The sequence below is a fragment of the Argiope bruennichi genome, chromosome 3 (assembly GCF_947563725.1).
Source record: "Argiope bruennichi chromosome 3, qqArgBrue1.1, whole genome shotgun sequence".
NCBI lineage: Eukaryota > Metazoa > Arthropoda > Arachnida > Araneae > Araneidae > Argiope > Argiope bruennichi.
Window position 1 is genome coordinate 87,693,060 of NC_079153.1, and position 137,671 is coordinate 87,830,730.

The 137,671-nt window shown below is 29.0% G+C and overlaps 5 protein-coding genes and 1 non-coding gene across 13 annotated transcripts; 4 read left to right on the top strand and 2 right to left on the bottom strand.

The window, feature by feature from the left end:
- Positions 1-913: 913 nt before the first annotated feature.
- On the bottom strand, positions 914-60,371 carry LOC129963246 (solute carrier family 52, riboflavin transporter, member 3-B-like). Of its 7 annotated transcripts, XM_056077474.1 has the most exons (7): positions 60,253-60,284; positions 38,681-38,804; positions 20,711-20,950; positions 18,841-19,320; positions 13,016-13,237; positions 4,098-4,328; positions 914-2,511 (listed from the first exon to the last, which is right to left on the bottom strand). In XM_056077474.1, exons 1-7 carry the CDS (start codon positions 60,267-60,269, stop codon positions 2,311-2,313), a joined length of 1,515 nt encoding a protein of 504 aa, XP_055933449.1. In that variant the 5' UTR covers positions 60,270-60,284; the 3' UTR covers positions 914-2,310. The 7 variants fall into 7 exon arrangements, with proteins under 7 accessions (XP_055933449.1, XP_055933450.1, XP_055933451.1 ...); XM_056077475.1 differs by lacking the exon at positions 38,681-38,804 and having other exon boundaries at positions 921-2,511; positions 60,253-60,371; XM_056077476.1 differs by lacking the exons at positions 38,681-38,804; positions 60,253-60,284 and adding an exon at positions 34,750-34,782 and having other exon boundaries at positions 921-2,511.
- On the top strand, positions 46,820-55,573 carry LOC129963247 (OCIA domain-containing protein 1-like). Of its 2 annotated transcripts, XM_056077482.1 has the most exons (8): positions 46,830-47,024; positions 48,076-48,151; positions 48,233-48,286; positions 48,360-48,407; positions 49,525-49,654; positions 50,234-50,400; positions 54,591-54,797; positions 55,384-55,573. In XM_056077482.1, the coding sequence occupies exons 1-8, from the start codon at positions 46,956-46,958 to the stop codon at positions 55,422-55,424; spliced, it is 792 nt and encodes a 263-aa protein (XP_055933457.1). In that variant the 5' UTR covers positions 46,830-46,955; the 3' UTR covers positions 55,425-55,573. The 2 variants fall into 2 exon arrangements, with proteins under 2 accessions (XP_055933458.1, XP_055933457.1); XM_056077483.1 differs by lacking the exon at positions 54,591-54,797 and having other exon boundaries at positions 46,820-47,024.
- Positions 60,372-60,413: 42 nt separating the features above from the next.
- On the top strand, positions 60,414-60,487 carry Trnan-guu (transfer RNA asparagine (anticodon GUU)). The gene has a single exon. It is a non-coding gene; the product is annotated as a tRNA-Asn (tRNA).
- A 1,090-nt stretch (positions 60,488-61,577) lies between these two features.
- Positions 61,578-63,151, top strand: LOC129963360 (replication termination factor 2-like). The gene has a single exon (XM_056077691.1). The coding sequence runs from the start codon at positions 61,678-61,680 to the stop codon at positions 62,629-62,631; it is 954 nt and encodes a 317-aa protein (XP_055933666.1). The 5' UTR covers positions 61,578-61,677; the 3' UTR covers positions 62,632-63,151.
- Positions 63,152-66,574: 3,423 nt separating this feature from the next.
- LOC129963301 (GDP-L-fucose synthase-like) lies at positions 66,575-78,630 on the bottom strand. The gene is made up of 9 exons (XM_056077586.1): positions 78,439-78,630; positions 78,207-78,346; positions 75,418-75,532; positions 73,908-74,036; positions 73,626-73,833; positions 73,311-73,442; positions 70,952-71,031; positions 68,463-68,562; positions 66,575-66,763 (listed from the first exon to the last, which is right to left on the bottom strand). The coding sequence occupies exons 2-9, from the start codon at positions 78,335-78,337 to the stop codon at positions 66,708-66,710; spliced, it is 951 nt and encodes a 316-aa protein (XP_055933561.1). The 5' UTR covers positions 78,338-78,346; positions 78,439-78,630; the 3' UTR covers positions 66,575-66,707.
- Positions 78,631-78,918: 288 nt separating this feature from the next.
- On the top strand, positions 78,919-117,952 carry LOC129963300 (very-long-chain 3-oxoacyl-CoA reductase-like). Its single transcript, XM_056077585.1, has 10 exons — positions 78,919-79,224; positions 96,243-96,289; positions 99,358-99,433; positions 104,266-104,376; positions 107,859-107,923; positions 108,254-108,298; positions 111,363-111,479; positions 114,146-114,211; positions 115,276-115,422; positions 117,626-117,952. Exons 1-10 carry the CDS (start codon positions 79,035-79,037, stop codon positions 117,773-117,775), a joined length of 1,014 nt encoding a protein of 337 aa, XP_055933560.1. The 5' UTR covers positions 78,919-79,034; the 3' UTR covers positions 117,776-117,952.
- The last annotated feature ends 19,719 nt before the right edge of the window (positions 117,953-137,671 follow it).

Sequence of the window (137,671 nt, forward strand, 5' to 3'; positions counted from 1 at the left end):
GCTATTGATTTATATATCATAATTTGAAGATAATTTATATTATTTTACAGGTATTGCCTCATTGTTGATTTATATATTTTAAGTTTATATATAGTTATTACTGTTTATAATGTTCCAGAATCTCTTCATTTCCAACTTTATTAAAATGTGTGATTATTGAGATTGTGTCTTTTTAATAATGTTTATATTCTAAATTATATTATAAGTACTGATTTCAAGATTTTCTGAAGCATTTTATAAACTACTGTATTAAATTTCTCTTCAAGAAGTTATTGAATATACTTTTAAAGGAAATATCAAATATAATGTTGCTATCTTCATATTGTCTAAAGCTATTCATATTGTCAATATCTTATTGACAATAGAATTTCCTTTTTCAATCTATGAAAGATATATTTTGAGGGCAATTTTATTTAAAACACATGTAAACGATTATGAAGTAATTAATCCAGAATAATATATTCAATTGTTACTTATGTATGAATAATAATTTTGCAATTTTTAAAAACCTCTAATTATAAATATTTGAATGATCAATTTAAGTATAGAATCAAATTTATTTTGGTTTTTGTGGTTTTATGTTTTGTAATTATAAATGTTTATTTTACACATTTTTGTGCATAAATTAATTTTTCTGTAATAAGCAAAATTTATTATATTTATAAGTTGATTTTATTGTTTTGCATTTACAAATAATTTACAGTATTATTTCCACTGTTTTCAAATATTTTTCATTTCTGATTTTTCTATATAGTTTCTTTTTAATGAACTGATGGTGTATGTATATTAAGAGAAATAATAAGTATTTTTATACAAAATTCATAATTTGTTTTAGAAAGAATGAACATTTTTTTATAAATAAAAAGCATTTATTAATAACCTTTTTGCATATTTGTCAATGTTTAATCATATTATGACAATTTAAATAAATAGTTAAGATAAGATTTAGGTAGATAATAGGAATATATGATTCCAATAATCTTTTTCAAAAATTATAAAGAAAACATTCCTTATGAACAAACAAAAAATATTTTATGATATTCAATAATTTATTGCTGAATGTTTAAAAATAATTTAGTATTTGAATTATATCAGCAAAATTTTCTTCAAAAGAATCTTTATTTACTAACTACTAATTACTAATTTGTATTACATTAAAACAAAATCTCAAGATTTTACTTAAAATAAAAGGTGGGGATGTTATTTTTATATGGAAAATGGATAATGCTTTGCCGCATTTGCAAAATTAAAGAAGAAATCTTTGCATCTCTCCACTTTTCACTATGTTCAAGTTTATCTCATTTATGTGAATATGGTCATATGTAGGAATATAATACTAATGGCTCCAATTAAGAGCCATTTACAAATAAATTCTACAAGGAGAGTGAAAATCCAATATTGTCATAACAACTCCTATTATAGCACAAAGAAAAAAAAAGCTATTGCAGTACAATACTGAATGCAGAGTAATATTTAATTCTTTAGATTAAAAAAATTAAGATATCAAGAACACACTTGTTATAATAATTGAAACATACCATTTATTTGATCTGTAACTAAAACATTATTTTTATTTTAATTCAGTCTATTGATCCCCCCCCCCCTTCATTTTTAAGACAATCTCTAATTTATTTCCTAGGATGGAAAACTGCCAATTCTTTTTTGGAAAGAATTATTTTTAACAGCCATACTGTTTTTTATTTGTCGCTGGTCATGACTACTCCTTTGAATGTAAACAGCAGATATATTTTTAAAAATGTCATTTTAAACAAGAATATTCTATGTCCAATGCAAAGAACTTAAATAAAAATTTCATAATTAGGCATTTTTAAAAAAAAAAAATTATAAAAATTACACTAAAATTATGCACATTTTTATGTGTAATATTTTTATATATATTTTATGACATGATATACACGTTGGTATTCAACATACACGTTGAGTATGTTTGCAGTAATTAACTTTTGTTCCGATGTATCCCTTATTAAATATTATATGTAATTCAAAGATACTATTATGTTTTTGTATCTTTCAAAACTTTCATGAAGAAGATTAAATAAAATAATAAAAACACATATACAAATTATATATTATAAATATAAGTTTTGAGCGACTAGTTAAAAGAAATACTGTTTTGTCCTTTTTCCTTCAAAAGCTTTGCAATACCTCACATTTTCTGACAGTTACCAATAGAAACTTTAACATTCTTTCTGTAAACATAACATCCAAAACATTATTTCCTAAGAGGCATCGCATAACTATTAAGTTTTAGAATAGTTTTGTTTACACATCTAGCACATTACTTGTGTTTCAAGAGCATGGTGTGTAGGATTTAAAAAGCGTCGTGTACTGAATCAATAAAAATGTCACTAGAGCACCAATTGCAGACCCTAGTTGTGTAACCACACCACAACGGAACAGAGCCACTTGGCCGCCTTCTCTTCTTAAAATGGAAGCGATGCATGCTTTGGTGAATGCTACAGAGCCAGATACCATGATCCAGGCTATGACCTGAAATTAAAGAAAAATCCTTGAAGTTGTTGTTATATAAGTTCTGGCGGCGGAACGGATGAATTTAAAACGACTTCAAAGCTGTAAATTTATTCATAGTATAATGATATTTGAACGTTTAATCAGAAACATTATAATTTGATAATGCTTTAGAATTCATTCAGCTACCAACTAAACCTAAAAATAATGTCCAGTCGCCAAAGTTGAATTATTTTGACGCGATTTCCCGCCAAATAAATCCTGTCAAATCTTTATTGCAACCCCAATAGTCACTGATTACCATTTCTACTAGCCATCCAAATTGGCGAGAGTTTGGACGGTTAGTAAGATTTTGATGTGCTTGGCGAGAAACGGTGGCTAATCTTAGCTAATTATCTTTATTTTATTTTTTAAATTTTTTCGGAATTTACTACAGCAACGATAACATGCACACAATAAATGAATCCAATATCATCTTTATATATTACCATCCTTGCTAAAATAAAGATAAGTATCACTGTAAAATATATATAATATTTATATAAAATATATGTAAACATATATTTTTAATTAGGGAATTTTAAGAAATAAACTTTACTGAAAATGACTGAAAATCCAATAAAAAAAATTTTTTAAGCAGTTTGAAAATAGATTTTGAATAAAAAAAAATATGTTCCTCATTTATTGAGAAAAAAAAAAATTGTATTCGTTCAAACACCGGGATCGAAAGAAAATCATATTACATTGTTCCTAAGCAATTATTGTTTGGTTTTTCATTTCTGACCTCTTACTCTATAGAAGAAGATTAAAAATTTGTTTGCATGCATAATAATAATTGCTTTGTATATTATCCTTAGTCACATACTCAATGTCCATTTCTCTCCAAATACTGTGAAACTTGTTCGCATCTACTGATGTTTGTCTGATGCCTACATTATGTCCTGCTTGTGACTATCTAAATTTTCTAAAATCCCTTTATGCTTTCATTTCATTGGGATTTGGTGGCCTGGTGGTAAGGTAAGGAACAACCGTGTAAGAAGGTCTGGTGTACGCTAAATCCGTCGGAATGTGGAAATTTGGAGAGAGTGATGCTAGCTCAAGTGTCGTCCTCGTCGTCTAACCACGGTTCAAAAATTGAGAAGTCCGTCCCAAAATAGCCCTAGTGTTGCTTTAAAATGGAACGTTAAGTAAAAAAAAAAAAAAAAAAGAAAGCCTTCAATTCATTGGGATGTGTTCCACACTTTGTTTTAATGCTTGGCGACAATAAACAAACTATAAGTACACATAAAGAATGCTTCAAAGAAAAATGCCTTAGAATGCTTTATATGGTGATGAAATAAATTACCGTACAGTTGCTGTCTGTGCTACCAAGTTCGGTCACAATGATCAATTATCACACAAACAAAATTTGAAACTTTCTTCTGTTTTGTGTTCAAATTCTTTTCCTTTCTTTCGTTATTAATTGAAAGTTATATCCATTTGTAATCGATGCGTCTGGTTTGAAAGCGTTCATTCCATATTTATCTTATCGAAGATCCATCAAAACAAGTTTTATATCATTCATCGCGAAGAATTAGATGATTTTTCTTCCAGACGAAAGTACTTACAATTAGAGCAGCTCCTATTGCCAAGCCCACAAAAGGCGGCGTTGGACTGAGAAGGGCGATGACCAGAACATAGATGGACCATGCGGTGGTGAAGGTCGATAGTCCCGCTACTGCATAGATGTTGGTCACTGGAAAGAATATAGCAACGAAGCAGCACAGAGGGTTGGCGAAGCTCGAAAGAGTTACCGTCAGATGGTAGGCGATGCTTCCATAGGGTAGGCAGGAATAAGTCTACAAACGAATAAAGGTAGTTGAAATTTAGAAAATTTCATTCAAAAATGTGGAAGAGAAAATAATATAGATGATCTTTTATATATATAATAATTTATAACAATATTAGATGTACCGTCAAGTATTATAACTTTAATTGAGGGAATTGTTTAATTTTAATAAACAATCAATCGCTCTTGCATAGTTTGATTGTCATCACTCAATAAACTACAGTAACTGCCGCGTAATGTGATCACTTAGGGTCATAGCATTAATCGATGATAGCAATAACCAAATCGGATAAAATCAAATACATTTTTATTACAGCAAGAAAAAAAAGGGGGAGGGAACAAGGCTTCTGTAATATATTTCAAAAATAATAATTGAAAAAAATCCTTAATTGTTCTTATCCTTACCCCTTAGCAGTTCACTTACATATTGTCTGTAATTGAAATGTTTTGGAAAATTGATGCTGTATGTCTAGTCTAAAAATCTCAAGTGCTGGGTCCATTTCGACATTTTCCTTGGTGAGTTTTCTACACACTTTCGTCCCCATCCAAATCAATTCACTTTATTGCTTGGTGCTGCTTACAAAAAAGTTCACGATTTTTCAAAATTTCACAAAGAAAAACGCAAAATGGAATTTCCTTCAGCGCTGCAGCATTGTGTTTGACTCATTTTAGGTAAATTTTAAGGCTTGTCAAGAATTTTAATTTTGTATTTAACACTCAAATAAATTCAGTTCTTTTTTTTTATTCATTTTGTTTTCATAATTCAATCGCAGGCAATAATGTTTTATGTCTGTACAATAGATTTCATGTCATTTCTGACACCCTAGCTTTCAGCTTAAACGAATCCAGATCACTCCAGTCCAGACAAAAAAAAAAAAAAAAAAAAAAAAAATTGTAAAATCTATTCCGAAAAGAAAATGGCTTTCTGAAAGTTCTTCACAAATGCAGCAAGAAATTCCACGAATGTCAATCATTAAGATTTGTTGAAAATGAAGGATCGATCCATTCTGTATTTCAAATCTGATAACTTTAAACGATGCATTTATCACATGAACACTATTATAGCCGCATAGCATATCTATGCGTCATAGCTACTATAAAATTGTGCTTACTATCTATCTAATTAGCTGACACCCTTCTCGACTATAGTTAAGAGATAGCAAAGAAAGGTTTATCTAATAAGATAGATGATCCAAATATCTAGGGAAAGTCGTGGCAGCAAACGTGTTAAACAAATATTTTTGTGTACATTTGAATACGTTGGTTCAGGGCAACAGATTCTGATAGCATAAAGTTAAGGATAACATTAGCAGCGATTACATTAAGTGGCGTTCTCTGTATTCCAGAGTTTAAGTTGTGATAGACATTAAGCCATGTTATTTTAGAACCTTTACGCGTTCTGCCCATTGTGTACATATAACGCCACAATGACATAAAAAAATATCAGTCCATTTCATTGATATCTAACAGCAAGTTCTCTTATGTGATGTGGCGAATACATTTTGTTAATCCTCATGTAAAATCCGTAATTGATTCTGAGACTGAAACTGATAGCATTTTATGTGCGTGAGGTTTCCATGCCTATCAGCATGTTAGCTGGATTTAAACAAGTTAATAAAAATCAAATAATAATAGAAAATATAATCTCATATACCAGATATATTTTTTGACATATTAGTAAGAAAAAAGAAGAAGCTTTGTTAGAAGAACCTTTTGAAGAAAAAGATTTATTTGCAGATTCTACAAAAATATCAGTGAAATAAATAAGAAAGTAAAAATTTATTATAACATTGCGAAAGAAAATAATAATAATAAAAAAAAATTTTCATTCCTTAATTAAAAAAAAAAAAACATTTTTAAATATATGAAAAAATAATGAAAATTTTTTGGATTCAATTATGAAATGTTTTGAATTCAACTGATGCCCTTCTCCAAGATATGTGTTACATTCTTATTAATCTCAACTACTATGCCGTCATGACCAAACGTCCTCTCGCTGGTGTGGTGTGATGTGGAGAGGGGGGGGTGCCAGCTCAGGTGTCGTCCTCGTCATCGGACCGCGGTTCAAAATTACGAGGTCCGTCCCAAAATAGCCCTAGTGTTGCTTCAAACGGGACGTTAATATAACCAAACCAAACTCAACTACTATGATCTTCCTTTAGAAGATTAAGTTCTTGCAATTTTTTCTATACGAATTTAGCAAGTTTTATTATTATAAATAGGTTTAATAAAAATGATGTATTTTTGAAAAATAATACTTTTAAGAACAATATACAGGAAAAAAATTTGAATCAGAAATTAAATGTATCTCTAATGTAAATTACAAATTGGAAAAAGAAAAAAAAATTTGATTTATCTTTAATTTTTAGCCTCCTTCAGAAAACTTGTTCTTGATATGGTGTAAGAAGAGTAAAAAAATTGAATGAATTTGTAGATGTGCCATTAAAGGAGAAAATGACAGTTAAAATTTTCATTTTCTTATAACTTCTTTATGATTGAAGATAGAAAAACCAACGATAGTGATCTTCACAAAACTTTCTCGCATGTTCTTTAATAAACTGATCCTGCCAAAGAATGTCTTTTATCGCATTCGTGTACAATGACTATGAAATATTAACCTTTGATGTGGATTTGACATTTTTTACTATCATCCTTCATAGTAAAGCGTAATTCAACATCCATCGTGTCATCATTTGTGATTAATCTCTCAACATGCCGTTAATAGTATCCGAAAAATAGAATTTGTGCATTAGACACGTTTTCTCAACCGATTGAAGCAAAGATTTGACACAAAATTGCACATATAGTCAAAAAAATCCCATACCACATTTCATGCATTTAAATCACTAAAGTTTTTGAATTATCTCGTTTACATGTGTAGCGAATTTGCGATGAGCGAGGATAGAACTTGGGACCTTGTGATTCGCAGCCGAGTAACATGCTCACAATACGTTATGCCCGTTTATCGTAGCTGTTAACTGGCTTATAAGCTTTCACCACAGAGTCTCCCTCCAGTGAGTCGGAAGTGAGACGAACGATATGGCTATTGAGTGGTGATATATTAGCTGTTGAGTCTAATGCGCCTGTACCCATTTGAGTAGCACCAAGCGTTATGGCGAGCGTGTGTGGGTGAGTGGTTGCTGTTGCGTCAAGTGAGTCTGACGACTTTGGGTTGCTGCAGGTAGATGGTACGAAGGTTGAAGGTTTATCGTCCGAGGTCACCAAAGTGGCGGATTGGTATGGGCGAGGATAGAACCTGTGAGCTTGTGGTTCGCCGCCGAGTAAGATGACCACAATTTGCCCGTGTATCGTAGCTGTTAACTGGCTTATTAACTTTCACCACATATGTTTCTGAAAGTACAGACCGACAGACAATCAACACGATGTTGGATTTGGCTCAAAATTTGATAGGTGTCTACGCTATAGATGTTAAATCTGTGCACCGAATTTTATCTATCTCTCTCCATTTTGTAGTTATCGTGTTAAGTTATATTCGAACTGACGGACAGACGAACTTCTGAACAGGTTTTGCTCAAAATTTGATAGAAATCTGCAATTTTTTTGTAAAGACCATGCACTAAATTCCTGCCATCTAGCTTAAAGCGTTTTTGAGTTATCTTTGTCATAGACAGATAGGCAATTATTTCCCAAAAGTGTGTTTTTCATACTCAAGGTGATCTAAAATGAGATTCGTCAAAATCTGGAGCTCGAAATTTTTGACGATTTCTATACGTACACGAGAAAGCAAAAAAGGATGTATTTTTGAAAAATACACAAAATATTGATATGTATTACTACAATAAATTACAAGTTGGAAAACTGATTTATCTTTAATTTTAAGTTCCCCACAGAAAGCTTGTTCTTGATTTGTTTTAAGGAGAGTAAAAATATTGAATGAATTTGTAGAAGGGACATTAGCTCAAAGGGAGAGAAAGGACAGTGGTTGAAGTTTTCAATTTCCTATAACTTCTTTTTAATCGAAGATAGAAAAAAAAAAGACATTATAGTATCTCATTAAGACAAAAAAATTTTGGGTTAAAAGTTTTTCGAAAGATACAGCTGTTTAAAAGTTAGGGGCTAAAATGTGACTTTCAATCTTTAACTTTGACTATATTCAATGAGATCTGTATTGCCACATTTAAATAAAGAAGAAAAAAGCTTTTACGCTTACTGACTTTCTTTAGTTTGAAATTGATTAAATGAAGAAAGTTAAAGTTTAATAGCTTGAAGAAAATCAATTAAATTAAAAGTAAAGGATCAGAGATATTAATTAACAAAATTATGTAAAAATGGTTAACTTTAGAAAATTTCAGTAGCTGTGCGGGCTTCAGTTCTTTTGAATGTATTTGATTATAATTATTTATTTGTTTAAATGCAGAAATATAAATCATTTTAAATATTTATTTTCAATAAATGCTGAATCACGCAATATCAATAAAGCAATTCTCTATGCAGTATTTCATTGTTTTTGATTATGATTGAAAAAAATCTGAAAATATTAACATAGATGATAAAAATTCGATCTTTGTTTTTCAACTTGCCGAGAGGATTTTTTTACATGTAATGACGAATGAAAATATGAATACATATTTTTACAGAAATTACACGGTATAATTGGTTAACCAGGTTTCAAAAACAAGCGATGATGCATACATATGTTGAACAAAATACAAATGATTGCATAGCAAATTTTACAAAAAAAATCATAATAGTGAATAAAATTGAATTTTTATTAGATAAAAAAAATTAGACATCGACCGCGCCAAAATGAAGATTTTGAATGACGAATGAAGAATGTATAAATGTCGAAATGTATTTAACTGTTCAAAACAGATGAATCAAAAAGTGTTATATAAATAACCTAAATTTAAAGAACAATATTAATAAAAAGATTAATAACTTAAATTTCAGTTGAGATTGTATAATATAACAGCAAAGAGAATCATATCACTTTTCATTTCAAAGAGAATCATATCACTTTTCATTTCAAAGAGAATCATATCACTTTTCATTTCAAAGAGAATCATATCACATTAGTTTGCGTTCTTATTCATCAGGTACTTAATTTTGTCACATGATTATTCTTTTCACGATAAGACAATGCTCATGTTTAAATAAGAATTTTTAATTGTGTTTTTTAACGGTGGCAATGAAATGTCATTAATTTTCCCCACCTAAAATCCAGAATAAACAGGCGAGGATAAGTACTTAACTAATAAAAAAAAGTGAAGGTCGGCTTAAAAAAGTCGAATGCAACTAATTTAGAATAAGCAACTTTTCATGCTTTTATTCTTTCAAGGCCAAAACCATTAAAGATACCGCAAACTGTTAAAAACTTTTGTTTGAATACCAGTTTTTCAAAGAAATGTGTATTAAAAAATATATAATTTTCAAATCCACTTTCGTTGCAAGTATTACGAAAGCCCGGCGAGAGGAATGTAGAAAGAATCGGGAATGTTCCACCTTCGATTTTCTCGTAAATTTCCACATAAGAAAGTCGCTTACAAGGCGCAGTTGAAAGTTATTGTTACGCAACTAAACTTTCTCATCTGGTATCAATGAAAACTCTCTAAAATTATCTAAAAATATCTTTCCAGCAAACGGTTTGTAAGACTTGTTTTTGGAGTTTGTAATTTTAATGTTTTACAGCAAATACATATTTGAATTTGGAATAAAATGGTTCTTTTTTTTATCTTAAAATTAGAAATACATATTTAATGTTGCTTTGTTCGAAAGATGTGTTATTTTCGGTTTCTATAACTGTTAAAAAATTATTTGAAATTCTAATCAAAGCAAATTAATTATGAATAAATGCGTTGCCATTGCTCTTGTGAATATATTTTCGCAGCAGCTGTGGCAACATGCAGCTAAACTAAGGTAATAATAAAATGAGGATGTAATAATGTCATGAAATTTGAGATCGATTTCGAAACAAATTTAAAAAATATATATGTATAATATGTAAGAATAAGATCCAATTTTGTACATTTTCAAAGTACAATAAAAAAAAATCAAGCACGAATTTAGGAAAAAAGCATATTTCCCTTAATGGTTTTGATTAAAACTTTAGATGTTTTGTGACAGCTATATATCAAATTAAATTCATCAAACTCATAGTTTTCTAAACGTTTTCCGTCCTACCCATAAGTCGTTTTTACTTTTAAGTCCCTTCCGATTGTCTCTTAGCTCAAAGAAGTTTTTATAAATAATTATTATAGTTTTTAAGAATTTTAAGTACTTCGGTAAACTTAAAGGACTCTAAAATCGATCTTCAATGCGAAAAACCGGACAGAATTGACATGGCATGGATTAGAAGGGTGGATATCCATTCTTATCTCATTTCAGTCCAATTTCATTGTGCTGTTTGAAATAGAAACTCAGAAAATAAGAGAGAAAGGAAAATCTAAGATTATTGCACTGTACTTTAAAAAGGCATTCATTAGGAAACTGAAGTGAAGTTAGTGTTAAATGAGGGTGAATAACCGTTCGAAATGGATATCTCAAAAAATGAAATACTGAAAATAATGAATTGGCGGGAAATGCTCATGAATGACCGGCCAAAAGGTGAAACAGTATGCAGAAATTGTGAATGATCATTTAAGAATCAAAGGATTCGAATTGATTCAATACTATTTTTAGGATTCATTTAAAATTTTACATTATATGCCATTTTAAATTTCTGATATAGGAAGGATTATAATCTTCTGAAAATTCGAATTCGAAATTTTGACGAATCCACACCCTTTAGACTTCCTTGGGTCCGAAAGACACACTTTTGGCATTATGCCCGTCTCTATGTGAACACATAACTCAAAGACATTTTCAGCTAGACGGCTGAAATTTGGTATATGGCATTACGACTAATAAAATTTTGAACGAAATCCATTAAAAGGAAGTCTGGCTGGGTGGCTGTACGAGCACAAATGAACTCAATAACTACAAAACGGAAAGAGCTAGGTAAATAAATTTTGATATGCAGGTTTAGCATTTAAAATATAGATATTTATCAAATTTTGAACCAAATCTGCCCAAAGGGTGATTATCTGTAGTCTGTCTTTAACATATATAAACGCAGTAACTTATAAACGAAATAAAAAATAAATAAATTCGGCACGTTATCTTGTGATTGCAATTGTAGCTCCGTGTCAAATGGCCAGCAAAAATTGGCCCTAAAAATACATATTCTGGAGATGAATACATTAAAAATGTGCAAAATTAGTCGTAAAATTAAATTATTACCAAATATCTATATTTCTATACTATTATTCAACAATCCCATACATTTTGTCATACAAATAATTTACCCATATCCATAATTATCATAACCCCATACAATTTCCCCAAGGAATTTGCGGCTTTACCCAAGGTCCAAAATTTTTTGCTCGGACGTGAAAGACAAGACTTTTATTGGAGATAAGGCAAGAAAGTTTCGGGGAGACCATTCCTGATGGTTTATGGCATTAATCTCACTCTAAAATAAGTGAAAATAATATTAAGAATGTTCATTGTTCACTTATGATTTAATGTAATAATTACCAATCGTGATAATTAACTAGAAATGAAAATCAATTTCAAGACGAACTTCGAATTTGTTTTATAAAAATTAAGGAATCTAGATGAAATTTGATTTGGCGTGTATTTTGGAATATGTCAGTCATTTGGCGATATTTGTTATTAATACATAAGAAGAGTATGTATCTGTCTTCATGGAAGATATCACATTCGCCGCATTATTAATAATTAATATTATTTTAAAGTAGTACGTCACTACACAGTAAAGGACGTCGCAGATAAATTTGCCAAAGATTCTTACATCAGAAAACTCAAAGTCTTCCCGAATTTTATTTAGAAAAGTTAATAATTGATTAATGAATGGAGTGGGTAGAAATCGCTTCTTGGAACGTATTGTAGTAACAGATATCGTAATGTGACAAATAATGAGAAATATTACTTGTTCTGTGATATTGTTAGCATGCTTCTTTTATTGTTACTCATTCTGTGATAAAAAGTAAGAAAGAAAATAAATATGTTTAGCTTCTCATGGGAAAGAACAATTAATGCATTATTAAAAAACTATAAATATCATTAAATGTTGCTCAATTGTTCAAAAGTTGAAATTTCTTTATATTTTAGAATTTAATAATATTATCTCATATTTTAATATATGAACTTTTTCAATTAAAATTATTATGAGTTTTCATTAAAAATTAGATACATACAATTGCATTGCAATGCTAAATAAAGCAACTTATAATATTTGGTAGTAGGTCGTTTCCAGTGGTTAATTTTAAAATTCACTAAAGATAATATATAAGTTAGAGCATCAAACCGAAGTTCAGAAATATGTCGTAAAAAATGGTCTCTTAGATGAACTATTAAAGAGATTTCATTATATTCACTTTTAGACTGTTGCGGATTGTACATAGATGGTGCTCCCTCCTGTTGTTTACTTCCTGTTTGTAAACATCCACCCCATGAACGGGGACTTGCGTGGCAGGCACGGACCCCAGCGGTAATGGAATTTACCCTGAGCGTTAAACTCTGTTGTTATTGTTAATAAAAAAGTATCTGAAGGCACCGAGAGTTGGAAGTTCTTATTTAAGCACCACCACTGACCACAGTTGCAACATAGACTAAGATTTGGTAAAAGGAAAAAAAAACTGGCTATCAATGCAGCAAATAATAAATTCACATTACCTGTATGGACAGCAATACGCCGTTATGAATGGTTGATAGGAATCCTTGAATGAATAGAAGCAAATAGTAATGAGCTTTGGGCAAGCCAGGTTTACCAAGCAGGTACTGCTGCGATAAAGTTGGCTTTTCAATACTGGTTGAGAAATCTCCGTCAGTGGAGCTGCTCTGGAAGTTTTCAGCCAATGCTGGATTCGATGCTCTAGCAACTGGAGTCAAAGGTACCTGTTTACAGGAAAAGGTTCGATATGAATAAAATATGAATCAAAGTTGTAAAATTATATTTAATCTCACAGGATGATTCAGAACAATTGCTCAATAAATTGCAAGTATGTCAGAAATATAACGCAAGCAATAACAGAATACATGATGGGGATAGAAACAATAAGTGCATTCGCTAGAAAAATCGTTTCGATAGAGAAGTAATATCCCATGCTGGTTTCCAGCTTATACTTTTCCCACGGACAGCACCACATTTTCATAGGAACTATATGTTCAAGAGCATAACTGGTATCTGAAGATGTTTGAAAATTCATGAACAACAAAGCAATGTAGCAGTATTTCAGCATCAACGTTTGAGTTCATATGTTGTTGTAGCGCATCCCCAAGAACAGCAGAACTGTATCAAGTTTATGAAATTGAGCACCCTGAAGGAGTCCAATACTAACAATGGATTGTCAATAAGATCCTGCCCGGAGAGGTTCAGACACATAAGAATGTGATCAGGTGTAGCTTCTTCCATAAAACGAAGCGTTTAGAACCCTCAAAATATTACATAGTTCTAAAGTACCCACTGAGAAAGTGAGTAAGAGTATTCTGATCCTTCCTACTACAATTAAGAGTCAGCCCCCTAGACGACTACTCCTATATCAGTGATGCCTGGTGGTACGAGCTAAGTGGTTTTATTTTGGCTTTTAGCTCTTGAAAAAATTTCCTGGGTTCATATTAAGGGAGTTTGTTTGCTCGGCCCGAACCCAAAAAACGCAAGCATGGCTCAATGAGAGAACAGCCCTGTTCTCTTGTCGAGGGTGCAAACAGAAAGTACAATCGCAACTTTGAGATAGTACTTTGAGTTTCCAGAATGATATTTCGGCAGGCATTCCCATATATGGTGTTCTGTTCTTCTCTACTTAATTATAACAGAATCAGATGTAGTTGTAGAATGTTATATATTTGACAATATATTTATATGTACAATTAACTCATCTCTAGAAGTCCGACTTTCCATTTGTTCTGAGAATCCCAGATTAATGTCTCGTTTTGCTGTCATTAGAACACTACTCAAAATTAAACCGTCCTCTCCCAAAATGGCTTTGATGTTGCTCCGAAACAAGATATAAATAGAAAACACCCCATTTTGACGCAACACAAGCATTGTTGCTATTTTTTGACTTACATTATAACTTTGATTAAGATAAAGAAAATAAAATTAGAGCCAGAAACTCACATTAAACTTTTACATTACACCTCCCATTTAATATACGATTGTATAATAATCCAATTAACTGTATTTAAGGTCATTTTCTCTAAATTTTGTAGAATTATCTTTATTTTCCCAATTAAGCTGAAGCCCAGACAAACAAACAGATTTTCACTTCCTACTAATCTGATTATTAACTCTAATCTCTTCAATGTAAATAATTGTGCACTCGACTTTGAAATGCTAAATCTATGAGATCCAAGGAAACATGTAACGTTAGGAAAACAATAAACTCCACAGTGGAGCAATCAGAGATAGATGAGTTTAAGACTCGATCCACCAAAAGATTCAAGATCCACCATTTATATAGGTATGGTTTCTACTAAGAAAATTGAATTCGTATGCTAGCTACTCATATCTGAAAGTTATAGACCACAAATGTTGGTGGGAATTCAAATCCCATTTCTGGCACTATGTTTGTTAAAGGGGCTGTAAATATAATTAAACGTTTCACAGGAAAACTATAACCACTTCACTAACGACGGGCTTAATTGGATATGGCAAAATATACTTAATTAGTATATAATGTTGTAGGAATAATCTGTTTTTATAATTGTGATGGTGTAAAACAATTTTTCTCACAAAAAATGAATGAATAGTGGAGTATCGATTACAGTATGAGAAAAAAAAAAAAAAGAACGGTGCGGGGAGGAAACTTAGAAATAAATTTTTAAGAACTTAATCAGAAATGAAGTGTATATAGGCTTAATCTGATCAAGGAAAATTCATATTTGTGTTAAAATAGACAACAAAGAACACATTGTGTTCATTCACAAAATCAAAATTAGTTTTCAATCATAAACCTTTGTATGTGGGCATTTCATTGTTAATATCTTTTGATTATGTAATTGTGTTTCCAACCTCTGCAATAAGTGTGTTTATTGGGAAGAATTTCAGATATTTCTAATTAAAAACATATTTATAAAGTGATAATGGGGGTTATTCTTATAATATATATCTATCTATTTTAAGTTAAATGTTCATTTGTTTGAATCTTGCAGAATTCTACATCCCTTGACAGAAATGGACAAAATTTGGAATATACTTTCCTTGGCACCAAGAACGATTAATGATTCTATTACAAAGAGTTAAAGGAGGATAGAATGATTTTACGCTTTTTCGCCGTAATATCGGAACATATAGGCGCACAAATAATACTTTTGCATCACAAAAGTTAAAAGAAAAGCTTTTCAGCGGCATGCATTTAATTTCTGATTGACAATTACTCTGAAAATAAAACCTAGAAAAAATGCCAAAACAAAAAATACTATAGCTAATATCTATTACGATTTATTGTGAGATGAAAAAGGAAACAATAAAATAATAAACAATGGTCTGGACATAATATTGTAGTAAAATAGTTTGAACTAAATGGCTTGGCAACAGATTTTTTTGGCCAGTCGGCGAGTATAACCTTTTATCTAGAATATTCTCAATATTCCAAAATTAATTTAAATATAGTTTATAAAACTGCCTTTTTTTCCTTTGCAATACGAAGCCTATTTTATAGTTTAATTGCATCTCATACTAGCACGCTTTTGCCAATTATAATGAAACCAAAATTATTTCCTCAATAAATAAATAAAATAAAGATATTTTCAAAGAATATAGTTATCTTCATCCATGTCGGCACTCCATTATGAGTACTTGCATTTAGTTCCAGGAAAATTATTTACATGAAAATTTCTGAATTTTACAGTAGCTGGAATTTAGGTTTAAGTAGCAGTCAAGAGATTTAGGTGAGTTATTATATCAAATATTTAAGAAGTATAAAGTATTTAAAACCAAATAATCTTTTAAATTTTCTATTCTTAAAATTGGTATTCTCTTAAAAATTAAATTTTATTTCTCAAAGTTGAAAGAATTAGTTTAAAAACATATAGAAAACATTTCAGAAACTTAGTTTAGTCCTAGTTGTCCCCAACCAAATATATGTATTTCTAAATTTAAGAGCGGGAATTCCAAGTAAGTTTTACATATACTTGACAAATAACAATATTTGAAACGGTATATAGTAAATGATTAGGGCGGGATCGCTAGTATATTAATTTTAGTTATGATTTAAAATTTCTATCATGTAATATTTAATCCATTTTTTAAAAAAAGATTAAAAGCACGTATAAGTATTTGGTTTCTAAAACATATAAAAATTCAAAAATATCAACAAAAGAGCCGACAAAGTAAATAAAGATAAGAATTTAATTATCAGAAAAAAATGAAGATATGACGGGGGACAGGGGATGATATCGGCATAAATCAAACAATTTCAAAATATAAAACTCCAGTTCCTTCAGCAATTCGCAAATTCTACATTGAATTGGAATTTAAACATTTTTTTTTTAATTATTCGATTTAAAAATAAATTTCGGGTTGATGGTGGCATCGTTTCCTTTCAAAATGGGACAACAAATAATAATAATCTTTAATTTATAAAACAGTTCAATAATTTATCGGTCATTGTATTGTTCTATGTTCTAAAAACCTGAAAAAAAAATGCCAAACAGAAAATATTGTAGATAATATTCTATGACGACATATGGTGAAATGAAAAAGGAAACAATAAAATAATAAACAATGTTCTGGAAATAATATTGTAATAAAAAAGTCTGAACTGAAAGGCTTGGCAAGAGATATTGGCTGATTGTTATTAATGCCAGTGGGAGAGAACAATATTCACTTTTTACTTACTCGTTTACGAAATATAGAGAAAGTATTGTAATTGTCGAAGAATTCGAACTTGAGATTTTGATGAATTTCCACATTTTAGACCTGTCTAAGTTCGCAAAGTGAAAAGTGCAAAGTTTTATATTGTAAAAATAATCTTTGCAAAAATAATTGGATAATCTTTGTCATTCTTGTGTTTTTTACTTTGAAGAGTGTATATTTATGCCCTGATTATTAAGTAAGAATTTAACGTGATATCACTGTAATGGTCTACTAGTACATTAATTATTTGTTGCATAGAATTTAAGCACTGTTAGATATTAATCAGTATTGGCACGGTGATAGCGGGTTAAATTTATTTTCTTCTGGTCTGATGGAAAAAGAAAGTTTCAAGAGTTAGTCCTGCGCCATTGTGCTGGGAGGGGTTGCTTTGCGGCGGCCCATCGTTTTATCCGAATGGCTTCGGCTAGGGCGGACTATAGGTATGCCTTATATTGCAAAAATATCGTAGAGTTGATACCTGAAAAATACCCAAAGATAATCACAAGTTTATAAAATATAATTTTGCTTAAGAAAATTTTGAATTCCTTACTGTGTCGAGCCATTTTTGATGATTCAAAAATACGGAAGATGGGGGGGGGGGGTGAGATGGAGGGAATTAATCAGTACATTTCCAGTCGAATGCAACTTACGAATGAATTCCCTTCACTCATCCACAGATAGGTCTTTAGAAGAAAAGTTATCCAAATCAGCCTATAAAACTCAGTAGCTCCAACAGGGATGAGCAGATCTGCCGGCCAAAATTTACTGACCACATGTGATGCAGAAACAAATAGGGAAGATAATTCATAGGGCAATTCTAGTCACTCTGGAAAGTTTACACGGTCTTTATTATCTTATTGACGACACAATAGTTGCACTGGATGCAAAGAAAGATAAATAATTTCCTAGTGCAGTATTTGTATTGCTTTGAAGGAAAAGGATAACTATCTGAAAACTAACTTCACCAATAAGTTTTAAAAAGTTATGTCGATGTCTATGCATTTCACTGCTCTTCCTTTAACCCTTACTAGGGCAGTGGGAAATATGCTTCCCACCAAATTTATCAATCTTTGTATGAAATTATGTAGGTTGGCATAAGTTCTGACAAATTTTTTTAGTAAGTCAAAAACTCAGATGCTTCAGTTCTTTATCTCAGACAAAATGATGTGTCTTGATTTGTTACTTAATTATTAATTAATCAAATTAAATTGATCTAATAAGCTAAATGAATCCCTTTTCTTATTCTAATTTCAAGCCTAAAAATATTTTAACATAATATGACTAGAAAAAAATGGCCCTTTAAAGGGTAAAATAACAGATATAACAAGCCCCAATGATTCCTTTTTTACTCATTTTAAGAAAAATTTCATTGCTATTACACAATTTGGTGATTGGCATTTGAGGTCGATTTCAACTTAGAGCAAAGGCAAATTTCTTCAAGAATTGCAAATATAGTAACTCTCATCTTGATTCAGGCATTTAAATATAACATAAAAGATTAAATAATATGGCAAGAAAAATGTGATAAATAAATAAGCGAAAAAATGTTTATAGTGTTTGGATAAAACTTATATTCGTAAATACAAATTTCTACCCAAAAATTGTTAAAATTTTTTTGAACCCCTCCAAAAAAAAATCTTACCCTTTCTCTTTTGGCTGTGGTAAGACTGTTCAACAAAATAAAGGCGATCCAGCTGATACACATTTGTGCTGTCAAGATGCCAAAGAATATATTGGGTGAAAATCTTGGTGGTGGATAATAAGCTTGTAACACAAAATCTATACTGGTTCCATTCTCTGTAGTCGTTTTGACAGTCACATTCTTGCAGTCAGCATAGCCACCAACTCCTTGTGCCATGGCGATCAGACCTGGCACCGGACCACTGAGACCGGAGCCAATCATGTAAGAAATTACATACTGTTCTTTGAAGTTGGCGATGAATGGTAGGTAAAGCAGAGATGACGTACAGTCTACAAAGGACAGGAAAAAAGCTAGGACGAGAAGAGCTGTGCTATGTAATCCACCAAAGAGGAAAGTGGTTGTGTCCCAGAAGAAACATAAAAGAGTGCAGGCGGTAACGACGATCCCAAGAGATACATGGATGATGGGTATCTCCAGAAGCTAGTGGAATGAAAGAAGTCACATGAAGCATTTTACAAACATATAATATAGATGCTTATTACACAGAATTGAAACTTTAGAATATTTTTTTAAAAAATTAGTTTGGTATAAATTTATGATGAAATCGATATAGAGGCCGTTAATGCACTGAAGAATTTGAATATAATGACCATTTTTGTCATTGAATTTTGGATGCAGCCTGGTGGTGTAAAGCTCAAAAAAATTTATAGAAATAAAAATAGCTAGTGAAAAGGAATTGTTGTTAGTCGGAATGCTTTTTGCTGTCGTCATGGTTAAAAACCAAATTTAAAGCAGTTCAGCAAACGGATTTAGATTGTCGTGTTTTGACGCTTTAGGATAATATTTTAAAATGGCAAAACTGTTCGTTCTCATGTTACAATAGTTATTATCTATTATTAAAAATAGATTAATGACAATGAAATCACCAGAAGGATGTAAGGCATTGCCGTCAGCATTTTAACGAAGATAGAGAGTGCCATAAACTGCCACTTTGTTAAAGCGCAATCTCTTCCCTTCTAACGTTACATAAGACACAGATTTTAATGTAATGAAAATAATTTTTGTCTGGAATTCAGATTTCAGATATGGAACACTATTACCTCTAACTAATCACTGTTCCACTGCGGATTCAACATCGCCATCGTTTGAACTTGACAAGATATACCAATGTCTTAATGAATAAGACAAGATACCAATGTCAGTGGACATGGATCCTTGAACAGTAGGAAAATGTTCTGTTTAGGTGAAGCCCGCTTTTTCTTCCATAATATTGATGATAGGATTAAAACTGATCGGTTGGGAGTGAACAATGTAAGACAGTTGAGGTAAAACTAATAAACTCGATTAAGGTGAGTCAGCGCATTAAAATGTTAAGTATTAGACTCTATGGTGTAATAGACAAAACTATGAAAGCTATTGATTATCTAAATGCCACTGAGGCCCATTTGCATTCGTCGTAGTTCATTTTCCTAAACGCGCAAGTTCTGCTTGATAATGTCTCTCGCCACTAGGCCAGGATAAATTTCAGGAATCTGAATCAGAATTTCAGTGCTACCTTAAAGGATAAATTATCTTTATCAAATTAACTAAATGAGGGATGCCATGGGATAACTACTACGAATTCATATAGCATAACTACATGAACGAACAAATATATAATGAAAAATTTTGTGCGCCTTAGCTAAATAAATTATTTGTTATTATAATGTCTTAGCATACCAGCATTATTTTACTTCACTTTGCATCCGACCACACTTATTAATTAAAGTTTATGATCCGTCCTTAGCAATTGTCCGCATGTGTCTTACTGTGTATTTTGATATATTTTATATAATCATGCGCGGAAAAAAATAAAGATTCTTTGTCATACCTTTTGAGACCATATCTTGCGAGCAGCACCGAAGAGAATGGGGCCAAGATTGGCGATTTGGGACGTAATCACAATGTAGGAAGCCAGTTCCCATGATTCGGGCAGCTTATTGACAAGCACGGGAAGCTCCACCCACAATCCATTGACAGCGACCCACGAACTGACACCGAATATCACGATCAGAAAATCAACTGTCAGGTTCCGTCGGGGTTTGACCGCCTCGGCCCCCATTGGTGTGACCTGTAAACATAAAAATACTTATTAAATTTAAGAACAGCAATCTGACTGAAATAAATCCATAAAACTAAGGATCTAGAGTCAAGTTCACAGCGCATAGAAGGATATAAATTCATACATCATTAATTCACATGATACATTTTTCTACATAAAGTAAGATTATAAAAGGAATTCATAAAATAATTTTCTTCTTCTGTCTAGATTTTTATTATACCAAGTAACCTTCCACTAATAAAACTAAATTAAACTGAAATATATCATTTACTTCTAAATATAATAAGAACTTAATTAGGATTTTTAACTAGAAGTAATAATGCTTTGAAAGTCTAACCTTATTACTCATTTCTATCAATAATATCTAAAAAATTTTAAAGAATTACAAAACTGATAAATATTTAAAGAATATACGATAGATAAAAAGTATTATTAGTCATTATATATAGAATTAAAGTAAAGAATCGCATTTTAATTAGTTGAGAACGGCAAAAGCTTTTCCTGATAGAAAATTCGTTATGTATTTTGAAGTATTTGCTAGCCCAAAAGAGATACGACGCTCTTATCTTATCTAAGAAGAGTTAAAAGATCGGCTCGTAAAGTAATCAATGGGGGAATTATTGACATAAATTTCACTGAATCAAATTATTTGATTCGATTCAAAGATAACTGCAGTAGAATTACATAAGAGGTAAAGAAAATAATATCAGAACAACTATTTAATCATTTTTACTTTTTCGTATATCAAGTACAGCGGAAGAAGAAACTTCAAAAAATTCGAACTTGAAATTTTGACGAACCTCTACATTTCATATCTCCCTGAGACCGAACAATATTTTCTTTCCATTATGTTCGTATGTGAACATGTTAACTCATAAAAGCTTTGAGCTAGACGGATGAAATTTGGTATTTAGATTTACAACCAAATTTAAAGATTTCTATGGAATTTGGACAAAATTCATTTATAGGAAGTCTATAGGATTAAATGTATAGTATATGTCCCATCGCAGAGAAGCCTTTTCCCATTACAGCTGTAGTCGCTATGGAAACCAGCGCATGCGCAGTTTTTCTAGAACTTTGATTCAGTTTCTTTATACTTAGCTATGCGGATTTCTAATGTGTAATTGGAGATGTAACAGTAAGTACCGTCTTGTCGTGTGTGTTTTCGTGTGCGTCTATAAATGCCATTCTATGTTTAATGATATACTTAATTACTGAGAATTAGAAATTATATTTCAGATGCTAGATCTTAGATAATTAAAACTACTGAACCATATAATAGATTTAGAATGGTGCGATTGCACTTAGAATTAGTCGTTGAAAGCTTTGGTGCCATAGACAGTATATATAGGTAATCTATAGAATAAAATTTGGTGCACTATTAAACATTTAAAATATAGATTTTTATTTTTGTGCCAAATTTGTTAAACATTTGACCGTTTGTAGGTCTGCGCTTCCGCATGTATGTAAACGCAATGACTGAAATAAATAAAATTCGGCATGTTATTCGTGACTATAATTGTAATTAGGTATCAAATTTTGATGTTCACTCTATTGGCAAGATGCGTTGAAAATACATATTCTCGTGATAGACTCTGTAAAAATGCTAGATTTAGGCCAAAGATCTATATTTCATAACTATCGTTTACCAATCCATGCGTAGTATTCGCGATCTTACTCAAGGGCGACAATTTTATGTTTAGTTTGTTTAGTTTAGTTATATTAACGTCCCGTTTGAAGCAATACTAGGGCTATTTTGGGACGGACCTCGTAATTTTGAACCGCGGTCAGATGACGAGGACGACACCTGAGCTGGCACCCACCTTTCAACACCACACCAGCGGGAGGACATTTGGTCAGGACGGATTTAACGTGCAACAGACCTCCTTACACGACGGTTCTTCGATGGAATCGGGTCTCGAACCTGAAACCCTCCGGTTCCGAAGCCGAGACCTTATCACCAGGCCACCGTGGCCCTTGACAATTTTATGCAGGAAAAGGAAGGGGGGGGGGAGGATTTATTGGAGAGTAAAAATTCGTACAGAACATTCTCGGTTAATCTAAAATAAAAAAAATGTTCACTCATTAATTTCTAGAATTTTTCGATACTTATGTAGCGTGGTTATTCGATTCTACATTCAAACTCTATTCAGTAAAATTTACTTCCATAAGTAAAAGGACGTTAAATCAAATGCATAAAAAGAGATCAAAATGTTTCAATTTTCAATAATGAAGGTTTGTAAGCTAAAAAAAGATCAAAGCATAGAAAGATCAAAATACAGTGCACTGATACAGAAATGTCATAGATTAAAAATTGAATTGCGCTTAGTGTTGATTTTAATGATCTTTGATCATAAAACCGACACGCGCGTGAAGTTGACAAAAAAATTGATCCGTGAGATTTTTGTCCAATACAGACTTGGGTTATCGGTTATTTGTTGCGTCATGCGATAATTTTAATCGCAGAAAGGAAATAAAATGGCACAATGCTGTGATTTTCGTATTTAAAATGCAACTTTTCATGTCAGTTTTAAAAATGCCACTTTCTAATGAAACTGCAAAGTTTTTGCCAATTTTATGCAGATTCCTTATAGGAAGATTACCCATTGTAATGGTCCTCAAGATGATACGATTTTGGAGAAATTTCTACAGATCTTTACAATTATGGTTCCTAGAACTCAAAATTAATTACGCGAGTTATCTTGTTAACATAGTAACTAGAGTAATTTTGACTGGATTTTAACAGGCTAGGGATAAACTATAAGGAGAGTAAAACAATTGGATGTTTGCAAATGGTTCATTAAGTTCAAAGGGGGGTGAAATTTATTTTCATTTTCCCCAACTTCTTTATGATTGAAGATAGAAAAATAATTCAACTTACGGAAATTAGATTCTCATTAAGATTAACAAATTTTACACTAAAATTTTCAAACGTTACAAATGTTTAGAAGTTAAAAGTTAAAAAGCGATTTTCAACCTCTACCTTTGACTATTTTTAACATGATCTTTATTACCCCATTTAAATACGTAAAAAATGGATTCTACGCTTACTTTCTCTCTTTAATTTGAAATTGATTACATGCAGTGTGTTAAAGTTTAATTAAAAGTGCCCCAAAATTAACGTAGGATTCGAATTTGCCACTATTCGTGCTTTAAATTGTTGGCAACCTTATTAAAAAAGCCATTTGGCAGCTAATGGTTTAATGTTAGTAAAAAATGGAGTGTTACATGATAGAGCAACGTGTTTTCATTGTTGAACAATATTTCAAAAATAATGAAAGTCGGTTACAGATCGAAAATTTGAGAATTGACCCCCCTAGATCATGTGATTTAACACCATTGGATTTCTTTCTTTCTATTTTTTTTTCTTATTTTTTTTACTGTTGTTTGAAGTCAAAGATCTATGCCAATAAGCACACAAGCACGCGTGCACTGTAGGAAAAAAAATTCAACGCTGCATCAACGAAATTCAGCGACATTTATGCAAAACGGCCATGGAAAATTTTGACAAAAGAGTGCGTATGTGCCGGTAAAGCCTGGAGGCCATTTGCCCTATGTGTTACTCCATATATACTCCTACCTTGTGTACTTTACAATTCTATAATTTTTTTTTTAAAAAACTGTTTTTTTTTTATTTATTTAATTCAAATCGTGCATCAACACATTGCTCTATCGGGTAATGCTCCATTTTTACTAATCCTAAACTATCAATTGTCTATTTTTCTTTTTTATAGGATTGCGAACATTTTACAGAAAGAATGGTGGCAAATTCAAATCTTGCATTAATTTTGTGACAAAAATTCAGCTTGAAAAAAAAAACTAATTAAATAAAAATGAAGGAGAAATCAGAGAAAGTTTTAGAAGTTGCTAGTGCTTTAGTTCTTTTGAACGTATTTGATTAAAATAATTTATTTCATTAATTGTGGCAATACAGATCGATTTAAATAATTATTTTTCAAATAAATGCTGAATAAAATTAGCGATAAAGTCATTATCTATGGTTATTTCAACTTGCAATGTTTTAATGGGTTTTTTTTCCTGAGGATTGAAATAAATTTGAAATATTAACTTGCATGATAAAAAGCTCTATCTTAGCTTTCTAAGTTGTCGAGGGGAATTTTCCAAAGGCGTCGTTACATTTTCATATTTTAATAATGCAACTTTATGGTAATTTCAATAAAGGTGTAATTTTTTTAAAAAAATTTTTTCTTTATATTTCATGGCGATTTTCAAGATCAGAACAACGGAAGTAATAGCGAATTAATCACTTAATTAACAATAAACCTTCGCTAAGCGCAGATCTCAAGAATTCAACGTTGCACACTAGCAATACCTTTATTGCTGCCATTTAATTGGCCCAACTTCAAAGTTGGGTTCAAGTTTGGCAAATTGAATGGCAGCGATAAAAACTGAATAATTACGCATTTGTACTTAAATTACACTGTTAAAGACGAGTCTTTTTTTAAAAAAATTCCTATTTTAATAATTCTGATAACCCTCAACAGAAATAAGCAAATGCTGTTTTTTGCAAAATTCAAATCTTTTGTTAGTAGCTGAATGGAAACTGTTTATTATTGACTGGCAACTCATGATTACAATGAATCATGATTGAGAACACCAGATTCCTTTAGATTTTGAGTAATTAAGCAAAAAAATTACATAAAAATAAAAATATTATTAATTATGCCATTTATTTTGAAATTTAGCATCTTTTAATCAATCCAAAACTCTAAAATATATATCAATACTTATATTAAATGAATATTTTTAGCGTTACCTTGAATACATTAAATTAGAATGATTTATCCAAGTTCTTTTGTTTCCGTAGTAATATCACTTAGTTATATAAATAAACACTATTCACAGAAAAATGCACAGATTAAATTGATAACCACTGAATCAACAATTGAAAAAATTCTTACCTAAAATAAACGAAGCTTACGGGGATTACAAATCTATTAGGATGATAAAGACAATTAGGTCCTTGAATTAATATTAATTAGCTAATTAGATCAATTCTCACTGAAATCGAACGAATTATTGTTTAATAAGCAAAATTCATTTATAGAGAATTTCCCTACACGTAAACTAATAGTTTTTTTTGCCACATATTTTTAAAAAAATTTAATTAGTTTGTTTTGGCAAACCAAATCATGACTAACAATAAACATATACACATTCATACACCTTTATTATAAGCATTATAAGCAGAGATTGAGGTGAAAATGGATGTTGGATATTTTTTTTTTGTCCTCTCGCTATATATACGGGATCTTAAAGATAATTTTTATTTATTAAATGGGTATCCAATTTTTTTTTCTTTTTGTCCTTTCGCTATATATGTGGGATCTTAAAGAAAATTTTTATTTCTGAATTAGAAATTTGATATGATGTACACAAATTATGTATATCAGTATTATAAATTCTAAAGACATAAATTTATTCATTGAATGAAATGCATTCAAATAAATCAAATTAATCATTAATTTAATTAAAATTAGGAAGGGTGAACCAGTTGGTCGATAAATACGGCCAGTAATTTAAAAATTTAAAAAAAAACTAGATTTATTAATGTACCAAATGTAGAAAACCTTTTTTTTTTTTTATCAAAATATATCGTAAAGTTTTTATCCACATATCGTAAAAGAACACCTAAAATATAATTTAATTGTTTTAAGGAAAAGTCTTACCATTAATTGTCATTTGAATTTATTGCCAGCTTCTACAGTTATGTAGAAATGGAAAACGATTGATAAACATAAACTAATAAAATTATTTAGGAACATAATTGTTTTAAGTTTATTTTTTCACCATATCGATACCCTGTTGACTGAACAAGCGTATATGCCAGAGATGGCGAACCAATATGGCACGCGACACAATATTTTGGGTACGCCACTGACCAAAACGGATTGCATTTTAGTTCAAAATAACAAAGTTACCTATGAAGTATTACGAACAAACGCGAATGATCGGTTAGCGGTGCGCATATTTTCTTCCCTACCCTATTTCAAACATGGAAAAAAATCGGGAAATATCATTGGTTCGTCTTTATCTTTGTTATTATATGCGAACTTCGAAGTAATTTCAGTTCGTATTGCTAGGATTATACATCGTAATTTCCGAAGGACGAATTGGGAATGATCGCGGGAAGCACACGTTTATTAACGTCTTGCCTTACTTACGTCGTGAACTACAATTGCTAATGATGCAAAGTTTTTCTACTCATAGCGCAGTCAATTTCTTTGACACAACTGTATTTTAAAGTTTATTTGTGTTATATTTACGATTTTTAACTGTTATTTAACATGGCTAGTTCAGCAAAAAAAGAAAAAAAAAAGTGCAAGATACTAAGTGTACAAACTTGTTGGCCCAGAAATATGGCATGATCAGTAAAGGCTACAAAGCGAGGTATGTTTTATGTTCTGGAACAGTGGTATGTTGAACATCATCTGTAAAACGGCATTATGAAACAAATCCCAAATCCTTTTGCTAAAAAAGCAAGCCAGTGCAAAAAGAATTAATTGCAAGTGCAATGAAAGATAGAAATAAACAGTCGACGTCTATGATTAAATATGTTAGCAAATATTGTCATACAAGCGCTGCAAGTCACTCGACTGCAAATGTTATTGCTCGGCATAGAAAACCTTTTAAAGAGGGAGAGTTTTTGAAGGAAGCCTGGTTAGCATGCGCGTCCTCACTTTTCAATGATTTTGATAAAAAAGATAAGATAATTCAGCGCATCAAAGATATTCCTCTGTCTAGAAACACAATAAAAGAAAGAATCTTAAAACTGGCCAGGAAATGTATCGGATCAACAACAAAAAAAAAAATTATATTAACCCCGCTCCTTTTATATCGCTATGTCTTGACGAAAGTACTAACGTCACTAAATCTGCACGTTCAGATGCTTTTGCTCGATACTGTGTAGGAAACAACATTAAGAAAGAATTAATTGCGATAACATCGCTGCCAACAACTACAAAGGGTACAGATATTTGTTCGGCTGTTAAAAATTCGCTTACTGAGAAAGAAATTGATTTAAAAAAAAATTTTCAGTAACAACTGATGGTGCTCCAAATATGGTGGGCAAAAAAATGCGGTTTCATTAGTTTATTTCAAACAGACGTATGAGATTCAATTCTTGAATTTCATTGCAACAAGCCTTGTGTGCTAAGAGTGATTTAACATCTCTTGTTAATGTAATGGCGTTAGAGGCAAAAATAGTCAACCTCATACAGTCGCAGGCTTTAAATAAGCGAAAGTTTGATACTTTGTTGGATGAAATTAACTCGGTGTATAATGGCTTACTAATGTAAAATAATGTTCGCTGGTTGAGCCGAGGGAACGAATTTCAAAGATTTTCTGACTGTTTGGAAGAAATCAGAGTGTTTCTGAAAAATGAGAGGGAAATAGAACAATACTCACAATTGTTCTATGCTATGTGGCTTTCAAAATTGATGTTTTTTACAGACATATGCCAACATTTCAATGAATTGGACGTAAATCTTCAAGGCACAAATAAAATAATTATCGTCATGATGGATCTCATTCGCGCTTTTGATGCTAAAATGCATGTTTTCAGAAATGATATTATTACAAAAAACTACAAGTACTTCCTAAACTTGAAAAAAAAAATCAAAGATTTAGATGTACATGAGAAACCAGATGAAGAAAAAATTATCGAGGAATTTATTTTTATAATTGATTTTTCAATCATGGAATTTCTATAGAGATTTTCTCAGTTCAAAGAATTATCGGAAACGTTCAAGTTTATTATTTATCCTGATGTGACTTCATTTGATAAACTGAATTTGTCCCAATTCGATTGGTTGGAAATTGAAGAATTTGAAATGCAGCTGATTGAATTTCAATCTAGTTCGATATGGATTCAAAAATTTATTGAAACAAGGAAAAAGCTGGAATTGATTGAAACAGATTAATAAGCAATATAAGTAAAAGTGCCAGTAACGAAATTTGGAAGCATGGAATTCGATTCCAGACACATTTAACTGTTTGAAGAAGCTGGCTCATGCTATTTTAACCATATTTCATCTACCTATACCTGCGAGTCATTATTTTCAGAGATGAATAACATTCAAGACTCGCTTAGAAACCATTTGGCAGATGACTCCAATTCAGGGTGCATTCTGCTAAAAGTAACATCTTACAATATAAATTATTTGTCACCTAATCTGCAACAACAGAAGTGACACCAATGTTACTTTAGTTTGAATTATACGTATAACTAAAACATTTACTACTATATAATGCAAAATGTATTTTTTCGTAGTATATAAAGAGTTTTGAGTTGTTAGTACTTAGTTTTATTATTTTTGCCAATAATAACAATTTAAAATTATTTGACTGCACATCTATAACATCATTAAACATTTCTTTAGAAAAAATGGCACGTTGATCCATAAAGGTTCGCCACCCCTAGTATATGTTATCAATCCAGAAAAAAAAATTCTTTCATATTTGTAATATTTGCAAAAGTGCAAATTTTGTAAGCAATTTTTGACTCATTTTCTGATATTTTATACAATTACGTATTCTCAATAAATATACAATACTTTAATGTTTTCAAAATTTAATTTTGAGTTAATCAATTAATTTTAATTCTGACATCGTCTGCTACAGAACATGAGGAAAAAAAATGACATTTAAAGAGATGATTTTCAAAATATGTTACAGATTATAAAGCAAAAAGACATGCTTTTATTTTTTGGAAAATAAAACGAAAAATTATTTTTTTAAATAAAAAATCTGGAACTCAATGCAAAAATGTAAAAGCGAGCAGTGCTGAAAACATACGTTAAAAAATAAAGATATAATGAATATCTTAAAAATGGATATCATTTATCTTCATTAAAGAGAGAAATATAATAAATAAATATGATTTAAATTATAGTATACTCTAAAGATAGAAATATCATTTAAATTACAATATACTCAGAGTTTTTTTTAGTTTGTTTATTTAAATTTCATGCTTTTATGATTTTTGTTTTGACTACTAGACTTTGCTAAATAGATTATTTTCTACTTTAAGTTCACAAAGAGTGTTTCTGAAAACATTTTTATTAATAATATTTTTATTTAACATTAAACCTTTAAAGCTGTAACAAGCCTTTAAAGTTAATGCTTAACTTTTAGAACTATGCACAACTTTTGAAACTGCTAGATTTTAAATACGGTTAAAATTAAGAAAGTTCGGAATAAAACTTTCCCAAGAGGCAGCAGTATCAAATGCCCAATACATTAAAACGATCTTTTGCAGTATCAAATGCCCAATACATTAAAACGATCTTTTGTTCAATCAAAAAATCATTTATCATTGAAATATTAACAGAGAAATTAATAACAAAAAAACTTAAAACGTTATGTATTTGTACTTACCAAATGAGTAATTAAGATTTAAATAATTATAAGCAAATAGTTCTAAATTAGAAGTTATTCAATGATCTAAACTGGTCAGGTGCATTTCACTGTTTTAGCTGCAAAACAGGAAAAACTGTCATTGCAACCGCTTTGCAGGAATTTCATTTTGAGACTAAGTTAACATTTTTACTACACTAAAAATAAACTAGTAAACAATACCTGATTGCGCACGTAATAGATCACAGGCTACTTATCTACTAAAAAGATTAAAAAAATGATAGAGTGATAAAACTAGACACCAAAAAATTCCACTAATGCGTACGGCGCACACAAAAGAAACCAAAAATAAACCGGTTGTCTTGCATATAATTGTAAATATTGTTGAAATAAAAGTCATTTCATAAGGGGAGATTAAAATCTAACTTACTAACAGATGTTGATACAGAAAAGCAAACCTCGACAGACCAGGAATTATATGTAAAATCAGCAGATCTTTAATTCAGAAAGAGTTTTCTAGAAATAAAAGAATAGTTGGCTCTAAAGCGATTCAGCAATCGAGTTTTCTCTCGATTTTTAAGAGTTGCTCAATTTCCTGATTCATACTTCTTTCGACATCTCGGATAAAAGAAATGAACATTAAATCAATCAATAACGTTAAATAATTAAGGTTTTAAAAAAAGGAAAATAGAATTGACGTGAATACGCTGCCGCGTAGAATTCTGCAAAAAAGAAGATTTTAAAAAAAAAAAAAAAATGTTCGTTTTTTTTCCCATGCCATGTAAACAAAATTCCAGTGAAAATGTTATTTCTGGAAAGACATTTAGTTATAAATTCGTTATAAAAATGAAATATTTTGAAAATTCATTTGTAATATTAATTTTTGTTTATCCAAACGGAGGAAAATTGCTACTATTATAAGTAAATTTTCAACAATTTTTTTTTTTTACATCATCCAATTTATACATTCTTTTCTTTCCTTTTCTTTAATTTGTAGGTTGTTTTTTATTCCAAAAGTAAATAATAAAATAAAAAATAATTATATTTTCAGCATTTTTTTATATTATCTAAAATATTTCACTTTGTTCTTTTCTTTTATTTGCATGTTGCTTTTCATTCCAAAACAAAATAAGGCTCTACAAAGGTCGCTTATATTGCGGTAGATTTAGATATTTTGCGATCCTAAACAATCCGCATTTCTTTGTGGAAAGATATTAATTTTTTTTGTTTATTTATTATGACGCATGACACCACGGTATCCACATTTATACACATTATTATTTAGGTAGATTAATTTTGTTTATAAATACTAAAATAACTAAGGTAACATAATGAAGCATATAGCAATCTAACAATTATATTTAACAAAGAGTTATTATCATCTTAATATCTTACAATTCATAAAACTTATATATTTTTTTTAAAGTTTTTATTTATTTGCTGATTAGGTTAGTTATATTTTTTAATCGACCTGCTTGCTGCCCAACTTCAGACAAGCAACTTTAACAATTGTTTAATCTACCACGTCAAAAAATGTCACTGCCTTTACTAACAGCTATAATTGACATTTAATTTGTGAAATTTTTCTTTATCTAATATTCATACATTGCAAACAAATATAAGGTGCATCCAAAAAAAATTTGCAACTAGACTGCATAACACTTTTAGTAAAATTTAGTTATTTTTAGAGGGAATAATTATAATTTCATAAAAAAATTAATTTAAATTAAAATGAAATATGAAATTAAATAATTCACTCGCTGAGTATTTTCTGAAACACATAAAAATATTCTACTTTTTAGGATATAAATATAAAGCGTGTTTATCATTATTATTATTGTTTTTTGAATTCACCATTTTCTATTTTTTTAATTTTAGATATTTTCATCATGTCCAAGATATGTTGCCAAATTCCACTGAACATTAAGAAAAAGATTGCTAAAACATTCTAGTGAGGTTTGTTTACAATAAAATATTGGTTTCACTTCATATTTACATTTAAATCTATTTTGAACAAGATACTTCTCAAATTTTTGGGGGGAAATCATATATTTTGATTTCTCACTCTTATAAATGTTTTGAAATGAATATAAAAACTAATCGGGCTGTAGTTTTGATTAATTTTTCTATAAATAAACTAAATTCATAATGTAGTTTTTCTTATGCGTGATATTTCGTGTTAGTGAGCCTTATTTTTCCTTTTGGTCAATCATACCCTTGGTAACGATGATGTAACGTGAGCTTAAACCTCATACTTGCAATTGTTCAAATTCTGCGAAATCAAACTGTTACAGCAGTGATTTCCTAATCAGAGACTAAGAACAAGAAATGGACTTACTATTCAACGATTGTCACACAACAAAACACGAATGGACGATGAACTTTCTTCTATTCAGTCATATATCGAATGTGTCCAAATCTATTGCCATTTATCGGAAATAAAATTTTAAATCTAATCCTTCTTTTCGAATAACCTTATATACTCATGCCATTTTGAGGAAATACCATATCTCACCATTTGTTATTTGCATGACTGATAGACAAAGCATTTCTGCTTTTACTTTTTCGTTTACCTAATATAGAGAAAGTATAGTAATCGTCAAAAATCCGAATTCGAGATTTCGACGAATCTCCACGTTTTAGACCTCTCAGTGATAGAAAAACACATTTTTGGAGAATGTCCGTCTGTCTGTTACAAAGATAATTCAAAAACGCTTCGACATAAACGGTTGAAATTTGACATACCGTCTTCACTCCAAATAAGCAGATTTCTATCAAATTTTGAGTAAAATCTATTCAGAGGAAGTCCGTCTGTCTGGCTACTCGAATATAAGTTAAAGCGATAATTATAAATCGAAGAGAGCTAGATTGAAAAAACACACAGATTTAACATCGGTGGTGCAGACATATGTCAAGTTTTGAGCCGAAATCCAGCAAAGAATTGACTGTCTGTACTTTCAGAAACATATAAACGGAATAACTGGAAAATTCAATAACTTGAATATATCAAATTTAGTAGGGGATTTTGTGACTATGAGTGCAGTCTTGTGTCAAATGTTGTTTTCAATCAGCTCAGAAAAACGTGTCTAAAAGACTAATTCGGTTTTTGAATACTATTAACCGCATGTCAATGATTAAGGATGATACGAAAGATTCTGTCAGAATGCTAAATTCATGCCAAAAGTGAATATTTCGTAACTACTATACACCAAAGCCATGTAAGGCGTTGTCAGAGATAATACCTCTATGAAAGAATATGTTTAGCTTAGTTATATTAACGTCCTGTTGTAAAGCAACACTAGGGCTATTTTGGGACGGACCTTGTAATTTTTAACCATGGTCAGATGACGAGGACGACACCTGAGCTGGCACCCCCCCCCCTCTCCACACCAGCGGGAAGACGGATTTAATGGATTTGGCGAGACGGATTTAACGTGCAATAGACCCCCTTACATGACGGTTCTTCGGTGGAATCGGGTCTCGAATCTGAAACCCTACGGCTCACAAGCCGAGACCTTACCACCAGGCCACCACGGCCTTCTATGAAAGAGTATGTGAGAAAAGTTTGGGGAGACAACTCCATTATTATAAACTAGTAACTTTGGCGACTAGTATGTTTGCAGAGGATATCGGTTATATTTCATTTCAGTGACACTGCTCATAGAAAATTTCATAACTATGATTCCTTTAAGTTGTCAGTCATTAAAGCCTTGTTATTTTAATTGTCTTGTATATGTTCTGTCCATTAGGTATACGGACTTTTTTTATTGAAGAGCAATCCCATGACATCATGGAGCTATTAAAAATGTAAATGTTACGCTGAATTATCTTCTAAATTTCGCTGTATAGTAACTACACAGCTTCGTCTAGTAAACTACGCAAATCTCATACAGATTCTTTCTTCTTTAATTTTCAACAAAGGAAGAAAATCATATGATTAAATATTTGATGAAATAATGAAAACGGTTTTAATTTCAGGGCAAAACTGTTATCTACTGTTAGAAATTAGGTTTAAATATTTTTAAAAAATCACCAAAATTCAGAAAAAATTTACATAACAAGTGAATTGATATTATAAAAAAGATAACTTTTAAAATTTTAAAAAAGTGTAAAATTTATTCTGGTGTGGTAATATTTCAGACATTATTGAGAAAAAAACGTCAGACCTCACTAGTCGTGTAAAAATTAAATTTTTTATTAATAAAAATTAAAACAAATCATTTCGAGGGATACATTTTCATCATGCAAGCTATATGCTAAAATTAGCAGTTGTAGATTAAACGGTCTAACTTGTAGAGAGCGGGCACATACACTCTCGTATACACACATTCATTATTAGTAAAGATTAGAAATAAAAATTTCAGGACATAAAAAACAAAAGTAAATATAATTAGAGCAATGGATAAAAACAATAAGGATAACTTACTTACCCAGATATAGGAACGCATTTTAATACAACAAAATCAAAAGACTGCGATCTTTAATACAACCCCACAAATGACTGCGATCAGTCCTAAACAGCCCTCGTGTCGCTGAGACACGAGACGCTAAACAAACTAACACTGTTTTCTTTGTTATCATTTGATATTACTACCAATCTTATCGAGAAACTAAAATACTCTACAATATTTAAGTAACTATAGTAAGTAATGTATGTAGACTTTCAAGCCACTTGTTTCCATTCATTCATTGCTATTGATTCAATCTATTGCTTTAAAACCATCCTTTTAATGTGAAAGTTAAAACTTAAATAAATATTAGATTCTATTATCTTAATTACAACAGTATATGCTCGTAAATAATAAATAAAATACGATAACTGGATGTAGTGTGTTTAGTAAGCGTGTGGTGGTAGGTAATCTTATCACTACAGAAGATTTCAATCACTGCAATGACTATAACGAATTTGGTTTCAACTGTATTGCGGGTTCTCCTTTATGTGCGAATGTTTTCCTTTATGCTATCAGGATGGTCTAGCAATCTAAGGTATCAAATTTAACTTCATAACATTGAAAGAGAGAGTCGATTTGCCAATTTGAGGAGAGCGTCGTAGAAATTATTTAACTCAAGGTTCTTAACCTCCGGACATAACAGGTGAATAGAGAAATGCCATGCAGATGAGAGTATTTAGTTCTTCTAGTTTAGTTAAGTTAAGTTCTAGTTTAGTTAAAAAATTCTTATTAGATAGAAATAAATGGATTTCATTTTTAGAATCAACACTAAAAATAACATAAAAATCAGCCATCAAAAATTGAAACAATATCCAAAGAGGGTTTTATTTATTTATTTATTTTTGAAGGAATGTATAAGTCTGTACAATTCTAAGGCTCATGATATTTAGAGATCAAATTTAAAGGGAAAAACTATGTCTGGCTTATAACGGATTTCCAGTCATTGCATACTTGGTTAATAAATGGGTTGAAAAAACAGCAGGAGTGGTTTTCTCAAAATTTTATCGCGTATTCCCTAATAAACTTGCTATGCCATAAAATGTCTTGCATGACACTGGCGTACAATAATTACGAAATATTAATTTTTGTCATGAATTTAGCAATTTTATTGAATCTATTGTGACATTCTTTGCGATTTTTTAATCGATTAATCTCTGGCATGCAATTAATAGTATCCAAAAATCGAATTTGTGCTTTTAGACACATTTCTTCCAATCGATTGAAACAAATAGACACAAAACTGCACTTGTAGTCATAAAATTCCATAAGTAATTTGATATATTTAAGTCATTGAGTTTTTGAGTTATTGCGTTAACCTGTTTCTGAAAATATGCACCGATAAACAGTCAACCCGTTGTCGGTTTTGTCTCAAACTTGGATAAGAGTCTACACTACAGATACTAAATCTGTGTACCGAATCTTATCTACTTAGCTCTCTTCATTTTGCAATTATCGTGTCAACTCATATTTGAATTAGTCGGACCGATAGACTTCCTTTTATTCCAAATTTGATAGAAATCTACAAATATAAAACCGTATACCAAATTTCATCTGTCTAGATCAAAGCGTTTTTGAGTTATATTTGCCACAGACAGACAAACATTTTCCCAAAATGTGTTTTTCGAACCCAGGGTGGTCTGAAATGTGGAGATTCGTCAAAATCTCGAGTTCGAATTTTTTGACAATTACTATACCTTCTCTATACTACGTACACAAGAAAGTAAAAACAGAGCTTAGATCTGAAAGCTAAGGATCTCAGTGGCGTAGTGGAGGTAAATCGAGCTTGAGGTACAATAGGAATTTTTTCCGATTCGTATCAGTGACTGTATGTATAAATTGTGCACCAGACTTAGTATTGTTTCTTCGCTCTTTCAACATATATTTCTTTAAAAAGTGACATACAAGCAATAATAGTCTTCATAATACCCTTTAAATCCAGCGCCCGGGACATCTATATTCCCCTTGCACCCCCCAGTCATTATACATGTATCTGTAGCTGTACCATCAGCTCTCATTGTTTCACCCTTTCTTACATAATGTTTCATGTCGTAATTCCCTTCCCATGCATAACCAAATCATTTGGCTTTAATCACTTCCCAGGAGAAATAAGAAAGACTCTTCTAAAGAAGTGATATTCTGCAGCCCTAGTTCAATAAACAAAAACACTTTCTAGTCATCTGTTTATCACATCACAACTATTTATTATGTCATTTCGGCGGCATCTAGGTTTTTCCCTTAATGATCGGTTTTGGAGTGCAAACACATCATTGCAAGGCATAGAGTGATCGAGAAAGCCTGGCTTTACTCTCCATGTTGCAAAACTTCTCGTTCTTCTATTATTCATTAGAAATGACAATTCTAAACTTGTACACGAGCAAATCACAATTTGACCAACAATTCATGAGCGATTTGCCTTTAGTAAAAATAACTCTTGGTCGACCTTCCAAAACAGCTAAAATTAGATTAGCTTATCATGAAATAAAATTCTGGCTTGCTGTAAGCATAAAAAAAAAAAAATTTTTTAACACGTTTCATAGTATTTATAAATATATTTCACCATAGTATTTATAAATTGGGGAAAAAATTCTGTTATCAAATTTCTAGAGATAAAACAAAAGTAATGGAAGCGTGGATGTCAAATAGATAATCTCGAAATAAAGTAGAATTTTACTCACATTTATAAAATATTTTATATTTTTAAAATGAGTTAAAAAAATTTTTTTTAGTCATAGTCACTGTGGTTTTAATTTTCTTATAATTCTGTTTTGCTAATGATTCATCCCTTTTAAATTTATTGTACTATGGTACAATAAAGTATCCAAATACGAAAATTTCAAAATAATCAAAATTTTAAAAGATAACTAAGCGCTGATAATACTAAAATATTGCACTGTAATTTGAAATTCATACATGTACAACATTTCAGAACTCTAGCACATCACAAAAGGACGAAAACTTGTTTATGAAATGTCTTCTATACAAAGAATGAAAGTTTTTGAATTGGAAATCACGTAAAATTATGAAAAGAAAAGAAGTTTTAAAATATGCTTCTGTTAATGTAATTATAAAGATGAATTTTTTTAAATCAAAAATATGATTGCTAAAGCAAAATATTATAAGCATAAGATGCTGATGGAAACATTCTAAGTAAATTGTATTTTTAATAATATTTATAACATATTTTTTAATTCTAAAGAATGCTAGAGAATTTTCCCCTTACGATATTTATTATGGCGTTTTGATCTCTCATTACATTGTCTCAAGAGCTTCGCGTTTTCCCGCGTTTCTTTTAATTCTATTTATATTATAAAATTATTTCTCACTTTTCAGTATATTCATTATTTATTCTATTGATTAACGAAATAGTTTTTTTACGACATTTTAATCTTTAAGATATTTTATAAAGAATAATAATAAATGTAATGGAATCTTATGTTTAAATTCTTTGAAATCCACTATCAGATGATGTCTGTGATATGAAACCAAAATTTATTTCAAATTAATCCAATGTCTAATAATTAATGTCTGAAAATACTAAAAACACATACAAGCAATATACAAACAGAAAGCAAAATGACAAAATTGCAAAACTCTAGTACATGAAAAAATTACAAACAACTAGCAAATCAAATAGAAGTTTATAAAAATGCTAAACTGAATTAAGTCCTTATTACATGATACGACCATACATGGTACGAGCATAGAACTATCGCTTTTCAAGCTAAAAAGTGGGAATTGAATCATCAAAATCAAAAACATCAAACAAAAATTGTTCATAATCCGAAAACACCTTATAAATCATGGATTTTTAATAGAGATAGTACATATATGAAACGGAAAATTTCATCCAACTAGATTACGAAAAAACCAGACAGTTAACGGGTTAAACTATTTAACCAAGAACAATTACCTTAAGCATAAGAATCACTGCACTCAATATGTAGTGGTGAAGCGCACAGGCAACAACTTTTTTTGGCTTTTTCACCAAGGGTGGGATCCTGACACCCATCCTGAGAACTAGCAATCCTGAAACACTGAAACAAATATGATTTTTTTTTCTTTCTTACATGTTGGTTTGTCCCTGTAAAATGCCCATCTATAATCGCCTTCTCTATTTGAAGTTCATTTATACTGAAACAAGTGCACCAGAAGCTTTCAAGTGCGTGTTTGCCCTAGATAAGCGGTTCTTTGAAATTGCCCCGACCGACTTTATTAAGGAAACCGCACTGTTATATCAGGAGTGTAAGATACAGATCACTTTTACTCGTTCGATAGCAACGTATTCTCATTAGCAATATTATAAATATTTTTTGAAAAAGAATTTTAGTATTTTTACCGGTTTCTCTCCCCCCCCCCCTCCCATTTTCAAGGCGGTATAGGAAAAAAAATGTATATGTGTTCAAATGCTTATGAATTTTTATAATTTGGATCTCCTTGAGACACAATTCCAAAGTATTTTTGGAATTGTGCCTATTTTTCGTTGAAATGATAACTCCAAAGCGAAACAAATTTGGTTTGAAATCTCAACATTAAAAATTAAAGAAGATTATACCTCTGTATGAAATTTAGTAGGATGACAATCTATTCATCTGTTTTTGAGTTATATTAAAAAACTATGCTACATTATAGCAGTGATAACGCGTATATAAAAAACTTCATTTAATATCGCAACAACCCGCGCAGGTAAAGATGCAATAAATAAAACTATAAAAAGTATTGTCGTAAAATGCAGTGAAATTTTCTTTAACGAACATAATTTATTCCTGAATCCTATCCGTAGAGCGAAACAATTTTTCTATGGGGATTCATGTAAAATAGGAAAATGCATTCAATTCCGAAAAAAGAAATTATTCAAATCAATTTATAATAATATTATAAATTTATTATTTATAATGTATGCTTTTTACAAGAAAATTATCTAAAGACATGCGTCTTTGGCTACGATTTATAATTTGTCAAAAATGAGACACTGCATTATCGTTAAATGAATTTGTAGCGCGCATAGCTATTAATTTTTATCCCCTTCTGATCAAGTATTCTCCACAGCTTTTTGCCGTGACACAGAATTCAGCTCCACAAGCTCTTCGGTAGTTCTGACTATGTTCTTCCACCAGCTCATTGATGCCATTGCTATCCACGTCTAGTCCCATAATCTTGGTTTGAGGCAAATCTTGTCGATTAAGCTTCCACAGACACGTGCTCAAACCTCTAGTAATCGCATTCGACAACGCTATTCGGTCGAAATTTCTTCTATGTTAATTATAAAGATTCTCTTCAAACAAGCTCTCAACACGATTGATGCTGGACAACACCGCTTGTGAAGTCACAGGTATCTTCTCGACCAGTCGTTCTGCGAAACATCGCTCGTTAAACGAGTCATATTTTTACATTTTGTTTTGCGCGTTATGCAAATCATTCATTAAGCAAAGTTTAACTATATAGCTCTAATTATTTTATTTTATTGATTTATTTGAAATTAGAGAAAAAAAGTAAATTTTGAATTGTTGACTTGTAAATATTTTAAATTTCAAAGTATTACAATAGTTATTTTTGTGCAATAATATGCTTCGAAACTATTAAATAAAAATGTTAAAATATCGGATAGATTCTAATTAAAAATTAAGACAGAATTTTGAAAACGCATTTCTTCGTCAGCACTTACCATCCAAGAAGTAACTATGTGACAAATTTGATAATTCAAGGTTTATCGATCAGGTCTACAAAGCGTTTCGAAAAAACTTCAAACATAACATGCCAGCCAGTGTCCTGGCATAGGGGTAGCGTGTCTTTCCCGTGATCGGAGCGTGCCGGGTTCGGACATGGTTGTTCTTCTGTTCTATTTGTGAGGTGTGTGAATGTTCCCACTTGTAAAAAGGGGATTGAGCAAGCGAATATGATGCATGAAACAGCGAAGTCGTACTCTTGGCTCTAGTTGGCGTTACTTCAAAAACAAGAGGCGCTCACTCGCTTAAATCGCTGACAGGTAGCTATCAGCGGTCTTATAAAGTGACATAAATCGCAATATAATATACCAGCCTATAAAAATTTCTATATTGGAAATCGTAGAAATTTATTAAAATCTGGATGACATACATCAACAGAAAGTCTGATTCTTCGCCGTTTACTTGTGCATATTATAATACAAAACTGTAACAAACCAGATATATTAATGTTAAAAATAAGTTCCCTTTTTTGCAACTGTAAAGATCTGTAGCATTAAATTTTAGTCTTTGTCTGTTAAGAGGTTCACTGTCGTGATTCTACTTGTTCGTGCACATACAAATGCAATAACTCAAATATTCAACAAGCTAGATGGGTGAATTTTAGAATATAATTTTAATTTAAGTTAAAATTTTAGATCTATGTAAAATATTGATAAAATTCATTGATGGATACTCTCCATGTATTGGTTTAGTATTTATATGAGCAAGATGAATAATATTTAGAATATGGTCTTGACAACAAAAGAGTAGATTTAAGAAATTTTGACCAAAATCGTCTGGGGAAGGGTGGCTTATTACTTCATAAATATTAAATAAAAATAATTCATTTCTGATTACATAATGATGTACAAAGATACAATCTTCCTAACGGACTACTAAGCACTATGCAAATTAAAAGATCTTAAAAAAACATATTAAAAAGATTTTATATATAAGAAAATTTAAATTGCTTTCACATAAACTCCATTTAAATTTGAAGGTTTGGAGGCCATAATCTGAATCGTGATATACTAGTTATGGGACAAAATTGATATTTCTCGTTCTGTGCTACATATTAAGTGATAATAATATTAAAGTTAATAATATAATAATATAAATGTTAATAATATAATCATTTCAACTAGTTGTGACTCGACAAATCAGGAAATAATTGGATTACTTTTTAATAATTAAAACACATATGGAATGTTTAGATCTAAAGTGTCCTCTACCAAAGTACCATAAAGAAATAACCCAGTAATCACAACCGCCCAAAATATCAATCATATAATTTCTGCACATGAGAAAAGGTAATGCCTTTCTCATATTCTAAAATGCATGCTTATAGGAAAAAAGAACACACACACACACACACACACACACACACACACACACACACACACACACACACACACATGTATATATAACACCTTGCAAAAATATCTTTTCTCATAAATTCTTTAATTTATTTATCTGTAATAAATTAACAATGGGGAACTTATGATAATTACTACATTTTTACACACTTTAAAAATAACATACATCATGAAAATTATTAAATTATTTTAATAAGAACGAGTCGCTGCTTTCTCCTATCAAGCTTTTCAGTCATTTTTTTTGTCCCGCATCTTATATTTTTAAATATTTTCAGCGATCTTAAATAGTATAACCTATTTTTTTCCTCTCTCTCTCTATACTGCTGTTAATAAAGATTCTTTAACTATGACTACACATAATTCAGAAAAGGATGTTTTACTTTCATCAACCATACATCTTACGTTCAAGATAAAAATTTCAGCATCTCATTCTTTCAACGCAAAGTTTATATTTTATTTAGACGCAAATTTCAAATTTCTCTTGTTTAAGGCTCTTTTTTTTTTTTTTTTTTTTTTGATTGGCCGAATTTGAATGATCAAAATCTGATAAATTGTTTTCTTGACGCATTTGCTGACTTACAATGATTTCAAGTTGAAGAATTTCATCACAAGTTGACTACTCCAACCCGCCATCAAATACACGGATAAATCGGAATGACCGGACCACCTTGCCAGCATTGGCGGGATCTGAGATTGAATCCTAAGGGCCATCACCAGCCACGGTACAATCCCTCCTGTGGGAGGCACGTCCCATCATTGGTTGAGGATAGCCAACCCCACACCATTTCTGTATCCATCTGAGTGGAAAGAACCAATCACCGGCAGCTTCTCACCCTCAAATCTGAAGTGCCCCTTGTAGGAATTTAAATCAAACAGGTATTGTTTATAATGAAAGAGAATTTGACGTCACTAGTTTCTACATCTAAACGGAAATTAAACGTTTTTACTAATTACAAGAAAACTATAGTTCTTTTAAGAAAATAAATATTATATTTGCAATTTTTAGATTTTACCTAAGGTAATATATTAAATATTTTTATTTTTAAGAGAACTTCAGAGTTTTATTATCAGTATATTGTCGATAATAGCATGATATTTTTTATTTTATTTTTAAAAGTAAATATTGATTCTTTAAAATGTTTCAAAACTTTTATTATATTCTATCTTATTTTGCTGTTAGGTTTTATTTCAAGTTCGCAGTTTGATATTTTTTAATCATATATGGAAATAATAAAAATAATCAAAATTGGATATCATGTACATCCCTCGCTTAAAAAGTTACTATATATGGACGGTGTCTGCTATAAAGTTATAATATAAAAACAAAATCATCAATTGCTATATATAAACAAAACATGAAGTCATATTTATAAATTCCAAAACTTCAGAAGTTCAGATTATTTAAAAATACTTATTAATTTATTCTGTAATACTTTAATAAATTAAAAATTTATAAAATATTCTTATATTGTCTTTATTATAATTTTTAGTTTTAGATCAATAGCAAATATTGCGAATTTACATTAGTTTGAAAGTGATAAATAATGATTTACTGATGTTTTTTTTTTTTTAGTCATAAAAACATTCCTGTATGATCTATTTCCATGGTTACTTTTAACACGAATAAGTAGATACTTTGAATTAAATATCATGTTATATTATTGTACATTTCAGAAGTTATTGTTTAAAAAAAGTAATGTAGATCATTTCATCAATGCATATTTATATATACATATATAAATATGCATAGTTCTAATATTTTTAACTAAAGTTTTACCAAAATTATTTTTAAAAAAATTGCAATCAGGACTTAGAATAAAATATTTTTGACCATAAATAAAACAACAAAATAATTTATTGAAGAATTTCCATTACTTTTAAAATCAATTCATCACTTAAGATTTTTTAATTGATTCCCACCCTAAGAAGTTAACATGCATCTTAATTTTTATGGCGAAGGTAATACGTTCCTTAGCTTTTCCCCACCCGCTTAAAATAGTCGCTGGTTGGTGAGATGCGGATACCGTAAAGACATTTTAAGTCAATGAAATTAAAGGTTTTTATTAAAAGTATAGACTTTTATTTTCAGGTGTAAACAATTGTTAATCGGATAGAAGATTTATTTAGTTTACTACTTTAAGCTCTTGTAAGAACGACAAAGTGATAGACATTCTTTCTGTTATACAAATTAAATAAATAAGTAAAGAAAGAAATACAAACGAATTGAGCCAAGCGCATTATCACGCAACAATATCTCGAACTAGAGGTTCGAAATCTATGTTTTCTTCATAAAGACAATTGCAAAGAGAAAATTATTTTATAACTCTGAAGGAATCACTTTATGGATATTTAAAAAATATTCTCAACCTAATCAAAAAAAGGAATGTATTAATGAGTGCTGAATATTAAGTCACTGAATACATAAATAATAGGCCCTAATTAATATTCTTACTTTGGCATTAATTAATTTATTGAATGGTAAGAAATGACACACATTTCTTTGGATCTCTATTTTATTTACTTACAAACGATAACTGCGGGCAAAGAGTAAAAATTAATTAAATATTCTAATATTCAATCTTTCCTGCAATAAAATTTTATATCATCTGCGTGAGGAAAAAATTTTTTTAAAAGAAAGCAAAATCCATGTTAAATTAAAATCATTTGATCTGAAAATAAATTTAATATTGAACTAACTACGATACTATAATGGCCGTTAAAGCTCGTGCTTCATGAGAAATAGATCCATAAATACAAAAAAAAAAAAAAAAAAAAAAAAAAATCGATAAACATTCCCTCAAAAGGTCGGCGTTGCAAATCTACTATGAAAATTTTACAATTTTCGCGAAAATTTCGAAAATTATTAGGGAGTATGCTCACAATTTCTTGGATACCGGCATTTTAGCATGTCAGCTTTGTTCCCAAGTAAAATGTTATCACTTTGTTGCGATTCACGTTTTTCTCATATTCAAAATTTCATTAAAATATTAAATTTGTGTTATTTACACAATTTTTTCGTGACTTTATAAAAAAATGACAATATTTTTAGGCAAGTGAAAAAATTTTTGAGAAATATGTAATATTTCCTAAATATTGCCGAAAGATAGTAAAATTCATTTAACATTGGCAGCGACATTTTTCAAACCCTATAAGTTTCAAAAGTATCATCAAAATTCCATAAAATTTCATTGAACATGTAATTTTATTTAGACAAATCGCTTCAATACAAAAAAAAAAAAAAAAAAAAAAAAAAGGATAGCTGTAATGAGAAAAATTTCCAGGCAGGTATTAATTAATGAACTATGTTAATTAATTCGGTTAATCATCTTATTTATCTCAATAAACCTGCCTTCTCGAGTCTCTTCTATTAACACCAAATTAGTGAAGGTGCAATAATAAATAAGAAAGTTACAGTGATGTTCCATTTTTATTGCTGACGACTGCACAATGTATTCAAGGCCTAAGAGAACAATTTGATTTGTAGTTATTATTTTTTTTTCATTAATTCTGAATTTTAAATTAAGAAATAGATTTTTATTTGATAAAATTTACATTTAATGACTGTTTTAGTGGTTGTATTAAAAAAAAAAAAAAAAACAGACTGTTAATTTTTCACTTTGAAGTAGAAAACTTAATTGATTAAAACATTTTATTTAGAAAAAAAATTTCAAATGTTTTTTTATATTTATTGTTTACAAAAAGTTTTAAATATGAGATACTAATATACTCTCTCCCTCTCTTACACAATAAAATTCAACAGACCTTAATATTATTTAAATTTATTACATGATTATTTGCTTTGTCTAAAAAGGTATTAGCCTTCATAAAAATTCTTCCATTTTTAGAAAATGTTTTGATTTATTTTAGATTATACTTCCAACAGTTTGTGACTTCTTATCTGCCTCGTTTAATATAACTAATTATGCATTAATTATATATAAAAGTGTTGATTATTTTGGCAAAAAAAGATGAGAATTGACTGTAAATTAATGGAATACATTTCTTTCAGATAATAGATTGTCACATAAACCTAGTTAAAATTTAATTTAATTAGGAAACTATTCATATCAATATTTTTAAAAAAGCATACTTTTAAAACTTTTGCTTAATACATCAAGTCAGAAAAACAATACCCAGCCCCCCCCCCTAAAAAAAGGAAGAATTAATAGTGTAGCGAATTTTTATGAGCGAGGGTAGAACTTGGGACCTTGTGGTTCGCAGCCGAATAACAACACCACAAGATAAAAACAACTACCTGTATTTCGTAGCTGTTAACTGGCTTATAAGCTTTTCACGACAATACCATACCAAAATTTTTATGGCGTTGTCACTAGATATCAGCGCAATTAATCTTTTATAAAAAGAAATTTAATTTCATGCATACAGAATCGATGGAAAAAAGAAAACGAAAAAAAAAAGGATATAATAACAAAAAAAAAAAAAAAAAAAAACGATAAGGGACCAATTTTATCTGGCATTCATGCGACATATTTAGACCAATGAAGAGACACTGTCGGGACGAAAAAGAAAAAAGTATGACACTTTGACCGTTTGCACACATCGATCGAATTTTGATGATAATTCAGTGTTTATTGGTCGATTAATCTACTGTTTAACAACCGGATAGGTGATTTCAGCTGCAAAGTTGTGATGTCAGAAGGAATAATATTAGGGGCGCCAGCACGCCTTAGTGGCTCCATCCATGATCGAGTAAAAACTTTAGGTGCAGATCGAAATGGTTTCTTTTTCAGTTGTAAACGTCATGCTCTTCCATTTCTCTTTTAAAAGCAAGATGCGCAATGGATTTCGAAACTATATCCATACTGCGCAGTTCCTGTGTCACTGTATTCTTTATTAAAAATTTCATTTGAATTCTTCGGCGAATCATTTTAAGGTTTATAAAGTGACGAACCAAAATAAACTTAATTTACACCTTAATAATATTTTTACAGTTAAATTTGTTAGAATTTTTGGAATTAACGTATGGCAACACTGTTTCTATTGCATAAAGCTTGTATTTGTTTGTGTTTTCAAAATCGTGTGCCCGGAGTTTGAATAAATCATACAAGTGATTAGTTTTGTCGGTTTTTAAAATTTTGTAATTCTGATGGAAACCGATTCACCTGTAGTGTACCACGGGACTACTGAATCTCGGTTTCCGCCAGAACAAATAAAAGTGAGATAATAGCTTTTTTTTTCATTTGAAAATGATAATGAATGTTGCCTAACTATATATAGACACCGTATATCTAGAAAACAAATACATAATTATGCTCCAAATGTACTTAAATCGATATCATATATTTTAATTTAAGATAATATTCAATTTTTAATATTAAAGTTTTAAAACATAACAAAAGGAAATAAATTAAAATTCTAATTTTGTTTTTATATTTTAAATATTATTATATAAATAGTAAAATTCAAAAAAATATACTTATTTTATGTCTGTAAAATTACAATCATAAATGAAATTTGTACAGTGTTATACATAACTTCATTCTGAGCTATATGGACATTTTTTTTTGTATAATATATCATTTTGTTAAAAAAAAAAACAATATATTATGTTTTCTTAGAAATAACAGAAAAAAATTTCATTTTATACACAAATTGGTGTTTTAAGAATAAAGATTGCTTAGTTTAGATTTTACAATCTTAATTTAATTAGCAATAATAAAGTCAAAAATAAGCATACACATTATTATTACCCAATTTCTTTACTATCAAAACTTGTAAATTTTTGAATTAATTATTATATTAAATAATATTATTTAAAAACTGGTATCTTATACACGTTTTGATTATTGAAGACATTAATTATACATTATACCCTTACATCTTCATAAAGAAAATTAATATAATTAATTTATTCTGAGTGCTATACATTTTTATATACAGGACTGATATAAACATATATTAATATATTTTTAAAAATGTTTTAAATTACAATTGTATATAATTAAAGGTGGAAGATGTTCAATTCATTATTGATTCTATAGTTCTACAGAATGAAACCATTTACAAGCAATTGTAAATGCATTATTCATAATGTAGTAATAAATCCAAGAAAAAGCAAAATTAAATTTTTCTCTGTTTTAAAAAACAGCTGTATCTCAAATTTTATTTTAAAGAACATAAATGGATGCATTTACATTGTAAGGAATAAATGCATCCATTTGTGTTGGCATAATGTTAAATCATGCACTTTATCTTGCATTTTATAGAAATCTCAGATACAGTTATCAACTGATGAAATTAGGGTACTGCGAGAATGCAACAGAGAGAGTTTCTATTACAGGTGTAAGTATTTTTATGTAAAAAATATTTAATTTCATTTATTCAAGTATTAGTATTTATTAAACTATGCTCTCTTTTATTTAGGTCTACCATTTGCAATGGCTGGCATGACTGCTACTTTTCTTGCTATTAAACAAGGTAATAATTTAATTTAATAGTAACATAGGAAATTTAGTATAGAATTCTCACTAATCTTTTCTTTATATTCTAGGTTATTTAAAAAGTCATCCAAGATGGGGTCCTGCTGGAAAAATGTCAGGTATTGAAAGATTTCCTGATTTAAAAAGTTGGGTACTTTGAGATTATCCCGTCTACCTGTCAACGCTCGTTAAAATGCGCCAATCCTCGCAAAAATGCGCCAAAGGATTGGTAAAAACACAACAATCCTTTGGCGCATTTTGTCACCTCCCATCATAATGAAAAGCAATTTTGTTTTTATTGGCGCAAAGCTGCCTTTTGGTGATAATATTGGATTTGTCAAAAATGATCAACTGTATAATTCCAAAGTGTGAAAATGGTCAGCGGGATAATTCCAAAGTATGAAAATGGTTGGCGGGATCATTCCACAGTAGGAAAATGGTTGACAAGATAATCCCAAAGTACCAAAAGTTGTTATATATATATATATATATGCACCCTTAGGAATCTGTGCATTAACTATCGAGGTATATGTATATACATTAAAATGAATTTTTAAATATCCCTGTTAGTATCTATCACCTATATAATTGCACCCACTGTTTTAAAATGGAATAAAATGACCAGGATCTTAAATATTGAATATCTAATTATTTCTAAAATGTGTTTATTTTTAAAAAGTTCCCTTTAAAAATATTATACATATAATATTATATTTCAATGAAAATTATACAGAAAAAATTTGTAAAATTTTTAGTGAATTATATGTTATTAGAAATTTGTAATGTAGGAGGTAATGTGTATAAATTGTGATTTGTTAATATATTTGAATATTTTCAACTAAAAATTTTTACAAGGGAAAAAAAAATAATAATAAATCCTATGATTAAACATACAAATTGTGTGCCATTACAATTTACAATATGCCCCCCGTTTTTTTTTCTTTTAATGTAAAATATAGATACATTTAAAGAATGACTCGTCTATGATTCATATTCTTTGCATAATCTATTATAAAAAAAATACTGTATGATAGAATGAAATTTTTGAGTAGATACTATTGCTCTATGTACTTTGGTTGATATTACTTGAATGGTGTACATTATATAAATATTTTTACAAAAAAAAAAAAAAAAAAAGAAAGAAATACAACATCTTTGTAAGTAAATTTTCTCTGATTAAGATTAAAAGAAATAAATATTTAAATACTTTTTTAATATAAAAATTTTACTTTTTAGCTGCTGCAGCTTTAGGTTGGTTCTTGGGCAAGTTTTCTTACAGATCTATTTGTGAAGATAAATTTCTTAAATTAGAAAATAGCGCTGTTGGAAATGCAATAAGGAAGAAAAGAGGCTATGCATCAGAATCGTAAGCAGCTTCCTTTTAATTTTGCCAATTAATGTATTTTTAAATTTTAATATATTTACAGTCCGGAGTACTCGGTATGATGAAAAGGGTTCAAGAATATCTTAGACAAATCGAGAAAATCTTAAGTGTCCTTTGGTTATATGAATTAAATTATCTTAAAATTGTAATTTGATATTCAAAATATTAAATTATTCTGAAGTATTAGGAAAAGGGTAAAAAAATCATATTAAGATGATTGAGTATCATTTAATCATTGAGTATTTAATTAAAGCTTAAATTTTTTTCATTAGTATTTGTAACAAAGATTTATGCAATCATAAATTTTATTGTGCTTAGCTATTAATATTAATAGTTTTTTTTTTCTGGTAGAAGGGTGGAGAAATGCTCATTGTAAAATTTTTTGTTCTGTAAATATTTTTAAAAATTCTATATTGCTAAAACATTTTTACCTTTCTTTTTAGAAATTAAATGTTTAGTAACTTATAAACAGAATTCATTATTTTGTAGAATTTCCACCCTTAATCTTTGACTACCACCAAAAGAAAAAAAGTTTCCTATGTATCCTCTGTTTCCTTCTAGATTTGATGCTGAAAAACTTCCTGAAGAGGAATTTGGTTCTCCTGATAGTAAATATACTTCTTACACTACGGATGATTACCATTCAAGCTCAGGTTCACTGAATTTGGATATGGATAAAAATATTTCTTATTCAGGGTTAGATGATAGAGAAAGGCCATCCACTGATAGTAAGTCTTAAACTTTTTGGTATACAATCAATGTGAATGAATACTTAATGAATTAACAAGGCATATATTTAAAAATTACATTTGTTTAAACATTACATTAAGGCTAACAAACCATTTGACTGGAAATATATCATTAGCTAATACTTTTTATGTACGGTTTTTATATATGGATATCACGAACACACATTCAATTAATAAAAAATTCAACACATTTAAAATCGATCAGTAGGGTTTGTACTTCATAGTACGGTGAAGAATCCTAAGTATACATTTTGGACACTTTTTTCTCAACTAACTGAAATCACAATATGATTTTGATAAAAAGATCACATCAAATTTTATTGAATTAAGTCATCAATTTTTTTTTCTTTTACCATAATTATATGGATGCAAATATATAGACTGATGGATACCAATTCTTTCATGGAATTCTTTCAACTTTAATGCTAAAACTTAAATTTTTATCAGTGAATTAAATTTTATCAGTACTAAATTTTAACAATCTTACTATTTACATTTTATAGTTAACATGTTCACTTGCCCTCAGACAGATTTCCTGTGAATAGATTTTATTTGAATTTCTATAGAAATCTACAAATTTTATGCAAAATATATACCAAATTTTATCTGCCTAACTTGGAGCATTTTTGTATAATCATTTTTACAGACAAACATAATTTCAAAAATATGCTTCTCAGACTGAAGGAGGTTTGAAACGTAAAGATTCTTTAAATTTAAATGACGATTTTAATACCTTGTATACTTTCTCTATGTATATTTCATATAGAAGAAAGTAAAAAGGAATAAATATTAGACATTCTTTAGCCTCTTTAAAGAATAGCATATTTGACTAAAAATAGACCTTAAAAACACTAGTACTATAGTATTTTTATGGCAAAAATATGACACTAAATAAAAATGACCTAAATAGAATGACAATGAATAGAATTCCAGTAGATATAAAGACTACAACAAAAATAAATGACAAATGAAAATACAAGACTGTGTATGTTTTACCCCTCTGTCTCACTCTCTCTATATATAATCTGTATATATTTAACATATTTTAACAGTTATGTGGCTAAATAGAAGAAACTTTTGAAATTTTAAAACTTTGATTTCACTAAGGGAGGCATAATTTATGTACAAAGAATAATTGATAAGAAATATGTCGGCCAACATCGCGACAAAAGAGCAGAAGAGACAAAAAAATTTTCTTTCAATGATTTTACTATGAGATTTTGATAGGGATTTCTTTGACACTTGCTGATTTAATCAAGGGAATTTTAGATACCTTTAAGAGATTGTTGTGAGCATTAAGGATTTTTATCCCTTCACTCGGAGTTTTAGAAAATGTTGAAGTGAGCAGTTTTATAGAGCGTGTGTTGAATTAATTAAATAAAAAGTGGAAATTGGATTTGAAACTAAGAGAATATTTTACAATGAAGTTAATATTGGCTAAATTAAGATAAAAATTAAGAAATTAATTAGAATTTAAATTAGATTAAGATATACATACATGCATATAGCCTATAACTGTGTCATAAATCCATACAATAAATATAAAATTAAAAAAAAGAAAAAAAGAAATGGTGCTACTATCTATTATTGTCATTACTTACATACTAAAACAAAAGTTTTTTTTAAAAATAAATCATCAAGTGACGACTTCTTAATTAATAATAAAGCTCTTGAAGAATGCCTTTCAAAAGAAACATTTGTGCTTGAAAATGTCAATAAATTGACTAATTCCTTTGCACATAATCGGAACTTCTCTTGACAATGTTGTGCTGTGCCATCTTGATTTTCAATAAAACCAAAAGAATAAGAGAAGGGCCTTGCATCCAGAAGCTAAAAATTTCATTTCTTTTTTCCCACTCTTTGCTTGTCTTTGGATATGTATGAATATTTACGTTTGACTGTCTCTCTCAAAATATTTTTTTGTATTTGATTTTATTGAAGTTTTATTTTCAGCCCCTAATTTTGACTTTCTAAAATCATGTTGTCAGTTTTGAGAAAAATGAGATAAAACTTCTATCTTTATTTCATTTCCAAGCTTTGTAATGGTTCAAATGCACATGTACTATAGATTAAAGACTTGAATAAAATTAATTATTTAAATAAAAATACAAGAGGATAAAGTTTTAATGGCAACATTATGTAAAAAAATTAACAGCTTAAAAATTTCCCGAATCTGCATGTTTTTTTAGTTGCTTTGAATATATTACTATGATATTTTTCTTGGAAATGAGAATGTGAGTTTGTTTACTTCACATAAAACAGCATAATCATGTACCAGTTTTCTCATCAAGGCAGAAAAAAATTCTAGCCAAATGTATCAAATTTGCCAAACTAATCAATATAATAAGAAATGAAAAGATCAACACATTTGGTGACTTATTGTTTAAACAAAGGTACAAATTAGCACCCTACAACAGCATGTGCCTGATTTTCTTATTTAGCCACTTCTCCTTTTAAAATAAAATAAATTATTTTCTAAAATAGTATTTTCTTTAAGACAATATTGATAAAAGTGAAACACTGATACACTTACTGATTATGAGATCTCAAACGGGAATTTTAGCTAAATCTATCAAAATTTGCCAAACTAACAAATATTATAAAAAAGTTAATAAAAAAGACCTGCAAATTTTTGTAAAAAAATTACAACTTGGCGCCATATTCTGCCTTGTACCCACTTCTCTTGTATGGCCATTTCTCTTTTTAAAGTAAACCAAATTATTTTCTAAAATTGTATTTTCTTTGTGGCAATATATGCAAAAGCAAAAAACCACTCATTGATTACCATTAACCATAAGGGATTCATTTAAAATTTGTCAGATGTTTATTTCTTGGGTAGTAGATTTTTTTTAATGTGATTCAATACTATTAGAAAGATTTAATTTATACTTTGCTATATAAAGAAAATAATTATCATGAAACTATATGAGTAACCAATTTACTATCTGGGTGTAAATTATCCTGCCAAAGCATAAAATAAGTTGCTGCTCAAATTTTGAAATATTCTATATTATTCTTTATATGAAGAATAAATGTAAGATTCTGCATACTTTACATAAACATGCAATAAACATAAGTTTTGTTATTTAAATGAATTATTCACTTTTCTAAAGCTTTTGTTAATTTGGCAGACCATTTGGTTTGATGTCTACCATATTATGTGAGTATACTGTATTTTTAATTAAAGCTTTTACCCAAGTATATAAGTTCTTGCATTAACTGTATAACAGCAATTAATTGCCAAAGACATCATGTTTGCCAATGTTATATGATTAAGCCTAAATTTTGTCAATGGCGTGCAGTTAGTACACAAGTATCAGTTTCTTAAAACAAATTAATGAAATATTTATTCTTTTTAATTACTAATTATAATTGAAATACTGAAAGTGCAACTGATGACATCCTAATTCCAACATTAATTTTAAAAAAAGCAGAGGATTTATTTCTCCATATATGTATAATACGAACTTAATAATATAATCAAATGATAATTTCATACTTTTTATCATAAAATAGTATTCTCTTCATTTAGAGTAATTGCAAATATGTTTAAAATGCAGCAGTAAAACTTTTTGTTCTTGTCAACTGATACAAATCTTTGGCATTTGCTTAAAAACTTCTGAAGTTTTCAGTAACATAAGCTTTTTAACGAGCTTATATATGTGTATTATTTTTATAAAATTCATTATATTAATATCTATTTAACAATAAATATTGAATTGTGCAATAGCAATAAAAACATCTGTGGCTCCTTCAAAATATAATATTTAATAGTTTTTGTCTGATCAGTAGAAATTTTAAAATAATAATTTAGATTTATTATTGAAAAAATTATTGAGATGGATAAATTGAAATTTTTAGCAGCAAAGGCTGTCATCCCATTTATAATTTAACCTTTGTACTTTTGCCAGCTCGCTGAAAGCAATTTCTTTTATCCATTTTTTGTTGGTTTTCAGAACAAATCCTATAAAAATCATTAGTTAACCATTAGCAGTTTATAAACAATTTAAGTAGCAAAACCTTTTCTTTGATCATCAATTCAAAAGTCATTTATTCTATTAAATTTTAAAAGTATTTCATATAAACCAATTATATTAAATTTAGCTAAAAAAAATTAAAAAAAAAAAGCAAAAGAGGATAAACAAGAGGCTGACTCTTTATATTTGTAGGAGAAACTCTTAGTGCAGATGACAGGGATCAACCTGTTAGAACTGCCACTACTTATGAAGAATTGCGTAGAAGGAATAGAGAACAATATGAAAGGCAACAAAATAGACAATCTCAAGTAAGGCAAGAATCTTCTCAAACTGCTGGTGTTCAAAGACCTTGGAATCGCGATGAGCCTCCTAAACGATATACTTCTGGCCAGTCTGATGGTAGTTAATTTTCTTGCATATTAGATGTAATCCTTGATATTGATTCATATGCTTTATTTTATAGCTATTGAACATCACATGACATTTATTGAACTAATTTTTGAAATCTTCTATTTTTTTTTCACAAATTTAAACATTGCAAAAAATAATGAAATAATGAATTCATTTGACAATTATCAGAATAAGGCCATTTTTTTCAACAAAATTATTTTTCCAAGAAAATTTATATATTTATAATGTTGATTCACATGATGAAAGTTTCCTATTGAAAGAATTATAAGAAAATTTATCAGTCCTCTGAGCATCCGATTATTTTGAACTTGTAACTTTCAATTTAGAAATTTTAGCTTTTAAAGTGAATGAACAAAACCTTTTTATATTTAATTATAATTCTGAAATCTTAATCCATAGATGTTTAGGAAATATATTGGTAAATACAAATTATTTGATTCTGAACTGAATAAAAAAAACAAAAAATGCTGGTTCCACTTCTCAGTGAGCTAATAGATTTAAAAAAAAAATAAAAATATTTTCTATGTTTATCCTTGTATAATTAAATGTGCAATAAATGTTTATTTATTTACAGGAACCAAAAAGAATGCATATGGAGATGTATGGGAGCCCTAAATTTCACCAGTGCTTTATGTAGAGCAGGAATGAATCAATAGTAATAATGATTGTTTATTACTGTATATTGAGTACTTTGGCATGATTTAGTATTAAAGATTACTCTTTGCAGTGCCCTTTATTTAAATAAACTTTTTAAAATAAGAATACTTGAGAGTATTTTTTATTTTTAGTCTATTTTTAATTCTTGCTACTAGATATATTTTGCATAAGCATATCAATCAAAATTAAAATATTTGCATAGATGATTGGCTCAAAAACTATGTGTAGAAAAAAACTATCAATGGATTTGTTTTCATATTCTTCAATAAATAAGTGTAGAAAAATGCTGAGTTCACAAAAACTCTCAATTGATGTTTTCATATTCTTCAATAAATATATATTTACTCTTCAAGCAAAATGTTAACTAAATTATTTTTGATCAAGATGATTCTTTTTAGTGTTTGCTAAATAATTACTTTTCATTGAATTTCTTTTTAATTATTATTAATCAATACTCCCTTTTTCTTAATTATTATAAAACACTGAGATTGCAACAAATTTTTCTGAAAGAATTAGATCTCGGAAATTGCTTTTCATCTTCAAAAAGATTTCTAGTGGAAAACATTTCAGAAGTCTTAAGAGACCACTGTGGCCTTGTGGTATAGTCTCAGTTTTGGCATCAGAATTCCAGATTTGAGATCTGATCCAAAGAACTGCTGTGTTAGCAAGTCTATTGCATGCTAACTCTAATGGGGCCAAATGTCCTCCCACTGATGTAGAACTGAAATTTAGTAAGGAGGATGTCAGTTTAAGTATCGTCCTCATCATCTGATCATGTTTCAAAATTATTATTATTAAAATTATCTTGCTTTAAAACAAGGTATTAATATAGCTAAACTAAATGAAATTTATAAGTCTTAGTCTAGATTATTTATTCTTATATAAACTAAAGAAAAAAAGTATAATTTTTTTCATCCTTTAATAAACTAAACTGTAGAACATAATTAGTATAATATTAATAAGATATGAAGTTGAAATACAGTAAAATTGATATTCTCACTAATCTAAAATGGTTCCAGTTAATTGCATTTTGTTGTACAGAATTAAAGTTTTGTACAACATGCAGTTTGGAAAAGGTTAATAAAATTAAGATATTCATTCAATAGTGAAGTACAATTTATGCCTTTGATATCCCTCATACATAAATACAATTTGATATTGAAGTCAAAAGTCATTAGCATGTGGAAGATGTTTGAAAATTATTTTCAGCTAATTAAAAAATTATATATAGAAATAAAGTGAATTTACAACATATTCCAGATATTATTTGGTATAATATTTAAATTAGCCAAAAATAATTGTTAAGCATCTTCAACATGTTAATAATAGAAAAGACAAATATGCAACTTTAAAGTACTAATGCATTTAAATTATAAATTGCATAAATGAATATGCATATTTTTTTAATATAAAATTTTCAATGATAGAATAATTTATGTAATGATATTAAGTTCTAAAATTTCTTTGCCTGTAAAAATGCTCTTCTAATTTTCTTGTTATTATGAGTTAGTTATATCTGACATTATTATTTTTCATTATAAAGGGAAATAACATTATAAGGGAATTATACGACATGATAGTTGTAATAATTGGTAAAAACTGGTAATATATATATAAACTAAGATTTTACAGTATTGAACCTAGAAACTTTCCTTTCTTTACAAGTGATCATTAGTTGATGAGTAATTGTGAAATGAAGTTCAGTGCATGGTAGTAAAATGGATACAAATAATAAAATTATTATCAATATAATAAAAAGAATAAAAAAGTTATGTTAAAATCTTCAGCTCTGAAAATTATTTCACACAAAATTTAACTTTCTATGATGATTAGCTGAAGTTTACAATTTCCAATTCTTTTAAGTTTTAAGAATTACTTTTGTAATGACAGTTAATATTTCTTACATGTATACAGATTTATATATAAATACTAACAATAATGTATGGCATTCTAATATTCTATAGAATGCCTAGAATCTTTAAATTAAGTATGAAATATAAGAATTATTATGTACTTTCTTTAGGCATTGTATATAATTCCTAGATATTTTAATAACAAATGCTATTTCAGAAAAGCATGGAAAAAAGGCCAGGGTAAAGTTATTAAAGAAAAGACATTGATTTCTCAAAAATAAAAATATTATTTTGAAAAAAATGAAAGAGAGCCATTAATAAAACCTTATTCGAAATATATAAAATAAAAATTAAAGTTTTATAAAACAAGATTTATGACTTTCTTATTAAAGAAAACCAAAATGAAATAAGAATTTACTAATTACACTAATTTTATTTGTAATTGCGCTCAATTTCATTTCTTATTATCAACCTTTAGCAACTAATCAGATCATCAAATTAATGCTCAATAAAATATTTAATTAAATATTTTATATCACTTAATAGCTTCCACAACAAATCATTTTTAAGCTTCATATATTATTAATCATATAACTCATACTCAACTCAGTTGCATTTTTTTTTATGTTAAGTTTGCAGAGAGAGTTAACTCAGTCTTTTGATTTGAACTTTTGTCAGTGTAATAGCAACTTGCTGATAAAAATTAATTTTTTTTCCCTGTGACATCCTACATACAGATTAAATTTTATTTTTAATTTGTTTGAAATATAGCTGGAAACTATGCTGAAAATATTTTTAAAAAAATATAGAAAATTTAAAAAATTATTTTTAATAATTTTTAAAAATTATTAAAAAATTATATTATTTATAAATATTTTTAAAAATAATAGGTATCATTGAAAAGATAATTTAAAAATTTTTTTTTAATGAATTTAAAATATTTTTGTTTTATAAAACTTTTGAAAGTTTTTGCTAATAACTGCTAATCATTTTCTTAATTGTTAATAGCTTAAAATTTTAAAAGAACTCACTCTGATTTGCACATTCTCACTTTCTAAAGCATATATAATTGCCAAATTTTGTAGTTATAAGCAAAATGGCATCAACACTCACACATTCTGTTTTATTATAAGAAAAGATAAAAGTAAAACAAGACAAGGTAATAAACAATTTTTAAAAATTTAATTTAGAATTTTAATTATTTAAGCAAGATTTGGAGATTTTTTTTTTCAACTACTATAAATGTTATTGCACAAATCTTATTTTTACATCTTTAAAAAAAAATTGTTTTCTTAATGATATTAATTTTGTAAGTTTGTACAGTTTCCTTGAATTCTGGTCAATAAAAATATATCTGCATGGCTTTTAATGTTAAAATTCATTGTTTCAACCAGCATTTAATTGCATTATAATTTTTTCATAGTTAAAAAACTAAGGAAAAAAAAGGAATATTATCTGTGTAATTTATATAAGGAATCAGTAAGTGAAATTACATTACTCAAAAGATGTTGTGCATTTTGGAAAACATCATCCACACATTTACATTTGTAATGGCATTTATATATTGTGGAATTCAACTCCAGAGGAAAGATTTGTGCACTCATTAAACAAAACAGGTGTAAAGTTATTAAAATCATACGACTTTAGACTTGTCACAATTTAATGCTTAAAAACACTTTGTTCAAGGAATCATGAATATGAAATTATGCATAAGATTTAATGAAATTAAATACAACTAATTAAATCAATATTTTTAAAATGATTTCCTTGCCCTTCTGATTTTCTATGACAAATGAATTTTCACTGATCAGCAGGATATATATATATAGATATGAATGAATGTTCATATTCATGTGTGAAGGTTAATAGTTCTATATTTTTTAATTTTTTTTAAAATGAATTTTTTTATTCATTCTAAAAAATTTTTTTAGCAATTTGCTTATCTTTTTGATTATTTATACTTCAATTTTTATTTTCTATGATCAATCTCAAATCTGTTCTTATATCCAGAATGAAGATAACAATTGTATATGTGTTTTCTAAAAATATGCATTATTCTCTTTCATTTTCATATTTAAATGCATATAATTAAACATTTTTACACTTATATATGTATAAATACTAATTTATTTCAACTAAACAAGAGTTTTAAATTATATTTTATGATCATAACCTATATATACAATACAGAAATATTTGTTGGAATAAAATATCCCACATCACTGCATTTCAGCATATGCAATATTTTATATTTTAAAATATTACTTCCTTGTATTTATTTATTTATTATATTTAGTTATACATGTAACGTAAAAAAAGTCTTCTGTTTATTGAATATTTTGGAAATTCAATAATTATAATAAGCAATTTGCAAAAGTAATCAAACTTATAGTTAATCAAACTGCCAAAATTCCTTTTTTTTATAGAGACAACGCAAACATTGCTTTTGGCTTCGACGACTTCAAAGCATATATAGATTTTGTATAATTTACTTGTCGGGGAAAATTTATTTTATAATATTTTAAGAGATCGGTACCAGTGTTCATTTTAAAAAGTACTAATTTTATGATTTTTTTTTATTTAATTGATAAATAGTATGAAAACTTTGACGGAAATTGATTTGTCAATCGCAACGCAATCGATATTATGCAAATCGAAAAGTTCGAACTTTTGATGTTCACTTTGATTTGGTATCTCGGAAATCAAAAAAATAAAAGACCAAGTATGTTTACTAATTCATGCCAGCTAAATTTTATTAATATATTTCAAATTCAAAGTTAAAAATACTCTTAAAAAGGAATAATCAAGTTCAGTGACCTGCATGTTTAGAACTAACTTCATGAGTTCTATTTGTGATAGTCATAAAATATGTGTTTTTCCTTCTCCCTCTGCATCAAAATTATAAAATCAATCAAAAGAATATCTTTACTTACTGTAACACGTATGTCATCAATCATTTTTAAGGAATAGATATTCAATTTGTTCTGTTGATTGCAAAAACAACGGAATAATAAAAATTAGAAACACCTGCCTTCAAGAAGCAATTATGAAAAATTAATAATTTTTCATCTTTAATTTTGCTGAACAATTCGAAGCCTCCGTGGCGCAATCGGCTAGCGCGTTCGGCTGTTAACCGAAAGGTTGGTGGTTCGAGCCCACCCGGGGGCGTATTTATTTTGATGCTTTTTTGACATAGCTAATGAAAATATGCGCTTTTATCTTTTCACTCTATATAGCTGGTAAAAGAAGAGTAAAATTTGAAAAAAAAAAAAAAAAAAAAAAAAAAAAAGGGCATAAGGGCATCTGTATTTTAATAAAATTGTTCTTAATTTGAATTGCATGTTATAGATATATTATGTTTATATATCAAGTCTAGACTATTTTTTTCCTCCCGGTCTTTTAAAATAATATTATGCATTTCTTTTTATTTTAATTTTCTTTCTTAAGGTGACATTTTTGTAATGTAGATGGTGAGGAGTAACGAGAGGTGTGGTCCAGAAAAAAAATATGTTCATATTTTTTGGATAATATAATTTGAAATTTGCTTGCGTTTTGTCCATAAATATATTTTTTTTCTCAGAACTGCGGCTTCTGCGTTTTTTTAAATAATGGAACGCTTTCGAAAAATTCAAAACATTCTACATCTTAAAAAAAATGGATTAGTAATTGCATATTCTGTAAGATAGCTTATATTTAAAATAAAGATTCAATGGTCTAGGAAGCTATCATTGATATTTAAATCAATCGCATGTATTACAAAGACTATTTAAATTTATGAAAGAACAACATACTTTATTTGCTATGTATAAAATTTTGGTTTTCAATAATTTTGAACATTGTGTACCAATAATAGACAAAGTTTTTACTGGAGAAGTGTTCGAGTTCGACAAAAAAATTATATTACAAAAGTCTAAATGCAAAAACTAAATTTTTTCTTTCTATAAAAATACTTTCTAAGTATTAATTATGTAGTAATGTACAAATATTTGTAACTTTTCACAATAGATGGCGACATAAACTTTGTTCATTGAAGTGAGCATTTTTCAAAATAAATTAAAATATCTATTATTCAAGTTAAATATTAAAGTTAAATAAACTTATACATCCAAATGGAAGTTAAAATCTTTATTGCATAAGCTCCAACCGAGAAATTGATATCAAATCAGAGTGGATTAATACTTAAAGATTTATTTTATATTATATATGGCAACACCTGTACTAAAAGCTGTTTTGCTACAACTAAACATTTACACTTATTTCAAGTGACGTCACGTTTAACAGTAAATATTTTTGTTTGCCTTCCTTAAATTTGCAAAGTTTTTACTTCTTGAAACTTATTTATTACTTCTTTGATTAAAATGGGATGTGATGGTGGCACAATTCCCAGACGAGATGAACTGGTTCGTACGAAGAAAAAACCAGAACAAAAGGATAAAAATGCCGAGACCGTAGCGAAATGGAAGCATTGTGCGATATCTCAGAATCCTCTTCGCAAACCTATTGTTGCTTGTGAACTCGGTAGATTGTATAATAAGGAAGCTGTTATAGAGCACATCTTAAATAAGAGTGCTATTTCTTCATCCCACGTGGCTAACCACATTACAAAATTATCCGATGTTAAAGAGCTGAATCTAACTGAAAAGCCCGATTTTCAGCAGAAGAATCCTATGGGAGATGAATACGTTGATTTAAACAATTCTCAGTATATCTGCCCAGTTACAGGATTGGATATGAATGGCAAACAAAAGTTCTATTTTGTTTGGAAATGTGGCTGTGTTTTTTCTGAGAGAGCAATTAAAGAAGTGAAGTCTGAAACTTGCCATAAATGTGGAAACCTTCTGAATCCGAATGACATCATAGTTATCAATGGCACAGATGAAGAAATTGAAGTTTTGAAAGAGAAAATGGTGGAAAGAAGACGCCTTGCTAAGTTGGAGAAGAAAAAGAAGAGATCAGCTACTGCAACTGAGACTTCTGCAGAATCAATTGAGAAAAAGATAAAATTGGAAACTGGTGAACCTTCTACTGATTCCCAGCCCATATCTGATACAAAGTTAACAAATGGTGTGAAGAAGGAGAAATTACCTGGAAAAAGTGAACAAGTAAAGCCATCTAAGGTTAATGGTGCATCTGTACAAAATGGTGGGGGTTCATCTAAAACTTTAATTCTTCCTGACAAAGCACAGAAAAGTTATAGTATTGCAAAAGATCCAAATGCTAGTGATGCATATAAATCCTTATTTACAACTCATAAAGATGCACAAATGAAAGAAAAGCAACATTGGATTACTCACAATCCATTGTATTATTAATTATGATTGATTTTTTTGCATTTAGAACTATCTTTGTACAAAAACTGTTTGATACTTCTATTTAAAAACTATTGAATATTCTTTGAAGCTAGAAAAATATGTTTTTTATGAGATCATTATTAGGAAATAAGACAATCTTTATTTGTAATTGTTATTCTAAAATGACTTATTTTCAGTTAATAAATTATGTATATACTTTGATACATTATTCTCTTTAATGTAAATTAAACAAATATATTGTGAAGTTTTTATATTTTGTTTATAGTCGGAATGAAAAAGGAATATTTAAGATATACTATGCAGCAAAATTGAAAGTAATTATTCCGACTCCGATTATTTTATATGCTCCTTGTATTTTTATTAAATTATATTGTAGGAAATGTCATTTGTATATTTACATTACAACAAAATGTTTCTTTTTATCAATAATGTTGATTGAAAATATTTACATTGTGTTACATTATTTTTAATAGCTACAAATTAATTTTATTCATAATTATGGACCTTTTTTTTTGTAAAAAAAATAACACAGAGCTTCTGATATATAGTAACATATTTTAATATGCTGTGTTACATATTTTTAATAAAGATTTGCCATTTAATGATCTGCTAGATGTGGAATACTGTACAATAATGAATCATTTTTTTTCTTCATGCAATAACTCAGCCAAAATAGTTGTCGTATCTTATGACATTTTCCTAGTTTCTTTCCTTAATTGTTTATTTGAAAACATTTATACCTAAGTAATAATATGTTTAGCACTTTTTTACTTTAAAAAAAGAAGTAAAAGTGTTTATATATAGTTCTCCTTAATGAAAGTGATTTTATAATATATTTGCACAACAGGGTCGCTGCAAACTGACGATCGTTTGTATTTCATGGATGATCCTCCAAACTCCCTATTTTCTCAAAATGGCGAACAATTAAATAGGGCATTTATTCGCCTTCGTTTGTTTTACCAATAAGAACTTTCGCAATTCCTTAGTCGTTTATTCACCGTTTTTTATAAAAATATATCAACACTAATGCTCGATCCAGCAACGATATCATGCTGCTGCCATCGGAGGGCGTATCCATTTCCAGCCATCTATTTTACAGCTATCCACATTTGTAAAAACCGCCTCAGTTTGATGTGCGAGCTCCATCTATCGGACATTTTTTAAATAATTTTGAATGGGGAAAATCCACATTTTTTGAAAATATTCCCTCAGACTGTTTCATTGCATTTTTCAAGCCATATTTAAAAAAAAAAAAAAATTAAGTTTGCACCTATGTGAAGGGCCTTCATAAATTATAGTCCCGTCTCAACAACCCTACTGATACATGCCAAGAATCCCTGGAATCTTCAAAAACTACGATATCAACCGATTAAACTGATAACTTTTCTGTTCTCCTATGAAAGATATAAGTATAGCACTTTTGATTATTTAATTAACCATACTGCTCTTTATGACTGTTTTCTTTAGAATAAGGAATTGTAAGTATTTTTAGCATTTCGGTATAAGCAGTATAAATAAAAACCTTAAATGTTTAGGGAAAACACTATTGATTTATTTTAGATTAATCCTGTAATTAACTTATCAATATTTGTTTCCCATTCATTGACAAAATACCATTCTGGATAAATGTCTGCATCATACAGCAGGTAATGTTTATGGCACATATTATTGATATTTATTGGGAAACAGTTTTTGCTTTTTTAGTTTTTACCTTTGGATATGTAGTCAATTTAATCATACAGTAGCACTAAAGGTTTTTCTTGATTTATAGCCAAATTTTGTTTTAATTTACTAATTATAAGTCATACAGTCATTAAGTTTTCAACAATTTTTGTAGAAAGTGTTTGTAAAAAGCATAAATTTTCAATCTGCTTAGTTTTAATTATGGCATATAATGTTAAAAAAACCATAATATGTACTCTATTTATATATGCACAAATATATAGGGTGTTCATTAATTATTGTCGGAGTTTCCGTACCTCATAACTTTCGAATAAAAAATATTACGCAAAATCGATTACGTATTCGTAAATTACAACTCAAAGAATTTTATTAATGATATTAAAGTGTAAAGCCTGCACAATTTGCACTTTGTAGGCATTCAGCTGAAGGCGATTATGTATTCATAAATTCGCTGAACAAATTTTGACTCGAATTGAGGATGATGAAAATTACCTTCGGAAATGGTTCTTCAGTGACGAATCCACTTTTCATGTGTCAGAAAAAGTGAATAAACATAACTGTAGAATATGGGGCTCGGAGAACCTGCACAATTATCAAAAGTCAAAATTTGTTCAGCGAATTTACGAATACATAATCGCCTTCAGCTGAAAGCCTACAAAGTGCAAATTGTGCAGGATTTACACTTTAATATCATTAATAAAATTCTTTGAGTTGTAATTTACGAATACATAATCGGTTTTTGCTTAATATTTTCTATTCGAAAGTTATGAGGTACGGAAACTCCGACAATAATTAATGAACACCCTATATATATATATATACAAGATAAAATACATATTTTTCAGCAGTTTTGTGGCCGAAGAAAGAAAACTCTTCGAATTTTTAAACTCCGCACTTATTCCATCCTGGGGGGCATAATCTATGTTCAAGCAAGAAGTAACGAATTATGTCGGTCCACAGCTGGACATAAGAGCCAAAGAGACAAATATTTATCCCCAATGATTATATGAGATTCTGATAGGGATTTCTCTACACATGTAGTTTTAGGTAAGGGGAATATAGGTATCTTTTAAAAGAATTCGCTTAGCTTGACAGATTTTTGTCCCTTCACTCGGAGTGTGTGAACTAGCTGATTTCCGTAATTCTACAAAGCTTCTGTAGTATTAATTAAACAAAAAAGGGTGAAACTGGATCAGGAAACAAGAGAACATTTCAGAACCAAGTTAATATGGGTTAAACCAAGATAAAAATTAAGAAATTAACTAGGATTTAATTTATATATATATATTTTAAACAAAAATATAGCATAAAATTGTTTTATTTAAAAATTTATTTATTGTGGTTTTAGACAGAAATGATCTTAAGAGAGTTATTTAATTTTGCATAAAATTTTGAAGGATAAATATTTAAAAATCTATATGACCATGAAGAAAACTCTTAGATATTTTTTTCCCTATCAGGGCCCGTATTACTGAGAATAGGGCTCAATAAGAAAAAATAATAATAATGAATTTCTTTAATGTTTTAAGAATCTAAATGAATGGAATTAAAAAGAAAAGGGAAAATAGTGGGATTATAATGCACTATTTTGGATATAGTGCACTATTTGAAGAATTATATACTTTGTAGTTTAGTGAAGACAACCATGTAAATAATTTTTTACTCCCATCAGGGAATTAAATTTTATGTTGAGACTAGTATTTTGATAACAAGAACAAAACATATTTCATTTATCTAAGATGTTACATGTTTCAACTATAATTTTCATACACCCACACACAAGCAGGCTTATACATAGTTAATCCTTTCATGAATTTGGTTCAAAATATGACATAAACAGTTATAAAACCATATTTTATAAACCATAACATTAAATTTGATCTTTCTAGCTCTTTTTGTTTCTGAGTTATTAAGCCCATTTGCAAATGGATAGACAGGCAGGTTTCTTATAAATAGATTCCATTTAAATTTGATCAATACTGGCAGTTTTACTGCTATAACCTCAAACCAAATTTCACCTGTTACATAAGAGTTATCTAATTGCATCGATGAAATTTTTTTTAAAAAAAGATTGTTTTCTTTTGTTTTAGGAAATCCAAAGTATGGAGATTCTTAAATACTCTAGGTTAAAATTTATTGAGAAGAGTAACTTTTCTTTTGTTCATTTTATATGCTACAAAGTAAAAATGAATTATTTAGGTTTCAAAAATTGTAGATGTTGTCTTGTGTTAATTGTTTATGAGCAATGATAAATCATGTATTGATATGACAAATTTATTATGTTGAAAAAAATTTAAAAAGTATTTTATTTTGATTTTCTTTTTAATAATAGTGCTTAGAAAAATATCAGCATAACTTTCTCAGATCTTGGAATCCATCATCTGTTCATGATTTCATTTTCTAGCAATTTCATAATTACTGACAAACCAGTCTACAGTCTCTTTAACAGCTGAAAAGAGAAATAAATATCTTTAATACAATTTAGTTACATATTATTCTACTATTACAAAATGTATTAATAATATCTTATGAAAATAAAGCTTATAGCATCTGTAATTTGCAACAGAATTTTAAAATTAACTATGAAATAAATAGATCTTTTAATAAGGAAATTTAATTGCTTATTAAAATACACTTTGACTGAATATTTTATTGATTACTCAGGTAACTTTAGTGTTATGTAATTTAAAATTATACATTCTTTTTTGAAATTGCTTAAGAAATAGAAATAAATGAATAACAGAAGCACTTTAAATCTAAAATTATTCAAAACATAAGTATTTATTATTCTATATTTAAAGAGATCTTTCAAAAAACATTTCACAAACTTTATGAAGAATCTTTATTGCATATAAAATTATCTTTATTTGTAGACCAATATTAATGCAACAATTCTCAGATATTTATAATAATCACCAAATTTACAAAAATAAGAAAATTGATTTAATTAATTTTAAATAAAACAGTTCAAGTATGAAAAGAATATATATATTTATAAGGTCATCTGATCTCAGATATGTACACCAATATATCTCTATGTTCTAAATATATTATTATATTACTTCATATTATTACCAATAAATATAAAGCTGAAAAAAAATGAAATCTATATTTTTATACAGTTCCTCAGTTCAGTTAGTCATTCTTAGCAAAATATTCATAATAATATTTTTTACTGACATCAAATAAATGAACATAAAAGTCACATTTCAGCAAAAAAAAAAAAAAAAAAGTTTATGAAGCCTTGAATTTGCTTTTATAGACAATTTTAGATTATTATAATGGTCATACAGTATGTTTGTCCATACAGTGAACTTTTTTGACGTGGCCTAGATAATGAAATTGAAAGTTTATAAGTTTGTCAGTTTTAATTGTACAAGAATAGAACTTGTGTTAAACAATATTGAAACCAGAATATTTATTAATCGTACATAGCAGATCTATAGAAACATTGTGTATTTGCTTGTATTTTTCAGAAAATTATTGAACTCAAATATATAATTCTTTACATACATCATTTAGAGTAATATTTTTTTTCTCCCAATTGAAAATATATACTTGTCTGTAACTTTTTAAAAATTAATTACTAGATTATGCTAACCACCTTATATAATGCAAAGAGCATGAATAAATATTAACAAATTAATCTTTACCAAAATAAAATTAACCCATGAAAAATTTAAAAATAAATATTAGCTTATACGTTTTTCCTATATTTCCAAAAAAAAGGGGGAAACAACCTAAAAATTTTCCTTATTAAATATTTTTCTGGCATTCAGAACATAAAATAAAAACAAGGTCTTACAATATAAGCATGCCACTATGTTTTGAATTAAAAACTTCTTTAATTTTAGCTAGATTATATTTGACAGTAAAACTTATTCTAAGCTTTTTTTTTTTTTTATATTCAGTTTCTAAAGCATTTAAAAGTTTACAAGTCTATTCATTTAATTTTTTAGTATGAAAATACCCTGAAGTAATAAATGTCGCAAATTAATTTCATATCCCTGCCATATGTTAAATTCACTGATTGATAAAGGTCAAATTTTTTAATGCAGTCCTGAATTTCTATGTTACTAAGAATAGAGGTGGGGTGGATTTGTAACAAGTAAAGAAAAGAAAAAGTAGTAATAATCCTAGAGATTTACCTTCTTTGAAGGGTGTGAAAACAAAATCTGGTTTATATTTTCTCAGCTTTTCATTGCTGGCAGTCTTCTTATATTGTCCATCTGATTTTGTAGTATCAAACTAAAATTAAATTAAGGACAAAACAAAACCTTTTTGATGCTGATGTAATATTGAAAACTCTTTTCCTCTAAAGAAATATCATGTTTAATATAAAACATTATAGTATAGGAAATACAGAATAAGCTTCGTTGTTAAAGAACTGTTTAGATATTATTATGTGCAATTTTGCAGAAATGTTTCTAAATTATTTTTTACATGAAAAAAAAAATTTAATAAATTTTCCAGAAAACAAAATCACTCATACATACAAGTACTTGTGATTGTTACTTAAAATTCTAAGTTAATAGGATTTAGTTTATTTAGTTATTTTGGACTTAAGAAATAACTATATGCCATTAAAACTTAATTTTAATGGAAAAAGCAAGATTTAAATACTCATAACAGTCAAAATTAAAGTACAAAGATACAACTAATGTAAGGTAAAGCGATTTTTTTCTTTTAAGCCAGCAACATTTTCTCACATTCTGTTTTTCTTTTGAAGTGAAGTGGATATATAATCAATGCATAAATTATTCACATTTATGTAAATTAAACTTATATTTTATTATATTAAAAATGTGAATAAACAAATTTATCAATAAAAGGATTTCAGTATTAATTAATGCTTTTTTTGTTAACATTAATTCGGTTCTCACAATATATATATATATATATATATATATATATATATATATATATATATATATATATATGCAATTCATTGTGCATTAACATTTTATAATTAAATTTATAAAGTATATTACAGTCTGTATAGAAAAATTGAAATATGGACCTGACGAAGAAACCAAGAAGAACCTGACAAAGAGAAAAATTCCTCTTGGTAAGATAGAGTAATTTTCATCTAAGTTATTGTTTTCAAATTCCTTTCAATCTTTAGATGAAAACAGTGAGATATTAAATTTGGAAACAGCTATAGATAATAAATTTATTGCAATCGCACAATTCAGTATTTGTCGCAAAATAAATAAGATAATTAATATTGTGAAAATAATAGACAAATATAGGTTTGTCACAAAGTTTTATATTATTGAAAAGATTTGAAGCAAATCTCAAAAGTTTGTATCAAATAGCAAGAATAAAAAGTTTACTTTTGCCTTTTATACATATTTGAAGAACTTAATTATCATTTGCAATTATTCTTATACTAAATAAATGCGCAAATTAATGTTTTATACTAGAAATGATAAATTTATTGTTTGATTTTTCAGTTATACTGGAGGGAAAAAATTGTGTTTTTTTCTTAATTAATGTTAGAAGTAATATCTTAAATGTAGCCAATTTGAACATTTCAATTATAGCTATAAGTGGAGAAAAGGAAGGTTTTTTTTTAAAATTAAACTTTGTTGCCTGTATATTAACTACATACCATTGGCAAACATAGCCAATAGACTAAAAATTTTGGCTATTAATTGTTATTATGCATTTAATATAAGTAATGGCTATAAAATGACTGTCTTTTTTAATGCAGCATACTCACAGCAATGGTAGCAGCAGAAGACATCAAACCAAATGGTAACAAATTAACAAAAGTGCCAGAAATTGGCATAAAGCCAAATTTACAAAAGTGCCAGAAAATGACATAAAGAACAAAAGCTCTAGAATAGTGAATGGATTTAAATAATAAAACTTGTTGTACAAAATATATAGAATTTTATTGAAAAATTATACTTCATATAATGAATATGGCAAAATATATTTCAAAATTTGATCAGTAACCTCTTTTACACTTTTGCAATATAATTAATATCCAATTAGTAAATTGGTGGTTCACTATGATATTCAATTGCATGATAAGTATTTTCATAGGATAGCAAAGTACATATTAATTCTTTCTGACAATATTAATAATTTAAAGAAGAAGTCTACTACTAGGAAACAAACACCTGACAAATTTCATATGAATATCTGATAGTTGATGAGATCTTGTAATCAGTGACTGTGTGACTGATTTTTTTTTTTTTTTTTTTTTTTGCTTCTGTATATACTGTTATGAAGAAAGTGTAATGTTAGAAAAAAATTTGGTTTATTTTAAAATTTATTATTTGGTATATTTTAAAAGGAGGAATATAATGAGAATCAGATACATGGTGGCTTACGATGCCACTTTGTAATTTTTTTTTAATAATAAGTCAGCAAATGCATTATTCTTTTTTTTTAATTACTCCAGAGAAAAATGAAACATATATATATTTGGTGAAGGATTGGAATTATAACTAGGGATGTGGTTTTCACAACTGCATGATACTATTTTCTGCGAACTACTAAATACTCTTTATTAAGTTTAAATACCCAGTAGTAGAAATTAAATTTGATTAATAAATGTAGTTATCAGTTAATAAATATTAGCAAATCATCAACAAATAATATTTCACTATCTTAAAAAGGATACAATAACTTCCCCTTTGAAATCAAAGGCTTCTGCTACAGTTAGTGCAGCATCCTTTATACTAACTTCTTGTTCCTCATCCACTGAATAGAAAAAAACACAGTTAAATATAAAACTTAAATTACTCAGCTGAATAATTTAAGTTTAAAAATACATGCAATAAAATTCAATGCATTTTTAGTATTATTTTTGCACAAAATGCTTTACATGGTATACAGTCACAATTATAGTTTGCAGAACCTAGAATATCTATAGGTTTCAAATTGTTTTTCCTCTGTAAACATATATTGTTTACAAAGCACATATTATCATGTAGGATTTTTCCTATCACAGAAACATGACTTCCTGTAATGGCATATGATAAGTTAACAAGACATTTTAAAACAATTTGAATACATTGACACTTTTAGCAATATACTAACAAAATAGTCATTCATTTCGCAGTGAGTAAAACGTTAATAAATATGTCTGTGGTGAAGAAAAAAAGGACAATGAAACTCACAAAAAAACAAACTCAAGAAAAAGTCTTGATATATATATGATTTGTAGAATTTCAAATTATATATTGAATTTCATCACATTGTTATTTGTTGTGGTGGAAGGGACAGCAACAATCTCACCAGGAAAATAGAATAAGACAGAATTAAAGTTTATAAAGGGAGGACAGGGAACTTTTGCACATTAAACAACAGTTTCTAAAATAAAATCTGACAACTTTGTAGTACATAACTGTAGAGTGTACTCTACATAGGTTTTTCTATTCTTTAAATTATTGTAACTTATATAAAAACTAAATAATGAAGGCCATAAGCTGAGCTCAATTTAGAAACCAAGTAACATAGATGTATTTTTTATAATATATAAATAAACAAAACAGAAAAGCAATACAAGTTTTTATTTATTTTAGAATGATAATGTTTATAAATTGGTATCCATTGGCAAATTATTGCAACATGCATGACAAAAAAAAACCCTTCCAAATGCCTTCTACAGATCAAACTTATTAGATTTACCAGGAATATCACATAGCTATTTCTTGGATAGCAGATGCTCAAGAAATAATATAATTTCAAAACTTTAGATTTTTAGAAAGTTTATTATAACTTTACTATATTACTTTCAATAACTCTGGAGTATGTTATGGTACAAATATTATTATTACACCACATTAAAATCTTTTAATGATATCTTTTCAGTGATGTTAATTTTATTTCCATAGAATTTTTCTCTAATTTTAATAAGTGTTTAAAAATATTTTAAGTACATTTTACAATGATACTTTTCGGCTACTGAATTTATACTCAGTTGCTCTGAGAGCAATTAAACATCTTATTGTGAATACATTATCACTGTAACGTAATTGAGAGTAAATTTTAAAATTAATGATAGATGAATCAAGCATTATCATGCTTTGAAGCATCAAGCTAAAAGTTTGAAATTTCTTTAATTCTTTTACCCTGAACTACATAATCAAGATTTCAAGAAATATAAATGATCAATTAATTAGCAAACACTTTGAGCAGATAATGTTCTTTTTTCCCCCAGATAATGTTTAACATATTAACATTATAATACATAATTATTAATTTTAATATGAACAAAAATACATTCAAACATATTGAAACATTAATTTTCTGCCCTTAAAATATTATGCAAAAGATTAGTCATTTTTTAGCTTGTTAAACTAAGAATACAGAAAACATTTTTTAAATTCCTTTTGCTATTATATATGATAGAGAAAATGAGTTTAATTATATGAATGTGCTTTTAATTACTGTAAGTGCAAATTAAACATATGCTTATACTATTCCAAGATATTTCTACTTTGGTGTTAATCACTAAAGAAAAGAAGTTTTTAAATCTTAATTTTAACATTGACAAAAGTATTCAGTTAAATGCTACAATGGATAAATTTGAATTTTAGAGCTATAGATACTCTTGACTGCCATATTTGGTGTTTTGTTCGATTAATGTAATTATGGGAATAAACCAAACACTGGATTTCCTACTTTATTAAAAGGATCACAAGGTAAGTTGTAGTGAATAGTAGTTGATCTTAGTTAAGAGGTAAGTTGTAGTTGATCATGGTTAAGCCTACTTTTGAGCTGGATTACACTTTCTATATTATATATATCTTTGTTTGATGCCCATTTCTTTTTAATGTTTTCTCTGACTGGATGTATTACTTTGTAGAAATGGATAACCCGAATATTTCTAACAATATTTTGTTGAATAAGGACAATTGTAAAAGCATATTTATTTACATTTGATTTCAAGTAATAAGAATAATTTCTGTGCCCGTGCCATGTATGTTAGTAATATATATATATACAGAGAGAGAGAAGAGATTTAAATAACTCACCTGATAAAATTATGGGATCAATTTCATTGTATTCTCTCAATACCCAAACAATAAGTCTAGCTAAGTCATTGGAATATATGAATTGTCGAAGCGGTTTTCCAGATCCCCATATGGTAAGAGGAGTTCCATTTTCTACAATATTGATTATAAAATAAAAATCTAATATACAAGATTGAAACAATCGTTTTATATTATTTCATAAGATTCCTTAAACAGAAAATGCTTCCAAAAATTGAAATTGAATGCAAAACTTAAGGCATATGTTCATGTTTTATTGTTTGTAATTAAATATCACTTTTGTAATGAAATACTTACTTTTAGCCTCATAAGTTTTATGAATCAATCCAGGAAGTACATGGCCATCTTCCAAATTAAAGTTATCAAATGGTCCAAAGACATTGGTAGGAATAACTGACGTGAAATTACAGCCATGCTGTGCATGATATGCACGATTCTGAATATCAATTAGTCTTTTAGCATATGAATATCCAAAATTTGATTCATGAGGAGGTCCATTATGAATCTAGAAAATACATAATTCATTAAAAATAATAAAATATAAAAAAATATAATTTAAGATAATAAAAAAATGCATACCATAGTCTCATTAATTGGATAAGTAGTTTTATCTGGAAAGATGCAAGTTGATAGACATGATACAACCTTCTGAACACCATGCTTGTAACTGCATTGCAAAACATTGTCATTTATGTGAATATTGTTCCGCTACATAAAAATAACAAGAAAAATATAAACAATGAATCAAAACTATTAAAGATTTACTCTGTAATAAAATCTTTATAATGACAATTTTCAGAATATTACAAAATTCAAGATTTTTTTAAATATTTTTATTATATTTACAACTGTAAGAACACAGATGAAAAAAATTAAAATAATTTCTAAGCAACAAATGAAAGCAGAAGCCCCAATACAATAGCACATTATATCAGTATGAAATAACAGTTCAATTCCGAAAAAAAAAGAAAGAAATAGTAATATTTATAAAGAAAAATATATTAAGAACCCAAGCAACTTGTATGTGCAAAAATGAAAGTTGATATACATGACCAATTATATATAACTAAAGTTATAAACAGTAATATATAACCCACTTAGTGCCAGAGACATGTTTTTCCCACAAATCAAGATGGGCGAAATATTTTTATTTCATTCCCTTCAACTGTTTTCAAAACATTTTCAATCAATTTTTATCACTGAAGGCAGAAATATATCCACTAATGACTTCTTTGATAGTGACAGATTAGAAAGATTTACAGATTTTCCAGAGAGAACTAAATAGCTCTGACAAATGAATCTTATGAACCTTATCAATACTATAGTCTTATCTTTCACAGAACTATTTTACTTAAACCACAAAGAAGCATGATAAGTACATTCCATAGAAGTAGAAGAGAACATAATGGAAGATGAAGCTAGATTACATCATTTCATAATTGCAAAGATTTAGTAATAATTTGGATTAAAAATTCAAGTTAATAGGCAAAGTTAAAATTATTAACAGTTTAGATAATAAATTCATTCAAATGCATAAAGTCAAAATGGATTATAACAATTTTATTATTGAATATAGTTATGAATGTTAAAAGATTTTCTCATACACATAAACATTTTTATACATTAATTAAAACAAATGTTTCAGAAGTGTTTATAAAAAAATTCTAATATTAGTAGTTTTTAGAAATTTTAATCAATTGTTTCTTAAAGAATCATGGTATTTTTTTTAATATTAGTCAGTGTACCGATTCCTTTCCTAAATAGTTTATCTAAACAAACCTATTATTAAAATAATAATAGGTTTTGTTTAACATATACATTAATACATGAAAGATTTGCAGATTTTTTTATACCGCCTTACAGAAATGAAATTCTTTCTTATATCTTAATAAAAATCCCTTTATTTTAAATTTAGAAGCAATTTTATACTAATGATAAAAACCTAAAATGTTAATTTGATTAACTATGTATTTAAATTAACTAAAGAATGCAAATAATAATTAACCATTTACAAGAAATGATACAGTAAGTTATTAGTTTTCAAATCTTGTTTTCAGACATATCATTAATTGTTAAGCATTCAACTTACCAGGAAATCTAAATTGTACTTTAGATTTCTAAACAAACCTCCAACCATAGCAGCTAAGTGAATAACATGTGTTGGCTTATATTTTTCAAATAAGATTTCAGTTTGCTGAGTATCACTGAAAAAGAACACAAAAGAATTTGAAAATTATATTTCAAAAGATTCTAAGATCAATAAATTTCTTATATTACAGAAAAGTTCAAGAGAAATAATATTACAAAAGGGTTTTGTAAACTAAAGCATTGAATCAAAATGGGGACAATTATTAGCATCGGGATTATAAAAACATAGAAAACATTCGAATGGAAATTTTCAAAATCATGGAGCTTTAAAGATTCGACTAAAGAGTATCATACAAATGTTAAACTACAATTATTTGCGAGTTCTTATCTAAAACACACCATTCTATGAAACAAGTTCTTTAAAAACCCAAAACAACTGAAAATAGAAGCAAAAGAGGACAAACATTTCCCTCCCAGTATTTGTAAGCAAATGTTCATGTTTAATAAAAGTTAAATTTGATGCAAAAACATAATTTTACATTTTATAGAGTATGCAGGCACCGTTTTAAAATCCTTGTTGCATTGTAAAAATTTAATCATTTTTGAAATCAATTTTTTATATTTTTTTATTAATATTAGATAATTCATTGTATTAATTTTGGAATTGTATTTATTTGTAATTAATTTATTAATTTTAGATAACTCATTGTAAATATTTAATATATTATTTATTAAAATTGAAAGGAATTTTTAATTTATTTGAGCATAAAGCAATTTATGTCCAAAGTGATTGCTGGAATTTATTTATTAGTATTGGAAAAGGGAAAAAATTCAGTGTTGAAAACTTATTAAATATATGTAAATATACAAAAAGAAAGTTATTTCCAGAAAAAAATACACCCATATTTTTTTTTTAAATATTTCAAAATTAAGAAACAGGACAAAGAATAGTTACTTGGATAAAATATTCTCTTATTATGTCTTATACTTTATCCAAATATATATTCTCTTATTAGTTCAGGTAAACTATTTACAAATACACTAAATATACTGCTAAAATTGACCAAATCAAAACCATCTCCTTTCCCTACTAAATGCCTTTTTTATGTATACCTCTATTGTCTATTATTTAATATAAATGCAATAAAGAAAACAAATGAATTTTAATTAAGTAACATCAAATCCTGTGTTTACTAATCAAATGAAACTTTTAATGGCATTATTTTTAAAAATGCATTTTCTGACTTACGCAGTACATTAAAGATATAATATATATGCCAGTCTTCAAATATTAATTTGTTTTTAAGTGATCTTATCTTCAAAGCAGATTTTTTAAAATAGGAATAATTATATTATTGTACTTATAATTAAGATTTGAACTTTCAAAAATATTTTATACCACTTGAAACACAATAAATCAATATAAAAAATATCACTATAAAAAAACATTGCCTTTTATATTTGATTCATAAATAAAGAATATTTAAACCATTGTATTCATAATCAAGACTGTTTCAAGGACAGGAAAAAATTATACATAATGAAAGATAGCTTATACCATTATAAAGACAGCTTTCTAGATGTGTAAATCAGCACTTTTTTTTACATATTTTCCAGTGTTTGTTTTAATAAAACAAATATTGGAAAAATACATAAAAAGAAATGTTAAAGTAATGTTAATATAAATTTCTAACAAAGTAAATGAATTTGCAATTTAGAAAGAATTTGAAATGTTGAGTTTATCATCTTTATCACTTGAATTTAAATTGAATTCTTCATTATCATCAAGTAATATCCTTATTAATTTCTTTTTGAGTTAAGATTTTCTGATATCCAGGCATTTTAACAAGGAAGTTTAGCAATTAGTGTGCAAAAAGCAGCTCCCCACCACTTACAGTTGACAGTAATAAAAAATGGCAGTGGAAGGAAAATCAACCACTGTTAGAAAAATAAGTTTTCTTTGTACTATTTGCTGACTCTCTTGACAAAAACGATGAAAGTAAACATTTGACATTTCCTTAGTATTTTGTAGTTTGTATAAAAGATCATCTGAGTGCATTGTGATAGTCAAAAAGATTTTAGTAAGTCATTAATTAAATTCACATGTCAATATTCCAAATAAAATGAAATACCTTTTCTTTAAATATAAAAGTTTAGAAAAGAGAAAATTTATAATTAAAAATGTTTTTTAACGAAATATTTTAAATTTGGCTAAAAAATTACATAATTTTACTAACAATAAAATATTTTATCAACTACTATGGTTATTTTCCGATGAATAAATACCAAGATCACTTTCTTAGTTCTAAACACATAATTACGAATAAAATTAGAAATTTAAAATAATGATGGAATTCACTAAGCTGGCTGTTTCATAGAAGCAGTTTTGAAATTTGTTAAATTAGTTATAATAGTAATAAATAATCCAGCTTTAGTAACAATGTAAAAATTATAATATTTGATTATTTATTAAATAATAAATATACTTCTATCTCAAATAAATATCCACTTATTTTTTTTAAATAAAAAGTAATAGTCAATAACAGACTTTAATTTAAGAGAGAAAATTATAAATCAAATCTAAATAGTTTTCTAATATTTAAAAAAAATTTCTTTCCATATATTAAACTATTTAATTATTTTTAAGGGACACATTAAAATTAAAATAAGAAATATTTGAATTTCACAATGCCATATCAAAATACAATATCAAACAAATTTTGTTTGTAAAATAAAAATGACAGAAAATTCTAAATTGAAATAAAATTTTAAAGTTTATTATTCTCTTACGTTAGATCGGCATCTTTAGAAGATAAAAATACCCAGTTTTCATCTGTTAAGGTGTTGGTTTTAACAACATTTTCGATAGCTTTTCCAACAAGACCAGTACCACCTGTTACTAAAATGGTTTTCGAAGTCATTGTATCAAACTGAAATAAAAGAATTCAAAAAGCATATTTAAGCTAAAGTTATCTTAGTCACTAAATGTCAAATGATTTTCTAATTCATTAAAATAAAATACCTTTAACTTTATCTTGGTTTGGATCTTTAAAAGTATGTAATACTTTAATTTGTAAGTTCAGGACTTTCGAGAAAATGTTTCGTAACTAAGTGATGAAACAACGAAGGAATTCGAAAGGCATCTCAAAAATATCAATTTAAATTCAGAACTAGTTCAAAATCACATGGACAATATAGCAGACGCAAAGGCTAGAAAGATGTTGCCAAATATCTTTAAAAAATATATAAACAAAAAGCATCTATAAAATAAATCTTTTTAAAAATCACAGTTTGTTTTTAATCCTTTTCAAAAATATATTCCATAGAAGGAAATCGTTTAATGCTATATTTCTGGAATAACATAATTAAATATTTTTTTATACAATCCAAAGAAAGAGAGAGAGAAAATGTATGACACGGAAGGAGACTATCTTACGATAGTCGCTTGTTGAGAACCGGTAACTTCAACTTCAACTTGTACTTTTCTTTCCAATTATCCGATTTTAGTTTAGAGTTAGAACTAGTCGTGTTGTGGCTGAGCGACGCACGCTGTGTTTGGTAACTGCGTTTAGAGATATAATCTATTACATTTGAGAATTAGCTGGAATTAATTGCATTATGTCTACAGATGAAAAGTGCAGTTTACCTGCTCATGACTCTAAAGGAATTGTGTGGTTCATAGGTGTACTTGTTATTTGTTGGTTATTATTTAAACTATTACGATCGCTCTGGCGTGGACTGTATACATGTTTTATTGCTGATTTAATAGGAGCTACTGTTGATTGGAAAAAACTTGGAAGATGGGCCAGTAAGTATGACTACCTTAACTTTATTAATTAATTGATTTGGCATTTCAAAACATCTAATAAAATTTTATTTGTCATTACCGTAATTAAAATAACATATCAAAGAAAGTGTTTTTATTAACACTGTAATAACTCTATAAACATTTCTATTTTAATAATTCTCCAATTCTCTTTATATTGTTATACTTAATTAAATGAATCAGCAGTTTATTTATGAAAGATAAAGACAGTTTTTATGATAGAGAGGTAATGTATCTTTCTGTGTAATTTAAAAATAAAGTATTGATGTATGACAGTGTAAAATTCTTAATTTTTATTGATGATTTTGTTATATTTTTGATGAAAAGAGACTTCACTTAACATTCATGGATTTGTTTATCTTCTAAATTCTGAGTATCAGAATATTTTTAGAATGTTGTTGTTTTTTTCTATCAGAGATAAAGAAAATCAAACAGTGAATTAAAAAATAAAATGTTTCATAGAAATCATGATAAAATGAGTTAACTTTCCTTTTGAACACAGTTGATTGCAAGACTTGGCACTGAATCAAGCTTTGAGTCTCATATGATTGGAATGAACTCATAGGACTCGTGGAAACCTGATTATGTCGCAAATCTGTTCACATGTTGGTCTTGTATGTAGTTGATCTTGTCTATAAGAAGATAGGATCTTAGAACTTCACTGAATAGATAGCTGATTCAGATTGCATTAGCTCAATAAGGCTGAGACATATTCTTCTAGTTCATATAATCTTATCTATTCATATAATTTGATTAATATATGGTTGGATTTTTTTTCTACCCTGTAAAAAATTGGTTCTTAATCTACATAAGTAGGCATAGGGAATGTAGGATAATTTTTATTTTGAACTTAATTTTTGAATTAAAATTTATATAAGTCATTACTATTTCATTTACATTGAGCTTCTTTTTTTTAGATTCAGTTTTATTAATTATTGACTTATTCAAATAGTAAGAATGGTAGTATAAATTGTTATATAATGCAAGGTTAGTCTTTGAGGACTATTAAATAAACTCCAAATAAATTAAATCCATACACAAAAAAAGTGTGTGTTTTTTGTAAATTTTGCTTTTGATAAATAAATAAAATTGAGTTCAGCTTTTTTTTTTTAATTTATAAAATGTTTTAAGTATTTTATTCATTGCAAAAAAATAAAATCTGCAATTTATTGGCTTCAAACATTATCTTTGCTCTGAACTACTATTTTTGGAACATTTTTACAAAACTACAGAGTATTTACGTAGTGGATTTTCTTTTATGAAAAATAGATTATATATTTTTAACTTTTTATCATGGATATATTAGAAATTCCATGCAGTAATGAAATTCAATGTGTCTCTGAGATTTTATAGTGAAATAAGAATTTTTCATGAAAAAGTAAATTATGTAAAACTAACTTCTATTTCATTTTGAGATCAAGAAAGAACTGGCACTCCAATTTTTATTCTTCACAACCAGTGTCAGATTTATGTAAAAGCAATGCAATCTTAACTGAGGATTGCCACTTTCTTGAGGGAAAGCAGTAAATTGGTTTAAAAGCTAAATATCATATATGAAGTGATCAAATGCCATATATACTAAATGTGCTATTTAAATGGATTTATAAAGGGTCGCATTTCTCAAATAGTTTAAGGGGGGGCTCATTTAGATTAAATCTAATACTGAACATAGCTGAATTCAGATAAATGAAACATCTTCAGTATATTGCAAAGACTTGTCAATTTGAATACATATTGTGAGAAATTGTGATCATCATCCTTCCCATTTACAAAAAGAGTTACGTTTGCTGTAATTGCTTCAGGGCAGTAGCGTTTCTGGATGTTTCTCACAGTAGGGGTCTTCGAGAAAGCAGTAAAGTCGTTTTAAGGGAGTATTTTCCTTTCGCCGGCAGTGCCTCAACCCATGGCAGATAAATGAGTGTTCATGTTTATCATGGGCATTTATTTTGAAGAAGTTCCTGGGGCATCTTCACTAATTGCTTCCCCACTTCCTCCAGCATTTCTACGGCTTCAGGGCTTTCCCCCTTTTACCCCCCCCCCCCCATCAGCAAGAAAACTGGTTCTTGTTTTTCTTTCCTTGTTACTCGCCTCTTCAGAGCAATACCTGTCCTTTCCAGTGCATATCTAAAAGATCAGAGTGCTTTAAAGAAAATGTCGAAATCTAAGTCAAGGAGTTTTATTTGTTCTGCAAGCTCCTGATGAGGAAAAAAACGTGTCGAAAGCCTCATTATGAATAGTTATGTTCCGAGGGAACGAGGAAAAGTTAATTGTTTTCATCCTATATTTCTTCCTTGAGCTAATCTGTCTATCCATTGACTTTTCAAAGTGAGTGAATTTCCCGAATGAAATAATACGGTTGCTCAACTTTTAGTACCTGTGATCCTTGAACTTCAAAAAGCCGTCTTTTCATTTTCTTGTATATGGAATACAGAAAAAGTATAGTAAATCGAAAAAAAAATCTAAATCGATATTTTGTCGAATCTCTACATTTTAGCCCTTCTTGAGTTCGGAAAACACATTTTGGGAGAATGTCCGTCTATTTATGACAGATAATTCAAAAACACTTTGGTATATGGGTTTTACACTCGAATTCGTGAATTTCTATCAAATTGTGAGCAAATTCTGTGTAGAGGAAGTATACTATCTCTCCAACTGTTCGATCATGAATTAACATAACTACAAAACGAAGAAAGCTAGATGGATAAAATTTGGCACACACATTTAGCATCTACAGCATAGACATCAAATTTTGAGGCAGACCCAACGAGGGTTTGACCTCTGTACTTTCAAAAATATATAAATGTGATAGCTCAAAAACCAAATGAATTAAATATATTAAATTTGGTATGAGATTTTTATGACTACAAGTGTAGCTTTTTGCAATTTTTTTTTGTTCCGATTAAATGGTAAAAACGCATCTGAAACACAGATGCGATATTCGGATATTATTAATTGGGTGCCAGGGTTTAATCGCCAAATAACTCGTTAAGAACGAACACGATAGATTCAACAAAAGTGCTAAACTCGCGATGAAGGTGGATATTTCGTACTGTTGTACGTCTGTACCATGCCATGCAAGGCGTTCTCTAGTATAATGCTTTTTTTAGAAAGTTTTAGGGAGATAACGCTTTTTTTTTTTTTTTGGTGTCCATTGTAGCAAGTTAAAATGATTAAAAATAGAAGTTGTGAATCTTTTTACTCACAAGAAGTGCACGTGAGTGCTTGAGAAAAATTCATCTTTCTATTTATAGCAGTCAACGTACGATTGATAAATTTGCGATAAGATTCCACCTCGGCAGTGATTTTTTTTTTATTGTTTTCAAATTCTTCTTGGAATTGTCTCTTTTTTCTACTTTCTCATATACTAAGTATTTGAAAATAAATTATTATTGTCAAAAAAATTATTTGATTTCGGGATTTTGACGAATTTTCATATTTTAGATTTCCTAGAGTCCGAAAAACACATTTTTAGGCTTAAGTCTATCTTTGTTCTATCTATGAATATAACAACTCAAAAATGCTTTAAAATAGACAAATGAAATTTAGATTGTGGTCTCTACACCAAGTTTGCAGATCTCTATAAAATTTTGAATGAAATCTATTGATAAGAAATTTGCCCGATTGTTTTCTGTAATATTATAACTACGAAACATAAAAAAACTAGTTGAATAAAATGTGGAACATTTTAGAATTTAAGGTGTTGAACCATATTAAATCTGTCAGCGGGTTGATGATCTAACGGTCTTTACATTCGCATACATGTAAATGTCATATTCAAACATGCAATATCTCAGAAAAATCAATTGTGGTATTTTGTTACCGAAATTGTAGTTTGTATAAAATTTTGATTTCAATCAGTCAAAAAGAGATCCACAATTCAGTTCTAAAATACAAAATGCTTTGTGCGGGACTCTGAAAATAAAAATCTGATATCTCGTAATGCTTACTACCTTGCATAAAGTCCATAATTTTTTTATATATTTATTTAGAGGGAAAAGGTAAAAATAATGCCATTTTTAAAGAATGTGCGAGAAAGTTTCTGGGTGACCACTTCTACTGTCTGACTATCCCCTTTCTCCTCTTTCTTTCCTTCATTTACGGTGAATAGATCCTCAATTTCGTGATTGAAGGATTCTCATATTCGAGACCTGATTACACAGATAATTCACTGTTCTTGCGAAATGTATATTTAAATACGTCGCCATGAGCCAAACGTCCGCGCATTACTGTTTGTCCGTCAGGAGAACACTTCTTGCCAAATGTCTTCGTTTACGGGATCGTTATTGAAACAGGTTTCGGGGGAGAGCTAGAACAATGTACAATTCCTTTAATCTGTGTGACAGTTAAACCATTTAAGCATTAAACCACTAAGCATCGTTAATATTTCGTCATATTTTTCGATTGTTCATAACTTTGTATTTTGGTGGAAACATTCCAATTAATGTATACCTACTTAGAAACTAAAGCAAATCTGTTAAATATCTTGACGTATGATTTAAATCATGTAATCGAAGTTTTAGGTGACAGACAAGAGATAACTACTTTTCTGAAATTACTCATTTAAGTGGTAATGATAAGAGGCAAATTATCTAAGCGAATAAATGAAGATGTGCTATTTCAGCATTAAGGAAAAATTTGAATTTCCGTTACACCCTGCTATCAGCAATTTGTGACCTATATTAATTACAATTTATTTGATCAGCTGATTTGCTGGAGATATTGGTTATATTTCATTCCAGTTCAATCATTTAGCAAAACTTCATGTCCATGATTCCGTCAAATTGTAAGACATTAAAGCCGTGTTTTTTAACATATTCTTACTTTTGTTCTGTTCATATATGTATGTGAACTTTCCTAATGGAAATCAGTCCCATGACATCATAATATTATGTCCGGTTTATTTTTTTAAATTTAGCTGTATTGTAACTTTATTTTAAAAAAAAAAATACATTTCATAAGTTCTACAGCTATTAAATAGAATCCTACTTTTTTAGCTTTCAAAATTGAAAGAAAATTACATGATCAAATATTTGATAAAGCAAATAAAATTCGATTTTGGTTTTATTCTTAACAAAGAAAATATTGTTATGAAATATATTTAAAAATAAATTAAAAAGTTAATTAAATCTAGACAAAAGAATTTTACAACAGCTAAATTGCCGGCGCCCTGGCATAGGGGTAGCGCATCTTCCCCGTGATCTGGGCGTCCCGGGTTCGAATCCCGGTTCTGGCATGGCTGTTCTTCATCTGTGTTCTATCTGTGAGGTGTGTGAATGGGCCTCCCTGTAAAAAGGGGTTGTGTAAGCGAATGTGTGTCGTCATCATATGAGCTAGAAGTCAGACTTCTGCCCTTGGGTGCTCAGGGGTCTTTACCCTCAGAAGCTACTGCACACCCCTTTCCGTGGTAACGCGGACACGACATCATCATCATCAACAACAACAACAATTAAATTGGCTTCATTGAAAGATAAATTTTTGGTGTTTAATATGGCATGAAATTTTTTTTATGCGGGAATGCTACCAGAAACTATGGCGAAAACACTTCAGAATATAGCTTATTTTTAACTGATTAAAATTATAATTAAAATTTTAAAAAATCCCTCGGAGATGCATATTTTTACTCTCCAAAGTATATCTGTGCCAAATTTTGTGGCTCCATTTCAAATGTCTTAATCTGTAATCTGCTAACACACACACACACACACACACACACACACACACACACACACACACACACACACACACACACACACACACACACACACACACACACACACACACACACACACACACTCTTCTTTATTATAAGTAGAGATAGAGATGACTGAAAATTTTAAGGAAATATTGAAATGAAAAATGACAGTTACCGGCCTAATACCTAATTAATAAAAAAAATTACTTTGTGTTTCTCTATTAGCTGGTTATTACTAATGACCGCAAATTTTAACGTAGGTACTTTCATATGCTTTTGTGTACTTTGAAGAGAAATTTGGAACTTTGAGGGCTTGGTTAAATTTAACTAAAGACATGCAGCAGAATCAATTTCTGAATTTGTCTTAATTAATATTCCAGACTGCGCATGCGTGAAATGATTTTTGATATTCTACGCCTTTAGAAGCCATGAAGATTAAATTAGAAGTTTTACATTTTCTTTATTCATTTTTTTAAAGATGTAAATCTGAAATATCGATTAATTTACAATGTTTAGTTTTCAGTGCATGAAACAATAAAATGAATAAATATTTTCCTTTAAAACAATAATTGGAACACTTTTTAATCCTTACCTCATTGGCATGGGGGGGGGGTATTCTCTAAAATTTTACATAGAAAGTAAGGGCACTCTCTCGATAGCTCATCAACTGAAAAGTCTTACTCAGCATGTAAGGGCGCTAGTAACATTATTGATAAACCCTAGTCATCTTTACGATATTGGAACTCTTCCTTTCAGGGCATTTCCGTCCAATAAATCATTCGATATTCATTGCAAAATCTAGTTAAGGAGTGATTAGTCTAATTTTTCTAAAATCATATTAGCCATTGGCAAGAATATTTGGCGAGAAAATGTATTGGTGTTTTAACTAAATTTTGTTACTTAAACGTAAAGAAAAAGCTTCCGTCTGTTTGTCTGTGTGTGTTTGTGCTGGTGTCAGGAGCTTTCCTTATAAAACATGTGTCAGACTTTTTTGTATTCAATGACCTTTCGACTTTTTAAGGGGGAAAAATAATATAAAAGAAAGTTATTAAAAGCTACTGTTCTTTCTGTTCTTGAATTCTGTGCCAAGGAAATAGCCAATAGTGGCCCTCTGATCAGAGAAAAGGCCGTTCGGCTTCCTTTAAAATCAAGTGAAAGCCTTTTCAGTATCCAATGGCCTTTCGATCTTTTTAGAAAAAAAAAAAATACCACGTGCTCTAAAAGGGAGTCATTAAAAGCTACTGTTCTTTCTGTTCTTAAATCTTGTGCCAAGGAAATAGCCGATAAAAAGCCCTTGATAGAAAAAAAAAAAAAAAAAGCCCTTCAGTTTCCCTTAAAAACACGTGAAAGACCTTTCTGTATCCAATGTCCTTTCGATCTTTTAAGAAAAAAGTACCACGTAATCTAAAAGAAAGTGTGCGGAGGAAAGGCAGATATAAATGAAAATCTAGTTAAAGATTAGGAAGGGAAGTTGGTTAGTTTGATTGAAGGGTATTCAACGTTACAACGCAGATGAAACTGGGTTATTTTATGACATGCAACCTGACCTAACACTTTGTTGCAGAAATGTAAAACAAAATGTAGATTACGCTTTTGCTTGCAATTATTATTGATGGAACTGCCAAGTTGAAGCCATTTGTGATAGGAAGTACAGCAAAGCCGTGACATTTTAAAAAGGTGAAGATCTTGCCGACAAAAATGCGGAGCAAACAGAAAACCCTGAATGATTCTTCCCTATTTACAGAGTTTAGCCAATATACCTTGATATTACTCGTTCTATAAGTTAATTTTAGAAAGTCCCATATGAGAAAAATTATAGCATCATCGGACGGAATTGCAAATCAACGATGCAAAATCTATGTTTGGCATGCTTTAGGTTTTGTAAGACACCCTTGGGACCAAGTTTCTAAGAATACAATTGAAAAATTATTTCAGAAAGCGAATTTTCCAAGCCCAGAAGTGAAAAATGATGAGGATATCATCTTTCCATTTGTCCCTTCTAAAGAAGTCACATGAGAGTATGTCGTTCCTTGGATAGATTTTAACGATTATGTTTCATGAGATGATGGAATGTCTATTTTTGCAGTTGAGGTCAGGGCCGGCCATCTAAGGGATGCGGCGGATGCTATGCACCAAGGCCCCACAATCGCGGGGCCTTCAACATGATGAAGAATTAAAGTAATATTGAATGATGAAGAACTAAGAAGAACTAAAGTAAATTGGCAAACAGCACTTAATATATATCTCAAGATTTCAAATTAAAGGAGTTCATAATTATTCGCTGTATTTTTAGCTGCTGAATAAAAAGTGTACAATATCTAACTATGGATGTTTTTGTATAATTGTTTATTAGGGCTGTTCCATAAAGTTAATCCATTTTTACAAATTTTGTTTAGGATTCGGATTTTACGGATAACTGCATGTTGAAATGTAGTTTAGTATGCCCCCCTCCCCCGAGTTTGTCGCCAATATGGCAACCCAACGAAACGATCTTCTAGCTATCTATTAAAGATTTTAAGTTAGTTCTGTATTATAATTAAAAGATTTTTTACTACTAATAAGACACTGCAATGTTATTTTTAATATGAATACGAACTGAAAATATTTATTCTTTTACAATTTTTAACTGTCGGTATGCGCTTTAAGACATCATCTGAATTCTTACTTTAAAAATTTTCTGCAATGGAACTCCTTGCAGTTCTCGTAATTCTTTTTGTGCTCTGATGGTTTCCTTGATAATTTATGTCGGTAATTGTGCAAGAATGGATGTCTGGTCTGGTGAATGGGACGGCATGAAATAGTTTGAACCGGCAGAATGAAGGAAGGGTGAGTGGAATATATATATATATATATATAATATAATATCACGAGTTGGTGGAGTTGGGAAAAGGATGTTTGTTTGAAATTTCGTATGGAGAATGTTTTGATCGCTTCTTCTTCCGTTCTTTCTTTACTTTTGATTATGCTCTGTTCCTGTTATCCTCGCAGTCCTTGTGTTCAATGTGCTATCGAAGCAACTAGATTTTCGCATTCTACCCAGTGCCTTCAGATGCCGATGGCATCGCATGCTCTAAATTTTGCTATCTACACAACAGACCGGCGCAGCTGATTTGGTAAAACTTTATTTTAAAATTGTTAAAATAAGCAGCGATAGTCACCTCAAAGGTTAAAAAAAAATCTCAGATAAACCAATACTTATCAGTAAAAATCATAATTTTAATACAGAAAGTGGTAACCGTTGTAACAGTGTTTCTCAAAAGTGTTTGCTTATTTTGTCCGCCATCTTTATTAGCGACTTGGCATCCTTGGTGCAGCAAGGAGCACACTAAATTACACTTTTGCCCAACTCCGAATTAATGAATAATATTTTCGAAATCAATATATTCTTGAGTCCGGTTGTATATAATTTGCTGTATAATATATAATTACTTTAGTAGTTTTGTTTCTTTACAATGCGTTCTTCTTTATTCACAATGTTGACGAACACTCGAATAAAAAACTAATCATTAAAAACAGATCGAAACAAATAATAATCCACCAATAGAAAAAAAATGCACTGCCAAATACAACATGAAAAAAAATGCCGAAAGAAAATATTAACAGTAATTCTAACTGTTCTGTGAAGGGAGAATATAATGAATCAACATAAATACACAGTAATAAAAATTGCAGACTTCAGTTAATTGACCTTTGTTACAATCCAACATAAATAGATGGATGTGAAATTACGATACCTTAACTAATCTTTTAATATACTGAGCATTATTCACATACTTATAAATCAATCATTTTGAACTTAAAAAAAGAATCCCTTCTGAGTTATTTGACTCCAAAACAAGTTGAGATTTGCGCATCCAGTAATGCCATAGATAAAAGGGGTTGGAATATTTTAAAACTCCACCCTGCGTTACAGACATTGCTGGGCTATTCTATTTTAGATAGGGATATTAATTATTCATTTAATTAGGTATACTCTATATCACTGGGCATGTCCTTGTAAATGATAATTTTTAATGACATATTTGTTTGAAATTATTTTCTATTATTCGATCGTAATGATTATATACTTTTATTAAGTAAGGAAATCATTAACTAATATGTATCTAATGATTAATAAATATGAATATAATAATCTTATTGTAAATAAGTCTTTGTGATTATATACATATATATGTATGCATATATGCTCCTCATAAATTAAATTGTGCATACTTATTAGATAAAATAATACTATGTACTTTTTAAAGCAAAAAAGTTAGTTAAATATTTAATTAATTAGTAATTAACCAAGATTTTCCTTTTATCCACTTTGAATTACACCATTTTATTTTTTAAATTCATTTTTATTTCAATACATGTTTTTACTAGTGCTTTTAAAGTAGATACGCTTAAATACAAACTTAAGTCAATTAATTAAATGAAGGCGATGTAAGTAAAGTTTTCGCAAGCAAATTATTTTTTATCGTTGAAAAGCAAGAATACAAAAAAAGAGCTTTTGGTACATTAGCAATTTTTTTTTTTTTTTTTTTTGAAAAATTTTAACGGCAGATGTTTAACAATTTATATCGGGAATAATTTTAATTTGGTTTATTTTCAGGTTTTTTACTAATGAAAAATTAACAATTTAATCGGTTGTTTCAACATGGTCTTTAAATTCTTTTTTTATATATATCAACATTTTGTGACCGAAATTTACAGCTCTAATATAAACAAATAATTAATAACTTATGGAGGAAATTAGCTATCTGTAAATATTAAAAAAAAAAAAATGGTTCAAATGATTTTTAAATTCTAATTAAAAAAAAATATCAGATGACAGATTCAGAAGGGATTTTGTACATTATTATAGTTTATGCAAAAAAGTAGTTTTTGCTTTAAAATATTATACATGAAAGAATTTTTTAAATTCAAGCAGTGTCAGATATATGGATTAATAACTAATAATTAAGGTTAATTTTTTTTAAAAATCCATCTAAAAAGAAAGAGTTAACATGTTGATTAAGTCTGTATCTTAAATAAATGTGAAACTATAATGACTGTTATCGGAAGAGGGTCTTATAATGTGCATTTCTTAGAGCAAAATGCTTAAATCCGCCAATGTGTGAAGTCCGTAATTACAAATCATATATGCATTCAATATCACATGATGTTTCATTTTGAAGGACCACAAGTTGAGTTCCAATTCTCTGGAAACTATCTGCTTCTCTGCTGCAATTTGAAAACTATTGGGTTTCTATAAGAGTGGAGTGTGAGTTCTCGCCATCTGACTTATTTTGTGGCGATTTTTGTAAGATTTATCCTAATCTTTTTAACATTGCTTCGAATTTTAGATAGTGGTTTGACAGCTAGAAAAGCATTACTGTTATTTTATCATTAACTGTATCCATTGATTAGATTAAATTAGCCTGCTGTTTTGAAGATAACTAACTTCAATACTAGCAGAGAATAGTTGGTCAAAATATATTAAAAGTGCACATACTCACGTGAACTGTCAATAGATTGTCCCACATCGATAGTGATTTTTAAATTGTGCTTTATAAGCATTTGACTCAAAATTTGATTTTTTGAAGCACACAAGAATTATTCATTGGTTTAAGATTTTGAAATGTTGTAAGAAATGACGAAATGAAGACTTAATTAATTAGTTAAAAAGAAAAAGATGGAACTCAGAATATTTTGAGAATCCTAACTCAAAATTTTCGATGAAATCTAATATATTTCCTTCCTTGTATTATTTTCAAATCATAGTTCATCTGCAACCTTATCTGGTGTTAAATCTGGTTGTTAATTAAATTTTCTCTTTTTGATGTACCTTGGAAATTTGTAGATTGGGGGGGGGGTACTAAGTCAATTTCCTTCCTTATCATTTGACCAAGCACAAATTTATGGCGTTATTATCAGCATTCATTGTATAGTTTCAAAAAAAAGGGATGACTGTTTGGGCAGCACTTGGTTCACTATGATCTTCCTCAAACCTTACCATGTCGGAAATCTCGATCGAAGTGTTATCAAGTTGACAATTTATCTTACTAATCAATAAAGAAAGTTTTTTAACTGAACTAAACATTCTGTCGAATAGGGCAGCACCTGAATCACTACATCCTTCCTCAAAACTTACCATATCGGGATTTTCGATCGAAGTGTGATCAAGTAAATCGTTTCTACTGGCCCGTCTATTGTAAAATTGATTATCAAATATGAGGTAAAGGTATAAATCTGTTTTTTCCTGTCTTATCGAAATATATGAAAATCTTCTGCTAGCGTATGATTATGAAACTCATTTTATAGTCTTTTTTATTCATGAAGCAGCTTATATTCCTCTAAAGCTTTCAATCACTGAGAAGTAACTCCAGTTCCTTGCATGAATAAGTTATATTTTTAAGACTCCTTTATTCTAAATAAAAGAAGTCCAAAAATTTCTACACTTGTTTAAACGATATTCTTGTGCTTTTCTAAAATTGATTAGAAGATCTGCCCATCCTGATAGCGTGCAAGTGAACATTCAGTGAGCATCTCAAATCCGAATTAATTAACGAAAATTATAGTAGAAAATATCATGCACATTAACAAACGTCTTAAGAAATAATATAAGATTCCTTTCAACACGTTGGAAAGTAAAGGTCCTTAGATTCTTTTTCACCTAAATTAATATTTACAAATTTTTTCACTCTTTTGACAAAAATGATGAAATGTTGGGCCGACTTTAGATAATGACTTTATTGGTATTATATAAAATTTATTGCAAAATAAATATTTAGCTCGATTTATATTGCCACAATTAAATAATTATAACCAAATACATTCAGAGGAACAAAATAATATAAGATTCCTTTCAACACGTTGGAAAGTAAAGGTCCTTAGATTCTTTTTCACCTAAATTAATATTTACAAATTTTTTCACTCTTTTGACAAAAATGATGAAATGTTGGGCCGACTTTAGATAATGACTTTATTGATATTATATAAAATTTATTGCAAAATAAATATTTAGCGCAATTTATATTGCCACAATTAAATAATTATAATCAAATACATTCAGAGGAACAAAAGCACACGCAGCTTCGAAAATTTTCTAAAGCTGACCATTTTACATTATGTTATCAGTAATTCCTTTTTTTTTTTTTTTTTTTTTTTTACTTAATTAGTTTTTTTTAAACAGTAGTCCAACTGCATTTAAACAACTTCAAATTAATGAAAGAAATTAAACGTCGAAGTTTTTCATTATTATTCATTCAAATGTGGTAATACGTCTACAAATACAAATAGTCTACGCCGGGGATTGAAAGATCCCTTTTCGAGCTTTAACTTCGAGGCAATTGCAATTATCGAAAAAACTTTGTATTAAAAAAATTTGATTTCTTAATGAGATATAGAACATCTAAAGTGTAAGTTCACATTTTGAACCAGATCCGTCTAGGGATCGGTTATTTGACTGTCTATATTTTCGCATGGATGTAAAAAAGCATAACAACTTAGAGGCAGGTATCTTTTTTAAGTGTAAATTCTGAATTAAATCAGTCAACAGTTTGACCAATCAACTATTTGTACCTTCGCTTATATGTAAACATAACTCCAGAACACTACAATCTACGTAATTGATATTTGGTGTGGGATCCTGTTACTCAAACTGTGGCTTTGTGTTTCATTTTGGCTTCAATTAGAAAAGAGAGAGAGAGAGGAAAAAAGACGTCCTAAATACATATTAGGCTTTCTTTTCCATACTACGAAGCATAAACTTCTCACCTGCTAGATTCGGAAAGTAAAAAGCTTGAGCACACGTGATGACCTTGCTCAGTGTTTAATATTAAATCTTATTGGGGGAGGGGGAATAAGATCTTTTTGGGAGAATCCAAAATAGTATCGTGGAAATTATTCGCGCTATTTCGTGGTTAAGTTCTTGATATCTGTCGCTTCGCGGATATAATAAATTAACTTTGTCCTTGACTTCTATTGTGTGCATGACAAAGATCTTAAAATATTGCAAGATATGTCACAACTGGTTCAACAATATCTTTCAGCTTAATTAATCTCTTTTAAGTCTATTGTATGCCCTTGAGCTTATTTTTTTCACTGCCTATTGTTACAATTTTCCTGTTCTGCAAATTGTCATGGGCATCAAAAATCGACAACAATTTTATCCGAATAGAAACAAGTTCTTGTAAGATTTTGGTGGATACTCCTTTAGATAAAATTTCTGCTTCTGGATAAGGTCGCGATTATCTTCCTTGGCATTGGTGAACGATAGTTATGAAATATAGATCTTTGTCCGTGAATCTAATATAAAGAATTTTCCTGATACCTTTTTTGCAGATCGATTGATATCAAAAGTTGACACTGAACTGTAGTTGTAGTTACAAGATAGCTTGCCAAATTCCATTAATTTTAGTCATTTATGAGTCATTGTGTTTGCATGCATGCGAAAGTACAGACCGACAGACTGTTAACAAATTTGGTTCAAAATTTGATAAGAATCTGCAATGTACATGTATTTGATAAGAATCTGCAATGTACATGTATTTGATAAGAATCTGCAATGTACATGTATTTGATAAGAATCTGCAATGTACATGTATTTGATAAGAATCTGCAATGTACATGTATTTGATAAGAATCTGCAATGTACATGTATTTGATAAGAATCTGCAATGTACGTGTGTACTAAATTTTATCTGCCTACTTCTTTGCGTTTTGTAGTTGTAGGGTTTACTTGTACTCGAACATCAGAGAGACAGATTTCCTGAGAATGGATTTCGTTCAAAATCTAATAGAAATTTGATACAAATTTGGTTGACCAAATGTCATCCGTTTTGTTTAAAGTGTAATGTTTTTGAATTATTTTGTTTGCAGACACACATAATGTTAAAAATGTGATTTTCAGACTTACGGAGGTCTGACATATGAAAAATCATCGAAATCTCGGGTTCGAATTTTTTAAAATTACAATAATTCCTAAACTGGTCTGAATACTTTACACGATAGGTGTTTGGATCTATGGATACCAAATATTGCAACTAGTAATTAGGTTTTCAGAAGTAAATGCTGATTAGGAAAGTTTTTTTGTTTAAAATAGATGTTTTTATGTAAAAACTTATTGAAATGTTTTTGATTTCCCTCACAAAATTCGGATCCTGTGGTCGCACAAGATCCATTTTAATTGCATTTTGAAATTCAGATATTAATATTAACTTCCATTTTTCTTTTGTTATAATGAATTTTGAAAATTATTTCAAGTACATTTTATGAAAAAATTTCCATTGTTTTAATGAATTTATTCTCACGTGAGTTGCAGTGACATTAAGTATCTTTTTGTGTGCATATTATTGTTGCTAGATAGTAAAATGCTAGTTTTGAAATAAAATATAGAAAAACGAATAAAGCCTAAATTATTATTATGCTGCGAGGTTTCGAACCAGAGTTCAAATCTGCTTTGATTTTTTTTTTTAATAGTAGGTTCCTAGAATTAAGTTAAATTTTTTTAAAAATGCAAATAAATAAAAAAAAAATTCGTGATTTTTATTTATATTTATTTATTTATTTATTTTTAATATTCTTAATGGTATAACCAATATTTTTTTTTCTATTTACTGTTGAGATTTATTAATCTACATTGTATTTATATTGTAAAATACTATAGTTTTTTATAAATCAATTTTTTAAACTTTTTTTAAGCATATAAAAATACAGAGTTTGTACAATCCATTTAAATATGGCCGAAACTTATTGAAAAATAGCTATCAATAAAAAAAAAAAATCAATCATTAGACTGATTTGGAAAGGTACGATTTGAAAAATAAATACAACGTTTTAAGAAATATTTTCTTCCCGACATTTATCATTTTTCTGGAATTTTTATTTACTTTTGATTAATTAAATTTAAGTTGCATGTTATTTTTTGCACAGGTGAATATTTGTGGTTTGTATTGTTGTACTTGCTTTGTTTGCTTTCGGACCTGGGTGGAAATATTATTCACAGTTCTTATTTCCTAAAAAAGAAATTCTTAAACTCTTATTCACGGAAATACCAATGAATGTTAATTATCGCCGAGACTTCTTAAAGACATTTGACTAAACCATAGAAGTGGACATCCATTATACTCAACGCCGTGTCGATGAAGTGTTGGCAATCTATGCCACTCTTTGTCCATTCATTTAGACTGGTCATCATCACCTCACTCTACCAATTCAATGATCCCCACACTTACTAAAACATACTGCAAATCTTCTTTTCCACGCATATTAAGCCTGTTTCTCCCCTCTTGTATTCTCCCATTGACCAGTCCAAGTGATATAATGGTACGATGGGTATTTGAAAAGGTTGGATATCAAACCTTGCCATATCAGTAGTTATCACCGGGTTTTCGCATTAGTTATCGATTTCAGAATGGTGTAATATTTCCGTGAATATCCTTGTTTATATTTCTTGATTCGCAAAGCCTTTGGTATTTCTATTGTTTGTCAGGGAATTGTTCACACTTAACGAATAGGGGAAGCAAAATCACAATCTTGTCAACGATTCATGAAACTAATTCTGATGGATTTTCGTACTAATCGATTTTGGAGAGCCACTACTCCATGAGTGATTATGAATTCTTAACTATGCAAATGCAATTAATTAACGACACCAATTGGCGAAATCGATCCCGTTGTTGAGATTGGTGACTGTATTTTAACCCTCCGTCGGGCGCAATGCAAATCCTAACACGATCGGGTGCAATTCATCTAAGAGATTAATGTACTCAATTAATGCAATTTTTGAATGTGTGTTAAAAAAAACATATTAAACAGAACTTTTCACTTACATTTGAGTATATTTAGTATGAGTATTTGAGTATATATGAGTACTCAATTAATGTGACTTCATCTCACAGATTAGTTGCGCCCAATGGAAGGTTAAATTTATTTTACACTGTCATTCGAAAATGGAAGTGGAGAGGACATGCAACCTTTAATGACCGATCAACCATGGAATTATTGTATGGAGCATAAATTAACATATGAAATAAAAATGCAAGAAAGCGGTACAGTGTTTGTGATTGGGGAATTCTTCCGTGGTTTTGTTTAATTATCTTAAATACATGAGCAGCTTGTCATGGAAGGTTGGGTAGTATTTTTCTTATAGCGAAATTCAAATTAATTTTACTTTTCTGTTAAACTTTTCAAGTGTTTATCATATTCTTTAAAATTTTCTTTTTCATTACATAATAATGTAGGAGAACATATATAATGGTTATTTTGTTATCATAACATATTCTTCCCTTAGATTATTTGTTCATTAGGAGAATAATTATGTTTCTTCTTTCTCCAACAGTTGTTACGGGTTCCACTGATGGTATTGGAAAAGAATATGCAAATGCTGTAAGTACCATTACACCTTCACACAATTCAGCCATGGAATTAAATTTATAATATGTTGAAGATTATATTTTTTTTCCTTTGAAGAACAGTGAAATATCGCTTAGCGAACTAATTCAGGAATAAATTATGTTCGCTAAGCGATAATTATGTTATTCGTTATATTACTTGCAATGCGGATGACCCATCAAGCGAAGTAAATTTTTTTAATGGGACTTTATGAAAATAGAGCAATGTGTTCCGAAAAAAAAATTTAACCAATGTATATTTTATTATTTATCAGGTATTTTTTTGAATAAAAAATTGTCTAAAGATGTTTGCCTTTAATTATTAAATTTCGCGAAAACGAAACACATCATTACTGCCTGATAAAGTGTTGCTTCTCAACTTTCGCCCATGCTTTTAGCATCTCATTTATTTCACTGGAATTACCTATAGTACCTGATGACCTAGCAATGAGATTACTTAGTAAGTTTCACTGGAAGTTGTTTGGTCAGGAAGTCGTAGTGTTTGCTATGTTCTTCCACCAGTTTATCGTTGTCATCGCTATTCACCTGTAGCTTTATAATCTTGGCCAATCTCGTCGATTAAAACTTCTCAGATATTTGCCGAAGCCCCTAGTCACGTTCAACAAAAGTTTCAAAGTTTCTTTCATGCAAAATTAAAGATTATCACAGAGCAAGCATTCAACACATACTGATACCGAGGCATGGGACAATCCTGCATGTTATGTCACGATGTCCACGTCACTCAGTCTGAGAAAGTCACTCTTTAAAAAGAATAATTTTTTAACATTTTTTCCCACCTTACGCTGATTTCTTGTTATGAGAGTTACTCGCTAAGCGAGGTTTAAATGTACTTCTTTCTTATACTACAATATGAAATCATGCTTTGCTTTTTTTCCCCCGACGATTCAATTAACTATATTTTACGACTCCATTATAATTTTCAGAAAAAAAAATGAAAATATCAACAAACAAGCGCTATAAATACAAAGAGAAACAGGCAAGATCCTGCATGTGATGTTACGATGTCTCCTTGTTGCTTGTTATTCGAAACATCACTCGTCAAGGGAGTCAATTTTTTGCATTTTGGTTTTCTCGCTATGTAGATCACTCATGTGATATGCTCGTTAAATGGGGTTTGACTCTATTAAATTAAATCTAACGATTTAATGGAAATGTAACAAGCAAAATTGTTTAAAATTTATATGATTTTTTGTTAGAATTTGTGTATAATTGAAAAACGGATTAGGAAACGAAATTTTTAGTTGCATTGAGTATATTTCAAGTGCGTAGTAGGATTCACCTAGCAAGAACTAAATCTCTACTAATAATAATGTTGAATATGTGTTTGTTTGCTGGCTCTTTACCAAAATTGGTCTCCTTTACCAACCTTTCAACCAAACTTGGCCTTATATACCCTGGAGGGTGGGAATGTGTACCTCAGAGCGATCATTTTTAAATATTAATTAATTAAAAATTAAATTTAATTTTGCCAATTTTCCGCGATAACTTCCAAAAATATTGTACAAAATAAATTTTACATCATTTCAAAATTTTAAAATATATATATGTTTTTTAGTGATGTCAATTTAATAACCTTGTGAAATTTTGCTGAACGGTGACATCTTTTTAAAAATTTGTTTTGTCTGATTTCCAGTAATAAATTATGTTGCTCTGTTCTCATTGTTTCATAAAATTATTAATTTCACAATTTTCTTTCATTGTTGAAAGCTAACGATTCTGTTTATATCGGTATAGTTTACGAGATACTAGTACTCGCGAAATTCAGAAGATTGATGAAACGAATATTTACTTTTATGACCAGTGTTATATATATATAATATAGTGTCTATTCCCCACATCTACACCTAGACGGCACTTTGAGATGGAGTATTTATAGAGTCCCCATGATGCCTTTCAGTTAGTAAGTAAGACATCACTACTCTGTGATAGTTCGCCAACCGTCTTGAAACTATGTGATATTTTATTCTTCCAGGTTAAGTATGTGTGTGTAATTTGATGTTTTGTGTGTCTTGTGATGTGGAATCTAGAAGAAATATCAATAGAGTGGGGCGTCATTTGTAGTGAAGAGAGACTCATGGTGTTGTGCAAATGGAAACACCGGCTTTTGGGAAACATTTTATTGAGATTTCTTCTAGATTCCACATCACAAGGAAAACAAAACATCAAATTACACACAATACTTAACATGGAAGAATAAAATATCACATAGTTTCAAGTTGGCTAGCGAACTATTGCAGAGTAGTGATGTTTTACTTACTAACTGAAAGGCATCATGAGAACTCTATAAATACTTTGTCTCAATGTGCCATCTAGGGACAGGTATATATATATGTGCCATCTAGGGACATATATATATATACCACTGGTTACACTTTTTAATATTGATATATTATTTATTGTAATTGGATTTCATTAAAGAGATTCATTCACACAATAAATAGAACTTAACTAAGATAATAAAAGTAACACTATTGTAATATTGGACAAATTGGAGGAAATATGGGCATGAATTTATATTTAAAGGATTTATTTGAAATAAAATATAACCAGTATACCCGAAGAAAAGCTAAGGCGACCTTGTAACCGTATTTCTATTTTTGATTTATTCATAAATTTTCATTTTTGTCCTTACTATGAGCATAAATTTATCTAATTCTCCGAATCAGAATTTAAAATTCATATATTCTGGAAATTTGTGAATCTCACATAACCTCTCGGTAAGTATTTCGCAATCTGTAAGCTGTTATTTTGTCTGTCTTCTTGCATGCTACATTCAATTTTGATGAAATAATCTTGCTGAAAATTCTTTTAAGTTTAGTATTCATGCCTCAATAATTTTACAAGCAGAATGAAATCAATATTATTTGTTTGTAACTTTTTATTGTATGCCATACCTTAAATATATTATTTCCGTCAATGCAGGTTTAATCGTTATTTGCAGCTGTTTATTTACTGGTTTTGTGTTTTCTTAAAATAATTATTATTTTAATTTTTTAATAAATCGTTTTTTATTATTTTATTTTATATTTCTTTTCATTCCAGCTTGCAGCCAAAGGATTTAACATAGTTTTAATTAGTAGGAATCAGGAAAAGCTAGATACTGTTGCTCAAGAAATTGGTATGATTTAAATTATTTACTTCGTTACATTATATTAAATTTATTGTATTACTAGCCGCCTTTGGTGACTAGCCGGTTCGCTAATCTTAATGCTCGTTAAAATTTTAATAATTAAATATTTTAGTAAATCCTATTTTAATAGCTTCTTCATCAAAATATTTTTAAACTTCAAATTTTGATAGTCATATAATTCACTCATAATATTATAAAGGCCTTCAATCATAACGTAGTATGTATCTCTAATTTTCTGTTAGCTCCCGTAGAATTTATGCTTTAAATTACAGTGGAAATGATTAAACTGCAATTAATATAATAATATTTTTTACTGAAACAAAGCATTTTTTTATAATATGATTACTGAAAACAGAGTTACTGAGCATTTAAACTTTATGGGCACTAAAGAATATCTTTCTCAATTTATGTAATATCTCAAGAATTTTTCAACAAAATTTTCTCAGATTCATCATGAGTAGATCGATTAATTAACAATGTTTAACTTTAAATACATCAGACACTAAGAAAATAAACAGAAAATTACTAAAGCACACAATTAACCTAAAAATAATTTAAATCAAGTCCGAATCCGTTGAAAATAGTTGTCAACAATCAGAACACAATGCGCATGCGTGAATTTTCAACACCAGTTATGGTAACGCAAATGCTCGAATTTTCTACGCCAGTTGGGGTAACGCTATGCAAACTTGAAATTTTTAATTTCCTTTTTTCTGTTTCATTTTAATTCAAAAGTACTTCAGAATGAATCTGAAAAATCCATTAATTAACAATGTTTAATTTTAAATGCATCAAGTATTAAGAAAATAAACAGAATCGTTTGAAATAATCGATCGAAAACATGTTAAACCTAACCTCATTAGCGTGGGAATAAAAACTGAAGCCTTACTCATTTGGCGGTGGGGAAATGATTTTTTTTGGCGAGAAACTTAGTTTTTAATTAATAATTAAAATTCTAATTAAAAATTCAAAAAAAGGGGCATTCCCGACCTCCAAGGTATACATGTACCAAATTTGGTAACTGTAAGTCAAACGGTCTGGCCTGTAGAGCGCCAAAGCACATACACACATTAACTTTATTATAAATATAGATAAATTGTATATTAGTATAAAATACTCCTTTCTTTGTTTATTTTTGAATTAATATATTGCCATTAAAAATATGGAAAATGAAAAGTAGGAATTTGAACAGTCATCATAATCAGCATAAATCCAAAAACCTGAAGCTCTTAAAAGTGATATTATAGTAAACAGTTCACTATCTTTATTTATTATTGAAAATATTAAATAACTCTTGTTTACAGCTTCCTTGCAAAATAGGAAAAAAAAGTCTTTTGCTAGATTTTAAATGATTTTAGAAAATTTTTTGTTGGTTCGTAAATATGCATATCGTGGCTGAATTTTATGATTATAACTCAATATTGGTAACTGGAGTAACTTAACTATAAATAGATGGTTGAGTAAACCGGGTTCTTCAATTTTATCATTAGTTACAAGAAATTTTGATTTTGATCAAAGAATGTGTTGTTTCTATTAATACTAAAATCCAATGTATGTTGATTCTGTGCAAGGCTGACTTTTAAACATAGAAATGTCAAATTTGGTTCAAATATACTTTAGGGGTGGGGTGGGGTGGGGCGTGACAATCAGTGTTGAACTTTCGAGCAAGCACTAGGAGGTGCCTCATATTACTAATATCAATCATTCGTGCATCTCTGAACAATTTTTTTTTTTTCAAAATTTGTCTTTTATAAAAATTTAATTTTTAAAAACATAGTTGTAGAAATGTATTTTTTCACCATTTTAAATTTAAAACATAATTTTAATTATTATGAAGATATGTGTTGCCATTCTACAAGCTAGGCCTTCGTACTTAGAGCTATTAAACTTGGAACATAAAAGGTTTGGAAAGTGGAAATGTGCAGCGTTAATTATTCTTTTTTGAAGTTTTAATAAAAATTAAACAAATTTCCCGCTATAATATCCGAAAATACTGAATGAGTAAAAAATGAATTATGTATCATCTTAATATTCAAAAAATTGTCTTTTCAATTATAATTTTTAACATATGTATTAAGATTCTATTTTTAAAAAATCCTTTAAGTATATTTTCCAACAATTTTTTTCGCTCACACAAAATAAAAATTAAATTCAACTTGCTTGAGCACATTATTCATGCTTCAGAAAAATTAGCTTTTATCAACATGTTACCAACGTAAATACTCAAATTAAAAGATTCTTACTGCAAATTAATGCTAGAAAAGTGCATTTTCAACTTGTGTCAATAAGATATGAAATAAACATGAAAGGGGTATTTTCTGGAAAGATAAGTGCAAGAAACTGATTTCTGTGAATTTTTGAAATATCTGTATTATTAATTGAATTTAAAATTGTGGTGGGGGGAGGGGGGGGGTGATGTTATACATGATGTCTGCTCTAATCAGATTATATGACCTAATTCCTAAACAATTAATTTTAGGCATGTATATATAAAGTAGGAAAAAGGATCTGTATTTAGTAAAGAATATTGCTTTATGCAGTTAGGGGTTAATAAATGTTCTGATAAATGACAAATTTGATATATTCCTGGTCCTTTGAGCCATATTTAGTAAGATATTCTTGAAACACCAACATTTTAAATAAAGGTAAAGATCCATTCTTTACAACCAAAACTTAGTGATTTGTGGAAATTTAAATATTACTGACTTGCAAAAGTGTATGATTTTAGACCACTCCATTAATCTCGCCATTCAGTGGCAGTACCATAAGATTGATTAGTCTAAAATTATGAAATTGTTGACTGTCCTAAAATAGTGATATTCAAAATTTCATTACTCAATTTCAGAAGAAAGAAACGTTTTTTTTTAAAATGTAATTTATTTAATGAAAATTCGGAGCATCAAGAATATTTTACTGAACAGGATTCTTTAGGTCAAAGGACTATAAAATTTAGAATTCATAATTCTTTCAGAATTACATTGACTGATACAAAATAAAATACTTACATCATTTAAATCCTTTTATAAATAAACTAAAACTGAATTTTAGGATGAATAAGATAAATTTTTATTAAATAATTCTTTGAGGTATCGGATAAATTATTAAAAAAAAAAAAAATTCTGTAGTTCACATGAAATTTCAATACTTAACATTCTGTATTCTATTCTCGTATTTTTAAAAATGTTTGGTTTCAGCAATAAAGTTTTTGTTTTTGTTTAATTACATCTGCTTCAATATAAGTTCATATTTTACAGGACTTAATAGAAAATTAGAGATGCATAGTACAATGAATGGAACAGCACATGGCTTCTATAATAGTATGAATTTTACAATAATCAAGAATCGAAGCTTAAAAATATTTTGCTGAAAAAGTTATTAAGAGGCCAATTTATGTGAAATATTTAATTGAACATTTTAGCAAGTATTAAACGGGGCATACTAATTGGCCGCCTAAGGTGGTTAATGTATTTATATAATGTGATTTGCACAGCTACATTTTATAGTTACAATGAAAATCGAACTATTCTTTGTTTTTCAAATCATTATTAAAACTGCAATTAACAAAGTTTACCTTTACACATCTTAACTTTTCACTGATTTTCACATTTTAAAATATTCTTTTACGAGTTCATTTGATGACAATAAGGTTTTACATACTGAGATATTTTCTTGTACCATTTTCAAATTGGTTTTGATACTTTTTATAATGTAATGTTACTTTAAGTTTTTAATTAGAAATTTTTAGTAGTTTCATTTTAATTTGCAACAGTAATAATTGATTTTTTTTTCTTTCAGATAGATATCTTTACTAAGAAATAATAAATCAAAACTTTACTCTTTACAAAATTTATTGTTTGTATAATTGTTTGATTTTTAAAAATGATTTTTTAAATATTTTTCTTAGTAATATCTTTGAAAATTTAATTTTTAAGCTTATTTCTTTTGTTTTTTAATGTATCTTATTATTATTTTTTCTAATATAAATAATGACATTTTTACCTCTTAATTTTGCTCTGCAAAATTTAATTATGAGTAAGTACTTTACGAATTGCAGTTGATTTTTAAAAAGATTTTTTTTTTTTCATCAAAAGCATAGATAGAAAAATGTTATTATATAAATTTTTTTAGTCTCTTCATAGAGCAAAGCTTAAGTTTTAAATATATATGCTATTTTCACTTTAGTATTTTAAAAAAAACCAGAAAAGGCAATTATCCAGATGAACAATCGAATTACCAGTGGTGTTTAGTATTAATATATTGAAAAAAATTTATATTCTATTTTGTCCATGCCATATTGAAAAACTAAATTAATCATAGTTATAATATACTATAATATTTTATTTAGTGCAGTGGAACTTTGTACCTCCTTATCATATTTACATTGTGTTTAAAGTAAAAATTTTAGTTTTACATGATTGAAAGAATCAAATGAGTTTAATACTGAAAGGGTTATTTCATCATCTTAAGAAATATTTGAAAATGAAAAATGTAGGACCCGAGAAATTCAGTGTACTAAAAGTTCAATTAAAAGAGAAAAATAATTTATTTCTAAATTCATTGTAAATATCTGCATTTAATAAATGCATTCAACGTTTGCTTTGTTGGGTATTTATACTTAAAATTTGCTGAATAAAAAAACCAAAAATGAGGAATCAAAAAATATCTACTTTAGGTGAATGACTTGTTATTTAATAAATTATTATTTAAAAAGTCTTTCAGTAGTTTTTATTTGTTGTAGTTATATTCATTACAGCAATTTCTGATTAAAAACACATTTTCGTAAATATTTGGTAAAATCTATCTATTTTTTATTCCTTTAGAAAAGAAATACTCTGTAAAAACCAAGACAGTAGCTGTTGATATCACGGATGAACCAGTTATTTATGATAAGATTCGAAAAGAAGTTGAAGATTTGGACATTGGTGTATTAGGTAATAATATTTTTGTTTATTTATAATATACACATAGTAAAGCATATAGATATTAATCTCAAATGATGATGCACATATTAATTTCAGGCTCGTAAAAATTTTAATTTTGAATAATAAAAAGTTTTTTTAAAGTATTTTCATATATATTATTTATATTGTTCATCCCAACAAACTCTACAAAGATGAATGAAGTATCAATAGATAAGTAGTTTTTATCTGATTCTAACATAACAGATTAGTTTATATTTAAATACATTTATTAAAAAAAAAATTTTTTAATCTGAAATACCATCAGCATTGCTACTTAGTTTGTGTCAATGACCTTATCTGTAAAATTATATTATTTTGAAAAAACAAAGAACTACACAGAAATTAAGATGTTTCAGACCGTGATAGGAGCAGATTTCAAAGTTTATTACAGTTGTGACTATATACAATCCGATGAGAAGATTCTCAGACAGTTATATCATCTAGAAGTCTTAAGTAATTTTTAATTATCAAAGTTGCCAATACAAAATTAATTTTGGCTTAAGTTTCTAGGCTATGTGTTTCTTGTTCTTGTAAAAACAAAGAAAAAGGTACAACTACAATCAAGTTTTGATTTTTTTTTTTTTTAGTAGCTCAATTTATTAATATTTAATTTAATCCTGTTTTAGTTGTAAAATTATAATAGATGTTGAAAAAAGACTACTCTTATTATTTATTGTCTCTTAAAAGAGCTGTCTGGTTTGTTTAAATTGACTACTATACTTATATGCATCACCTCTGAACCTTCAATGCTATTAGAGAAAGTATCGTATTGAATAACTTTTTTCTTGTGTTTTATGTTCTTCAAGTTATATTCTCTACAAATGGACTTACACAGTGAAATAGATAAATACTTTTAGTAAAATTTAATTTCCTCCACCTCCTTTTTTTTAAATAAAATTTCTAACACATAAAAGAAATAAAAATTCTTTCCTCCTCTGGCATTTTTGAAGTTTGGGGTGCAAGGACATTGTTCTGTTGATAATTATAGCGATGTTATTAAATCATAAGCTGTAATAATTTAATTCTTATTTTCAAATTTGTGACCATTTTGATTGGTAGTAGCACAAGCATTATGGAATCGCATACATTTTAAAACATTTCTGTCGTTGAATATTTTCTGTTCATTAGCAGTTTCACGGTTTGTGGCAGAAATTTTATTTTTAAGGAAAAAAAAACCATTATAGTGGGATCTTCATCACTCTAATTCAATTGCCTTTTAAATTGAATTAGGACCTTCATATTTTGCCAGATAAATATTTGAATCATCTTCATTGTAAGTGTGTATTAAAGTCAGTATCTCTCCCCTCCTCTCCCCCCCCATTATTTAAAACTTTCAAGATATGAGGGAATCCTTTTAAGTCACAAGCAGCATGTTGTAATATCTTGGCCAAGACCAACCAAATAAGAGAGATGCATCAATTTATAATAATTCTTTTATTTACAGCTTTATGCATTTACAAAAAATAACTGTTCTCATCTGGTTTAATATTATTTACAAAAATCAAATAACAATTCAATCACGTAATAGTCCCTTGATAAAATCAGAGAATAAGTCACAAAAAAAAAAAAAAAAACGCTAACAGGTTGTTAGCTCTAAACGGCTACTCCTGGATCGCGCCGGAAATCCACCGATCTTTATCTAGTGGATCCTAATATAGAAGCCCAAATCACAAGGAGCTTCTCAAAAATCAAGATTTTGTATACCATTTGTGTGAAGGATTCGCTCACTGGATGCAATGTTGCTCACACTTTGTCTCCAGGACAAAATTTTGGATTCTCTTGTTTTCTCTTGTCAGCATAAGGCTTTTGCAATCTTGGTGTAACTCCACTCTTTCTCGTACTTGTTGTACAGTTCTTTCAAAACTTTTTAAATATGGAGTAATCTCCGGAACAAAATTTTCGTTTTGAATAACAGACTTTATATCATGTTTTACAACACCCACATTCCGTAATTCTCATGCAAATCTTATGAAGGGTAATTTATCTTTCCATGCCTTATGGTTATTCCCAACAAGTATTGCTAAGCGAGGTTTTAAATCTCTATTTTTTCTCTCAACTGAGTTAGACTGGGTGATAGACTGGAGTAAAGTTTTGATCAATATCTAAGACATAGCATAGTTGTTGCATAACAGCATTTGTAAACTGGACGCTGTTATCGCTTAGTATTTTTCTTTGTTACCCAAATCGAAGGGCTACTTCTTCCAAAAGAGTCATTGCACATTCTTTGGCTGTCGCTTCCTTTAAGGCAAATAGTTCTGTCCATTTGGTGGCATAATCTTGCACAATAAAGATCCATTTTTCATCAGTTAGTGTTTCAGAAAGGGGACCGAAAAGGTCAGTTGACAAGGTCTCAAAGCGGTGAGCACAGACAGGAATTTGAAGTAGCCTTGGCTTTTGATTTGAGGCTTTATAGCGACAATATTTTGGACAGACTTTGGACGCTATATCTTTTCTCATTCCAACCTAGTAGTGTCATTTTAATATACGATGTAGAGTTCCTTCAGATTCATAATGGCCTGCCATGGGTGAATCATGGCATTCTTTCAAAGTCTCTTTTTTTCTTTGCTGGAGTATAACTAGTTGCGCTTCTTCTTCTGAGTCAGGGAAATATCGGTACAGCACTCCTCTATTCATAATGTATCCTCTTCCAGACCAGGTTGCATAGTCCACTTCTTTCTCTGGACTCTCAAAAGCTTCAATTATCTTTCGAAAATTACCATCTTTCAACTGTGATTGTCGTAATTGATTGACAGCTGTGGTAAGATTTAATAATTAAATTATTCAGTTTTTAGTTTAATTAAGTAAAAGCCGGTTTAAGGTTTTTACTTGTGACTATTCGAAACCACTTATCGGCAACTTCCGGACTTTATTACAGATGGAGAGAGGGTGTCTCACTACCGAAATCCAGGGATGGTTTCCTAAAAAATTACTAAATGAACTGGTGGTTCATACCTATAATATCCTTTTCTGGGGGATTTTTTTTTTTTTTTAAAGCACGAAACCAACAGCAAGACTTGGGCCTAACTCGTTGGGTGCTACTTTTGTAAAAGTAATGCAATAAAAATGGTCTCTAACAATTAAAAAAATTAATACACAACCACTTACACAATATATATATATATATAGAGAGAGAGAGAGAGAGAGAGAGAATTATATATAATATAAGTGAATTATATGAAAAGTAAATTATGGACTTTTTTTAACTGTTTTTGGAAAACCTAAACTCAAATGGTAAGATGGGGGGGGAATGTCAAGAAGTTTTATTTTTTTTTGTTAGGATTTGCATTTCATCATTTTTAACACTGTAAAAATGCAATTTTAGAAATAATTAATAATTTTATATTCTGTTCTTAAGATGCATCTTCTATTTTCTTTATATATTTTTAAATTTAAAGAACATATAATTTTATAATTCTTAAACCTTAACATAATTATTTTTTAACTGTTTTCAGTTAACAATGTTGGAATGAGCTATCAGTATGCAGAATATCTTACTAAAATTCCTAATGCAGAAAAGGTTTGTAATTTTTGAAAATTGATTAAATAAAAGAATGATGTATCAATAAATTTTATGTTATTATCATAAATGCATATATTTTGTTATTGTTCATAATTGCATTTGCATAACTGCATGTTATAGTTTCCATGAATTTATGCATATACATAAACTGTAAAGGAAAATATCATACTCATTATGAAATTAAGTGAAAAAAAAAGTAATGTTATAATAAATAGATATCAATGAATAGGATGTTGGTGCAGTTTAGTAATGAATCAATTTTGTAACTTAAAATCATAATGTAGGATATGCTTTTCTTTTAATATTACAATGTTAATTTTCTTTTAGTTTTCTGACAATCTCATCAAAGCTAACATGGTGTCCTGTATAAGGGTGAGTAGAAGATAAATATCTTATTTGATTTTTTGTAAAATAAATGAATTTAATATTTCACTTTTCAGTTTACTTTAATATCTACTTTTTCCACAGATAAAAGGTAGATTAATATATAGATAATAAATATTTTATATGGATTAATTGATGTAATAGTAATAATGAATGAAGTAATAACAATGTTGATTTGAAGCAAATGTTTTATATAATTTAGCAATTTCACCCTAATTTGTATGGGCTATTAGGGAGAAGAATATACCATTTTGAAAGATAATTCATAAAAAAATATTACTAAATATGTGTTATAATAAGATCTTAATATAACTACAATAAGTCAGGAGTTTAGAGACTTTCAAAACTTATAGGAAACATTTAAGTGTGAAAGTTATAGTAGTTTAATTTTGAAAGACGAAGGATCAAAAAGGATGAGTGATAATTTTTTAAGCTAATATAATAGTGTTATTTGTTTTCCTTATACCAACATAATAAAATGATTGTATTGTCGCATAGATGAAGTTAGTGTAGATAAACTGTGTGTTAACTAAAATCAAAAATAACACTCGCTAATCTTGAGACTTTATTCAAAGATCTATACCTTACATCTGTTTTTATCTGCAAGATGAAATGACTCGAATCTTCGAGATTTAGAAAGATGCAGGAATATTCTAGAAAAACGAGAAATAACAGAAAGTAGACCAATAACAAAACAATTTTTAGACAACTGCTGCTTGCGAACTGCTGCTTTCAGCTCATAGCATTCTACCACTGTGCCATTCAGTATGCGTCAGGTTAGAACAAGTTTCGTTATAATATTCTTTTTGTCAACGTGAATTCATTTCATTCTTTTAATCAAATGCATAAATAATCTTTTGATAATAGAATTTGTATTCCTGAATCAGTCATAAATTAATATTTTGATACTTAATTTAGTTCATTCCAATTCTTTGAATAAGAGTTTTGAATGTTTCTGATTCTTCAGGGTAAGGTATAAACATATAATGCACACTTTCAATAAATACTGTCAAATCTGTAAATGTACTATTTCATCTGTATCTCATTCTGGTTGGAAACATAATTTCAAAGATACGGAATTAAAATAAAAACAAATCTATCTTACTTTGTTATTTTGCATACATTTATTTTAAGATGTGAAATAATCCAAGATTTTCACTTCCACTGTCAAATAAATTTCACACCCAGCCATTCTGAATGTGAATAAGTCAGTCAATCAGCTATTAAAGTTGTATATTATTAATTTATTTGAACAGTTGCAGTTACTATTTCAGTTACCATATCCACATCAGCTACTTTTGGTGATCAGCCAAATTGTTGAAAATATTAAATTCAATAAAATATCTTTTACATAACTTATTTTTGAATTTATTCAGCTGGAAGACAGACATGAGCATTGCAATAGATATTTGTTATGTTAATTTAGTTGCCTTATACCTGTCTTGTTTATTTTCATGGATCTCCCTTATATAATCAAATCTTATGACATCACATTTGCTTGAAAAATGTAACCATTTATGTCATCTAATATGTAATTATATTGTGTTATGTGTTACTGTAGACTTGAATTCTAATTCTTCATTAAAATATTCAGTTTGTTTCAACATTAAAATGGTAAAGAATATTTTACTTTTATTGTTAAGCATAGCAGCATGTTTGTCAAATTGAAAATGATGATAAAGTATAATGTTTCAATAATATATTAAATGGGCTTCGTTGATAGATTCTATGAAAAATAATGAAATAAAATAAGATAGAACATATTAGCTGCTGCAATGTCAAAATATATTTATTGCAACATTGCTTTCATTTTTTAGTTTGCAAATATGGAAGAAAATATTTTGATAAATGCTTTTAGGAACAATGGAAAAAGTTTCATTTTCATCTAAATAATGAAAATATTGTTGCAAAATATGCATATTTAAAAAAAAAAAAAAAAAAAACATTCGCATTCCAGTGAGAAAAAAAAAAAAAACAACTTTACAACTAAAATTATATAGTTCAAAAGATAAATTTTAAGATTCACTGAAAATTATTTTGATGTGATAATCTTTTTATTGAAAAATGTTTAACTAACTAACTTTTGACTAATGTTTAACTGGCTTTTAAGTTATTACTCCAAAGGAAATAATTTATTTTAAATTAATTAAAATTTTGACAAAATGGCTCCAAAGTGTGCATTTTCATCAATTAAAGTATATTTGTGCCAAATCTGGCAACTAGTTTATCTTCAGTAGCCTGTTCTTTGGAGTTTCAACAGCCACACAAAATACACATATAATTTATTATCATTTGGGGTGAATGAACTTTTTTATTGATCAACACATTATAAATAAGAACAAACAAATATCAACTTTACTTGATTAAAAGATCATTTCAGTTATCTGAAACTATTTTTTATATATTAGAAGGTAGTATTATGAAAGCTTAATATATTTATTGTGATATTTTTTTATATATGTAGTTTCCAGTGCAGATTAATGCATTATCAATGCTTTATGGCCATTGGTGGCAATCTCATTTTCAGACCTGAAGGATGTTAGTTCTTGTCCTTGAATGTGAAATATCTGTTGCAAACTAAAGCATTATCATTGCTTTGTTGTCACTAACAACAGCCTTGATGTCAGGCTAGGTTGTTAGTTCTTTATCCACTTCTACTGAAATATCACTATATCAACATCAAATGTTCTTTCATTTGTGTGGTGTGGCAGTTTGGGCTAATAACATGAATCATAAAAATTTAAGAACGATTTTTTTTAAATATAATTTTAGGTAAGAGCAACAATTTGAATGTTTGCGATATAATTTCCTGCAAATGAAAGTAACACATTTCATTTCTGAATTGCACTTATATCAAAATGCAGTACTAACGACAATTCATATTGTTTCAAAATGTGACATCAAAGCAAGAACTTTTCCATTTTTCTTATTTTTAACGGTTATTAATAATTATAAATTCTGTGTGAGTTATATTTTATTACAAATATTTGAGTTAATTAATTTATATAGAAAATATTCATTGTTTTATGTAATATATTATGAACTGTTTCAGATGACATTAATTGCTCTACCTATTATGGAAAGATTGGGAAAAGGCGTCATTCTGAATGTTTCATCTCTGTCTGCTCTGTCACCTGTTCCTTTATTAAGCATATATAGTGCCAGCAAGGTAAAGGATTTTTGTTCTAATAAGGAGTTTGAAAAACATGTTGTAAACAATATTGTAATGAAAAATTATTATTCCACTAAAAATCGATGACAGATTTGCTTGTAGTTGGTATATGATGCAATACAGTCAACAGACCTCAATAACAAATAACGATGTTTATTAACATGAAGACATGAATATACAGATGACAAAACACTGCCGAGACAAACACAAGCAATAAACAGCAGCCCTCAAGTAGTAATTTAAAATCGCAACACACAAAGCGGCCAGACAGAACTCAACAGGAGGGGGGAATCTACGTGCTTATTCACTAAGGTCTCGCCAAATGCCTGCATTCTGCACTGTCTCCTCGCTTTATCTGTACCCAACTGCCAACTCGCTACTAAACGATTGGTTACTCAACACACGACTCGTTGCTGCTTCAATACTTGCCTCCAAGACTCAGCGCACAGCTCAATTCTCAATCTCCTAATTGCTTGGGCTCCACTCAGTGCTTGCGCTTCACTGGAATGATCCAACTAATTCTCAGCTGACTAACTAGACGACTCTATATGACTGATTTCAGCTTGGATAGTCGGTTTTTTATAGACTTCCAGAGTAGGGCATACAAGGAGTTCGAACAATCAAGCGTAATTCGGCTCCTATTAGTCCTATTGCCAAAATTCCTGAATCTTCTTGTATCATCCACTTTGTAGCCAAGCTCGGAGATCAATTGTCAGGCATCCGATCAATATCCAATATAACTGACCGTAAAACTGCCTTTCCTTCAGTGGAAATAACTCTGCTGGGAAGCAACTTTACAGATTCGTAACAATATTTTATATTTATAAATATGCATTGATTAAGTCAGAGCAGTTGTTATCAAACTTTTAAAATTTTGTACCACATAAATGAGTCAAAAATATGTTTCATCATATATCCTAATATGAAACAAAATATTAACCCTCTCGCTGCGTCACCCCCGATTTCCACTGGCAAAGTAAAATTAGCAAAATTTGAGCAAACCCGTGATTTTTGCTGAGATGCATATTTTCGTCTATTTAGCTGTGCAGCCTGTTCTTTTCCCGCTCATGGTGTCATTTCACTTTTCTGGTTTCGTTCATATCTGAGTTAACAGATAGCATTAGTTGTCCTTGATTCACAAAATATACAAGCTTGTTTGGCAACATTTTTCAAAGCTCGAAGATGTCTGGCAGGAAGCGTTTCGCAATTTTTTAAAAACATATTTTGATAAATGACACAGCGAGAGAGTTAAAAGTGGCAATATTTCACATTTATTGAAATATTTTATGTAAAAATTGTACCACCAAAAATATTATAATTAATGGTGCATTCATTAAAATTGATAGAAATTTTTAGGTCCTTAAAGATAATAAAAAGTAATAATCATGACTAAAGCTTTTATATATATATATACACACAGAGAGAGTGTATTTGAAATAGAATCTTTATTAAAGGCTGAATGTGTGGTTACCTCAAATATTATTAATGATATGCTGCTACTAGTTGTTCTTCCTTAAATGATAAAGGAAACTTTTCTTTTTATTAAATAAAAGTTATCCTCAATTATAAATATTCTCACAAAATGTTACTTGTTTTAGGTGTTACAAATGTTTTGTTAGCACTTCATTTTCCAATATATATCAAATATTCAAATCGAAACTTTTTATGAAACCAATTTAGAAGGGAATGATTTTCTCATTAGTTTAATCATTTAATCTGTTGAAGATTACATATTTGGTTCTTTTCTGAATAATAGAGGCGATCATACTTTGATTGGTTGCCCCCCCCACTCTTTATACGTTTTTATTTAACATGATTTTTATATATTTATAAAGATGAAATTTTGCTACTGAGTGTATGTCTTAATGTATTGGAGTTTCAAAATTTCATACACTTGTTTGTTCTTAATAATAATACAATATTTTAGAATGTAATTATTTAATTATTTTGTGATACCATATTAAATGTGAAATTTGATATTGAGTTTAAGAAAAAAAATTTCAGTAAGGAATTATAAATTAAAATCTAAAAAATAAGTTAAATTAAGAAAAATAACTACAAGTGTGTTTGTTTTAATTAAAGTTCATGGATTAAGATGACATTACCTGTTTCTCATTCATTTAAGAAATTTAAGATTTAAGTCTGAAGTTAGTTATTTTTTTAGTTGCAACATTTATTTAATTGGGGTTTTCTATTTTTTTTTTTTTTTTTTTTTTGCATCAAAATAGTAGTTTTTTTTTTTTTTTTTTTTTTTTTTTTTTTTTTTTTTGACAAATTTAATATGCCTTACCTAAGAAATGGTGTTTACAACTTCTATTTCAATTGGTTTTGGCTAAGTAAAAAATTACCAACTATATGATTTTTGTATGTAGATTTAAGTTAAAAGTTTGAATATTTTTGCTGCAAAACTGTAATTTTTATTTAATTATATATGTGCAGGAAAAATACAAAGATTTCAGAGTATTAGCACAAATTAAGCACTGGCAAATTTAATTTACTAATTGTTATCTGTTTCAGTGTAATTACTGATATAAAAATACAAAAACTTTACTAAATTAAAAATTAATAACAGTTCTTAAAAAACCTTCGAAATGAAAATGCTCCCATAATTTTAGATTATTTTGAATATAAAATTGTTATTTTATCCTTGCTTTCTTTTTTAGGTGTTTGTGAATTATTTTTCCAAAGCAACACAAGAAGAATATCAAAAGAAAGGCATTATTATTCAAGTAATCTCTCAGCAGTCATTTTCTTAGATTTTCCAAGATTTATATCATTAATACAAAATATATATATATATATATATATATATATATATATATATATATATATATATATATATATATATATATATATATATATATATATATATATATATATATATATAATATACAATTTGAATTGTGCAGTAATGTGTCATAATTGAAATTGTCTTTGTTATATTTAATTTTACTGGTAGTTTGAGGATAAACAATCTGACTCGTATATTTAGCAGTAAAAAAAAAAACAGAAAGAAAATTTTAAAAATTTCCTGAGTAAAATTTGTTACTGAGAAATTTCAGAAAACTTCTTTATTTTTTTTTAAAGATGCTTTCTTAAATTTTGCTCTTAAAGTCTTCAGAACAGAATTGAATCTTAAGAACCTAGTAATTCTGGCTTCTGGAGCAGACGATCACAGACTTGATTCATTAGAAGATCCCATGAAAACGATGTACATTGAATCTAAAGCCATGGGTCTAATGCTGTTTTGTTATGGTATATGGATATTTGGACTGTGGGGATATTGGTGGCTTGAATGCCATCTTGTCATCTATTTGCTATTCATTGGTACAACATATATGCCAAAATAGTACTCTTGTCACTTTAGAACATGGCATAAATCTTATTAAAGTTAGCTCAGAATTAGAATTGTCATGGATAAAATTAAGCTTCTAACCAGAATCAATTTGTCTATATCAAATTGCTGTTTGCTTGTTGCTTGGATATTAATCCAGATTTTTTTGTAACTGAACAAATTGCTATTTATATGGAACGTTATACATATATAACAACGTAGCCTATAAAAACACATTTAATAACTAACTGAGCCTCATTTCTATGTTGCTTGTAGCAAGAATATTAAAAATGTATGTAAATAAATGAACTATGTGAATGCATTAAATATCAGATTTATTTTATTTATATTTAGCTTCTTATATATAAATCATTTTTAAAAAATTGTTTCACTGTTGTTGTTTTTTTAAAATTGTGATTAGATTTTTCTAATAACTTTTTTTTAATGTATATATTCTAGTCTGTACTCCCTGGATTTGTGTCAACTAACATGTCCAAAATGAGACCTAGTTTTACCACCTGTACTGCCAAGGCTTATGTAAAGTGGGCTATGAAGACAGTAGGAGTGGAAACTCAAACCTATGGGTATCCTGTTCACAAATTACAAGTATGTGTGCTGAAATCTTAAAGCTGTTTTATAATTTTTGAATTAAAGTTGATGAAAAGCAAAATCACATTTTATCAAATCTATTATGAAGAAAATTTCAGTTATCTTGTTTCATTTGGTCTTTTGTGTAAACAACAACTTTTGATTTCTAAACTTGGAAATTTATTTATAAGAATTTTTTAATTATTAATATTATTCTTAAATATTTATTAAATATCTATGATATTTAATGATTAATTTTTAATTATTAAATATTTAATTATTTTAAACATTTATATAATGTTCTAAATAAGAAAATTAAAAAAATAGAAAAAATTATTCACACTTGTGAGTTTGATGAATGTTGTCAGTTTAAATCTGTACCAGAATGAAAAACCATTTTGAAATTATATATGTCTCTCATTGATAACTTTAAAAGTCTGAGTTAGATGGATGTTTGAAGTTACTTAAACATTTGGACAAATTTATTAATATATTTTTTTAATATTTATGTTGCTATTCATATTGATTTGACATATAATGCAATTTCTTTTATTTTTGACTTTGCATCCATATTTTGACACTTCGTAAAAGAAAAATATTACATTTCTTTGTGTACAGATTAAAATATTATAGTTTTTTAAAATCCGTCGATTTTTTAAACCCATATATTTAAATTGATTTTTTTTACATATTAATTTTACACTTTTATTGAAATGGAATCCCTCTTAATTTGGTGCAACATGCACAGATATATAGCTCTTGCTCTAAAAAACCCCAAATCAAACTAGAATCTATAATTATTCTTTATTCAAAAATTTATATAATGCTTTGTTCAAGTTATCTTCTTATACCATCATTAAACAATTTTAACAGAATTTGAAGCTTATGTTGCAGGAAGGGTGAAAGTTTCAGATAAGTTTGTAGACAGATCATGCTACTCAAAGAGGGGTGAGAGAATGATGGAAGAAGTGAAATATTCATCTCCCTATAGATCTTTTTTTTATTAAAAATTAAAAAATAAATTATTCAAATTAGACAAATGATTACAGTGAATATCATTTGTTGTAAAAGAGTCTTGCATCTTTAGGAAATGAGGCAAATGTTCTCATTGATATTGTTACAAATCTGTAATGTTGCTTCGCAACATGATTAGTTCAAATCAAACATGGTTAGTTAGTTCACGGTGAACTCTGTTGGATGCTGAATCGGCAATCTTTCAGGGCTTGTCGACCATTTAGTGACAAAATAGATAGTACTTTAATCTTCCAGAATTTTGGTGATAAAGCCAATAGGAACCAAGATATACCTGATTGTTCCAGAACATTTTCTACCCGGGTGGTAGTTTACACTGAAAACAATCGTGGAAAGAGTTGCCGGAAGATTTAGAATCACATAGCAAGTCAATGGCAAAGCATAAGCATTGTGTGGAGCTGAAGCGTTTACTGAATTCTGGTGTTTATTATAGAAGCAGCATTGAGTTATGTGTAGAGTAGCCAGTCGTGTAGTAGTGAGTCAGCAGTTGGATACAGTTAAAGCATGGAGATACTGGAGAAATGCAGGTGTTTGAAGAGATCGTAGAGTATAGTTATGTAGGTTTCCTCCTCTGGCAAAATTCTGTCTGACCACTTTGTGTGTTGTTGTTGTTTACTACTGATTACTACTTGTGGCCTACTATTTGTTTTTGTGTGCTGCGTATTGCTTATGTTCAGCTGTGTATTTGTTGTCTGAATATTCTTGTCTTCGTGCTAATAAAAGTCGTCATTTGTTACTGAGTCCTGTTGATTGTGTTTCTTCAACGACTAACAAATCGAAAGAACCCCAAATTCATAACAATATATATACATATAGATATATATATATATATATGGATAGATAGATAGATTTAACTTTTGTTGTTTTTAATTTTCTGAAGATGCAGTGACATTATGAGTGAGTCTTAAATTTGAGATTCGATTTCATGAAAAATCCATCATCTTACTATACCAGCATTTAATTTAAATAAAAAGAAATCAACCTTTGATTTCTAGTTTTTTAACATTTTTTTAAAAATCAATTTCAGTCTTCCTTTAATTGCAACAGTTTCATACAACTGATTTGTAAGCGGCATCTTTGTGTCGGAAAATCTACATATGACCATTGGTGTTTTATTTATGCCTTTATTTTTGATATCATGCAGCATCAAATTAACAATCAGCTAAATATACATGTTACTTTTTTTCAGGGCTATGTGCAGGAGTTAATTATTGAATATCTGCCAGAAAGCGTGGGTCTTGCCATTAACAGCAAAATGATGAATGACATTCGAAGGCGTTATTACAAGAAATATGGATTAGTGGATGATGAAAAAAAGAGCTCATCAAAGAATAAATGAACAATTCCACCTTTATTAGCATTTAAATAAATTATACTTTTCGTTATTATTATTTCATAAATAATTTTCAAAGTGCTTAAAACCAGTGGGGGAATATATCTTCTTGTGAATTTCAACTGCATATTTTGATACTTTTTTATTTTTGCATTTATCAATAAATGTTATTTCATGTCTTTACTTTGCATCTTAATATCTTGTAACACCAGATATATAGAAATTAAATTGAATCCTTAGAAATCCGTTTTTATCCTTCATGATGCAGTAAGAAAGAAAGGTTTCCTTTTGATTTCAAATAATTTTTCTGCCTAGCTACTTCAGTAAAAATGAACTAATATTTAAGGAATCATTGTGCAGTGTATTCACTCTAATCATGATCTAAAAGCTGTTTTCTAAACCATTAGAGATTGTTATATTCTTCTAGTTGAAAAAAATAAAATGAAATAAAGTACTATATTTCAAATTGAGTTAATCAATGTACTGTTGCAAAAAAAGTATACATAATTTTAATTTTTAGAAAGTTTTCTGGGTTTATTACTCAGATTTAATAAAATAATCTTGAAATAACCTCTTTAAAAAAAATCCCTTCTCTGATTAAAAGCTTTTGAGGCAGGCGGGAGACTTAAGAAGCTTTAAAAAAGACTTTCATTCGGTGTTATAAGATGTATTTCATCAAAATTTGTTGATGCACATTATTAAATTAATTCTATTAATGTGGTAGGCAAACAGCTTGTTGCTGAACACAACTATTTTTATAAAATATAATAAATTATTTTAAAAATTCAAATTTTTAAGTTTTTTCTAGGTATATATACTTTTACAGTTACACCTTTTTGTATTTATTGATTCAAACAGCATAAAAAATACCTCTTTACATCGTATTGACACATACATTGAAAATATTTCTTATGAAATTAGTGAAATACTTCAGTTTATTTGGTGATTGTTCTTGTTCATTTTTTGTCATTTGGTTTCAAGAATTCGTTGTAAGTATTTGTGTCAATTGGATGTCTTCATTTCAGAAGTATCAAATCTATAAACTATTGTTGTTGTTGTATAAGTTTCTTTATTTTGAAAATCAAAATTCATCATTTGGAAATACAGTCTTTTAATTTTTCACATCATTAAGAGCATTCTACAATGAAAAGGTTTTTTAATTGCCAGGATTACCTATTTTGCTTATCTAACTCTTAATTTTTAATGCAGACTATGTTTAAAATTATTTAAAATGGAAAAAATGTTTTTTACATCAGCGTAAAATTAAGAAATAACTGAATGATTATTATTATGTGCAGAAGCCATTGGTCAGCAAAAGTGGCTAGTATCATTATAAGGAGTTTCTTTTCCTGATAATATTAAGGAGTTAAAGAAACTATTAACATTTTCACAAAAATCATGGAACGTTTATTTTACCTTTTCTTTATTTCTTTTTGAATTAGTATTTCATTTGAGTTGTTATTTTGACTTGAGTTGTCATGGAATATCTATTTCTATGACCGTTTAGTTGAATATGAACTTTAGTTCCAATTGATTTACTTTGAATCACTCTTTTTTTTTTTTTTTTTTTTTTTTAATTCTTTGCTTCTAGATAGTTCAAAGTGCAGAACACAATGAAGTTGCTTATAATCGGAAATCAAGCCGAACAAAAACAATCTAACTTGATTATATTTCTTGTAAATAATCATTTTGAACTTTGATTCGCCATTTTTGCTTTACACTTCGTACTTCAACCAGACATGAATATACCTTGAAATATATTGTGAGATTGGAGTTGTTGTGTTGTGTTGTTCAGTATTGAAATTTTTTATAGACATCATCATTTTTAAATTTATAAAAACCAGTTGAAATGGTCCCTCAGAACTTTCTCGCATACTTTCTAATATAGGTGTTATCCCCTTTCCCTTGCATAAAATTGTACGGCTAAGAATGCCTTGCATAGTATTGGCGAACAATAGATACGAAATATTGATCTTTGAAGAGAATTTAACATTTTTACTAAATACATTGTCTGATACTTGACTTTTTATTGTAATTAATTCCTGACATTTAGCCATAGAAATCAAGAACCGAATGTGTGGTAGAACCCATTGTTTACAATCGAATGAAGTCAAAAATTGACACGAATCTGCAATTTTAGTTGAAATTTATATACCAAGTTTCACATATTTATGTCATTCTGTTTCTGAGTTATGACATTTGCATGCTTATGGAAGCATTTTCCAACATAAAGTCACACTTGACAGATTTAGTTCCAAATTCGGCAAGTAATTATAATTTAGACGTTAAGTCCATATAACAAATTTCATCTGTTATTTTTTCATTTTACAATTATCATATTAACTTATATTTGGGAAGCCAAGCATTCATACATCCTCTGAATGGATTTGGCATTTGGGCTATCAATACGCTAAATCCTTCTGATGTCTAAAAAATTGTCAGAATCAATAAGTAAACAGATCATCACTAGTCTGTTCTCTTAAACTTTTTAAACAAATCATATACGCGAAAAGCAATCATCCCCATTCCCTTGTTGCAACAGTGAATAAGCTTTATTGCAAATTTTCCAGATTTAAAATCGGATTTCATGTTAAAAAACTGCTAGAATTCTCAAAAACCAACTGTATCAAAATTTATCCATAATTTATAAATTTGTGTTTCTGCGTAGATAGAAGTGAATGTTAATCTATTGCCTTAATTAGTATGTGTATGCATTCTCTTTATATTCATTGATATTCTTATATCATAATTTTATGAATAAGCATCTTCACTTCATGAATTAGGATCTTTCACCATATTATTCTGTTAGGAATAAATCAAAATTTTCCTTCCATTTTATCGGCAGCATCTTCAGAATGCAAATTTTTCGAATCTTTAATTCGATGCAGTCACACAAGAACTTATATCTAATATGATATGCTAATAAGATGACTCTAATTAACATATCATTGAAGAAGGTGCAGTTTTTTTGTTTATCGCCTCTTATATACAAGATGGTTATGTTGGAGTTAAAGATTGTTGTTAGTGTACAAGCTGATGTCAACCTTTGATAAGTATATTTTTTCCTTTCCTTCTCGTCTTGTTTTGGTTACGAGATGTTAATCGCGTTATAATAAATATTCAAGTTATCCTGTAATCGTCATTGTGGGGCTCTCTTTCTTGATAGATAGATTAAATTTATTCATGTAGGCTAATTTTATCTCAAGATATTCTACCGATTTAATGACACTATTAAAACTGAACTATACCACAATAATGGAAGCAAAATTCAATACATTTATTCACCACAATTTTTTTTTTAAATTAATTTTACAAATACCTCATGTAAGAAACATAGTTATAGAAAAGGCGAAATGGAAGAAGTAGTGATCTTGAAGCAGTTTTAAAGCACTTGTGTGATGAGAACTTAAAAATCTTTCTGGTAAATATTCCAAGGACCACTTTAAGACATTGATTTAAGAAACAGGCTTACAAGCATCGATTAACACTTGAATATCTTCTACGGATGATGGCGGCTTAGATTTTTTTTAAGGGACTCTAGCGATATTACTCAGGTGATGATGCGTTTGATGCTCTATAAAAAGATGTAGGATTTTGTATAATTTGCAGATAATATGGCTATGATGAAATGTGGTAACAGTACAATTTTGTGTGATAAATGGGACCATGCAGATTATAATGTATTTGACTACAGATAATTATAAATGCGATTTGCATGAAGCAAAAAAGTTTTACTGATGGTCGTAAAAAATATAATCTTTCTCTAAAATAATTTTGTCTTATTTAAGGGATCTGAAATACATTTAATTTCTTGTTATAATTATAAAAAGCAGTTGTGTAATAAAATAATGTAAGTTTAGTTGATGTTTATAACTTCAAATTTTATCGGAAATTCATTGCTTATAGTTCGCAAAAGGTTGGATCTTGACCCCGATAATGTGATGGAATTAATTACTCCATTATTGGAGTAATCAAGCCACTAAAGTTTTCGAAAATTCCTTTTTAAATAATGTTTAAAATCCTGTTAACCTTTGTTAACCTAACCAACAATTATTTAAAAATTCCAACAATTATTTAAATTTCATATAAAATATTAAAAAAAAAAACCATTTCTTTTTCAAGATGCCTTGATTTTTCGAATTTCCCCATAGATATATTAAGAGGCATTTTGCATGAATTAATATAAAACAGACCATTCGGTGCATTAAATTTCATAAAAAATAAATCCTAATATTTGCTACTATGGATTAATATTCACTATTTACCTCAAAATATAGTATATTTACATTTTATTATAATATTGCAATTTAATTTTTTTTTATTCTTTAGTTTGATTACTCTTTTAAGGATAAATTGAGTTTTATGCGAAAAATGCTTTAATTACATAATTTTTTATTTCAATTTTAGGAATTTAAAAAGGAAAAATTACGTGGAAATTAAAATTTCTAACCCAAAACATCGTAGCATGATAATATTTTGTCTGTTTAGTTTTTCTTGTCTTTATCTGATGTGATTTGATTGCATTAGTTGTTGCATCCTATGCTTCACGATTTTTACTTCTCACATTTTACCTGAAAAATGTCAGCTTAAAAACATTATCTTACTCCACTTTTAACTATCAGTTGATCCACAGGGATTAAGAGTTGCTAAACATTTCAGTTATGTCCCCTACAAAATATTTTAGACTTCAAATTTTGATTAACTTATAGTTCATACTACTACACCATTCTGTTCATTTGCTTTGTATTTTCCTGATTTTCTTTCTTCATCTTTATACAACCAATTATATCACAGGAATGAGCAGCAGTTTAAAAGTTTTCACCATTACTTGATTCTGAATCTAAATCTTATCTTTAAATATAATAAAAGTCATATCACTGACTCTCCGACCCGCCCGAAGGCACACGGATAAAGAAAACTGAATGACCGGACCGCCGCAACAACAACATTGGTGGGAACTGTGGTTGAGTCCTAAGGGACATCACCGGTCGCGATACAACCCTTCCCGAAGAAAATACGTCTCGCCATCGATGGGAGGAATCAGATCCCCCACATTTTGTGTACCCTTCAGGGTGGCGAGATCCAACCACCATACCGGAAGCATCTCCTCCTCTTCGAGGTGCCTTCCAGGGAGTTAAATATTACAAAATATCAAAAAATTATTAAATGCGCGCCTTATACTAAAACATACACAGCAGGGCAAAACAAGCCGAATCTTCACATCTTTATCATCAGCAATGAAAGAAACTCCTAAAAGAAATATTAGTAACTGCAATGAAAATTATTTGAATGTCGCGTCAACACTGACATTTAGTGTTATAAAATTCATTTAAAATAATTTTAATTGATTAAAAGTAATAGAAAATTATGCGGTAAAACACTAAAATCATTAAAAAGACAATTTCTTTTAAAATTTATGATGCTGTGAAAATTATTTTTCTACTACACTATTTTCGGAAGTTATTTGCGGAAAAACGTTAACATTATTGAAATTTTACTTAATTTTTAATTAATTAAAATTTCAATAAAAATCACTACGAGATGCACATTCCCATCCTCCAAAGTGTGTTTGTGCGAAATTTGGTAGCTAAGCAAAATATTCTGACCTGTAGTACGCCAATACACACAGACAAACGTTCTTTCATCTTTATTATTAGTACAAATTAATAAAAGTGAGTGAAAATTTTGTTTTGGAATAAATATTCGAAAAAAAGCACGGTTTTTTTTTTTTTTTTTTTTTAATTCATTCGTTTTTTTTACTGTACATAAAGAGAAAATATAGTAATCGTCAAAAAATTCGAACTCCAGATTTTGACGAATCACCACATTTCAGACTTCCATGATTGTCAATCTGAAAATTGTATTTTTTGGAATTACACCTGCTTATCTTTTGAACACGATAATTTAAACGCGCTTTGAATTAACAAAATTTAGTGTTTGTTCTCCTCTGATTTGTAGATTTCTATTAAATTTTGACATCCATCCTGAGAAATTTCTGTCCAGCTTTTCAAATTTAAGCTGAAATGGGTATTTTTCCGTTAGCCGGGCGCAAGCAAAAAATCGTCAAATAATGTAGAATTCCGCCAAATTCGCATTTTGTTCACAATCCGTTAGCCAGGCGCAAGCGAAAGATCGCCAAATAATGTAGAATTCCGCCTAATTTCTAATGCCAAATTCGCGTTTGGTTCACAGTTGGCGACATTTGCGCACGGCTAACGGAAAAATACCATAAAATGATAACTACAAAACGAAAACAGTTAGATGAATAAAATTTGATACTTAAATTTCGCATTTAAAGCGGAGATATATGTTAAATTTGGAATCAAATCCGTCAAAAGGTTAACCTATCAGCCTTATTTTCACAGACATGTGAACGCGATAACGCAAAGATTGAAATGTATGAAATTTGGGTAGTGATTTTATGATTATAATTGCAATTTTGTATTAAATTTTAGTTTAAATAAATAAATAAAAAATGATTTTAAAATACTTATTTTCGGTGTTCTGCGCTTTTATATTAACCGCATCCACCGATTAACTTGTGTAACTCTCCGACTCTAACAGACTCTATTGTAACAACGCTAATGATATGCAGTTAATAATACATATGTTTTTATGGTGTATAGAAAGTAGCGAGGAGACTATTCTCATTGGTATATCGTGATTTTTATTTCTAATAACAGCACGCAAGCGACGGATTTTGTGATTACCATGCGAAAGAAGAAATTATATATTTATAATGACTGTATTTTTACGATAGCGGCTAAATCACGACATAACAGATGAGTCCATTGAGAGATGAACTTTTTCGTAGGTAAAAGGTTCAGAGGAAAAATACGTTTCTGATTACGAGACTTCTTGTGTACAGACGATCACCCTGTTACCACTGCACGAGGCAGTATCGATAGGATTTGTTATGGCCGACTTAATTATTCGACTCAAAATTACAAATTAATTTGCAAAATGCTCTATCAGTTAATTTTTATCTGCATCAGCATACTTTAGTGAATATTTCCGAGATAATTTTAAAGCAAATAAAAAAAATGAATTAAAAATTAATCTGTAAATTAAATTTCATATTGCAAACAGCTTGCTACAATTCAATAAAAATACATATTGCAAGTACCGTACTGTTAAATATTATTTACATATATTCTAACTGTGGATTAAAGTTCTTTTGAGGTAAAGAGCAATTTGTGAAGGTTTTTGTATTTTTTTTTTTCTTTACCTTTGAAGAAATATTTTTTAATATAATTTTTTCACTTTATTTAATTTTTGTTTGACTTGGACTGTTTGCAGTGTATTCACTCAATCGCTTTCTTAAAGCCGGCGTCCTGGCATAGGGGTAGCGCGTCTTCCCCGTGATCTGGGCGTCCCGGTTTGGGCATGGTTGTTCTTCTGTTGTTCTATCTGTGAGATGTGTGAATGTGCCCTCCTGTAAAAAGGGGTTGTGCAAGCGAATGAGTGATGCGTGAGTGGCAAAGTCGTACTCTTGGCCCTAGTTGGCGCTGCTATAAAAAATAAGAGACGTTCCCCTCAGGCTTAAATCGCTGTCTTCGTAACAGCGGGCTTGTCAGTGGCAAGTGCCATAAGAAACAAACAACAACAGCTTTCTTAAAAATAAAATTTCCATTTGAAAAACTGCCATTAAGATGTTATTTTTTAAAATACTATATGGGTTTTCATAAAGAATAATATCATTGATTGATTTTTCAGATTTTAAGGAATTAGACAATACTTTCTCAATTTTAATTACATTTTTGATATTTATTAACGATGAAAGAGCCAACACTCCCCAAATATGGCACCAAAAGGGGCCAACTTTTAAAATCATTATATTTGATAACAGATTCTAAAACCCTCAGCGCTTTTTCGCATGCCTTAAGATGGGTTTAATTCGTCAAAATAGGGGTGAGAGGAAAGATGAAAGGAGAAGATGTATACATTCAACAATAAAATAAACTCGGATTACTCGCAGACTGAATTAAAATAAATAATACGGTCAGAAACGTATTACAAAAAAGTATCTAATATAAATACCTAATATAAAATATATTAGATAATCTAATATATTTTATATATATCTGATATAAATATATATATAATAATATATATAATAATATAATATATAATATAATAATATATATAAATATCTAATATCTAATATATCTAATATAAATATAATCTATATTATATTAGATATATAATATATATCTAATATAAATATAATCTATATTATATTAGATATATAATATATATCTAATATAAATATAATCTAATATAAAATATCTAATATAAAAGTATTAGATACAAAAAAGTATCTAATAGGGTGAAAATCAAGGTCGAATCAATGACGAAGAATGCGCTATCCTTCCGCGTCTCTCCCCTTAATGAGATAGAATCGTCGAAAAGTGGTCGTCTCAGAACACTGAAACGAACAGTATGAGCGTACTTCTGACTTACGAGAAGAAAGAATCTGTTTGCGCTGTTTATACAAAATTCGTACTATCGCCAACGAATTGTCAACCTTTCCTCGTTAATTAATAAGTTTCACATTTTTTGTTGTTTATTCAAATATCTGTTCTCTTTTTTTCATTCAGTTATTTAAATCTGCCAAGATGATGTTTTTTACTTATTTTGCATGATCATTTGCATTCCTTTAAATGAAATAAATAAAATTTAAATCTAATTTAATTAATAATTAGACAGTTCTTGTAAATTTATGAATATTTCAAATAAAAAAATATATAAATACTTTACTTATATACAATCACAAAAGAAAAAAATATACACATGTATACAAAAGTATACATTTTTCTAAAATTCTACTAAATTCTCTCAATGTCTAATATTTTTAATATAATTTAAAATAGCATTTAACTGAAATAATTTCTGCTGGAAAAGAAAAAGCATAACAATGACAAAGAAAAATATTAGGCGTTTATATGGGACTTCATGGCGAAAAACTAATTGGTTAAAAAATATATATATTGATTATTTTGCTTTGATTCTTTCTTCTGTACTATACATTTCCTTTGTTAATATGCTTGTCTGTTGGAGCTTTGGATATTTTTAGTAGTTCCTTTTGTGTATGAGAAACACTAGAAGCAACTGCAATCTGAAAACTTGTTTTTACATTGATTTTCCCCATCTGGAAGAATGTGCAACGTGTCCCATTCTAGTATTGTTGACTCTAATTCTTTTAAATGTTGAATCATTCGCCTTTTCTAATATTTATGTCTTCAGTGTTTTGAAGATATTCCATTTTTTTTTTCACAAACTTGCTTCTTTTTTATCTATATGTATAATTAAATTGACTTCAATGTTGTCAGTATTTTGTTGCGAATAATCATTCTTTTCTAACTGTTAACGAATATAATGGATATGCTTCCAAATTAAACATTTTATAGAATAATCAATGCATGTGCAACACATAAAGTGTATGCACACACTGCATTGGTCACATTTTATTGGGCTGCACTTCGTAGCATTTATTTTTTCTACATTGTAAATAAAAATTAATTCCCCCACTGTTTTCATAACAATAAATGTCTTTTCGTTTAACTGAATGAAACTATAATTATCCTTCATTTCTACACTGCTGGCATGTCTTTCGAATTGAAGTCATTCTATGAGTCAGCTTGCCTCTTTCTATTCATTGGACTTTTGAAACTCATATGAGTTTCTTAGCGATGCCCTTCGTAATAATTGAAATGGATTTATCTAATCTTTTCATTACAATTCCATTTCATCATATTTTATCTGGAGGTGCCATATTTCTAATTTCATGTTTCTATTTATTATTCCTAATTCTTTTGTATAACAATTGGTCCACTTTTCTGGTCTTTTTTTGTAAGTTGTTTCAAAGTACTGCACAAAAGAACTTTTTTCTTCTTTAAACTTTTCAATCAGAGCATTAAAAGTTGTTACATTCAATTCTGTTACTATATCATTCATTTCATTTTTAATATCTTCTCTATTACATTTACAAGTTTTCATTTTCGAATTTATATTGCGATTAATATTTCTATTGATATGCCAAATACATAGCAGATGAAAAAGTTTAACATCAAAAATGGATTCCCAAGCAATTAAAAATTGAATTTGTGTCATCGCTCATTAGAACTTTGGTTGTTAAATTTGGGACGTGTTTTTAAATGCTATCAAAAATAGGCAAAGGAATGTCGCTTGCAGTTCTTGAAGAAAATAATACAGCTAGCTACTGGCACACGTTCAGGACTTTCATTGCAACGTCTGCAAATATGAAATATTTGCAGACGTTGTCATGTTTTATGACATCGATGTTTCTGGCTGTAGTGATGACGGTGTTTATAGTTGAACGTGCGTTATTGTTGAAACTGTTTTACGAAAACAATGGGAATGCTTCTGCTGCAGTTCGTGAATTTCGTCAACTGAAGAACCTATGACTATTGTCTACTAAAGATATTCGAGCGCTATAATTTGGAGATTTAAAGCAACGGGGACATTAGAGTTCAATCTGGAAGAGGAAACCTATTACATCGGTACTTGTTGATGTCGTCAAGACAGCTGTTGCTGCACAGACATAGACAAGTTTGGAGATAGTAGCACACGTACAGTTTTTCGACAGACAAGCTATTCATAGAGCACCATCCGAAAAGTGCACAGAAACATAATGCACTACTTCCCATACAAGATCCACCATATCCAAGAGCTGCTTAACAGGGACAAGCCACAACGTCTCTCATTCGCAGTTAGTTTTCTCAATAGAAAGGCTGTTGATCTGTATTGACCTTGGAATATTCTGTGGAGCGAAATTAATTTCTATCGCAATGGGACAGTCAGCACACCGAACTGTCGCATTTGGATTAAGGAAAATCAGCTGGTGCACACTGAAATTCCCCTACATTCTCCAAAGATGATTATCTGGTATGGATTCACGGCGTCATTCATTTTTGGGCCATTCATCTTTGAGGAAATAATTGTACGTGGTACGCATGTTCCGTTAAGGGCCGTCGGTACCATGACATGCTGCAGACGTTTGTTGTGCCTCAACTACAGCAAAGGATAATCCATAAATCGACCATTTTCATGCAGGATGGTACGTCCTCACATGTCCATGAGTTCGTGAAGGCGCTACTGCTCCAATATTTCACAGACGAACGTGTCATTAGTCGCTTCTTTGTAATCCATGGTCATCACGTCCGATATCTGGTTACGGAGCCACTTAAAAATCTGGTATATCGTGGCAGTGTTGCGACGTTGAATGAGTTAAACAACTCCATAACGCTTCATATGCGAAGGATCACAACTGATTAGTTACGATCTATTGTTGAACACACTGTCCATCGACTTGAAATTTTGCAGGTGAATGAAGGTGGTCACACCTTTCCCTATATCGTCCTGGACACGATTAACAACTGCTCCTCTTGCGCAATTTCGTCCTAATCTGTTCTGGTTTCTGCAAACTAAACTGTTTTTCTAAATCAGCGTATTGGTATTTTTTTCCTTGCCTTTACTTAATGTGGTTCAATGACAAGGAAATCAGAAACTAGTCAATAAATGTTAACATTGTTTCTGTATTCAGTTTTTGTCGTATATTATGTTAAATTTAATGTTTTTTCCGAAAAGGCGTCAGCAATGGTGGACATTTTGAAACTAATTTTTTTTTTAAATTCCTTGAGCGCATCTAGTGTATAGTCTATATACCAAATTTCGTTGCAATCCATTCACCCTTTTGTGTTGTTGGATGCTCTTTCTATTTGATGTTTATTTATATCCACCCTGCATTTTAGACTAATGGAATGTTGACTTTGTATATGTTCTTGCAAATTAGCTATCGTACTGAATATCCCATGACACAGTCCACAAATGACTTTGATAAGAATATTTTGTTCCGGATGGAACTTTCTATAGTGAACATTTAAATTTTTTCTTTCTCATAAAAGTTAATTCACATTTTTCACAACTAATGGTTACAGGAAAGATTCTCTTTCCTCCATTTACAAACTACATAATTTCACATTATAAGAAATATTAAATTTATTACATTCTGTTATTAAACGCTATTAACTTGCCCCATATTGTGAATTACGGCATCGTTAGTCAGTAATTTACACTGCGAGATCATGTAGTCTCCTATTCAGAAATCTATTTCTTCCTCTGAACCTTTTACCTACGAAAAAGTTCGTCTGTCAATGGACTCGGTGTGTTGTGATTTAGCCACTAGTGATCGCTGGTTAAGTCGTAGCTACGATCATCAGCAAGGATAACTATTATGACTCGGAATTCTATTTCTGTTTTGATCATTTCTTTGCATCCTTCTTTCGGAATCGTCATAATCACAACACAGAGTTCCAAGAAGCTATTTATGTACCGATGATAGAAATTGATCAGAGTATTTACAGATGAATTAGACTGGAATTGATCAAGTGAGATGAATACATCAATGAAATGAATATTTAACGTAAAAATTTCTTTTCTTAAAATAAACATAACACAATTCTACTTAAATCAAAACTGTATTGCCAGATTCAAAGTTGGAATAAGATGCAACACAAACTCTAAAATGGAAACAAACGGGAAATATAAAATTAGTAGGAGTGAAAAAAATAATTGTATGGATTTTTACAGTTTTAGAAATATCATCGACATATAGGTTGAAAAGTGTGAGTCATACTAATCTTTCTCATCATTGGACGATGCTACTGATGTATTTGTTGGAAGAATACCTAATACTCGTTCTTTAATATTATAAAAATCAAAATGCGAGTGAATAATTTTGATTATTACAGCTGATAAACGGAGTTATATGAGACTGGAAATCAAATCATTGTCCCAAATTTTATCAAAGGCTTTGACAGTGTCCATAAAAAGTATACATGCACTTTCTGATATTTAAAAGCCATTATGAATCAATGCTGTTATACATAGAAATTAGTGTTCAGTGCTTAGGCTTCTTCTGAAATCAAACTATTCAGCTATGATGATATTTTGTATCACCACAGGATTTTAACTATGAAAATATTTTCAGTCATTTTGATGAGTAGCATATTTTGACTAAACTCCTGTCTCCAAATAATTATTTTCAAATATGACGTAAAAGTCATACTATCCTTTTATTATGTTTGCATTTCATTTTGTTTATTTTCTTCCAATTTTAAAGAAAATTTAAACATCAATTTTTTTTTAAAAAATAATTTTTTCTAGAGTTCATTCGTAGTGCCATTTTTAAAGGTAAATAGAATATTTACTCAATAGTTTGTATTCACATAGAATGAATAATTTTATTAGTTTAATGTTGTAATCAAATTTTCGTTATTTTTGTTTGTATAATACAAAGGATGTTTGCACACTTTTAGAAAGGTTTCGGGTATTTAATTAATGTTTAAAATGTTGAGATTGCTTTATAATATATTCTATCTGATAGCCTTTTTATAAACTATAGATCTGCATCTCGATTTTCATAATAAAAGAGCTTCTCAAAAAATTTTCAGAAATGTTAATGTTCCATTTCTTTTCTAAACTTTCCAGAGTCTATCGGTGATGGTGGGTTTGCGCTTTGAAAAAACTCTTTTTAGAGATAAAATACACTTAGGCGAATAAAATAGGACTTTGCAGAAATACTTTATAAAGGTATACATGCAATACCTTTAAGTCTTCAGTTTTTAAAAGAATGTATTGATACTTCTCGAAGTACGGCTTCTAGCTGAGGAAGTTTCACTCTTTAAAAATCTTTGGGATAAAAAAAATGAAATTTCTTTTGGAAATATTGAATATAAAACTTTCTTTTACATTTTTCTTTTTACATTGAAATGATTCTTAACGTTCGCTTCCACTATTCTTATTTATAATTTCCCATTGCAGGAGAACTCTGTGATAATGATAAATTTCTTACTGAATCCTTCTTTGCGTTGACGAACCGGTTTTGTACATATCTTACTCTTCGTTCGCCTTAGTAAATAGATCTATTTTTGGATGAAGTGAAGAATAGTGTCAACCCGAGTTGGTAGCCAATATGGCAACCCATCGGAACGCTCTTCTAGCAACCCTAATGCTGTTTTGTTTACAACTTTTTGAAATGGTTGAGTTGTATATGAACTACAACTATATTATGAAAAATGTTAAATTAAAAAAATATCGATAAAAGATTTTAATTTTGCTCTTTATTATAATTAAAAGTTTATTAAACAAAGAAAGAAATCTTATAATTAAAAGTTATTTTCTTCTTTCTTTCTTTTTTTTTAATGGGAATACGAACAGAAAATATTTATTCTTTTGAAATGCGCTTTAAAAAATCGTCTGAATTCTTACTTTACGAAATCGTCTGCATTCTTACTTTAAAAGTAGCTACAATGGAATCCTTCGCAGTTCCCGTAATTCTTTTGGTGTTCTAACAATTGGTTTCCTTCATAATTTGTTATGACGGCAATTGTTCAAGAATGGGTGTCGGGTAAATGGGATGGAAGACAGAATTTCGGACCTGTAGAATGGATGAAGGGTGAGTAAAATATGTACATATATATTTTTTTACGAGTTGATGAAGTTAGGAAAGAATGCTTGTAAATTAGATATACCCATGCTTCATCACCCATGCATGTTTTAATGTATTTCCATTTATCTCCTGTTAAACAGTTTTCAAGATCCTACAAACTGTTTTGCGTTGAACCATATATGCCTCAGCAAACATTGATGAGCATAAGGTTTTAAAAATTTTTTTTTTTAGCTTTTTAAAATTATAAATCAGTTTTATTTTATTTATTGCTGCTACGGTTTTTCTTATTGCTACCAATTTCATTGTAAATAAAGGCAGGTTTCTGACTATGCAGGCTGTAGGTAAATTGTGGATGAGACCGCAAGTAAATATTAATTGCTTAATTTTCTACGTTGTGAAATAAATTAATTTGTATATAAATATATATAATTAAAAATATTAAGATAATATTAACATTTTATCAAATATAATTGCCCGAATTTCGATATATTCCATTAAATTCGATTTGTTATTACAGTATTTGTAAATACCAAATTTTTACTTCTATGACATTTTGTAGAAACGTGGCTGTCGTGATGTCTTGAGTCATAATAAATAAAAATAAACCCGTTTTTACAAAATTTGCGGAGTAAAAATTAGGCTACATCATTATCCTAAAGATTAATTTTTAAATAAAGTTGAAATGTTAAACTAAATCGACCAATTTATTTTTTAAAAAAGACCTCATACTACTGCTTTTAGCCACAAAATGCCTAAATCCGCCACTGATTTAAGAAATAGGCGAAACACTACTTACTTGTATCGAATATTCGTTTGGAATCTTCTTTCCATTTCGAAATAACAAGTGATGGTTTTTCTCTTTCCAAATAATAATATTGCTTATTTCCATTTAAAAATTTTGATACTATGCACTTCACAACATTTTCGAATCATTGAATAGGATTATTTCTTTTTGGAAAGCGTAAAAACATATGTTTTAATCCACAACTTGTTTATATGCGACATTTTGAAATAAATTAAAAAAGAGCAGACGATTTTTCTCATTTCAAATAATAAGCTTTTACTAGAAATTTTTATACCAAAACATTTTGCTTCTTAAAAATTCTGTTTGAAATCGTTTCTAAAAGTGTGTAAATACCTATAAAATTACAAATTTATTGCTTAATTGTTTGAATGCATCTTTTATGGTATTTTAAAATTAATTAGCTTTGTTTTAAATAGTTTATTGAAATCTGTTTCATCACTTTTGTCATATGATCAAGCATATACTATCATATCCTAAATCGCGATGATAGCAATACACTTGTGCCAAATTTAGTAGGTCAAGATGACAGGCAAGAATGAAACTTAGATGTTTGTTACTTTTTAAGATGAATAAATGATATTATACTCTAGTCATAATTTATACTTGCTTTGCTAATGATTATAATTAGGGATTAAAAAATAATATTTCGGGCTTCAAAAACCTTCTGGAATCCTCTGGTTAAGTGGTCTGTTCTGGAGATTGCCAATAGACAAACATATTACTAATTTTAATTATTTTTTTTTAGTATTAGAGATGAATGCTGTTTAATTCGATGAAATATCACAATGTGTTTAAATTTGTCATATTCAGACTCACGATACAAAACTTATCATTCAAAATAAATAATTCTTTAAGAGGAATATAAAAAATAAAACTTCGTTGAGTTGAAATCTAGTGTAGTCCCTTCATCTCACTAAAATGCCAACAATGTCATGGCACCAATAAAAATGGTCAACCAGATAAACAACACTGTAAAATAGTTATTATCAGCCATCTTGCTCTTTGATTTTGGTTTGGCGACTTGGCATTATCGGCTAGGTGAAGGCGCATTCTAAACTAGATTTCAATCAATCAATGATTGGTATGCGAATAATTCGTAACCTTTGAAGAGATTATTTAATCACTTATTCTATTAAGGAAGTATTTCTTTCTCAGCAGATCTCACATTTGTTTTCGCCACCCCCTCCCCCTTCTTAGGAAATCGTGCTTATGGCTCGAAAACGCAAGCATTCTTCGGTCGTGGTATCTTCGATATTTAAAGGAAAAATGAAAAATCGTCGGAACTGTAATCGTCGTTTTGAACCTGTGAAAAATGCCAAAAAGAAAATTTCATCTCTTATAATACAAGATGTAAGAACCAGAGAAGACGGTCAGACTCTTAGCACAAATATTCCTACCGAATATAAATGCCCTATTTGTTTGGACTCATCTGGCTGGAAGAAAATGAAAAATCTTCCATGCTCCCATGCATTTCATCAATCCTGTGTCAATACTTGGTTGAAGAAGAGCAAACGATGTCCTTTATGCCGCAAAGTGAATACGTATCCTAAAACTGTTCAAGTTCCTGCAAATAATATACAAGAATCAAACGATCAATCCCTAAACATCAAAGAAGATAGCATACTCACTGCAGCTGCTCCGCTTTTCCAGTGGCTTCTTTCTTGGGTGCCTTTATAATGGCGATGATATCATTTTCGATGGTTCATGAGTCATTGTGAACTGTAGTTTTGGATTGGTCCTAAATCATCCACTCCATTTTGCATGTTTAAGACCGACAATTTCATCAATCATGTGTCAACACTTGGTTGAAGAAGAGCAAATAAATCTTTTTCAATTTAAGTCAATGCGTTTATGACCAAGAGAAAAATTCTTCTGGTTTTCGTTGCTAATGAATTAGTTTTCTAATTTGCTAGTGAATAAATAATCCGAAAATTTTTTGTTGTTATTTTTCATTAAAATTGAAAATTCGGAAGCAGGGAATTTAAGATACATTTTTAAAAAGTCAAATTATTTCTTAAAAATTAACCAGGCTGCACATTCACTGCTTTCAAACTGCGTGGCTCTATCTGTTGTAATAGCGATCTCAGGTGGACGAAACATTCTAGAAGGAAATAAATTAATCCATTTGTTGATTCTCATGCTCTGCTAAATGGACAATGACATTTGGCAAATACCTTCATCGTTTCATTTCAGTTAGATTCTTTATAGGAAGATTATTTATTGCAATGGACGAGACGATTTCGAGAAAACTTCTGCAGATCTTCATTAATCATGTCCTCAGAAATACAAAATCTCCCTTGTTTATAATACAGGGTGTTCGTTAATTATTGTCGGAGTTTCTGTACCTCATAACTTTCGAATAAAAAATATTACGCAAAAACCGATTACGTATTCGTAAATTACAACTCAAAGAATTTTATTAATGATATTAAAGTGTAAAGCTTGCACTTTGTAGGCATTCAGCTGAAGGCGATTATGTATTCGTAAATTACAACTCAAAGAATTTTATTAATAATATTAAAAAGATTAATGAATTTGTACATGGCTGCCCTTCGTGGGTAACACATCGAGACGAAATTCGATTTCCCTCCAAGTGTTCTCCAGCATTTGTGGGGTAACATTTTGGATCGCAGTAATAATTCTGCGCTACAGTTCATCAAGGGAGGGCACAAGGGTCTATCGTTGGTGCCATATCGTCGTATGCAGCATATGTAGCTGCACAGCTGCTTGTCTCGTTGAATTTCGTGGACTGCGAGTAAACGTTTCTTGGATGCGATCAACATTTTCCTGCGAAGTGCTCGGTCTTCCCGCTCCCTTTCGGTGTAGAAAGCTACCAGCTTCCTGAAATTGTGTTAACCAGCGTCTGATAGAATTATCCGAAGAAGGATCTTTCTTGTATTTGGTCCTGAAGCGATGTTGAGTAGTTATGACTGATTTAGTTTCGAACAACCACAACACACACATTGCCTTTTCTTGCACGGTCGCCATTTTTATTTATGACGTCATAATTGCCCAGACTGCAAATGTGCTAAGATCGCATTGTTGCCACGTAAAATTTTTTGAGTTGTAATTTACGAATACGTAGTCGGTTTTTGAGTAATATTTTTTATTCGAAAGTTATGAGGTACGGAAACCCCGACAATAATTAATGAACACCCTGTATATATACAAGCGTTTAATGCTTTGCCTATTTTATTGACAAGATAACTAGAGTAATTTTGATTTTAAACATGTTGGGATATGTTGAAAACAGAATAAAAATCTTGGATGAGTTCCTAGATGGGTCATTTAGCTCAGAGGTTGAAATTTCTATTGCCTGATAGCTTCTCAAAGAAAAATAAACCTAATTAGACGAATTAAAGTCTCATCCAGACTAACAAACTTTTCGATAGCTGCAATTGCTTAGAAATTAGGAGCTAAAAATTGATTTTCAATCCTAGGTTCGATTATTTTTAATGTCAGTAATTTATTTTGAAAGAAAACTTCTACCCTATATTTCATATTTGAAATTGTTTACATACACATGGTTTAAAGTTATAAAAATGTAGAAGTTGAACCATTTATTGGCAACATTATGTAAAAATGACCATATTTAAAAATTTCAAGAGCTGCTCGTGTTTTTATAGCCAATGGGAATGTTCTCCCTAAACTTTCTTGCATACTCCCTAATAAAGGTGTTATTCCTAAGAATGTCTTGCATTGGCATACAATAGTTACAAAATATTAATTTATTTTAATTAAATTTATATTTGGTGGGGATTTACAATTTTTACCGAAGATCTATTCATTATGCGTTCCAACGTTTTTAAAAACATACTATTAGTAACAGTGCTTGAAAAGCATACATCTTTATCAGAGATTTCTTTTGTGGAATGCAAGTTTTGTCTGCATTCACTATATCAATTGCAAAACAAGATGCATGATTATAAAAATTAAACTGTTATAAACAATTTACTAAGGAAATAAACCCTGAGAAAGTGAGGTAACGTCAAGCGAGAAATTTTCTTTCAAAACCTTAAAACAATAGCCATTGTCTTGCTAACTTATGTATATTAAATATATAAAAAGGCAAAAGTAGGCCATCACTCTGATACATTAGAACAAATGGTTTATTACATGCTGCAACATATGTAAAAGCAAAGGCAAATGTCTTACCAACACAATATTGCATATTTCCTAATAAAGATGTTTCACTTTACCTCCAACATAAAAAGCAGGAGCCTTAAACAAGCCCATGAAACCCATGGGTATTTATATTTTTATTTTCAGGGTTTCACACATGAGAATTTTGTGCTTTGCAGTATAGTTTTTTAAAAAATGAGTCTTCATCTTGGTAGGTAGATGAATTCAAATGTGACAGAGCTACAATTTTAGTATCAAGATAATACATTTCATCTGTCCCAGTTGATATTTCTTGAGTTATTGCATTCACGTGCAGGCATATGTACAGACCCACAGATAGTCCAATCTTTGACGGATTTGGTTCAAAATTTGATGTGGGTTTTATTTTAAATGCTGAAACTAAATGGTAAATTTTTCAGAGTAGCTCTTCGTATTTTGAAGTTACTGTGTTCACTTACAGACAGACTTTCTGTGAATAGATTTCCTGTAAAATTTGATAGAA

Excerpts from the sequence above, each read along its gene's own strand:
- LOC129963247 (XM_056077482.1), top strand. The coding sequence starts at position 46,956 with ATGGAAACCGATTCACCTGTAGTGTACCACGGGACTACTGAATCTCGG. Across the intron at positions 47,025-48,075 it reads TTCCGCCAGAACAAATAAAA|AAATCTCAGATACAGTTATC; the intron begins GTGAGATAATAG and ends TGCATTTTATAG. Across the intron at positions 48,287-48,359 it reads TTTTCTTGCTATTAAACAAG|GTTATTTAAAAAGTCATCCA; the intron begins GTAATAATTTAA and ends TTTATATTCTAG.
- LOC129963246 (XM_056077474.1), bottom strand. Across the intron at positions 4,329-13,015 it reads GCGTATTGCTGTCCATACAG|ACTTATTCCTGCCTACCCTA; the intron begins GTAATGTGAATT and ends ATTCGTTTGTAG. Across the intron at positions 2,512-4,097 it reads CAATAGGAGCTGCTCTAATT|GTCATAGCCTGGATCATGGT; the intron begins GTAAGTACTTTC and ends CTTTAATTTCAG.
- LOC129963360 (XM_056077691.1), top strand. The coding sequence starts at position 61,678 with ATGGGATGTGATGGTGGCACAATTCCCAGACGAGATGAACTGGTTCGT.
- LOC129963301 (XM_056077586.1), bottom strand. The coding sequence starts at position 78,337 with ATGACTTCGAAAACCATTTTAGTAACAGGTGGTACTGGTCTTGTTGGA. Across the intron at positions 71,032-73,310 it reads TGATCCCATAATTTTATCAG|TGGATGAGGAACAAGAAGTT; the intron begins GTGAGTTATTTA and ends TTTTCTATTCAG. Across the intron at positions 66,764-68,462 it reads TTTCACACCCTTCAAAGAAG|CTGTTAAAGAGACTGTAGAC; the intron begins GTAAATCTCTAG and ends TTCTCTTTTCAG.
- LOC129963300 (XM_056077585.1), top strand. The coding sequence starts at position 79,035 with ATGTCTACAGATGAAAAGTGCAGTTTACCTGCTCATGACTCTAAAGGA. Across the intron at positions 79,225-96,242 it reads AAAACTTGGAAGATGGGCCA|TTGTTACGGGTTCCACTGAT; the intron begins GTAAGTATGACT and ends TTTCTCCAACAG. Across the intron at positions 104,377-107,858 it reads TTTGGACATTGGTGTATTAG|TTAACAATGTTGGAATGAGC; the intron begins GTAATAATATTT and ends AACTGTTTTCAG.